We start from the raw sequence: 137130 nt of genomic DNA, 5'->3' as shown, positions 1-137130 counted from the left end.
GAAGATATAAACTGCCCATTTGTTGAATTAAGTCAATTAAATATTTATTGGGAAACTCCATGTTCAGTGTGGTAATGTTGGAGTGGGGGTGTGTATCAAGGCAACAAGACAGGGCTCCAGCCCTCAGGTGCCTATGAGCTTTAGATGGGCTGGGAGCTGAGTGCAGATGCTTTGTGTTTATGAAGTGCCCTTTCAGAGTGCCCCTTCTTACCTCCATGTTTCCTTACCAGGGATGCCCTGCTGGTCATCCAGTGGAACATCCGGGCCTTCATGGGGGTCAAGAACTGGCCCTGGATGAAGCTGTACTTCAAGATCAAGCCACTGCTCAAGAGCGCAGAGACGGAGAAGGAGATGGCCAACATGAAGGAGGAGTTTGGGCGCATCAAAGAGGCACTGGAGAAGTCAGAGGCTCGCCGAAAGGAGCTGGAGGAGAAGATGGTGTCCCTGCTGCAGGAGAAGAATGACCTCCAGCTCCAAGTGCAGGCGGTGAGGCCACATGATGATCTCTTCATTCCTCCCCTTTCCTCCCCTGGATTATAGCCCATCTCATCCCCAGGAACTAAGACGCTGGATCTCTCCTCTCTTTAATCACTAAGTCTCCTCTCTGTCTTCTTCTCCCAGGAACAAGATAACCTCAATGATGCCGAGGAGCGCTGTGACCAGTTGATCAAGAACAAGATCCAGCTGGAGGCCAAGGTGAAGGAGATGACCGAGAGGCTGGAGGATGAGGAGGAGATGAATGCGGAGCTCACTGCCAAGAAGCGCAAGCTGGAAGATGAGTGCTCTGAGCTCAAGAAAGACATTGATGACCTGGAGCTGACGCTGGCCAAGGTGGAGAAGGAGAAGCATGCAACAGAGAACAAGGTGAGGGCAGCTCCTTCTGGCTCTAGCCCAGGTCTTAGGATTCCTAGACCATGGTGTGGTCCTGGTCCTTGGCATTGGACATCCCCATAGATGTCTCCAGGCCGATGACCTCTGACCCTGAAGGGGATGGGGTTCTTGATCCACAGGTGAAGAACCTGACAGAGGAGATGGCTGGGCTAGACGAGATCATCGCCAAGTTGACCAAGGAGAAGAAGGCTCTGCAAGAGGCCCACCAGCAGGCCCTAGATGACCTTCAGGCTGAGGAGGACAAGGTCAACACACTGACTAAGTCTAAGGTCAAGCTGGAGCAGCAGGTGGATGATGTGAGTAGTAAGAACCATGCTTGTCTCTCCCAGGTCAGGATTTTGCTGGCAACATCAATAGCCAAGGGGTTCTGTGATACCTAAACCAACTTCCATGACCCCTGGGGCCTCTTTGTTCTTTTCAGCTCCTCACTAGACTGGGGCCCAGAATTTTTTGTGCTTGCAGGGATTTCTCTGCTGGTTTGCCCTCCAATCTCCTGGACTTTGAGTTTAGAAGTGAACAGAGGGGCATACACTGTGGATCTCAGGTTTTCTAGACCTCATGACCTCATTTATTATCTTCTTCCCACCAGCTGGAGGGATCCCTGGAGCAGGAGAAGAAGGTCCGCATGGACCTGGAGCGAGCAAAGCGAAAACTGGAGGGCGACCTCAAGCTGACCCAGGAGAGCATCATGGACCTGGAGAATGACAAGCTGCAGCTGGAAGAAAAGATCAAGAAGTAGGAGCCTGAGCTGGCCAGGAAGGGCTAGTGGAGATGTCTGGCCTGAGAGAGCACAGGGTGCTGCAGCCCCACTGGCCATGACTCTCCTGGGCACAGTGTGAATGAGGAGGTCGAAAGGCCCTCCTGCATTCACCCCTTGGGCCAGCGGGGAGGGGGCTGGTCCTGGCATGCCCTGGCAAGAGAAGAGAATGAGTATAAAGGAAGGAAGACCACCTGTCACCCACCCCCCACTTCTTCTCCAGGAAAGAATTTGACATTAATCAGCAGAACAGTAAGATTGAGGACGAGCAGGCACTGGCCCTTCAGCTGCAGAAGAAACTGAAGGAGAATCAGGTGAAGTTCTTCCTGGTGCAGCCAATGGCGAGCTCAGTGGTGAGGTAGCTGAAGATATAGGAACTGCTTAGGGTTCTAGACAGTATCTAGAGCTCCAGACAGCCTTGGAGACCCCACCAGCCCTCACCTGGCACTGGGGAACACCGACCTTCCCCCATTAAACCAATGATGTCTTATTTTAGCAGGGCTCTTTGAGGGAGGCAAACAAGCCTACTGAAAAGGATGTCTTGCTGAGCTATGCCCTGCCTCATGGGTTTTAGCTAGATTATGAGGACATTCTCCAGGTTCTTCTTCTGTCTGGGTTGAGGCAAACTCTTTGGCTCCTAGACCCAGAACAACAGTGCTGTTATCCTCACCAGGTCTTGGCAATGGGCTGTGGCTCCTCCTTCTTCCTGCCCAGGCTCTTGCACACAGTCCCACCTCCTTCATCTCGGGAGCAGGGGCTCCCAAGGAGAGGCTCTCTCCTGCTCCAAGGACCCACTCACGAGCACCCTGTTAATACTGTCCACAACCACCAATGCAGGGATCCCACTGATCAATGCTCCCCTTTTGCTCCAGGCTAGTCAGGGAACAGATCAAAATGACAGATGGGACATTCTCCCAGTTGAGTCAAGGCCAAGGCTAAGGCCAAAGAATGAGGTAGGGGCATGATGATAAGGGAAACCCGCTAGCACTCACCTGGCCTGGAAGGGAACAGTCAAGGAGGAACTGAGCCCAGGCATAAATAAGGCAAACCCTGGAGAGTCAAGAATGTGATTGACGGGACTGTGTGGTTAACTTGGACGATTACAAAAATTTTGATTGTCTTAAGGTATATTGTTGCAAATATTTGTAGGATACAAATGTGGGTTTTCCTGCCTTATGTCTAGCAGAGCAGAGCCTAATGAATCTGTGGAATCTTTGAGATTCGGATCTCAAAGGATCTCCGATTCCCCATCCAAACATAGATTCTTAGGATTCAGAGCTGCAGATTCTCAGACTGAGCCTAGATGCCTTGAGGGTTCAGCTTTGACCAAATTGTTACTGATGGTCTATGCGTTACAGAATGTCTAGCAGCACCCCCTGTCTCTACCCACTTGATGGCAAGTCATGGCAAGCAAACGGGTTTACAGACATCGCCAACTACACTCCGCAGCACAAAGCTTTCCCTAGTTAAGAACTATTGCCCTAGAGGGACCTGAATGTTCTAGAGCTGTGGGGTGGGCGCTCCGAGGGAGGGTTCTGGGCAGTGGGTCTGAGCCTTCTGTGTCCCGGGCCAGGCTCGCATCGAGGAGCTGGAGGAGGAGCTGGAGGCCGAGCGCACGGCCAGGGCCAAGGTGGAGAAGCTGCGCTCAGACCTGTCCCGGGAGCTGGAGGAGATCAGCGAGCGGCTGGAGGAGGCCGGCGGGGCCACATCCGTGCAGATCGAGATGAACAAGAAGCGCGAGGCTGAGTTCCAGAAGATGAGGCGGGACCTGGAGGAGGCCACGCTGCAGCACGAGGCCACGGCGGCGGCCCTGCGCAAGAAGCACGCGGACAGCGTGGCCGAGCTGAGTGAGCAGATCGACAACCTGCAGCGCGTGAAGCAGAAGCTGGAGAAGGAGAAGAGCGAGTTCAAGCTGGAGCTGGACGATGTCACCTCCAACATGGAGCAGATTATCAAGGCCAAGGTGGGTGGCCTGCTCACCGTCCTCACCCCCTTCCCCCCACAGCGGCCTTTCTTCCACTCTCTCTGCCCTGTCTTCTCATTGTCACTCCTTCGTCACCCCTTGCTCTCTGACTCACTCTCTCCCTTGCCCTCCTTGCCTCCACCCACAGCTCCTCACCCTCCCTCCTTTAATTCATGCACCCCCTTCAGACTGCGCTCTCCAGCAGCTCTCTGTTTCACGCCTCTGCACCCTGTGCTTCCCTACCTTGGTCCTCCCTTCCTTTCTCTGGTCCACCCAGCTCCTTCTCCATGACAAGTTGTCCCTTAATGCCTGAAGGCAAACCTGGAGAAGATGTCCCGGACCCTGGAGGACCAGGCCAATGAGTGCCGCGCAAAGCTGGAAGAGACCCAACGCTCCCTCAATGACCTCACCACCCAGCGAGCCAAGCTGCAGACAGAGAACGGTGGGTGGCCCCTAACTGGCCCTGCACCTGCTCCAGGATCAGGCACCAGTTGCCCTCTCCACAGCTCACAGACTCTCTCTTGTTCCCATCACCAGGTGAGCTGTCCCGGCAGCTGGATGAGAAGGAGGCACTGATCTCCCAGATGACCCGAGGCAAGCTCTCCTATACCCAGCAACTAGAGGATCTCAAGAGGCAGCTGGAGGAGGAGGGCAAGGTGAGGCCCAGCTATGGGACAGTGGGACAGGCTTGATGGCAGCCCTGGGTAGTTAAATTACATCAACACCATGAATGGAGCTTGGAGGCTGGAGAGAAGCCTCTGTCTGTGGCAGAAAGCCCCCCTACCCCCACCCCACAGGTTAGGTTCCTCTACGCTCCAGCTAAGCCACACCTGAACATCTTTGACTGCCATTTCCTTATTTGCAGGGGGTGGAGTGGGCAAGCTTGAAAGCTGCTCTGAGATGCTGAGATTTCCACACCAGCCTTCACCCTGAACGAGTGAGGCTGGCTTGTTCAAAGTTCTTGGATATGAAAAGGATCTAGAGAATGATTAGGGGTGGGTGGGGCACATTCCCTCTCACCTTCCTGGAGATAAGCCCTCTTCCCGGTGCTGCCCCTCTGCAGGCGAAGAACGCCCTGGCCCACGCGCTCCAGTCTGCCCGGCATGACTGTGACCTGCTACGTGAGCAGTACGAGGAGGAGACGGAGGCCAAGGCCGAGCTTCAGCGTGTCCTGTCCAAGGCCAACTCAGAGGTGGCGCAGTGGAGAACCAAGTACGAGACAGATGCCATCCAGAGGACCGAGGAGCTCGAGGAGGCCAAGTGAGTCCTGGACCTCACCACCGTGATTCTAAAGGAGGAAGGAGCAAGAGGATGGGGCGGGGGTGGGGGCGGGGGCAGACAAGCAGAATGGACACGGGAAGGAGATCTGAGGAGGGTGGGAGAAGTGGTGGGAAGGGGGGGTGGGTAATAGAGGTGCTTGAAGGGGAGCCTGGATACTGGCCTCTGAGTGAACCTGGCTGGCCCGGACTCACTTCCTGTGACGCATGAGCTTTTGGCTCGGGTTATACCTGATGCTCACGTATAAGACGAGCAAAAAGCTTGTTGGTCAGAGGAGCTTCCATCGATCAGCCTGGCGTGGGGAGGGGAGGAGGCTGCCACGCAGACACCGCTATACAGAGGGAGGACACTCTGCTCCTCTGACCTGCAGGCTGGGGTCCCTCAAGGCTGGGGACCCTGGGGTCTGAAGGGCTGCTCAGGGTCCCAAGGAGCTGTGGTGAAGGGAGGATGGGGTCACCCTGGTCCGGGGAGGAGGGGGTTCCCGGGGCCCGCTGTTCCCAGGTAGAGTCACAAATACATGCTCACTGCCCGGGGCAGGAAGAAGCTGGCCCAGAGGCTGCAGGACGCCGAGGAGGCCGTGGAGGCCGTCAACGCCAAGTGCTCTTCGCTGGAGAAGACCAAGCACCGGCTGCAGAATGAGATCGAGGACCTGATGGTTGACGTGGAGCGCTCCAACGCAGCCGCCGCGGCCCTGGACAAGAAGCAGAGGAACTTCGACAAGGTGGGCCAGAGCTGGGGGGCTCGACCAGGGGCAGAGCAGGGAGGCCAGCATCACCAGGAAGCCAGGGACCTCCTCCTGGGGGGCTGGGAGGGGCTGGGGAGGAGGCTGATTCCCACGGAGGGGCCCGGGCAGGCCTTGGAGGACTGAGGGCGGGGGCTGGGTCTGGGGGCTGTGCAGTGAGCCGGGTCCCCACAGATCCTGGCCGAGTGGAAGCAGAAGTATGAGGAGTCCCAGTCCGAGCTGGAGTCCTCGCAGAAGGAGGCGCGCTCCCTCAGCACAGAGCTCTTCAAGCTCAAGAACGCCTACGAGGAGTCCCTGGAGCATCTGGAGACCTTCAAGCGGGAGAACAAGAACCTCCAGGGTGCGCTGGGGCCGGAGAGGCCGGGGAGGGGCTGGGGAGGGCTCCTTGTGAGGCGCCACCCAGGGGCTCCAAGAGGGGCGCCCCCCATCGGGGACCATGACAGCCCCCAACTGAGTGGCCCGGCCCCTCCCTCAGAGGAGATCTCTGACCTGACGGAGCAGCTGGGAGAAGGAGGGAAGAATGCTCACGAGCTGGAGAAGGTCCGAAAGCAGCTGGAGGCTGAGAAGATGGAGCTGCAGTCGGCCCTAGAGGAGGCTGAGGTGAGCCTGACCCTGCCTCACCCCTACTTCCTACCCACTCCTACCCACCCCTTCTTGTCTCTGACTCCCCATTCTTCTTCACCAGTGGGTGATACTCACCCTCAGACAAAATTTATTAGCTCCTTTCTCTCAGTCTGCGCACTAGCCCAATACCATGACTGCCTCCAAAGCCAAGGTCTCCACCAAGGAAAACATCACCGTCTGATCATGGGCCAAAAGGCTATAAACCTACCCTGTTTATAAAGTTGAAATAGTGTCATCATCATAACCCCTCAGACAGTAGGTGGGAGTGTGGGCTTCAGAATCAGGCAGATCTGAGTTTGGAACTTGGCTTCAGGACCTCTGCTGTGTTACTGGGCAAGTTTCTTAACCCCTCTGTACCTTAGTTTTCTTCTTATTGATGGAACTAATGGTGCATACCCAATAAGATTTTATGTGTAATTGTTATGAAGATTAAATGAGGTCACAAACTTAAAAACTTAATACATGTCTCCAACATGCGTCCCCCCAACTCCTGCCCAATTTGCTATTGCTACTGTTCGTTTTTAGAGAACCTAGGAAGGGCCCTGAGTTTGGGGGCATCTAGCTTTTTTTCACTGAAAGGTAAGTGACCCAGGAAACAAAAATGAAGTTTGGAGTGTGTGATTATGAAAACCTCCCCGTTTCCTATGAGACTTAGAAGGTCAGGATGGTGTGGTGTTAGTCCTAGAGGGTCTTGGCACTGGTGACGTCCAAGGCCTTTCCTTGACCAAGGACATCCTGGGATGCAGGTCCCACCTCCTGTGTCGTTCCCCAGGCTTTCCTCTCCAAGCCACAGTCCTGGCTGATACCCAGCACCTTCTTGACCTCCGCTTCCAACCATCTCACCCCACCCCCTGCCAGGCCTCCCTGGAGCACGAAGAGGGCAAGATCCTGCGGGCGCAGCTGGAGTTCAACCAGATCAAGGCAGAGATCGAGCGGAAGCTGGCAGAGAAGGACGAGGAGATGGAACAGGCCAAGCGCAACCACCTGCGCGTCGTGGACTCGCTGCAGACGTCCCTGGACGCCGAGACGCGCAGCCGCAATGAGGCCCTGCGGGTCAAGAAGAAGATGGAGGGCGACCTCAACGAGATGGAGATCCAGCTCAGTCAGGCCAACAGGACAGCCTCCGAGGCCCAGAAGCACCTGAAGATTGCCCAAGCCCATCTGAAGGTAACAGAGTGGGGAACTCCCTGAAGGGAGCTGCCTGCGGGTCTGGTGAGGGCCCTGGGCTAACACACATGAGAAAGGGGGAGCTACCTACCTCCTGGGCTTGGAGGCTTGACGAAAGAGAACCAGTCAGACCCTAAGCATGTCCTGGACCAGCCCAGCCTCCCCACCTAGACAACAGAGGAGGAGCCGTGGTCCTGGCCCTACACGTGACAGAGAAGGTTTGTGAACCTGGCATAGGGTGTGTCAGACCCTGACTAGGAAGCCCTGATGGGATGGGGGCAGGTCTCCAACATGAATCCCCCCACCCCACACCAGGACACCCAGATCCAGCTGGACGACGCGCTCCACGCCAACGACGACCTGAAGGAGAACATCGCCATTGTGGAGAGGCGTAACAACCTGCTGCAGGCCGAGCTGGAGGAGCTGCGGGCCGTGGTGGAGCAGACTGAGCGCTCTCGGAAGCTGGCAGAGCAGGAGCTCATTGAGACCAGCGAGCGGGTGCAGCTGCTGCACTCCCAGGTGAGGCGGTCGGGACCCCACGGAGATGCCCCCCCAAAGGGCAGAGCCCAGTCCGTTTACAGAAGTTCTGAACCAGATGCCCTGAGTGAGCGTGTCCAACTGGGACGGCAAATCACTTGGTCTCCTGGGCCATCTCTCCTCTGCTGGTGGGGGCTGTTGGAAATACTACCTTGAGAAGGGGGCATACACTTCAAAGCTAATGATGTCATGATTGGTAGGTGATGTCCACCTGAGTCACAAGTCTGGGAATCACAGCAAGCCATGCTTGCTGTAATCTGGCATCCCTGATCTAGAGGACAGCCTCCAGCTTGCTTTGTAAAGATGAGATCTGGGGAGTTTAAAGAAGCATGGATGCATCCATACCAAACAAATTCTCAAGGGAGCATCATCATTCCGCGATCCCACACACACTGTCTCCCACTGTGCTCTGCCATGAACTTTTGTGTCCATCTTCTGGCAGGGTCCTGTGGGACTTTTCTCTGTAATCTAGTATCTGTGGGAATGATGTAATGCACTGACCACCTCCCCTCTTCCTTACTCCACTATATTCTTTCTGTACCTACAATCATTTCTAGGATATTGTCCTGGTAAAAAAAGTTTTCCCACTTTCCTTGGAATGTTTTCATGCTCCTGAAGAGACACATCACTAAAGATGTCAGAAGTAGAACCGCAGGCCCTTTCTGGCTTGAAGTCTTTCTTCAGAGCTGAGTAATTTTAGATATAACATCTAGAACATATCTGCTTTCATAGGAAAAGGAAAAACAGATACAAAACCTGGGATATACAATAACAAAGATACAACAAATAAACAAGGAATAAATAAAAGTAAGACTTTTTTGAAAAAAGTAACTAGTTTTTTGGGGGCGCCTAGGTGGCACAGTCCATTAAGCCTCCAACTCTTGGTTTTGGCTCAGGTCGTGATCTTGGGGTCCTGGGATCGAGCCTCATGTCAGGCTCCGTGTTCAGCATAGAGTCTGCTTGGGATTCTCTCTTTTTCCCTCTTCCCCTCCCACTCATGCCCATAGTCTCTCTCTCAAATAAACAAATAAATATTTAAAAGTAAATAATTAAAAAATTAAAAATGACTAGTTTTAATTTTCTGCAGCTAAAGGTGTAGAATCTAGTAACAAAGTATATATTGATCATTTCCTCTACCTATATCTAGAACACCAGTCTCATCAACCAAAAGAAAAAGATGGACTCAGACCTGACCCAGCTCCAATCAGAAGTAGAAGAGGCGGTACAGGAGTGCAGGAACGCTGAGGAGAAGGCCAAGAAGGCCATCACCGATGTGAGTGACTGCTCCCCTCCTGCCCCCCACTAAAGACAGGAACCAGGAACGAGGGCCCTGGGTCCCCGCCAGGCCACTGTGCCATGACAAGCCAACTCCTACAGATGCACGGGTGGGCGGGCCTCGGGAAACAAACGCCAGGCTGGGCAGACGGAGCGATCCTGGAGGGACCAGGGGCCCTGGGCCCTGTTCTTCTAGCCCTCCCTCCTGCCCCCAGGCTGCCATGATGGCAGAGGAGCTGAAGAAGGAGCAGGACACCAGCGCCCACCTGGAGCGCATGAAGAAGAACATGGAGCAGACCATCAAGGACCTGCAGCACCGGCTGGATGAGGCTGAGCAGATCGCCCTCAAGGGCGGGAAGAAGCAGCTGCAGAAGCTGGAGGCCCGGGTGCGGGAGCTGGAGAATGAGCTGGAGGCCGAGCAGAAGCGCAACACGGAGTCGATCAAGGGCATGAGGAAGAGTGAGCGTCGCATCAAGGAGCTCACCTACCAGGTGCCGGCATGGGGGCTGCTCTGGGGGGCAGGAAAGAGTGGATGTGAAAGCGCTTCCCCTGCTCACTTCCCAACCCACATGGGCCCCAGGCACAGCCGCTGTCCAGGTGCGCCACTCAACCCCCTGGCACCTACTTCTTGAGACGCCGTCTTTAGATTAATTTTCTTGCATATTCCCTGGAGTCTGTTTGGCTTGAGTCCATGATTTTTTCTGGTGAGTGGAGAACCTACCTCTACTTCCTGAAAGCTCTTTTAACCAGCATTTCCTTGGGGTTTTTTGTTTTGTTTTGTTTTGTTTTGTTTTAAGAACCCAAAGTGCTGTCATGAAGCCTTTAGCACCGTCCATGGAATCTTTCTGCCAGCCCAAGAGGGAAGGACATAGTATGGCACTTTCCGAATAAGAGACTCAGATATTCCATGGAACTTGTGGGACCTTAGATAAAGATGATCCCAAAATGTTCTAAGACCTGCACCTTTGTAACTCAGAGCTTTTGCCCTTGACCTGTTATTTTCCCAGTGCACCCGGGAAGAAAGGGCAGGGAAAGGAGGTACTGGTCCATTTGACGGCAGAATATGAGAGGCCTGAGAAAGAGATGCAGCTGGGGAGAACAGCAGGTGTATTGTGTACATAAGTGGGAATGGCACCCTAGTCCATGCAATGATGAGGAGCTAGACATGGTCAGGTGACATTAGAGCCAGTGATCCTGGTGCCCAAATCTGCCCAGAACAGTATATATGTGATAGGTGAGAATGATCTGACTATGAGAGTACCCCTTCATCCTGTGCTCCTCATTTGTCCTCTCGGCTCGCTCTCAGACCACTGGCCGAGAGCATCTACGGGGCTCCAGGCTGGGACAGGAGGAGCCCCGATGCCCCCATATTATCGGATGAAGGAATTCCATTAGGCTAGGAGCCCCTTGCCCCACTTCCAGCTTTAGGGCCACAGCCCGCTTTGCTTTCTCAATCCAGACTGAGGGCCTTGCCTTGGCCCTTTGACCTACAAGTCAAGGCAGAGATGGAATCCCCCATGTCCTCTCTTTGACCTGGCCCATCAGAGGGATGGAGGAGCAGCTAAGGCCTGGGGAGAACAATGATGTACTGAGGGAGGGAACAATGATCGCCCTTGCTCCTCCCCCAAATTGGCTTCTCCCATCCATCCACCCCCAGACGGAGGAGGACAAGAAGAACCTGCTGCGGCTGCAGGACCTGGTGGACAAGCTGCAGCTGAAGGTCAAGGCCTATAAGCGCCAGGCCGAGGAGGCGGTGAGTTTTCTCCACTCTCCCTCAACACAGCTCCCTGTGTGAGAATTGACAGGCCTCAGCCCCAGCATGGGGACTGGACGTTTCTCGCGTCCCTTGTGCTCAGAGCTGGAGCAGGCACTCTGAGCAAGCAAAGGCAATGCCTACAGCCTGCTTATAATCCATACTCCCGTAGACCCGACAGAAGGCAGTATAGCTACTAAGCAGGCCACGGGGCCACATGGTGCTGGAGGCTGGAAGGTGGCCGTGGAATTGGGCCCAGGAGAGGACCTGGCCATAGGGCAGTGGGGAAGACTCTGGGTGGGCCGTAAAGTCTGAAAGTGAGGTGTTGATGAACACACGTGTGCAGGAAACCCCGGAACTGGGAGCAGCAGAGTCAGAGCTGGGCAGGTGCAGTGAAGCTGGGTTCAGAATGGGACTGACCAGGCAGCATGTCATTCATCTCGGGCAGTGGGTGACCATGTAGGATTCTGAATGCTGCGCAAGTTGAGGAAGGTGCCAAGCCAGGAACAGGAGACCCTTGGCAAGGCTGTTGCATGGACATAGTTGAGGGGTGAGAGTGCTGAGCTCCTGGCTCAGGGACAGGGAATCCCTCAGACTGGAAGACTGGGGGTTTCCAGCTCCCCCAACCTCTCCCGCTGCATCTCACCTCCTCCTCCCCATCCCCGGACCCCCGCAGGAGGAGCAGGCCAACACCAACCTGTCCAAGTTCCGCAAGGTGCAGCACGAGCTGGATGAGGCCGAGGAGCGGGCGGACATCGCCGAGTCCCAGGTCAACAAGCTGCGGGCCAAGAGCCGCGACATCGGCGCCAAGGTGGGTCCCTCGCCTGGGCCTCACTAGTCACTGTGTCAGCACACCTGCCACCATCAGTGCCCCTCGGGATGGACACTCCTTAGCCTATATTATGGCGGACCTGGGGGGTCCCACAACATCCATACCTGAGAAACCCTTTCCTGGTCAGAGCAGCCCATATAGACTGAAACCTTGGAAGAAAGCCCGGCCCCTCCCACCAAAGTACAAAGATCCCTAAGTGAGACCCAAGGTCCCTGAGGCCAGACCGTTGTCGCCCTCTCAAGGCAGCCCCCTGAGGCCCCAGAAAGCCCTAGAGATTCCTCCCCGCAACTGTCCTTCCCACTTGCCACCTGCCTCCTCACACTTCTTATTCCTTTCTCAGCAAAAACTGCTCGAAGAGGAGTGACACTGCCTCAGGAACCTCCCTCTTGACAGCCTGGAATAAACATGAATGCCAGACTCTGCCTGCGCCCCTTCCTTCCCGCCACCACCGCTGCCAAGAGCTCTTAAGGCTCCCAAGCGGAGGGAGGCCCTGCCCCTGTGCCAGAGCTGTGGGAGCCGAGGCTTTCCACATCTTTCCACATCTACAGAGGAGGCAGCCAAGGCCCAGAGAAGTGAGGTCAGAAGGAGAGGAAACAAAGGTCCCGGCAGGGTGAACCAATTCTGTGTGCCGAGAGATAGGATTTTTGTGTGGAAGCCAAAGCTCCCCTCCACCTACCCCAGCTGTGGGCTGCAGGGGTTAAAGGTGTCCTGGGACACCCGTTCCCTCTTAGGTGAACTTCCCACTGATACCAGGAGAGGCTCCAGGCTCCCTGGGGGTGGAGGTTCATAAAGGGGTTGGCACAGGTCCCATTCTGGCCAACCAACAGGGAGCCCCAGGCCCCGTTGGCTGGGGCCCACGTGTGAGCTTGGCCTCTGTGGTCAACGCCTCACCGCGAGGGGAATCCTGGGACTCTGGGGCCAGCTGACACTGAGCCTGAGCCAACAGGCACTGTGTACCAGAGTTGAGCGTTGCTTCATTTTGGCCCCTCACACAGGCACAGGTGGGCACGAGTGTATGAGCAGGTACACGCTATAGATCACACCCCCGCTCTCCCTGCGTACCCACCAGGGACAGTCTCATCCAGGTCATACTCCTGCCCAGGGGACAGGGCTTGTCCCAGCCCCATTCTGCTCCAGACAAATCCCTGCCGCCTGCTGGGCTTTACAGCCCCGTTCTCCTAACCGCTTTCTCATCCCTGCATCTGGTACCCCCGTCTCGTAAAGGGTGCTCGGTAAGCCCCTGCTATGCCTCCCCAAAAGGCTTAGGGTGGCCAATCAGTGCCTAGAGCCCTGAGAATGTGAGCAGAAACCCAGAAAAACACAAAATCCCATTGGTTCTAGCCCCGGGAAGGCTGCCAGTGCTGGTGAGGAGCCCGGACACGAGGGCAGGAAAGTTGGAGAAGTCAGACTGAGGCAGGCCCATGACTACCACCTAGGGAAGCAGAGCAGCTCTACTGAAGTTCCAGGGTTCAGGCAGGGCTTGGGGGCTGGGACCTGCCTCTGGAAGGAGCACTCCAGAAAAAAGGAAGATATTTCAGAGCAGGAGCAAACCAGCATTAGAGGGATAGTAAGCCAGCTTTTATGAGCTTCTGATTTAGGCCATGTGGATGGGACATCCCTAGTACCCTGGCTGTCATGGGCCAGGCAGGGCTGATTCCTGGGCTGTAGCAGTGTCTGTTCTCCAAAAGGCCCCCAGCCCAACCCTCCCCTAGCATTCGCTGTGGGCAGTCATGACCATCCTTCACCAGCTTGTCTCCTTCCCTGGCTGTGAGTGCCCAAGGACAGGCCCTCCTGTTACCTGTGAATCCCCCGGGGCCCAGCACAGGGTCTACAGGCAGGACATGCTCAGGAAATGTTTGCTTGCTGGCAAGCTGAGAGAGCGGACCTGCTGGTGGAGGGAGCTGGAGATGAGGCTGGGCCATTTATTTTCTAGCTACCAGGAGCTCAGTACCATATCCTGATCACCTGTATAGGTGTTAGGCAAGCTAGATTCTTGTCCCAGCTCCGTCACAAGTGAAGAAGTCATTTCCTGTAACTGGGCTTGTTTCCTCTTATGTGAAATGAGGGCATTGGACCTGCTGATATCTAAGAGCTCTTCCAGAGCCAGCATCTAGAGGGGTTTTGCCCTCATCTGGTGCCACAGACTGACCTCTCTCCTGTGGCGGGCGGGCCAAGTCCTCCCCCACACCACAAGGGGGAGCTCTAAACACGCCCCAGACAAGCACCTGGTTCCAAACCCCTAAGAAGCCTGTGTGCACAGGTGCGGCTGGTGGGCACTCACGTGGAGAAGGCTTGAGCCTTCTCAGACACAGGACTCTGGGAGTCCAGCCTGCAGGCCCACCACAAAGCAGCCTGGCACACAGAGATCGTGGAGAGGAAGTGTGGTGTGGAAGGACGTCTTCAGCACCTTCAGTGCAGTCCTACTTCCTCATGGCTCAGACCTGGTTGCAGAGAAGGGACCATGACCTGCTCCAGGCACCTTTGTTTGTGACTACTCCCTGGCTTTCCTGATCTGCCTAATTCCTGGGGAAGAAAAAGACACCAGTGGGATTCGAATCTTTTAATTTGGGAATGATCAGCTTCTTCCTGCTCTCCCTCTCCAAAACACCCCCTTCCGGGTAGAGCTTCATCGGGAGCCAGATCTCAGAGCACTGAGCCCCACAGACAAGTCCCTGGTGACTTCTCAGGCCAGAGTCCATTCCTGAAGGCCTGGCTGGGGGACATTAGACTGCAGGCTAGGGAATCCAAAGGAAATGTGTCTGGGCTGCTCTGTTCCTTTTGTCTGGCTGGGCCCAGGAGCCAGTTAGCTCAGGGTCACTGCTGGTCCTCTGTGAATATGGAGCCGGGAAGGGAAGCCATGTCAGGATGGGGTAGCTGGGGCACGGGGTGGAGGGGGCACGTCCTTTCCCCATGGCACAAACTCTCACCCTGGGTGGTCCTGGGAGCCATCTCGGTCCGGTAGATCTTGAAAGCATCATAGGCAAAAACGGAAACCAGAATGATGCCAAACACCTGTGGGAGTAGGTGTGTAGGAGCTGGGATGACACAAAGAAAGCCGCCGGCCATCACGTACAAGGGAGAGGGAGGTGGGCAGGATGGGACACTGTGAACCAGAGCCCAGGGCCCCAGCTTGGGCTTGTGGGGAGGCACCAAGGGTGTGCAAACACCAGCCAGGGGCCCCAAGGGCCTGGGGAGCTCTGTAGGGCTGAACTCACAAAAGCAGCAATAGCGGCTCCATCCCGGGAGGTCACTGCTGCAAAGGAGACCACCAGGAAGATGATGATGGCACTGACACAGCGGAGGAAGTCCTGGGGGATGGGGTGGGGGGAGCAGGGTCAAAGGGAAGTCAGAGGGCAAGAGAACATCATCCTGAGGTTTTCCAGGCCAGTCAGTGACTTCACCCTCAGGTTCTGTGAATCCCTACATGGAGAGACCCCTGGGCACGATATGAAGCACTTGCAAGAGAGACAGAGAGCACGAGTGAGCCAGGGAAGGGATGCAGGTGAATGCAGAGCGGCCAGGACTAGGAGCCAGGACCCTGGGCTGGGGGGGAGGTGGGCAGAGCTGGGACAGGCCGACCAGGAGGCCAGGGCAGGGCCGGGGCTGGGGTGGGAGCTTCGGTGAGCGGGAGAGCAGCTCTAAGTGATTGTGTAGGAGTTGGGCCCCGTACTGACCCAGGGAAAGGAGAGAGGCTGGGAGGGAAAAGGGAAATTTCACCTTCAAGAAGTAAGGGACCAGAATGTGGTGGGGCAGAGTCCCTCACCAGACAGGGCCAGTTCAGCCGATCGAAGCGCAGGTAGTACTGGGTGGCGTAGAGGAAGAGGAAGGCGAGCGTGATGAAGAACTCCAGCAGCGCTGCGGCCATGTAGGCGGAGATGGAGGCCGTGAAGCAGATGAAGATGACGAAAGTCAGGGCCTGCAGGACCCAGGGTGTGAAGCTTGCCAGGAAGTGGACACAGACCTAGCTAGATTTTTTTGCCTTCCCCTCCTCGGAAACTCCCTCAGGCCACCCCCAACACCCATCCTTGCCGGTGTCCCCACCCCTGGTAGCAGGAGCCACACTCCAGGGCGCTGGCCCCTTGAGGGCAGTCTCCAGCTTCCCAGCTCCCCCTGCCCAGGACCCCAGCAATTCGAACAAGCTGCACCCCTCTGGGGGGCAGCATTCTATGGAACCCACAGAAGAGGTGTCCTGCTGAAAGCCCAGGGTACAGGGTGCACACCAGCCCATCCAGTTCCACACCAAGAGACAAGATTTAGAAGACAGTAGTTCCGCAGTGGACTCTAAGGGTCCCTTCAGCTCTGACGATGTTGCTGACACATACACACGGACTTAGGTTGACACTCGGGTCTTGCTAAGTGACAGGGGCAGATCCTGTCCCGAGAACAGGTGTTCCCGGGGAGCAGACACAGACAAAGTCGTCTTGTTCTAACTTCAGTTCTTGCAGCTGCTGAAGCTGCTGTAAGGGCCTTCAGAGGGAGAGGCAGCCAGAGGGCGGTGGAGAAGGAGGGCAGGGTAGCTGGGGCAGGAGCGGTGTCCAGAGAGCCCCGGAAAGGAGACCGCCCAAGGGGTGAGCCCAGTGGGGGCACTGAGCAGGGAGAGGGGGCAGTGAGATCATACTGGGAGAGATGGAGGCGCCAAGTTGGGGAGGTGGCTGTTACCAGCTCGGTTTCCAGCAGGATGCCTTTGAGGGAGGTGAGGAAAGTCTTGTCCACAGCGAAGCCTTGGAGCGCCGCAGCTGCCCCCTCCGCGGGGAGCCCATCCCGGCGATCCCGAGCACTGAACATCTCCGTGGGGCCCACCAGGCACAGCCCCCACTGCCACCGGCCTGAGAAGGGAACTGGGAAAACAGAAACCTGGAGAGATGGGGAAGCAAACAGGAGCAGGGAGGCACTTGGAGAAACCTGCAAGAGAAGCGGGGAGGTCGGCTGAGGGGCCGCCGAGGAGGCTCGCCCAGCCAGATGGGCCTCCTCCCAGCTGCCCAGAGTGCCCCTGCTGGTGCCTGCACCGCACCCCCCCCCCCAGGAAGCACATGGGGAGGGCAGAGGAGGGACGGGGAGCGGGGAGGAGTGGTCAGCCCTCCGGTTGCTAGAGCCCAACCCGGCCTGGAGAAGGAGAGCAGGGAGGAGGGGGGAAAGGAGGAGATCCACACAGAAACTGGGAGGAGCTGGGAGGTAAGCTGAGAATCTGAGCTAGACCAGGAGCCCCCCAAGGACCCAAACCTGAAGAAGTTTACATCCCCCTCCCCTAAATCCCCTCTTCCTGGCTGTCCTTTCCACTTTTCCTTTTAGGGAGGGTGGGAGCTGGAGCCCAGCCCAGGCAGCACCCCCCTGGCCTAGGCTGTAGCAGCCAAGAGTGAGGACAAAGGCAGATTGTTGGGGGGACAAGGGGGCGCTGTGTGCCTGCCGTAGTGCCTCAATGGGCTTCTGTCTCTCCAGCATGCCAGGAGGGCAGCCTGACCCCCACCCCAGTGCTCAGGGGTAGGCTAGGGAGCCAGAGAAGGGGAGGGACGGGAGGCCACAGCGGAAACTCTGGAAGGCAGAAGGACAGGGTAGTAGGTAAGATCTGACCACGGGGGGAAAAGAAAGGGCCAGGCTGTGGAGCCTGGTGTTCAGGCACCGGGGACGCCAAGACAAATTAGACCATTTTGAATACAGATTATTTATTTGGGTAAGTCTCTCCATGCTCAATAACAGCCTCTTCCTCAGAGCCTAGTAACTGCACCAAGGTATGTGCAAAGTAGATGTCACTGAGTGACGGACGGGTGGATGGATGGACAGACAGATGGACAGACTGACGAACACATGAAACGACGGGCTCTCCATTGGCAAAGGGGAAAAGAGCGAGAAAGTGCTTGTGCCGTGCCAGGGCAGCTGGGGATGGGAGAAAAGGAAGAGACGGGTGGTCTCTGGAGCCTTAAAGACCTTTCCCAAGAGGAGATGCCAGGAGGTCCTCTTCCAGCGGCCGTGAGCTTCTCTGCTGCTTCGCCCCACCTTTCCCATCCACTCTAAAAAGTGAAACGTGCGGTTCCCCCAAAAGTCCCCGATCCTGTCCCACAGTCTTGCTGCTCCAGGTAGTTCTTTGGAGGGGCCGAGCACTCGGGCATCCTGGCTCACCGTGGCAGGTGGTCCGACCGGGAACCCGGCACGAGCAGCACGACTAGGCCTTCACTCGTGGCCGCACACACACACAAGCCAAGGAGACCTGATAGAGCCGCTGCTCCAGGCAGTAGCCATCCTGGGCGCCTTGCTCACCGGGGCACGGCCTCCGGTAGAAGACGGTCTGGTTGTGGTAGAGCAACTCCGAGTTGCCCAGGGGGTCCATGTGGGAGCCCGTCTGGAGGCTGACGCAGTGTTGACACAGGCAGCGGGCGTGGTACAGGTCCTGGGGGAGCCGGTTCAAGTCCCGGTCCAACCTGTGGAGGAGGCATTGGTCAGACTCTGGAGGGAGGCTGGAGGGGCAGGCAGGCAGGGGATGGGGCCGGAGAGGGGCTGGGGTGGGACCCCCCTGACTCAGCTTTTACCCTGCCCCCCACTCAGCTCTTATACCCACTTGCTGAGTGACTTTAAACAAGTCACCCCCTCCTCTCTGGGATTTATTTTTCCCCACCGGTAGCAAGGGGCAGGGAAGGAGGGGTGGTTTTCTGGTCCAGAGCCTTGCGGAGGTCCCCCAGACAAGCTCTGTTTCCATCTCATGTACATCCGGCATGAGGTTACCTTTTGTAATTGTTACTACATTTTTAGGACTTCCAAAATTATAAAGTAAAAACCTCTCTTATATCCAAGTATGAAACACTGTAAAGTGAAGACAGTCAGTCTCCCTACCAGTCCCTCTCCCCAGAGGGAGCCGCTGTCGACCAGTGCCTGCATATCCTTCCAGACACTTTTCATGCATCTACTATAAGCACATGTAAGTGTGCATGGTAAGATTTACTTATTCATTCTGAAAGGGTTTTGTGGCCAAAACAAGACTCGAAATGTAGACGCTCCAAAGGTCTGGACCTCCCAAAGGCTAGCAGAAAACAGCCTCTGGGTTACAAGACCGTTCTCCATGCAGACAAGCCCTCACAAGCTGGGGCTCGGCTAGAGCTGCCTTTCCCAGGGTGGGTTCCCTAATAAGTACTCTACAAGAAAAGGGGCCTGGGGCCAAATGAGTTTGGGAAACACTGAATTTACAGTTTCTCTTCTGCGGACTTCTTGCAACTTTGAGCATGCTGAGCACATTATGAATTTCTGAGGTGTGAGGCTGGATCAGGTGTCCCACACTTAATTGTCATCACTTTTTTCTGAGGAGCAGCCTGTAGGACGAGTATGGCAAAGAATACTTTGCGGGAAGATCAGCCAAGTAGTCATCAGGGGTTCATGGCCTCCAAATGAGGGGTCTGGACCCCAGCCAGGTGAGCCCTCTGGCACCCAGCCTCCCCAGAGGGGCTCCCGGCCTCGTTGGATTTAGCCGCAACCCAGCCAGACTTCTGAGACCACTTCAAAGCATGATGACCTGGAGTCTCTACCAGGGATCTGGTCTCACCTAAAGTTGACCTTCTCCCTACCCACCGAACTTGTCCACCATCCCCAAAGCCAAGGCCAAGCCAGAATTAGACTTACGGAGAATGGGAACACAGGCACCCCAAGAAGACACAAGACAAGGATCCCTAAGGCCCTAATTTTTAATATTTTGTGTCATTGTCCCAATTTCACTGCTTCCTAATACATGTTACATCATGGCACCAAGAGAGAATTTTAGGATTTGTGTGGCACACTGAATGGAAGAGTAAGACTGCCCATAACCAAAGAAAACTAGCCCAGGGCTCTGGCTACCCCCAGAGCGGAAGGTTTCACTAACTTGGTACACTTACAGCCCCCCAGGGACCGGGTCACTTGTAGTGGATATTGGGATGTTTCATTCCTGTTTCATACTCTCATTCCCTGATTATTTCAGTTAGAAAAACATGTTCCATTGTAGGGACAGAAGAGGAAGGAGGAGGAGATGGGGGAGGAGGAGGGGGAAGAAGAAGAGAAGAAAAGGAGAGAACCAACCTTTCCTGTACTAAGTACAGATTTTACACACATTATTTCATCTGATCTGCACGTTGGCCTGGGGGGGTCTTACATCATTTTACAGACATTGGCCTGGGGTGGGGGGTGGTGTCTTACATCATTTTACAGATGAAAAAAAAAAAAAAAAACAGCTTTGAAACCTTGAGGAAGTAGCTCCAAGTCACTAAGTGTGGGAGCTAGCACCCAGACTAGGCCTTGCCTGAGGCATCTACCTTTATGGCCTCTCTGAGATAAAAGGGGGTGTGGGCCGGCTGGACTGGGATGGAACCCCTCCCCCAAGCCCCTCCCATACACCCTGATGGCCCACATGCTGGCATTCGCAAGGGGGCAGCAGACTCACTCATATCTCCAGGGGGAGATAGACCTGCTGTTGAGGGGTCCATCTTCACTGGCCCTGCAGGATTCTGGGTGGTGGGTGAGGCCCGTGGCCTCTCTGGGGAACTTGAGCACAGTGTTCCCCTTCAGCCACTCGAGAGCGGCGTCCTGCCTTTTGCCGGGGCAGCAGCTGGGCCAGTGGGCGCAGTCCTTCCGGATGCGAAAATTGAGGCTGTGGGTTCCCATGGCCATGACCAAGAACACGATCACCTACAGGAAAAGCCCAGTGAGAGAACCGCTCTCAAACAATCAGGGTGCTCCCTCCCCAGCTGTTCCCTAAGAGCTCCACCTGGCCCCCAGCCCCAGCCCTGGAGCCTGGCCTCTCTCCACCCTCAGCGACGTCTCAGCACCTGTGCGGCCCTTTCACACTCACCTGGTTCATGTCTGATGCTGCTCGCCCAGCCACAGTGCCACGCTGGCTGACAGGTGGGGCCTTGTGGAAGCAGGCTGACTGGAGCGGCTGCGGCGTCCTGGTTTTATTTTCAGCAAACCTGTTTTGTTTATTCAAATTTATTTCCACTACCTTTTGGAGGGAGTGACCTGACATTAAAAAAAACAAAAAAAAAAAAAAAAAACCCTGAAAGTGTTTCCAAAAGCTGCTCAAATGTTATATTCATGGAAGTTGTAATTCACATCACACCTTGGGAGCCTATTGGGGAAAATCTGTTCTTTCCACCTTTCTGGGTGTGGGGTCAAAGTAATAGTACTCTGCCATTCTGGGCACTGGAGAACTGGTGTTATGGGAATTCCCCTGGTTGGCTTGGTACCCCAAATTAGGGAACATCATCTGGTCTGTCTTCAAGAGATCTCATTCCCATGCCCTCATCCAGGGCCTTGTCTCTGCCATTCCCTTTCTTCTCAGACAGCCACCTGGTCACCCACCTTAGTGAACATTTCCCTCTATCTCCTTTGACCCTCAATCCTTCTGCTCTCTGACCCCTTTCTCGCTTTCAATGACCCCAACATCTAGGATCCCCATAGGCTAAGACTTCTTTCTCATTGTCCATTACCCACTTCCCCTCACCCTCTCCAGTGGCTGCTCCATGCCCCATCCCACCCTGTCCTGATCTCCTCTGGGCCAGGGATGCAGGCCTAACCCCACAGGACTGCCTGGAATGCCTTGACCCCATCAGTTTGTGAGTTGGACGTGCAGGGTCTGATGGAAGAAGATGTGGGTGGTTGCTTCCATTGCATAAATGATGTGGAGCCAGGAAGGGAACAGCCTCACCTATGACCCAGCAGGAGATCCCAGGTCCAGAACGGGCCTGCCCCTACCCCCACTCCCAAGGCACTGGGGACAAGGGCCATAGCAGGTAGCTGCCCATCTGGGGTCATGGGGCAAATCCACCCAAGCTCAGCCCTGCCCCCAGCTCCATGGGCCACTGTCAGCCAGGAGGGGGCATACATGCTCAGAAGTGCTTTAACTAGGCCTGACCCTGAAGACATGAGTCAGCCTGGGGTCACCCCTCCCGGGAGACACAGTGCTGAGAGCAGGCCACCTACTTCCCTCCAAGCCTTTCCTCTCCATCCTTGCCCATCCACTCCCCTCATCCCCCACACCCACGACCTACCCCCCCCAACACACTCATACACAGACATGGTCTCTAGAATGATGTTTTCTGATTTGCATGTGCTTTCCCTTAGAAAATACTCCTCTAGTAACCAAGGACTCAGAAAATAAACAAAGGGACCCAGGAATAAGTTAAACTGCAGAATGAGGAGGAATCCTTCAAATGCTGTAGGGCAAAGCAGCCCCAGAGCGGAGGAGTGATGAGATCAGGTTCGGGGGGCGGTCTGGAGAATTGGAGAAGCTGTTCTGGTGGGTTTGAGGAAAGCTGGAACCGGGGGGTGAGGCAGGGGTTTAGGGGAAACAGGTGGTGGCGGGGGGAGCAGGAGCTCTTAGGAAAAGCACTGAGGTGAGGAACACATCACCCACTCCCATCGCCCTGCTGTCTGCCCTATGCTCCCCCACACCCTCTAGCTTCTGTGTGCCACGGGACCTCAGCTCCTGTGTGTCACGTGCCAGGATAGGGCCAGGCCCTGTACCTGCAGCAGCTCATTTATCCTTACAACGAAATGATGAGATGGAAGCTAGTATCCCCATATTACAGATGACACAACTAAGACCCAAAGAAATTTAGTAACCTACCCAAGGTTGTACAGTTAGGGACAGAGCTGGCTTTTTACCCCAGCCCTGACCAGTTCCAAATCTAACCTCCTGGCACGCAGGAGCCACACTGGGCGGACCCCCAGTCAGCAGCAAATGGAAGAGAAGCCCTCCCCCTCCTCACTCTCCATCTGTGCTTTCCTGCTTACCCAGGCTTGGGCCAGGACAGGTCTCACCTGAACCTGCCAGAGGCCCGGGACACTCCTGTCCACTTGGGCACTCATCCCTGCTGGATGGGACCCACCCCTCTAGCTCCATATTCCCCATGCCTGGCACATGGTTATCATGATGGCTTTGGGGGGTTCTAGAGAAACCCTTAACCCCAGAAAAGGCTGTGAGGGGCCACTGCTCTTCCACAAGAGCTGGATCCCTGTGGGAGCCCCCAAACCAATGAGAGCCTCAGAGATTCTCATTGACCCAGATCTTCCCATCTTGGCCCTGTCCAGGAGGGGGTGCTCAAAAGAGCTGGCAGTGATCCCAGCTGCTTGTTGATGCTTCCAGAGACCCACACTGCCCTTCAGGAGAGGACTTTGGGGTGTCCTCCTGCCTCTGTACAAGGCCATCCTGAGAAAAGCCCTTTGAGGCAGAGGGAAGGCCGCCACGAGCACACAGTTGCCCCCAAGGCTGGCCTTCCCCCCACTGTGGTGATCGGCTCTGACCTGAGAACCTGGGCTCTGAGTCACATGCACCCCACCCCTCCGGTTTGCTCAGCCTCTGTTCTTATCTCCTCACCGCTCTCTGTGGATTCCTTTGGGTGATTCCCTGCCATGAGAAACATTTTCCAGAGCGTTTTCCTCCTGGGGGAACTAGTTTTGGAATCCCTGAGTCATTTCAGCTTCCAGGGAATCCTTGGGGGTGTGGGGAGATGGGGTGACAATGGGAAGAACGCAGAAGGTGGAAGCAAAGGAAAGTTCACCTCACACCTGTCCTCACTTGCCTGGGCATGGCCCCACAGCCAGAGGGGCCTGACAGAGCCCCTGGGAGGAGGGATCAGCACCCAGCAGGGCAGGGCAGGGGAGATGGGATGGAAAGTATCCCCACCATAAGGCTCTGGGGGCTTTCAAGAAGCTAGAATGTGGCTGTCCTGCCCTTCCACAGAAAGACAGCCCAGTCCTCCCCTGCTGCCTTGAAGTCCTACCCCTGCCTCTGGTCATTCCTTGACCTTGGGCCCTCTCTGGACCTTTCTCCTCATTTGTAGACATGCTTGTGGTTATTTTGGTTTGGTTTTGTTTTTCGGTTTTGAGAGGGTAACCTGGTTGACCACAAAAGTGCCAACAAGCTCAGCCGCTCTGGACCTCAGCTACCACTGAAACCACAGGACTCAGCAGGGTCTTACAGCTTGCTGGCACATGCTTGATGGGAAGGCCCTGCACCAGTGGTTAAAATGCTGAAACACTTCTCCCCCCACCGGTAAATCCATATATACTGTTCTCGGCCCTGGGGGCCACCTCCTGGATCACAAGCTGCCTGTGAGCCAGCAACGGGGCCCTCTAGAGTACTGCTCCAGCACCCTGATTAGTTAGCAATAATGGTACTAGTGGTTTGTTATTTGTAGTATTACCTGTAGTTACAAAGATGCTTAGGCTTGGGAGCCTGCCTTCAAAGAGGACCTTGTGTGGGGTGCCTGGGTGGCTCAGTCAGTTAAGTGTCCGACTCTTGGTTTCAGCTCAGGTCATGAGCTCCCTGGGGGTCTTGAGATCAAGCCCCATGTCGGGTTCCATGCTCAGCAGAGAGTCTGCTTGAGATTCTTTTCCTCTCCCTGCCCCCCCAACTCTCTCTCTCTCTCTCAAATAAATAAGCGAGTCTTTAAGAAATAAAGGGAATTTAAAAAAGAAAGGGTGGGGGGGAATAAGGAGAACCTTGTCTGGCCTGGGAGACGTGTGGAAAATCTGGGTGCACTGGGCAAATAGCCCCACAACTCTCTCCCCTCAGCCCAGTGCTGGTGGCACCCATGGAAGCCCTGGGCTTACTCAGATTTGTCCTAGGGTCACGGCTGCTCTGTTCCTTCATCCACTCAGCTGGTAGTTACTGAGTGCCAGTAGAGGCCAGGCACTATTCTGAATGCTACGAGGACAGAGGAAGACAAGCCAGATAAGGTTTCTGCCTCGTGATGCTTACGTTTTAGGAGACAGATGATAAAAGAGGAAACCAGATCACGTCTGATAATCGTTAGTGCTATGAAGAAAACGCAACAGTGTTCTGAGATAGGAGTGGAAGGAGGGTGCTGCTGGGACTTGGAAGGCCAGGGAAGGCCTTACTGAGGGTGAGGAATTTGACATGACAATGGAAAGCAGGTGGGGGAAGAGTGGTCTAGACAGAGGTAGCAGGACAGACAGAGTCCTAGAGGTGGGAAAGAGCTGGAAGTATCTGAGAGCCAGAAAGGACAATGTGGGTGGAAAACAAAGGATAGGGTAGAGCGGGATGAGATAAAGTAACAAGGTGGGCAGTGGCCAGATCGCAGAGGGTCTTACTGGTTGTGACAGAGCGTTTGGATTTTATTTCAAGGTCCTGACTGGATTCAAGCATGGTCTATGTAATGAGTTTCTCAAACACACACTGTGTCTTTGACCTGCTGCTGCCTCCATGGGGCTGGCCTCAAATAGCAATAATAATAGTTGCTTTTATCCAACATTTAACAGCAGGGCAAGGCACTGTTCTCAGGAATCTCTTAATCTTCACAAAAAGGCTGATGCTATTGATTTCATTATTATCCCACTTTACAGACACGGAACCAGAGGCTCTAAGAGGTCATGCCAAGTTCACTAAAAGTGTTGAAACAGGATTAGAACTCAGGCAATCTGGTTGCTGTGGGGATCCAAGAGAGGAGAACTGGAAGAAGCCCTGAGTACCTGCGTTTTGAGCAGCACGAGGAGCAAGAATAGTCATGATAAGGGATGGGAGAAACCAGCAGTTGACCCTGCTGGGAAGCGAGGAGAAGCTGGGGCCCAGAAAGCCAGATGGAAGGGTTCCTTCCCTGTTGCCCTTGGGATATGACCCAGGCAAGCCCTGAAGTGGAGCGCCCAGCTACATGAGGCAGCCGCCCACCACCCGCCCGGGGTCTAACTGCCCAGCCTGGGTTCCACCCAACCTCACCTGGAGCCCAGAGCTCTCCCTGAACAAGGTAGAATCGCCTTAGACCCCTGCAAAGGAGAAGGCAGAGATGAGATAAGGACGGGAAAAGGCTCCTTCTGGCCTCAACAAAGAAGCACTTTCAGTTTTCATGAAAGGACAAGTGGGGAGGCGGGGGCAGGGCCAGGGAGTCAAGGTGAGGAAAAGCCACGTAGGGAGATCTCTGTGCTATAGGCATTTTACATATTTTTGCTCTTCACCAAAGACACTGCTGCAGATCAGGACCTGAGACTCAGAGACTTTACATAACTGGACCAAGGTCACACAGCTAATAAACCGGGGATTCATTCCTGAGTGTGACTGGCTCCCTTCCATGTCTGGGCCTCCCAGAGGCACAGTGTTGTCTTCCCGCAGGTTTGTACTCAGCTCCCCCTCACCTACATTTATTTCCCTGGGTACTGAGCTCAGGCAGTGAGCCCCAAAGCCCACCTCCCAGACCACCATTCTGCCTGCCCCTCTTTCCTGCCTAGTCCTGCCTCTTCGGCCACTGTCTCTTTTCTCCTTGCGCCTCTCTGAACATTCATCTTTGGAAATTGGATTTTCTGCCCGCCTCCATCTTGGCCCCAGTTTACTCTTGGCAGTCCCCGGGCGGAGCAAAGCAAGTCACTCCCCAGCATCTGAGTGTCTGTGTTCCAGGCAGCCAGGCGCCCCTAGGACTGGGGTCTGGGGGAGACTGGACTGGGCTAGAGCTGGGATGTGGAGCTTTCCTCCCTACAGATCCATCTGGAAATTTATAAGTTTCTCTACCATCCTAAGGAATCTAAGTCTATTCAGAATTCCCAGGCCCATTCTCAGGTCTGTGAGCTAAGCCCAGCACCAATACTATACTGTCCATCCCCACGCTCACCCCAGAATCTTCTCCTAACCCACCCTACTTCTCCCCTCTGCATAGGATTCTTCACAGGTCCTGAGTGACAGGGAGAGGGAGACAGGGCTGGTGTCCCCCTCCCCTGATAGGAAATGTCTGGATGTGTGAGCCTGTGGAAGGTGAGGGGAGAAGGAGGAGAGCACCTGTTCAAGGCCTCAGGTTCACAAAGGGCATTAAATTAGACTTCTGATGTTATCTCCAAATTAGGTTATACATAGTCATTGTCTGTTTTATGTGTTTGAAGTGTTAATTTGTTAAAAGTAAACACTGAAAATCTAACACAGTATTTCAATCCTGTGGGGCAGCTCACTTTTTCAACACCAGGAACCTCAAAAATGGAAGAAGGCAGGCTCCATTCCAGCCTAAGAGGCCTTGAGGTGTGCCCCAAAAAGGGAGATGCAAGAGATGGGGGTAGCTGGAGGGAAACAGCACACCAAGGAGAGGTGTGGGAACCCAAGTACCCTGTCCTTTCAGCTGATCCTAGCTCCTCTGAAAGAGGTCTGCCCTGTTGTTCCCGCAGTCCCCACTCCTGCTCCCGGAGCTGCAGAGTGAAGGGGGGTGGAGGCAGGCCCAGACTGGCAGGGAGTGTAAGAGGCGGCACCACCCGCCCGCCTGCAGCTCTGGGACCAGGCTCCTGTTCTCTGCCAGGGCCAGAATCCATGTCCAGCTGCAGACCCCCACCCGTCCTCCCGCCCAATCCCCTCCAGGAACGGCCGGCCAACCCTGTCACCGCTGCTGAGGCAACGCCAAGGAAGAAGAGACGCTCGGCTGAGGACCCTAGAAAGGAGGAAGGAGCGCGCTCCCTCCCACGGGACAGACAGATGTGGGGCTCATGAAAGGGACGCAGAGGAGAGGCGCGGGGCTGGCGGAGCAGAGCGGGGGCGCGGCTGGGTGAGGGAGGCTCCCAGGAGGGAGCTCACCAGACCACGGGAGGTCGGCCGCGACGTCGGGAGCCGGAGGCGCCGGAGAGCGGGCCCGGGAGGGGGCGCGCAGTTTGGCCCGAGGGTCCCGAGCTGAAACTCAACACCCGCCTTGGGAGGGATAGTCCTCCTTTCTCCTCCGCCCCTTCCCTTCCCCTCCCTTTTCCCCTCCCTCCTTTCTTTTAATCCCCAGGACTGAGCCCCGCGCCGCGGCGAAGAGGGCCCGAGGGGTGGAGGAAGGAGCTACCCTGAGAGAGAGCCAGGAGCCCGGGAAGGGGAGGGAAAGGGAGCCGCGCGCGGGGGGACTGAACCCGAGGGCCACGCGCGAATCCCGGAGCCTTCGCAGCCCCCTTAGTGTCCCCCCTCCGGGCCCCCCTCCAGGCGAGTCTGGCCCCTGGCCCCTGCTCCTCCTTCGCCTTCTCTTTGCTGCTTCCTTTGCTTTGTGGCCTTCCTCTCTGTCCCCAGAGCCACCTGGGAGCTGCCCCGAGCTCCAGAGCGCGCCGAGGGGCCCAGCGGAGGGTGCGCGTGAGCGGGCCGAGGGGTGGAGGCGCGCGGGTGGGCCCCGCGGCGGCGTGGGGAAGGCAGTCCCCCACCTTCCGGCCGAGCCCGCGTGCGGGGAGCGAGGTTCCGTCGCGGCGCCCCCTGAGCCCCGGGCGTGCAGACGGCGAGTGTGCGTGAGTGTGAACCCGCCTCGCCGCCGGGCGTGCGAGTGTCTGGGCCGACCGCAGCTCCACGGGCGAGGCAGCCCCACAGCCACGCTCTCAGGCCTCCCGCACCAATCTGGCCTCCCTCCGCCAACTTGGGCGAGTCTGAAAAGGAGCGAACGTCTCCGTGCTCGCTCGTCCCAACCCCTCGCAGCTGGGCCGCCGCAGGGCCGCCCCGACCACAGCCCTGGGAGCACCGCTCTCCGCCGCCGCCCCCAGCTGGGGACGGTTGGCCCCTGAACTCGCCCGTCCAGCCCAACCGCCCCGGCGGCTTCTCCCAGCCCTCGGGGCCGTCCCGAGCGGCCCGGCGAGGCGTCGAGCGCTGCCCCAGCTCCCGCCTCTTCGCCTGCCCCGGCCCTGGGAGGGAGCTTTCGGCCCATGCGAACCCCGGGTCCCTCAGCGCCCTAGGGCGGGCGGCTCCGGCGGCCTGGCCAACCCCGTGGCCCCCGGGACGGCACGGAGCGCGCGCCCTTGGATGAGGTCCCGCAGCGACGCCCCGGCCCGCCCCGCTCCTCCTCCTGCCCGGCCAAGCTGCCTCCCATTTGGGGAGTTTTGTGGGTTTTCTTTCTCCTCCTCCAACCTCCGCGGAGGCCACGACTCAGGCGCCGCAGCCGGGGGCCGCCTCCATGGTGCGGGGCGGCCGCTGGTGAAATCAGAGAAACCGAGCTTGGCCTGGAGCAGGCCGCGCGGGAGGCCAAGGCCATGGCCATAGCCACGTCGGTGAGTCCACCAGGGAGAGGAGGCTGCGGGCCATTAGCCTCCACGGCCTGCCCTGCACTCCTGTCACTTTTATTTCTGCCTTCTCTTTGTCTTTCTCCCTGGGCCCTTTCTCCTCGGAGAGGCTGTGTCCTCACCCCCCGCCCCTGCTTTTGTTTCCTTCTCTCCCTCTCACTCCCCTTCCCTAGCTCCTTCTGGGTCTAGGTTCCCCCTTCTCCCCTCCCCCTCCCCATTCTCCTCTTTTTCTTTCTAGAGGCTGCCCCTGGATGGAGGGGAGGGGGCAAGCCTAGCCCGAGTCCTATCTGCTGTTTTAGGGGCGGGAACAGATGGCCACCGGTGGTTGGCAGGGGCTTGTGATTGGGAGGCAAGTAAAAAGGTTGGGAGGGGGTGAAGAAATGGAGGTGGCTGCAGGAAAATAGGAGAGGCCAAAGAGGCCCTTCTGTAGAGGAAGAATGGAGGAAAGGGGGGAAATAAAGCAAAAGAGGGAGATCAGGCACGGAGAGAGAGAAAATAGAGGGAGGAGGAGAGGTGATGTCAGCCAGCCTCTGGCCACTTTCCGGGGACTGGGGACAAAGGGAGGAGACAGCTGGCATGATGGGAGGGTGGGAGGAAGCCTCCCAGAAAGCATGTGGCCCACTGCCACCCCCCAGTTAAGGCAGCCACTCCCTCACAAGTCAGCTGGGCCCCTGAGGAGAGGGTAGAGCAGGGTGGCCACACCCATCATCAATCAGTCTGTCAACAACTCTGGCCCAAGTTCCTGAAATCCTGAGTTCCTGAAATCCTGAGGCCCAGAGGTTTGGCCCCTTTGGACAGAATTCAAACCTTAACACTAGGAGGAGCTCTCCACAGCCCACCTGTGCTTTCTGCCCTGCACACCTTAGGGTTTGAGTCCAAGCAACTCTGTCCCCTTTCCACCCTTCCCTAGACGCTGTGATTTCCGGGGAAAGCGAGGCTGCCTCTTGCTTTCTGGTGCCTTCCGAATGGGTATTCTGGGCAGGAGGACTATGAGGCTGGAAAGACGAGAAGCATGGCTCCTGACGTCCTCCCATACCCCTCAAGGACGAGTTCAGTTTTCACTCCTTCTCAGACCAAACTCATTTTAGCTCCTCGGTCTGTATGATGGTGAGAAGACCTGAACTCAGAGCCTGGAGAGGGGGAGATCCTGAAAACAGGGAGGGGTACTCTAACATAAAGATGCTGGCTCAAGGCCAGCTTTGTAGTCAGCTTTGTAGTAGTAGTTTGTAGTAGGCTAACTTTTTGGTCAGCTTTGTAGTCCCAGGAGGCAGAATTTTCTTTTTACCTAGAGGTGTGAGGTGGCATTCATGTTCATCAAACTCATAGGATCCTAATAGCAGCTAATATTTGTTGAGCATATACAGGCCCTGTGTGGGTCCTAAGCTTTGTCCTGGTTGTTTGATGCATTATCTCCTCCAGTCCTCACCATAACCCTGTGAAGATAGTGCTGTTATTATCCAGAAATGGATATTTGGATATGGCCATGGAATTCTACAAAGGAGGAAACCGAAGGCTTGGGAAGGTCAAACAACCTGCCCAAAGTCATGCAGTTAAAAAAGGACAGAGCCAGGACTCAAGCCCCAGTCTGTCTGCCTCAGAACTGGGCTCTTCACCCCCCGCCTAACCCAAAACACTAATTTCTAATTAACAATTAGAAAGAAAAGTGCTGAGGTAACCAGGAATTTGTGCCATCTGGTTAGCATGTTTTCTTTCTGTGGGAGAATATCCTTTAGAAGCCAAAATATAGTCAGAAAATGGCTTGGATGAGTGTGGAACCAGGCAAGAGGAAAAGTCCTTTTATTGTTAAAATCACCCAGCCATGAGGGCTGGACCCCCTCTCCACGCAAGGGAAATGCCCATGAAAGGAACTTGCATTCTTGCTACCTGAGCTGGGCCTCCTTCTCTCCAGAGTCTGGGACCAAATGCACCCCTGCCAGAGACCTTTAGCTTGAGATGTTCTACTGAATTAGCGCACATGGATTACCTGCTCGGTGATGCCTAACTCCTGCTGTCCACCACCATCGCCTGGGAGCCCGCCAGCAGGCGCGGTCACCTGGCAAGCACAACCCAACCAGAACATGTTCCAGTATAGTGAGTGGTGGAAGCCTGATTCTACCAAAGGCAACATGGGACCGGAGCCCCATGAGAGCTGAATAGCAAAGGGAGATCGGGTATAATGAAGACTTCATATGTTCTTGAGTCATGTTGGCGTCATGGATTCTACCTAACCAAGAGGTTAAGTCACTCATAGAAAAAGAAGAAAGTAGAACCTCATGTTTGTGATTGTGGAGAAGCAGTAGCAGGTGACTGAGAGCACTGGCTCTGGAGTCAAACAACCTGGGGTTCAAGTCACTTCTGCCAGCGGCACCAGCTCTCTGTTGGGGGCAGAGTCCCACCCTCTATGTCCCAGCCACCTTTCCCAATGGGCATAATGATGGCTCCATCCTCATAAGGGTGTTTTAGGATTAAATGAGATAAGATGATTAGTGTAAAGACTTGTATAGTATCTGGATACATAATTTGCACTTGATTATCTGTGACTTTCCACCTGAGCAGGTGGCTCTCAAAGCAACAAAGCTTAGCTGTCCCTACCAGACCGTACTGGAAACAGGCTGACAAATGTTTGCTCTTGGTTGATCTGCCAGCCCCGCCCCCCGCCCTGCCATCCCAAACACACACACAGTAGAGTGTATATTCTTTTCTCCTCTCCATGGTAACCTCAGCTTCCTCTGATAGAACCTTCTTTGCAGAGACTGAGAACAAAACAGTTGCTTCAGTTTCTGTTTTCTTCCTTTTTATGCCTAGGCACTGTCTGGGCTGGGTTTTTCCCAGTCTCTCGTGGATTGCTGGGTCTCTGCTGCCATTCAGTCTAACCTGCTTATGGGGGATGCTGACTGGGAAACAGGGAAGGTGAAGGAGAGTCTCGGGCAAACCTTAGTGATGCTTTCTCATGTACACGAAGCTTTGGAGGGAATTCATGCAATACATGTTCCTTGAGACCTGATTCCAGGTGAAGCCCTTTGGCAGGGGGCAGGAATAGAGCAGTCCCTGTTCTCCCAGAGCTTACAGGGTAAGGGAAGAGATAGACAATAAGAAATGAAGTGGGCAAATAATGTAATGGTGGAGACCGACACAGAGTTGGGTGGGGAGAAGAGTGAAGGAAAGACCTCTTTGAGAAGGAGACACTTAAGCAGAACTGAAGGATGAAAAAGGGCCAGTCAGGTGATGAGTCAGGGCAAGAGTAAAGGAAACCACTAGTGCAAAGGCCCTGAAGTGGGAAAGAGTCTCTCGAGTTCAGGGAATAGAGACAGGAAGAGGAAGAGAACAGGGGATGAAGCTGGAGACAAGGCAGTCAAGAAGGGCTGAGTCAGTTAGAGCTGTAGCTTGAGGGATGTGGGGAGCTCTGTGATATTTCTGAGCAAGGGACCTGCTGACCTGCTATGTGTGTGAGACCCCTCTCCACCACTCCCGCCTCTCCCACCAGGCCCAGCTGGCCCGGGCACTGTACGACAACACCGCTGAGTCCCCCCAGGAGCTGTCCTTCCGCCGAGGGGATGTCCTCCGGGTCCTGCAGAGGGAGGGCACTGGTGGCCTGGATGGCTGGTGCCTCTGCTCGCTGCATGGCCAGCAGGGCATTGTGCCCGCCAACAGAGTGAAGCTCCTTCCTGCCGGCCCAGCACCCCAGCCCAGCCTCACCCAGGAGCTCCCCGCCCAGCCTGGCTCACCATCTCCAGCCCCAGAGCACAGCAATGAGGACCAGGAGGTGAGAGCTGGAGCCCTCCCCACCCCAAGCCATACCCCTCTGCTGGTGCCTGCAGCAAGAGTGGGCAAGGCGAGCCCTGAGACTGCAGCTCTTCACAGACCCAGAGCTGGGTGAAACCTGTCTGCCAACCCTTCCTGGGCTCTGTCTCCCCATGGGTACAGGATGGGGGCTAGAAGGGGTGTAAGTTCCTCTATGGCATACATTCTCTGCTTCTCTGGTCCCCACTCCTGACCCTTCCATCTGTCTTGATCCCCCAGGTATATGTGGTACCACCCCCAGCTCGGCCCTGTCCTACTGTAGGACCTCAGGCCAGACCCTGCCTGCCCTCCCCTGATCCCATCTACAAGGTCCCCAGAGGGAGTGGGACCCAGACAGCCACCCCTGGAGACGCCCTGGAGGTGAGAGCTAGACACCCATGTATATCCTGGGCAGGGAGCAGAGGTCGCTGGGAGGGCGTCCCCTGCCGAATCTGATGATAACTGGTAGCTCGGCTCCCTCTCCAGGTCTATGACGTGCCCCCCACGGCCCTCCAAGTTCCCTCCAATGGTCCCTACGACTCCCCTGCCTCCTTCAGTCGCCCTCTGGCCCAGGGTGCCCTGCAGCCCCATGGAGAGGATGAAGCTCCCTACGATGTGCCTTTGGCCCCAAAGCTGCCGTCAGAGCTGGAAGCAGATCTGGAGTGGGAAGGGGGCCGGGAATCCGAGCCCCCCCTCTACGCTGCCCCCTCCAACCTGAAACGGGCCTCAGCACTGCTCAACCTGTATGAAGCGCCGGAGGAACTGCTAGCAGATGGGGAAGGTGGAGGCACTGATGAGGGCATCTATGATGTGCCTCTGCTGGGACCAGAGGCGCCCCCTTCTCCAGAGCCCCCAGGAGCCTCGGCCTCCAATGACCTGGACACCTTGGCCCTGCTTCTGGCCAGAAGCCCCCCACTCCCACACAGGCCCCGCTTGCCCTCAGCTGAGAGCCTGTCCCGCCGCCCTTTGCCTGCCCTGCCTGTCCCTGAGGCCCCCAGCCCTTCCCCTGCTCCCTCTCCGGCTCCAGGCCGTAAAGGCAGCATCCAGGACCGACCTCTACCCCCACCCCCACCCCGCCTGCCAGGCTATGGGGGCCCGAAGGTTGAGGAGGATCCAGAGGGAGGGGAGGTAGAGGACGATCCAGCAGGACCCCACAATGAGTATGAGGGCATCCCGATGGCTGAAGAGTACGACTATGTCCACCTGAAGGTAAGCTCCCCTCCCATCAGCTCCACCAGAAATGCCCCCAAGGTAACCAGAGGGACCCTCCCTTTCTTCCCCTCTCCCTTCCTCCACTGGCCCTGCACCCTATGGCCTGGGACCCCAGTACTTGGCCCCACCACTTGTACTGGTGCTACACTCCATCTAAACCCAGCCTGGGGTCCCCGAGCTATCTGACCTGCCACCAGAACCCTCCCAGACCTGGAGTCAAGAACCTGCAACCTCTGATGGCAGGAGAGACCTAGGGAAGAAAGAGGGACGGGGAAGGGGCAGGAACACGGGGAAGGGGGCACCTGCCCTGCTCCCCCACCCCTGCACTGAGACCCTGGTCCCTCCCACAGGGCTTGGATAAAGCTCAGGGATGTAGGCCCCTGGATAAAGCCTGCCCAGGGGATCCTGAACTGCTGGAGAGGGGGCAGCCGGAGCAGCAGGTAATCCTGTGGGGACAGGAAGGAGGAACAGGAACTTGGGGGAAGCAGCAAGGGAGGGAGGTTAGGATGGGGGTAAGAATTCGGGGAGCCAGAGCTGGGATAGAGAGGAGCAAGAATTCAGCAGGAAGGAGCTGGAACCCGGAAAAGGATATCAGGAATTCAGAAAGAGGGGAAAGAATGTGTTGGAGAAGAATCAGAAAACCAAACAGCCAGGGAGGCAGAGAGAATTTGGGGCTGAGCCGGGTGACTTCTGAGGCTCCTTCCAACTGTGAATTCCTGGGTTCCTAAGAGACCTGGCTTCTAATCCAAGCTTCACCAGTAAGAAGCCAGGGGCCCTGAAGTCACCAGTTAATCTCTCTGGGCCTCAGGAAAGTGAGGTGGTCTCCTTGACTGTCTAGAATGGTCCTAAGCATTGTAGCTACCATTTCTCAGGTAGAGCCCAAGTGTGGGCCCCCTGCTAACAAGCACATTGCACAGGTCAGCAGTAATCACAGCCCCAGTTAGTACTCGAGTGGTGCTCACCGTGTGCAACGTTCTAAGTTCTCTATGTGCTGCAGCAGTAACTGCTGCAGCCTTGGGAAGCAGACACTGGACTGGCACCATCCAGTATGGTGGCCCCTGACCACGTGCAGCTACCGCGCCCTTGAAATGTGGCTAGGCTGAATTGAAAGGCACTGTACATATAAAAAAAAAGCACACCAGATTTTGCAGGCTTAGAGTGAAAAGAAACGTCAGTCATTTTTACATTGATTACATGTTGAGATTACAACAATTTTTATATCTAGAGTTAGGGGGAAAATCTGATTTCTTTTTACTTTTCTTAACATGGCTACTAGAAATATCTTTATTACACATGTGGTTCGCATTATGTTGATGCTGGACAACGTGGTCCCAGAGGCCCTGTTTTAGAACGAAGGAAACAAGTTCAGAGACTCGTTTGAATCCAGACTGATCTGTCATCAGCTCCGAGCACTTTCCTAGCCCTGGCTATGAGAATTTAAATGTTGCGGTGGGCAGAGGGAAGAGCTCGGGCAGAAAGGAAGGAATGAGGAGCTGAGCAAGGGAAAGAGGGAGGAAGGGGTTGCAGAAGGAGCACTGCAGCGAGCATGCCCGTCAACCACTGCTCTTGCCATCAGGAGGCCCCATGCCCGGAGGAGCCACTGGATCTGCCCACTGGAGACCTGCAGCTCCTGCACTTCTATGCAGGCCAGTGCCAGAGCCACTACTCAGCCCTGCAGGCTGCCGTGGCAGCCCTCACATCCAGCACCCAGGCCAACCAGCCCCCACGCCTCTTCGTGCCCCACGGCAAACGGGTGGTAGTGGCTGCTCACCGCCTGGTGTTTGTTGGGGACACTCTGGGCCGGCTGGCAGCCTCCGCTTCTCTGCGAGCCCAGGTCGGGGCTGCAGGGACAGCACTGGGCCAGGCACTGCGGGCCACCGTCCTGGCTGTCAAGGGGGCCGCCCTGGGCTACCCATCCCACCCTGCGACCCGAGAGATGGCACAGCGTGTGGCGGAGCTGGCAGGGCAGGCCTTGCAGTTCACCACTCTGCTCTCCAGCCTGGCCCCCTGAGCCCCGCTAGGCCCTGTTCTGCCTCTCTTCTGCCTGCCAGAGCCCCCTGCTGGGACTTGGGCCGCCTTGTCTCTGGAGGGCTCTGTTTTAAGGACCAGGAGAGGTGGGGGCATCTTTCCCTTTCTGGTCATCTCAGTCTCTCACAGAGATGTCCCTCCCCCCTCCCACAGCTTTTTGTACGAGCCATTTTGTATAAATTATTTATATTTAATAGTATTCCCTGTTTTGTCAGGGGCAGGGAGGAACTGGACTCTTCTGTCTCAGCCTGGGGTGGGGAGGTTCTTGGTCACTGCACCTCTAGAAACACAGCCCTGCAGAGAATCAGGTGGCTGAAACCTGGGGCCGCCCAGAGCCCCTTTCTTGTCGTGGTTCTTGACTCTAGAACATCAGTACCTCACTGCTGGCCGAGAGTGAGGGCAGGACATTGATCACCCAGAATGTGGAGGTCTGGGAGAGGCCCGAGGGCTCCTCCCCACGGGAAGCTGGAAAGAGCTGGGCCTGAGTGAGCCCTGCTATCTGGTTCTCTGACTCTGCTTCTTGGGTGCTTGGGGGAGGGGCCAGGCCTGGTGCCCCTTGCCTAAACCGATGGGACACACACTGTGGGCAGGATGTTCTTAGGTTTGGGGGGAGATTTTGCTGTTAATTTCAATAACTATTCATTCAGTGGGTTTCAGCTCCCATGATGTGCCAAGCACAGTTCTGATGGTACATTGTGGAATGGGATGAATAAAACTGAGTCAGTTAAAATTAAAAAAAAAAAAAAAAACCTGCCACAGATTTGACAGTTGCTGGTAATGGAAATAAACAGGGTGATGTGAGGGACTAACTGGATGAGGGAGAGACCATTGAAGGAGACTTTGGACAGGCTATTAAGCAGATCTGCATTTTAAAATCACTCCACCTGCACTAGAAATAAGGTTAGGGGAAAGGGGGCAGAAACAATGTGGATGCAGAACACGTTAGGAGGCCAAGCAAAAGTCTGGGCAAAAGGTAGCTTGACTAACAGCGGTAGAAATGTAGAGAAGCAGAGTGAAAACTACATAGGGAGTAAAAGGACAGCATTTTGTAAAGGATTTGGCACGGGCTTAAGGAGGAGGCATTGTGAGGGCTGTTGCCTGAGCACCTGGCCATGATTGAGTGACGAGGGTACCATTCACTGGGGGAAAGAAGCAATAGAGGACAACCACATTACAGGGGGAAGAGCATGGATTTAGTCTTGGCTGTATTGAGTTTGAGGTCCCTGTGAGTCACCCAAGGTTAAGAGGATGAATAAGAGGTGGCTTCATAGGTCTGGGGATCAGAAGAGAGATGGGAGCTGGAGATGTAGATCTGGAGATCAGGTTTGTGTTGTTCATATCAGGGATGAATGAGGCCATGGACATGGGTGAGATTTCAAGGTGGGAATGGTGAAATGAGAGGAGGACCCAGGACCAAGCTTCAGGCTCACAGACACAATGATGGTGAAGAGGAGGAATCTGCCATGGGGAAGAGGAGCAAGAGAAAGAAAACGAGAAATGTGTGAGACTTAGCCACTAAAAAATAAAGTGTTCAGAGGAGGGGGTGGTTAACAGTGCCAAATGATGTTAAGAAATGACAAGAGAGGGTGGTCTTGTGGACCACTGCAGCTGGGGCTCCTTACAGGGTCCAACCCAGTCCTCCATGTGTGTCCCCTGAACTGTAGTTGCCAGTAAACACGCTGTCTCCCAAGCAAGCTACTCCAAGGTGGTCTTGTCCATTCTATCATCCCCCAAAGCCTAGCACAAGGCCAGGTACATAATAGACGCTCAATAAATTTTACGAATGAGTGGATGGATGGAAAGATGGCTGGATGAATGGATGATGAGGAAGAACTGGAAGCGAAGAAGGACTCTGGCAACTGCCTGGGTAGCGACTATCCTTCAGCTTTCTCCCCTTTCTACTGCAATGGCCTGCAGACCCAGGGAACAGAGACAGAGCCCCTGGGCCCTGGCCCCCCTTCTTCCCTCTGACGAAGAGTCTGGACCGAAGGTTCTGCTGACGTGGGAAGGGGAGGAGAGTCTGGAGGAAGGGGAGGGGAAAGCAGCGCAGAGATCGCAGAGACGAAGGAGGCGCCCGCGGCTGCAGAGCTGCAGAGCGGGGTCTCTCTGGCCACTGTGTCCAGGCATCGGGCTCCCCACTGGGCCAAAGGACAGCGCATCCTTTTGGTGCGGGCCGGCAGGGCCCCTGCAGTCGGCAAGCTGGCTCCCCGGGTGGCCACCGGGACCCCCGAGCCCAATGGCGGGGGCGGCAGCAAAATCGACAGCACAGTAGAGATCACCCCCAGCCCCAACGGAGTAAGTGCCCGTGCCCTGGGGGTTACGCCATCATCCCCCTCCCCCCAGCGCCTGGCATCTTTCTCCTCTTCCTCCCGCGCACCGCCCCCCCCCCCCCCAACCGCCTTCCTCGCACCCGCCCTCTTCCCTTGCTCTGCGGCTTTCTCTGCTTCTCCACTTCACCCTTCTCCCCCCACACCCCAGCAGGTCGGGACCCTCGGAGATGCGGTGCCCACGGAGCAGCTGCAGGGTGAGCGGGAGCGCGAGCGCGAGCGGGAGGGGGAGGGCGACGCCGGCGGCGACGGAATGGGCAGCAGCCTGTCGCTGGCAGTGCCCCCCGGCCCCCTCAGCTTTGAAGCGCTGCTCGCCCAGGTGGGGGCGCTGGGCGGCGGCCAGCAGCTGCAGCTTGGCCTCTGCTGCCTGCCCGTGCTCTTCGTGGCGCTGGGCATGGCCTCGGACCCCATCTTCACCCTCGCACCCCCACTGCATTGCCACTACGGGGGCTTTGCCCCCAACGCGTCTGGCTTGGAACAGCCCCCTAACGCTAGCGGCGTCAGCGTCGCCAGCGCAGCCCTAGCAGCCAGCGCCGCTAGCCGCGTCGCCACCAGTACAGACCCCTCGTGCAGCGGCTTTGCCCCGCCGGACTTCAACCATTGTCTCAAGGACTGGGACTATAATGGGTTGCCGGTGCTCACCACCAACGCCATCGGCCAGGTGAGGTGACCTCCTGGGCCGTGGGTCTGGGGGCGGGCCCAGAGCGAGGAGCACGGGTCCTCACGCCAGGCTATATCCCTCTCACATTCCCAGTGGGATCTAGTGTGTGACCTGGGCTGGCAGGTGATCCTGGAGCAGATCCTCTTCATCTTGGGCTTTGCCTCTGGCTACCTGTTCCTGGGCTACCCGGCGGACAGGTGAGGGCTGCAGTGGGGACAGGGCAAGTACAGAGGAAGGGATGCTAGGGTGGCTAGCCCAGACAGGTGGCTTTTGCGCGAGGCGGAAGAAGATTCACTGAACTCTGCAGTCTTCTGGACTTCTTTTGTTCAATGATATGCAGCCCCAGCTGTATCTCAACTTCACTCCCCATCAAGAAATACTCCTGCCATACCTCTTCTGCACAAGGGAATAATATACCACCCATTCCCCATCCCCATATCATTGGATCAATGGCTCATCTCCAAAGAAAATAGCCCCATCACCACTGACTAAAAACCCTGCCTCCACAGATCAAAGAGTCCTTGCTCTTCCTCTATTGTCCCTGTCACCACTAACCACCTCCCTATCTTCTTAGATTAATAGACTCATCTCCAGTAATAGCCCAATCTACATGGTGAGCTTCATCTCAATGGCCTTATTCCTACAGATCATTATATTAATTCCTATATATCAACAGCCACATTCCCACTGACCTGGATTGCTTCAACTCTACAAATGACTCCACACTTATGGGTCAGTAGTCCAACCCCCAAAGATCAATAACCACAGTAGCAGCCCCCCCCGCCCCGTCCCGAGATTAACAGTCCCATTCTCATGGGTCTTCAGTGCTCTTAGATCCTCTCAGATCAAAAGCCCAGTTCACATCAATCAATGGCCTCATCTCAAAGATCCACAGCTTATCCCCACCAACCAATAGCTCTTCCCAGAAATCAAAACTCCTAATTCTTCTGATTCTTGATGCTATCCTCTGACCAGGTGTTCCATCTCCACTGACCATCCTCATAGACTGTTAGACTCATCTCCACCCATCTACAGTCCTATCCAAATGGATTCATAGCTCAACTCCAATGGATCAAAGGCAACCCAACATTCAATAATCCCTAAATTCAATACCTATCTTTACTGCCAAATAGCCACACACCTGTTGGGCAAATGTTCCTAAACCCACAGGTCAACAACCCATTCTCACGCATTAGTGGTCTCATTCCCACAGACCAGTAGCATCATTCCTATGGAATAATACCTTCATCCCCCTCCAAAGACCAATAATTCAGTCACCTAAATTCAGTAGTCTTAACCTCATTAAATAATAAGTTCATCTCCATGGGAAAATGGTCCCACTGTACTGGGTCAGTAGCTTCACTCTCAGGGATCAGTCACCCTTCCCCATGATCAGTGACCCCTATCTTCATCCCCACAGATCAGTGGTCTTATCCCCAAAGATCAATATCCCAGCCTCCAAGGATCAGTAGCCTTGTCCTCACTGACTCATAGTCAGTGACCATCGTTACTAACCAATAGCCTCAGCTTCCCTAGTCTGTGACCCCCCGATTACTGATTATCCCCATGAATCATACCCCCATAGATTCATTCCCCACTGACAACAGCACCATCAACCCAAGGACTAATGTCCCCATCTCATGAATCAATGGCATCATCCCCAAAGTCCATTTGCCAATCTTCAAAGATAAATGATCATCCCCATTGATCAATAGTTTTACCCCACGGGTTAATAAATACTTATATTCCCATATAACTAGCTATTAGTTGGATCAGTGGATCTTCTGGCAAGTGACCCCCCTCAATGACCATCTTTATGGATTAATTGACCCATGAACCAACCCATGACGGAACCCCAAAAATCAATTATTCAGTTCCCTAAGATTAATAGCTACGTCTTCACTAATACTATCCCCATGCATAAGTTGCCAATGACCTCACCTTGACAGATCTATAGTTCCAAACCCACATATCCTTGCCCAGTCTGAGCAAGACAAGCTCTGTCCCCATTGGCAGATAGCTCTATCCCCAAGGATCAATTGTTCCATGTCCCCTAAGCAATATCTAATCTCCTTTGATGGTCGGTCTCAATTCCATTCTCTCATCTCTGACCAACAGCCCCATCCACAAGCATTAGTCGCCTGCAAATCCATAGCTACACCCCAGTGCCTAGTAGCTAGACATCACTTACACATGGTCCCCATTCCTTCCCAAGTTCTCTAGCTACAGTCCAACTTTTTACCCTGGGCCTCATCCTCGTATCTCCAGGCTTTGAAGTGGCAGCTGGGCCCCACCTGGCATCTCCTCTTCCAGGGAGTCTGGGTGACCAGAAGTCCTCCCCACTTTCCAGGTTCGGTCGTCGAGGGATTGTGCTGCTGACCTTGGGGCTGGTGGGCCCCTGTGGAGTGGGAGGGGCTGCTGCAGGCTCCTCCACAGGTGTCATGGCCCTCCGATTCCTCCTGGGCTTTCTGCTTGCCGGAGTTGACCTTGGTGTCTACCTGATGCGTGAGTGGCAGCTTCCCAGATGTCCTTCCCTTGAGGCTCATGCCTGACTGTCTGCATCCCCAGGCTGTTTCCACTGCCCCCTAGGGTCCCCTCAGTCCCTTCTCAGCCCCAAACCTCAGCTGTCCAGGATCTCAGCTGTCTTTCTGCCCTAGCCTTTGAAGGAGCCAGGGACTTTGCTTCTCTCCATACCCCTCTCCCTTAGCCATCCCCCAATCTTTAAGGCTTACCTTGCCCTTGACTTACTGCTGTCAGAGAATGGTGCCTTATTTAAAGATGAAATCCTGACTAGCTGCATGCCTTTGAACAAGGGTTGATATGAAGGTCAAATAAGAGGTCTGATGTGAAAGGGCCTGTAGACTAGGAATGCTGAACACTCACCAGGGACTCTGACCCTTGAGCCCTCCCAGGTTTGAGCAGGAGAAGAGAGAGGACTAAACAGTCTCTCCACTCTTTGCCACTCAGAGGTTAGTCTGTGGGAGGTGATGGCTGCAGCCTCAACTTGGGGTCTGACCTCGCTCTCTGTCCTCCCTCCCTCTCTCCTCCTCTTCCCATTCCTCCTTCCTCCCTGGCATCTCCTCCCTCCCTGCTGTATCTCTAGGCCTGGAGCTGTGCGACCCAACCCAGAGGCTTCGGGTGGCCCTGGCAGGGGAGTTGGTGGGGGTGGGGGGGCACTTCCTGTTCCTGGGCCTGGCCCTTGTCTCTAAGGACTGGCGATTTCTGCAACGAATGATCACCGCTCCTTGCATCCTCTTCCTGTTTTATGGGTTAGTATCATCCTCCACCTGTTGTCTGGCCATTCCCACCTCTACCTCCAGCCTGGCTCTAGCCCAGAAACCCTTCCCTTTCTCCACTACCCCTTGTCCAGACATGCCCCAGCCCCGGCCCCTCAAAGGTGGGAGTTTCCCACCCCTGGATCAGGAGATGGGAGACCTCAGAGTGCACCCCCACCCCATCCCTAGCTGGCCTGGTCTGTTTCTGGAGTCTGCAAGGTGGCTAATAGTGAAGCGACAGATTGAGGAGGCCCAATCCGTGCTGAGGATCCTGGCTGAGCGGAACCGGCCCCATGGGCAGATGCTAGGAGAAGAGGCCCAGGAGGCCCTGCAGGGTAAGAAATGGGTCCCTACAGGTGACACCTGGTCCTGCACACATGATAGTGCCCTCTCCATGGTTATAGCTGTGCCACCTCCCAGGGTACCCACCACCCTTGTGGGAGGACCCTGGATTCTCAGCTGTTCCTTCTAACAGACAGCTCCTCTCTCTTTCCCAAAGACCTGGAGAACACCTGCCCTCTCCCTGCAACATCCTCCTTTTCCTTCGCTTCCCTCCTCAACTACCGCAACATCTGGAAAAATCTGCTTATCCTGGGCTTCACCAAGTGAGCCTGGGTGTCTGAGCCAAGGGCCAGGCCAGTAGCTGGAATGGGGGCTGGCTGGGTGGGGAAGGCCTGCAGAGGGCAGCAGGGGCAGTGGAGGACTGTGGATGGGGATTCAGACACTGCTCTTTGCTTTACCCCCTTCTCACAGCTTTATTGCCCACGCCATTCGCCACTGCTACCAGCCTGTGGGAGGAGGAGGGAGCCCATCTGACTTCTACCTGTGCTCCCTGCTAGCCAGTGGCACAGCAGCCCTGGCCTGCGTCTTCCTGGGAGTCACCGTGGACCGATTCGGCCGCCGGGGCATCCTGCTACTCTCCATGACCCTCACTGGCATTGCGTCCCTGGTCCTGCTGGGCCTGTGGGATTGTGAGCATCCTCCCTTCCGCACAGTGTGGGCTGAGCAAAGGAACCCCAGGAGAGGTGGCTCAGACAGGCTCAGCCACTGCTTCTGGCACATGCCCCCCAAGAACCTTCCATAGTCCTCCCCGTGGCCACACAACCCTGTCTATCCTCCCAATACCCAGAGCCCACCCGGCTAGAGCCACGGGATCAGAGAGCCAAGGGGACGATGTCAGGGCCTAGGCCGAGCATGATCTCCTCACCTCCATTCACAGCCTCCCTCTTGGTCCTCTAGATCTAAACGAGGCTGCCATCACCACCTTCTCTGTCCTTGGCCTCTTCTCCTCTCAAGCTGCTGCCATCCTCAGCACTCTCCTCGCTGCCGAAGTCATCCCTACCACTGTCCGGTGAGAGCCATGCTACTTTGGTGGAGGAAGGGCCCAGGGGAGGGAGGGAAGACTTCTGAAGGAGGGTTGGGGTGAGGCCCACAGCTAGAGGCTGAGTACCTCCTCTGTCTCTCCCAGGGGCCGAGGCCTGGGCCTGATCATGGCACTGGGGGCTCTGGGAGGGCTGAGTGGCCCAGCTCAGCGCCTCCACATGGGCCATGGAGCCTTCCTGCAGCACGTGGTGCTGGCAGCCTGTGCCCTCCTCTGCATCCTCAGCATCATGCTTCTGCCGGAGACCAAGCGCAAGCTCCTGCCCGAGGTGCTCCGGGATGGGGAGCTGTGTCGCCGGCCTTCCCTGCTGCGGCAGCCACCCCCTAATCGCTGTGACCATGTCCCACTGCTTGCCACCCCCAACCCTGCCCTCTGAGTGGCCTCTGAGCACCCTGGCAGGAGGCTGGCTCATACCGAAAGGTGGCATAAAGCCCTGGCAAGCAGATTGGGAGGACCGGATGAGGAAGGCAGGGCTGCCCAGAAGGCTCAGAGGCACCTCACGCCAGTCATCAAGGAGGGCTCAGAGGGCTGTCCCCACCCCCAGCTCCTCCCTGCTGCTTTGTGTTCATTTCCTTGGCAAGAGTCAGGGGACAGGGAGCGAGCTCCACAGTGTAACCGCTAGGTCTGGACTCCATCCTGTGCCCAAAGACATCCTCCCAGACCTCATTCTTTCTTGCTCTATCATTCTGTTTCAATAAAGACATTTTGAATAAATGAGCATACCATAGCCTGGACTTCCCTCCCTTCTGTTGTCCTGTCTCTTGGGGGAGGGTTTCTTTGAATGGAACCAAAATCAGTAACAATCTCCCTCCCCACCTCCCGGTGCCTTGCCCCTCTGTTAACTTATATACAGCTAGAACCCTTTATGGATGGCTTGCTAAGCTGCTAAGACTGGGCTAGGCACTTTACGAATTTCACTTAACCATTTAGTCCTTCCAACACCACAAAGTAGGTGTTTGGATCAACTAAAAGTTTTTTTTGTTGTTGCAAGCAATAAATACTGACCATACTGAACTTAAACAAAGAGGGGAATTTATTAGAGGGTTGTGGGGCACCTGGTTGGTTCAGTGGGTTAGGCCTCTGCCTTCAGCTCAGGTCATGATCTCAGGGTCCTGAGATCGAGCCCCAAGTCGGGCTCTCTGCTCAGTGGGGAACCTGCTTCCCACCCCTCCCCTGCTGCCTCTCTGCCTACTTCTGATCTCTCTGTCAAATAAGTAAATAAAATCTTTATTAAAAAAAAAAAAAAGAGGGTTGTGGTGGGGAGCTCACAGGAGAAGCAGAACTACTCATGAAAGGTCAGGAACCATGCTCACTTCGGCAGCACATATACTAAAATTGGAACAATACCAAAAAGATTAGCATGGCCCCTGTACAAGGATGACATGCAAATTCATGAAGAATTCCATATTTTAGAAAAAAAGGAAAGTTCAGGAACAGGAGAGGGCCCCTGGTCCAGGCAGTAGGAACGAGAGCCTCACCTTGATGAATGACCTCAGTAGGATTCCATCTTTGGTTCATCCCACTGAAGTTTCATTTCTAGATAGCAAATGACTGGCTAGCTTGAGTAACTTGCCTGCATCCCCACCCATATTACAGACAACTGGGAAGATGGAAAGCCACAACTGGGTGCTGTTAGCAGAAGTAGGACTGGATGTTGCACAGGTAAAAACAATGGATGCCCACTACAGTATTCTTCTTCTACAGATAAGAAAACTGATGCTCAGAGAGACTCGGTAACTTGGTCAAGTTTACAAAGCTATTGAGTTACAGAGCTGGGACATAATTAGATCATGGAGCTGTTGCTCTTCATTGATACACTGTGGCCACATTCCCAACTCCTTGTAATCTTTAGGCACTGCCCTTGGAAATGAGGAGTGAGTCTTCAGGGCACCCTAGGAGTTGACCATAGGAAATTAATTCTATCTCAGAGCCAAGGCCTGCCTTTCAGACTAGCCCTGGCCTGGTTTTGCCACTTTGGGTGAATCTTTTTTTTTTTTTTTTTTTTTTTAAGATTTTTTTATTTGACAGACAGAGATCACAAGCAGGCAGAGAGGCAGGCGGGGTGGGGGGGAAGCAGGCTCCCCGCTGAGCAGAGAGTCCGATGTGGGGCTCGATCCTAGGACCCTGATATCATGACCTGAGCCAAAGGCAGAGGCTTTAACTCACTGAGCCACTCAGGTGCCCCTCTTTGGGCAAATCTCTTAACCTCCAGCTTCCTTCAAGGGCTGCTATGAGATTAAACAAGATCATGTATTACAAATGCCTCTTAAATTATCCCCCTAAGTGGTAAGATCCTCAGGAGGCAGGAAGTCTTCAGACAAGGGCTTGGGAGAAAAGTACTGTACTTTCAACTCAAAGGCTATGAGGGAGAGCCAAGGCCTGAAGCTAGGAAAGGTTGAGGTGGTCCTGGAGAGGAGTCTTAGGGAAACTAGAGTCTTGTGGCCAGCCTCTTCCAAAGAAGAGAGGTCCATTCTCCACAGGTTCCTGTAGCATCAGTATCCTCGCTCCTTCCCCTCTGCTGATCCAAGTCTGAGGCCCAAAGCTCTCTGTACTAAGCCACTGCTGGACTCTTGATACTAACCATGGTACTGGAGAACTCATAAGAACCTTTCTCATTTAATCTTCACAGCCCCCTGAAGTGGATATTGTTAATTTTATCCTATTTAAGAGGACATGGAAATGAGAAGGGTCTGCCATTAAATGGCCAAGCCAGGACTCAAACTCAGGCCTTTGGCTGCGCTTTCAACTCTACCAATTTCATCAGTTATGTACTCTATATCACACATTCTGTACAACACTGTCTGTGAACAGTGTAACTGAGTCCAATGTTCACTGTTTAGCTTGGGATAAACAATGATAAAATGAGAGATCATACTCACTACTGTCTCGAGAGATTTGGTGAAAACCAACATGATGGTAGATAAGAAAGCTCTTGTACTTTTTGGAGGAGCCCCTGTAAAGCCAAGGAATCATTTACATGCTAATGACATCATCCAATACATACTGTGAGGAATGGTATCAAAGGGGCACTCCAGTAAACCCATTCTTTGCACCCCCCTGGAAGATTTAGGGAAAAAAAGTAAAAACTCTCAGAAAGTCGGAGCAGCTCCTGTAGGAGGGTAGGTGAAACAGAACAAGATTCTCTGATTTCAACAAAGAGATGAAGGCAAAGAAAATGAAAGCATTCAAGAAGCATCAGTGAAGTACAGGGCAAGATACAGTCCCTTATCCCTAAGCAATTCATAGTCTAGGTCAAAAGGGTCAGTGTGTATAGCTAAAACAACTGGCATCTTGTTCTAAAATTCACCAACCACATAATCTCACTGGACCCTCATCAATAACCTCGTGAGAAACAGTACTCATATTTTAGGTTTTTACAAATGAGGCGACTGAGGTTTGGAAAGGTAATTTATTCAAGGTTATGTGACTGTTAAGTAGTTAGAGTAGCCAGATCCAGAGAAGTGAGAGCCTGACATCTTCTTATTGCATACCAGATAGAAAATAGTTCTAAACACCACGAAAGTATTACTTATCCTGTAATCTGTTTAGAAGATACCCCAGGAACTGGAGATAGCTTTTCAGTCACATAAGGAAATGACTGCTTTCTTGAACATGAAACAGATTTTAGAAAGGTTTAGTTGGATTCCATTATGAGCCATAATGGATTATTGAGGGGGAAACTAAAAGAATGTGCAGGGCACATTACTAACCTTAAGTTACATGAAAATTACACGAAGGCCACTCTGATTCCTCTCAATCGGTCAACCTTGCCTGGCCACCATGGAAGTACTTTCTGCTGACGATCCACTACTGTCTCCCGCTGCCTCAGCTCTGGGGGAAGGGGTATGGTGTCTTGCCTGTAAGTTCCAAACACTGTTGAGACTAATACTTACAATCCTGTGTGGAAAATGCAGAAAAATGTAAAAAGTGGTATAGCAGCTCTGCAGAAGGAAGGATCTACTCTTCTGGAGACAGTCAAGGAAAGCTTCTCAGATATTTGGACTGGAACAGTGCAAAGCCCAGAGGTATGACAGAACATGACTGTTGTGCACAGAGAACCAGTGTTTAAACATCCATGGAGGGCACCTGGGTGACTCAGTGGGTTAAAGCCTCTGCCTTCAGCTCAGGTCATGATCCCAGGGTCCTGGGATCGAGCCACGCATCAGACTCTCTGCTCCACAGGGAGTCTGCTTCCTCTCTCTCTGCCTGCCTCTCTGCCTACTTGTGATTTCTCTGTCAAATAAATACATAAAAGCTTTATAAAAATAAATAAAATAAACATCCATGGAATAAAGGGAGACGGAAAAACCCACAGCTAATCCTATTTATCATGACCAACCGCGAGCTTTCCCCCAAAGATTAGAAATAAGACAAAATGCTCTCACCATTTCTGTTCAACACTGTACTGGAGATTCTAGTCAGGAAAATGAGGCAAGAAAATGGGGGAAAAAATATGGGGAGCCTGGGTGGCTCAGTTGGCTAAGTGTTTGCCTTCGGCTAAGGTCATGATCTCAGGGTCCTGAGATCGAGCCATATATCAGGTTACCTGCTCAGCGGTGAGACTGCTTCTCCCTCTCCTTCTGTTGCTCCCCCTTCTTGTGCTCTCTCACTCATACTCTCTCTCAAATAAATAAATAAAATATTAAAAACAAAACAAAAAAACCTTTTAGGAAAAAACATAGGCATAAATCTTCACGACTTTCATGCTTCAAAGGATACTATCAAGTGAAAAATCAACCTACAAAATATTTACAAATTCATATATAGAAGGGTCTAGTATTCAGCATAAAAAACTCTTACAATTCATCAATAAAAAGACAAATAAGCCAATTAAACAGTAGGTAAAGAATCCACACAGACATTTCTTCAAAGAAGATATACAAATGGCTAGTAAGCATGTGAAAAGATGCTCAACATCATTAGTCATTAGGGAAATGCAAATAAAAAACTAAGATACCATATCCACTAGGATAGCTGTAATCAAAAAGATGGACAGTAATGAGTTTGATAAGGATGTGGAGAAACTGGAACCCTCATACACTGCTGGTAGAAACGCCAAATGCAGCTGCTTTTGAAAATAGTCCAGCAGTTCCTCAAAAGGTTAAATGTGCCTTATTACCTGATAACCTAGCAATTCCACTTCTAGGTATATACCTAAGAAAAATGAAAAGGTATGTTCACATACCTTTGTATGTGAATTGTAGCAGCACTATCCCTAACAGTAAAAAAAAGGAAAAATACAAATGTCCATCAACTCATGGAGAACAAAAAGCGGTCAATCGAAACAAGGAGCGATTACCCAGCTATGAAAAGGAATGAAGTACTGATACATGCTACAACATGGAATCTTGAAAACATGATGCTAAGGAAACCAGGCACAAAAGGACACATATCGTATGATCCTATTTATATGAAATATCCAGAACAGGCAAAGTCAGAGAAACAGAAATTAAGAGTTGCTAGGGGGAGAAAAAATTAGGAGTGCTTGCTAATGGGTATAGGGTTCTTTTGGGGGTTCTGAAAATGCTCTAAAATTAGGTAATGGTGATATATGTATATATATATATGGATATATATATCGTATGTTAATCATTACCATATAAGTATATATGTTACGCTGAATACTACTGAATTGTACACTTACAAGGTAAATTTTTATGGTATGTGAATTATATCTAACAACGAAATCCATACAGATTTCAGTGGAGGGCAAGTCAGAGTTATGGTATACTAACACTTTCCTTCAGCAAATAAAATTAAAGTTCTTACTAAATGATTCTTCTTTAACAAATGTTAGCACCCAAAACAGTGCCTAGCACTTGGTAAATAGTAAATATCTGTTGAATCAATGATTACAAGCACAAATAAAGGGAAAGAAGCCTAAGAAATTAGCATTAGCAAAGTTGAAAGATGTTTTAAAATTAGATTACGATTGAAGAAAGGTTATTCATTTCAACCATATAGAAGAGCAAGCATTTTTTGGGGAAAAAATGATTTTAAAAAAACAGCAAACATTTTTCTGTATTGCTGATGTCCAGCTGGACAAATCCTATCTGAGAAAGTTCTGGGTTGTCTTCGTTCATTTTTTACTCACTCACAGTCCCTCTAAAGATCTTCAACTTACTCCAGAAATCACGTAGACAGGCTCCCCCGTCTCTTAAACACTTCCCTCCCCAATAATCCCAGTGAGACTAAGTTCATTCCAATCCCTTGGTTAAGAGGTGGCTCATCAGAGTGACCAGAGAATAAACAATCCTTCCCAAGGAAAGCAACTTCCCTTCCATGCCACTTCCTCTAAAATCACTAAGATAGAGGGAAAATCAGACCTGGTAAGGAAGGAAATCTGATTATTGAGGATAGGAACCAGCAGGTCCAGGATACAGGGAACTCCCAAGGGGAATTAACACCAGAGCACCTATTAAGTTATACAAAGCACAATCCACTAAGTTATACAAAGGCACAATCCATGCCCTCAAGGAGCCTGCAATCTAGTGGTGAAACAGAAATGTAGTTGTTTTAATTATAAAGCCATGAAGTGCTAACAGAGATAGGAACAATTTGCCCTGAGAGAAGTAATTCATTCATGACTAGGGAATGAAGGTTTCTGGCTTTGGGGCTTGGCTTTACACCTTATGATTCTAACAGGGTAAATGGAATCCGCACAGCATGATCAATACATGAAGTAAAATTCAACTGGAACGCACAGGGCATCAGATATAGAGCAAGATGTGGCAGGGAATCGATCAGGATCAAATTGGGAAAGGGCTTAGTTCCGCACCTAAGTACATTTGTAATTGCTGGTGGCAGAACAGGGCTTTTCTGGCAAAGCCAGAACCTGCAACCCACTTAAAGATATGGAGGTGCTGAAGCAGTTAAAACAAGAATGGAAAGAATGGGGAGGATGCTGAGGAATGACTAGACATACAAAATGAAAAAGAATGGTCAAAAAAATGATATTCACTCTGTCCAAGATTCAACAATTTATAGGACTTTTTTTTTTCCAAAGATAGCCATGTAGTGCCCCCTGGTGGACAAAAGAGACCTTCCCACCTGTAAGGCACTAAGCTTCCACGCACTAATATGCACTAATATGCTCCCTGTTGTTCTAGCCAACTTGATACTGAAACTATCCAGACTCCTACTTATCAGCCTCTGCAGAAATCTCCACATCCAGATTACAAGGCACTATTCTAGCTGAATCTAGTTTGAGAAAAGACAGACCCTTGAATGCTCAACAAATGACACCACAGGAGGTAGTGTAACACACGAGCATATGCTGAAGTAGTCAACATTGAGAATTCAGACTTGAGAATTCAGAATACAAAGAACTGAGACTTGAGAATTCAGAATACAAAGCCATTTGAGAAATGGGGTAAGTCTTCATGGATACACAGAACACTCATTTCTTTAACCCAGAATTACTGAAGGGAGCACCTGGATCAGAGGCAATCGCAAAATATCCTGTGAACAGAAGTGAGTGGTGTAGCAGAATATATAAAGGTTTCGGTATTTAGAAACCTTGTCTGCAATGAAGACTCGAGCAGGGCCTGGAGGGCTAAGTAGCACCCAAGAATTTTAAGACCAATCTTACATAAGAATATAAACTGGAAAAATTTGGTTATTAATGTGACCAAGTACTAAACTTAAGGATACTAAATCAGTGAAAACCTGTTAAGTCCTGATTAACAGTATAATTCAAAATGTTAGCTGAGCAGATTAAGTGGTCACCACGTGGCTACACAAGTTAGCTTAAGCCCTGCTATTGTCAGTTAGCACACTGCTGCCTTTTCCCCTCATTTTTTGAGCTTACCTTGACGTAAAGACAAGCTACCCAGACCCCAAGCTAAGACTCCAGTGCTGTTGTGTGGGTAATTCATTTGCACGTAAGTTTAATCAGGAGTGCACACTGATACGCTACTAGATCACTCTCATCTGGCCATTCTTTCGCATCCCAGACTCATTCAGTGCACCTCTCAAACGCCAATCAGTCTCAACTAAACACACAATGTTCCTCTTGTAATTGTAACTCCTACTCCTTAACTGGTAAGTGAGAACTTCCCCTCCACAACACCAGCACTTCCACAAAGGAGAATTAACAGCCATCTGGGATCTAAGAGAAAATAGGAAAACAGATAAATAATCCTTACACCCAAAAGGCCAAACAAATTTTTATTTTCAAAAACAACTTTATTCATGACACATATTAAAAAAAAACCTCCCACCCCCTGGAAATGAGCTAAAAAAATAAACAAAATCCACCTCCCACCTCCCTGTTCCCACTTCCTCCCATTCCCTCCAAATAAAAGGGAAAAAAAGGCAAAGGAAAACAAAACAAAACAAAACAAAAAACTGAAAAACAAAAAAACGCCCCAAAACCCCCCAAAACAAGGTAGTGCATTTCCCCAAGGGGTAGGGGAATTTACACTGGAGCCGCTGGGAGCGGAACGGAGATCTTCCGGCTACAGAAACCTGCAAAGAAAGACACTCAAAACAGAAAAAGAAACACAAAAGGAAACAAAAGAGATCACCAGGCAATCTGGAGGGGCAGGGAGCCGGAAAAGAGGGGTGGGATGGGTGGCAGACCTGGCAGGACAAGAGCAGGTGGAGGGGACTGTGAAAGTTAGGGAGAAGATGGAGGGAAGGTAACAAGCAGAACAGTTTGGTGTCCTTCCAGAGCCCTGGGTAAAAAAACCCCTCCTACCACCCATGCCCACCTACCCTTGAGCAGCCCCCAAGGGGGTGAAGTGGGACAGGGAAACAAGGGGAGCAGCTTGCGCAGTTGAGACGTGTCCATGGCGAATCCCCAGAGTGAATGAGCAGCCCCCTGCCCCACTCCCTGGGCCTTCCCCTACTCCCCAAAGCAGGTCCCTCCTCAGCAGTTAGTTATGGGATTCTCCCCCCTTCCACAGTATATCTTTTTTTTTAAAAATATTTTTTTTTTCCATCAAGGTCATCTTCTGTTTTTCTTTTTTTTTTTTTAATTCTTTTTTTTTTTTCCTTCTTTCCTCTTTTTTTCCTCTCTCTCCTCCTAATACACACTTTTTTTAGTAAGGGGAATACCATGATGTCGCTCTAGCCCGGCCCCTGGAAGAAAGAAGGAGAGTTAGGTGTTAACATGATCATTTAGGAGTTCAGCACAAGCCCCTCCCCGTGGGCCCTTGCCCCAGTTACAATGCAGGGAATGGGGGCCAAGATATTTCCAAGTATCCTAAAACTGACCCCACAATCCCAGAAATTGTGACACACCTGGCAAATGGGAAGGGGCAATTTAATAGAATACCTTGCCAGAGGCAAAAAAAAAAAAAAAAAAAAAAAAAATGTGTATCTGAGATATAGGGGCAAGAAAATGGACTCATTATTTTTCCAGTTTCAATTCTTCACAGCTCTTAAACTCCAGGCCTTCACCATCAGATCCTCCCTAATTCCTGGGAGCAGATAAGTGAATCTTATGAAAAGCCAAGGTCTATTCTGTCTATTTAAAGGCAGAGAGATGACAGTAAAGCAACATAGGCACCACTAGGCCCAGAGAGAAAAGTTAACCTTGCAAAACACTGGCTCAGTTAAAGAGTAAGTATCTCAGTATCCTCCCACATGGCTGTTGAGGATCAACTAGCCTCTGGCATTCTTCCAAGGGAGGTTCAATCTTCAACCCCTCCTTAACTCTGAGAAAAGTAGCAAATGTCCAAGCAGTGCCTTCACTACTCTGAGGCTGTTGTTCCTGGCCTGCTGTGTAAACAACTTCACTGCCACCAAGTCTCAAGGGGAAAAAAAAAAAAAAAAAAAAAAGGCTCGGGGAAGAAGCATCTCTCAGAATAGAGTGGAGAGATCCAGCCCTTATCACCAATTCCTGCTCCAGAAAACGATGATGAGACTGGCCTCCTGGCCTGGCCTGCAACTACCTTCCTCACCCTGCACAGGCAGGAGACCAAGTCCCTGGAGACCAAGGGGAGGGTAAGTGAGGGAGGTTCCTCAGATCAGGAAAGAAGGAAACATACAGGGCTCATGGGAGGCGGGGGAGAGGAGCAGCCCATCTATCCTGACCTGTAGACGCGACCCCGGGGCCTGCTGTTAAAACCACTGTAGAATCGAGAGCGGGAACTGTTGTAGTTCGTGGTCCGGGCACGGTATCGGGCTCGTGGGAAACCCCGGTCTGTTGTGCTGATGCCTGGTCTGTTGGTTCGTTTTGGGATCACCTGAGAGTGAGGGATGTACAGCAGAAAGCCTAAGAATAGGCCTGGAGAGTTTACACAGAACCAGAACAGCAATGGGCAATGGGGCTTACCTTGATCTGTCTTCCTCTGAATAGGGACTCATCTAAGGCCAAAGAAGTCCTCACTGACTCTTTGTCTGAGAACTCTATATATGCAAACCTGAAAAAAATAATTTGTCATTTCATCTATCTGAAGTCACAAATAGCAGCTTACATGTCAAATCCAACTGGCAGGTATGCTCTGCTTGAGTAACAGCGTAGCCACATTTTTAATTATGTCAAAATATTTTTACACGGAAAACTTCAATCTAAATTTTCAGCTACTCTTGGAAAATTTAAGAGTTTACACAGGGCTGGATTTCCATATAGCAGAACCAGCTGGGGCTAAGCAAAAGCTGCCCCTCCCTCTTCTAGTTCATGATCCCACCCACGTTAACCTTTATCTTTATTTGTCTGGTCTCTGAAGGCATTTATGTGTAACCCGCTATATACATTAAAGCCCCAACTTGTAAGACGAACACCGCATATTTTAACTTACTGCTCAATATAAAACATAATTTATCTATTTCTAAAATGTGATTAAAATGACCTCAATCTACTTCCCTACTTACCCTTTAGGATGGCCACTAAATTTGTCACAGAGTATGGTAACACGGTTAACTGAACCACAGCCATGAAAGTGTGCTTCCAGCTCTTCTGCTGTTGCACCATAGTCCACCTGTTGGGCAGTAGAGGTGGTCATGTTTCACAGGTACCCTGCCTAGCCTCTAGGCTGGGCCACCCATCTACCCCAAGGCACATCAAATCTGGTTCTCTAAGGAACTAATCTTTAATCTTTCCAACCCCAGAGTCTCTGCTGATCACCATTACCTTTTACCTCCTCCAAATCCTCCCAATACTCCCCAAATTCATCACCTATCCTTGAGATGTTCCTTTCGAGCCTCCTATTAAGCAACTCCCAAAACAAGAGCTTCCCCAACCCCAATGAGGACCCTAGTACATACATTGCCAACATAGATGGAACGGGCATCGGCCTCCATCTTCTCTTCAATGGACATGATCACTGGGCCAGCTTTGAGGAAAAAAAAAGAATGGGGGGGGGGGGAGATGGTTTTCTATTTGACCAATTTTTGCACCACTACCACCACCAACACTTGAGTAAAGAAAAGATTTTAGTCTGTTCTGTTCCCTGCTGTACCCCTTAGCAAGAATACTGTTTAGCACACAATAGCTACTCGCTGAACATTTGACAAATCAAGCAACAGATTAACACACTCTTAAAAATCAGAGAAAATGGTACAGGAATTCCCTCCTGCCCCCAAATCAAGTCCCGACTGAAAAGCTTTGACTGAAATCATGTGAAAAGTGAACAAAATCAAGGGAACCCAAACTCAACATTTCTAGATTTATTAAAGGGAAAGCCCCCCCCAACCCCCCTGCAGTCGAGCAGTTTTTCTTAGAACTCCTAACTAAAAGGTCTCCAACTAAAGGAAGAACTATGAGACTTGAAGGTCAAATACCAGTTGGCAACCTCCACAAAGAGTAGAGGTAGACTAAAGAACAAAGAAGAACACATTTGTTAAAAGGACAAAGAAAGGCACAAGATCACCATCATTAAAACGTAGGTTTTTGCCTCGCTAAGGTCAGAGAAACACACAATGGACTATGACCGCACCACATGCCCAGTAATTGCTCAGACAAGCAGCTCCAAGGTCCCGAGCATCCAATTCCACACAATCCGTGTTCGCACAACCCTTCCGAGGACCCGGGCTCCGCGTGCAATCGCCAGTTACTCACCATTGCCTGGAGGTGGACTCATATTCATCTGTTTCTCTACCTCGTTCTGTAGCTCCTTTAGCTTCTCAGCTTCTTCCTCCATCTCCCTGACTCGAGCTTTGATCGCTTCCAGCTCCTACAATGAGTGGAGAGGGTATGGAGAAGAGCTTAAGAGGAACCAACGCAGGGGCTCTGCCCTGCTCTCCGTCCGAGCGCGGCCCTAACCATGCTCGGCCATTTCCCTCACCCCACATGCGGGTCACGATGGGAAAAAAAAAAAAAAAAAGCAAGCTACCTTCTCTAGAACAACACTAGGCACCCATAACGCCCGAATCAACCCGGCTGGGCCCCTTCTGGCGATCGAGGATCCGTTCCCGGCCCTGCCCCAGCCACGTTATTCCCCGCCCACCCCCACCCCCCGGCCTGCCTCCCGCTCGCCCGAGCTCTGGGCCTTCCGTGACACGGCCGGGCCTGCTCGCTCGCCCTTCTTCCCTCACCGGGTCCTCAATGGCGCCGTCCCCCGGGTCACCCTCGACCAGTCCCGGCTCCTCCTCCTCCTCCTGGCTGCCGGGGGCTCCCGAGCCAGGCCCAGGGCCCGGAGCTCCCGGGGGGGCGCGGGGCCGGGGCGGCTCCTCTTCGGGCTCGGGCTCCGGCTCGGGCTCCAGCAGCAGCTCCTCAGGCTCCAGTTCCTCAGACTCCAGGCCGTTCCCGTAGTCCCCTGCGCCCCCCGGGGCCCCCTCCCCGGCCTCCCCACCGGCCCCGGGCACAAGATGGCGCCGCCGCCCCGGCCCGGAGCCCCGACCGCCCGCAGCCCCCGCTGCTGCTGCCGCCGCCGCCGCCGCCGCCATCGCCGCTCAGACTGGGGCCCGCCGCCCGGCGATTGGAGAACTGCGCCGGGCACGCCGAGGATTCATTAGTCTAACAGCCTGCCCGTCACCACGAGCTAGGACTCCATTGGGGAATATTACTTGGCAGTCAAACAAGACCCCACCCCCGAGGCGGGATATTGCGGCAAATTCTCAAATCCCGGTAGGGGAACTGGCCTGTCAATCAACATACGTCCCTCCTCCTCTCAAGTTCTTAAGTAACAATACCGCCACGCTGTGACGACATTCTTCCTTCCGCCACCGCCTTAAGGCGGGTCTGCGAAGTATGTGACGCTTGGTGATTGGCCGCTGGCTGGGCGAGGGGAGAGGGCCAATCTTCCGATCGCCTCGCCTCAGTGGCCGTCTCAGATGCCCATTGGCTCGTGAGATTCGAAGGGCTAACACCCGTTTCATGACAGGTGAACCTTGCCCCGCAACGGACCGCCAGGCTTTCAGCAATGGAAACCCGAGGTCACATGACTAGGCCTCAGGGGCGCCGCCATCTTGACACGACTGGTTGCCAACTAGAGAGCTGTTGGAAAGCGGAGGCCAGAAACATTGAGGCGGTTTCTGGAAACTGGTTTGCTGACCAGGAGAAGGACCAGTAGATGGAATGTTGCTGGAAATGGAGGTTCTGAATGGAGCTCTCCAGTAAGGCCCTTACTTTTCCCATCAAGATTATTGGTACCAACATCCATCGGGTCTCCCAAACCGGAAAGCGGGGAGAAATCCTTACTACAAAGCTACCAGTCCTGTCTGATCTGTCTTCCTTTCACAGGCATACTTTCCAAGCCCTCTGCTTATGCCGTTGTTTCAGCTTGTTTGTTGGACTGTTTGCTACAGCTCCCTAACAGGTGTCTCAGATTACCGTGCCACTCTTCCACCGCTACCGGGCTGAGCTGACTCCCCTTTGCTGGCCAGGTAAAAGTAAAACTCTACCGTGGCCTTAGAGACCTCAGGACCAGGTTACTTAACAAATGTAATTTCTACAGTCCTCATCCCAGGGGGTTTACCTGCACCCGGCTCTGTGCCTCTGTACGCGCAGTCCCTTTTCAACCAGACCACTGCAAACCTCAGCATCACCTTTGGTGCAAAACCTTCCGCGAGCCTCTTATCCCTTCCATGACAAGCAGGCCTACCTCCACTGTGCGCTTAATCATTTTGTCCTGCATTGTGAGTTTGGAGATGAGAGGCTGGATCCTATTTACATTTGCAGCTCCACTGTGGGACAATATGCTTTGCACATAGTAGGTGTCAATAATGTTTGCATTGATTGTAGATTTGGGTGCCACCCTCATTCTTCAACACTTTCCCAGCCCCCAAACCCTCCTTCAGACCGCAGAGGAATTTCCCCTCTGAGATTACCTGTGGGACCTAGTCCTGGAAAGCAGGATTGCCATATTATAGTAGTGATATTACACATTTTTTAAAAAGGAAGGAACGACGGTGCTAAGTTTGCAAGAGGGTTATTTGTAGCCAGACCAAACTAGGGCTTTACAGCCTGATTCAAATGAGCCCAACCAAATTAGTTAGACAACCCCAACAGGATGTGTATGGCTGGGGTAGGGAGATTGACAAGAGGAGATCCTTGTCAGCCAACCAGAAAGTCATAAGCTTCTCAGTATACCAGACTCTTTCCCTCACTGTCACGTTTTCTCACAAATCCTTACCTCAGAAACAGGGGTATTCAAAGCAGAGTCATAGTCGCTTAAAATTTCACTGAAAATTAATTCAGCAGCCATCTCAGCTCTGGTGGTCTGGGAGAACTAACTTGAGCATGGAAGACAAGCTCTGAAAGACTGTGGGGGAAATGGGGAAAAAAGATTTTCTACTAATCCTAATCTAATCAAGATTTTTTGTTTTATTGGCACCTGGTTTAAACTAATCATGCCAATCAAGGGAAATGGGATTTTTTTATAATGCCTCCAGTTCCTATTTTTGTTGAGTACTTGATTTTGTAACATGCACAATCCTAGACTCATTATCTCATTGAATTCTCACAACTGTATGAAGCAAATATTTCCAAAACTATAACCTTTTTAGGGATGAAGAAAGAGTGAAGTAACCTGCACAAGTCATGGAACTAATTAAAGGTGAGCAGAGGAGAAAAAAAAAAGTTAGCCAGGAACTCAGAGCTCTCAAAGCTTGGATCAAAATTACAAAAGGTCTGCTTTTATACATGATGCTGAAATTGGAAAAAAGATTAAATTCCAATAACAAATGTTAGGCAGACTCTAATTATATCTAAAGATTATTATGCACCTATTAAGAGGGATACACATAGCATGTAATAACATGCAAAAATAATTTGTTAGGCCAAAGAAGTAGAATGTAAGATTGTATATGAAATATGATATAAGTGATATCTTATTTTTTAAAAAGATAACTTGGACATGGGGAGAAAAGGGAGCAAGAACCAGTTAGATCCTTTCTTTGGTAATATTTACTAAAAGGTTCCAAAACTGTTGAGATTCTTAACCCAGTGATTGTATTTCTTACACTCTAAAGAAATAATCTAAAAACTGGATAAACATTTGAGAATAAAGATATTCATCAAAGTGAAAAGATGTAAGCAATTTGAATGTCCAAGTGGACACATTCAGGAAAATTATTATATACACGTAGGTATAAGTTTATACAGTCGTTTTGCCTTCAAAACATTTTTAATGACAAGGAAAAACTGTGCAATAGAACTATAAGCAGAATTGTAGTATAGAAAATTGTATATACAGGAGCGCCTGGGTGGCTCAGTGAGTTAAGCCTCTGCCTTCGGCTCACGTCATGATCCCAGGGTCCTGGGATTGAGCCCCGGATTGGGCTCTATGCTCAGCAGGGAGCCTGTTTCCCCCTCTCTCTTTGCCTGCCCTCTGCCTACTTATGATCTCTCTCTCTGTCAAGTGAATAAATAAAATCTTTAAAGAAAAATCAAAACTGTATATACAGTATGATTCTAAAATAGAAGCACAGACAGAAGGTGGGAAAGAAATATGCCAAAATGTTAACAGTGGTACTTTCTGAGTAGGATTATACTTAATTTATACTTTTCCATGTTCTATGATTTTTCCACAATATATCATTTTTATTTAAAATTAACCTTCCAACTTCCAAACTTACTCTCATAAGCATGATTACTTTTAAAGACACATTTAAAAAGATATTTGGAGACTTGTAAAGTAAGATACTTCCCTATTAGACTGTAAACTGCAAAAGGCAAGGATATCATCTTAACGATATTTGTATTCCCATTGCCCATCACCATGTGCCCAATAAATACTAACTGAATGATCTTCCATAATAATTTTAATACCTTGCCCATTGTTGATTAATAGAAAACATCAAAGAAGTTTCTAAGAATGAATTTGTAAGAAATTAGTATGTAATGATATGAAATTTACCCATCATGAGTATAATTTTCCTTCAGTAATAACCTCTCAATGGAGACCATGGAGTTTCAGGAAAACTAAAACTCGGTGATGTTGTGCCTGAGGAGGAAAAATGTGTTAATGGAAGTGAATGGTTAATGGACTTAAGAAGAGGAGAATTAAATCAGTAAAAAATGGATGAGGGCACCTCCAATTCTGTCCAAAAGGAAAAGCTGTCTCACTAAACTACATAAATACTTGGTTCCTTGGTAGTTTCATCCCTGTTTTTAACTCTTGCTCTTTTGCCTGCTATTATAATTCTCTATAATCTATAACTACATTGTTTAATATGGTACCCACTCACCGCACATGGTTTGAGCACTTGGAACATGAGTATTCTGACTTGAGATGCACTGGAAGTGTCAAATATACACTAAATTTCAAAGACTTAGTATGAAAAAGCAACTGTAAAATAAATTAATAGCTGTAATATTAATTATAGACAGAAATTATAGTAATTTTTATATACTGGCCTAAGTAAAATATTATTAAAATTAGTTATACCTATTTCTCTTGCTTTTCTAAAGAGGCTACTAGAAAATATAAAACTACATATATGGCTTACATTATATTTCTGTTGGACATTACTGATATGGAAGCTTAAAGCCTTGATCGTTTACTCACCTCTCCTGTGGAGTAGATTCCAGTAATTTTCTTTGTTGTTTTTTTGGGGGGCTGAGCCCAACACGGGGCTCACAACCCTAGATGGAGACCTGAGCTGAGATCAACAGGTGGATGCCCAACTGACTGAGCCACTCAGGTGCCCCAACTCCAATTATTTTCTAATGCAAAGTCTAGCCTTGCCTACCTTAACTCCCTAGGTCTGTCCTTGCAGGGAAGTGAGGTGTCCATTTAAATGAGAAAGAATCTCCATTGGGCTGCTTATTTTCCATTCTGCTTGGTTAACTTCTTAACAACTTTGTATCTGGAAAACTTGTTTTAACATTCTGTACCAGAAATATGTGTTCTTTATGAAAAGATCAGAAAATACTGACAGTAAAAACAAAATAGGTGGCTCAGTGGGTTGAGCCTCTGCCTTCAGCTCAGGTCATGATCTCAGGGTCCTAGGATCCAGCTCTGCATTGGGCTCTCCGCTTGGTGGGAGCCTGCTTCCCTCTCTTTCTCTGCCTGCCTCTCTGCCTACTTGTGATCTGTCAAATAAATAAATAAAAGCTTTAAAAAAAAATAAAATAAAATCACCAGTAAAATCCAACACTCAGAGATAATCACTAGTGATATTTTGGCATATACCCTCCCTGAGATTTTCAATACATAAATACATATATAGTTCCACGTGTGCGCGTGCATGTGCACACACACACACATTTATATACTTATTTTAGCAAACTTGGATCATACTGTATATATTTTCTTTTTTTTGACAAGTGAGAAACATCTTTCTGTATCGATAAAAATATTTTTCCAATTTCATTTTCCGTGACTTTACTCAAAAAAGTCACCTTAGAAATGAAGGCTTCCCTGACTATTCTGTTTAACAATGAAATCTGTACTTAAAACTTCCCAATTCCATGCTAATGAATTTTTTCTTCATAGCATTTACCACCTCCTAACATGAAATGTCATGTTAATATTGTGAGATGAGTTTATTTATTTAATTTTTGTTTGCTTCCCTTATTAGAATGTAAGGAACATGAGGGCAAAACTTTGTGTCTGTGCCCTTCTCTGTCTCAGTGCCTAGGACTGTGCTTAGCATACAGAAGAGGCTTGAATATTTGCTGCATGAATGAATGATTCAGTCAGTGAAGAACTACAGAGATTTCCATTACATTGCGTTTTCTCATTAATTTTTAAAATAGTCTTTATTTATGTCACACCTATATCCACTTAAGGCAGCTTTTAAAGTTTTCAAAGGATCCACTCTTAAGAAGAAACACAAAATGTCTATAATTCACCTAGTTGCTAGAAACTAACTAAATGTTGCCCCACTTTTATCAAAAGTACCATCTGGAGGAATGACACTCATGAAGAAATGTCTGAAGGGTAAACAATCCATCTATCCATTTAGATAGTATGAAATTTAGCCCTATACTGAAGCATCATAGGATATCTTTGGGCTAAATTGTGATAACCCTGATTAAACAAGCTTAGGACTTACTGAATCCACATTTGATGTTTCTATGAGAAATATTGGTGCAAAACTCAACATCATATTTACTGTCAGGTGTTATGGAGGGTGATATCCTCTATTTCATCTCAGAAGAGCCACAGAAGTTTTTGCCCATCTTAAGGAACTGATAGGCTTTTCTAAATCCTAACAGGAATGTGAATCTTGTTGTGTTTTCCAATTTGTTGCAGCTGCCAAGAAAGCTCAAGGCCGAATTCATAGCTTAGCTTTAGTATTCCAAGATATTACTTATAGAATGCTTTTCTGTACATTAATTTTCCCTTTGCTGCCATCTTATTGTAATATTTCAATTTACCCTTTACATCTACTTTAAAAACCCATATTTGCCTTTTGTTTTGTCTTTTGTGTATTATAGTAAGGTGTTGCAAATGCTTTTTGGAAGGAACTAGTCAAATACAAATCAATCATTAATTCAGTCACACTACAGTGGAGATAAATGCTCTCATCGCCTGATAATATTAACTACTAAGAGCATCTAATTCTCTTTCCCCTAATGCCATGCTCACCAAGCCACTCTCATATTTTAATATGGCTTTCCCTGTTGATTTTCTATAGAGGATGGAAACTCTCCTCTGAGCAGTATACTTCTAACTACAATTTAACACATAAATCCAAATGCAATTTAATTGCACTGGATTATATAACGACAAGAAATTCCTGTTTATAATTCGAAATTAGGATCATTATTCCTGTCAGATATGATTTTGATGTGGTCCTAGACTAAAAGTACAGAGGTATGGGCTGAATAATTTCTGTAGATTCCAACCACTTTAGCTGTTTGCATTAAAATGGCTGAAACCAAGTATCTCAGGGGGCCAGGAAAGGAAGCAGGGGCTCCATTTTTGCCAGAAGTAGGCAGCAAGGAACTGGGGAGAAATGCTCATTATCATCAGAGGCTGAACCACAACTGGGATGTGATTACCATCACACAAAGCTTTGGGGTAACTTTTCTTTGTTTTGGTTTGTTTTCTTTGTAGCCATCCCAAAGTATAGACACACACCCTCTTAAGATTTGGGTTGGCACAGACGGAGTTCTTGGCTTTGGGCATTTGGAAAGGGTTGGGAGACGGGGGAGGGGGAACAACTCTGATTTTCTTTCCTTTCCGAAATACCTGTTACCCTAGTTCTTGCCCTTAACAAGGTCATGAAGAGATGATTAGATCAAGAAATGTCCTGGCACCAGGCTACAGAGTGTAGAAGTCACAAACCCTGCTCAGTCCTTCTCATTAAACTTCTGGGCTTTATTTATTTATTTTTTTAATACGACCATTACATATTACACAAAAATAAAAGTCAAATGAACTTGGTATTTATAAATTATTAAATAAAAATACAGGAATATATATTTATATTTATAGAGCTTTTTCTTTTCTTCTAAACTAACCAAATCTGTTCTCCCGCCATTTTATGATTTAAAAAAGTAAAATAGTATATACCCTAGAATAAGTGGGGAGTGGGATTAATAATTGCAGGACCTAGTTGCCCTACTTCTGCTCCTTCCTTGGCCTAAGCAAAGTTCCTATTTGTCCCTTTGGGCTCCAGAAAGCAAGAAACGCCCTCTCCACCTATTTAATCTCTGAAAAATGGCAGTTAGATTTATTTCCCTTATTTTTAAAAAAATGAAATAGATTTAAAAATTGGGAGCCATACTCAGCCTTCCTGGCCAAGAGCTAATCCCAAGGAACTATATGGCTCTAGAAGAGAGTCTCTAGTTTTCCCTGACAGAAGAGTCTCTGGGGTTTCCATTGCCCCTCAAGCTAAAAAGGACAGGACAGATCAAAACTGCCCACTCTGGTCCCAGGCAAGCTATGCTTCCGGGAATCCAAGCCCTTTCCCCTTTCAGAAAACAACCTCTCCTTCCACCCAGGTGTGAAGGCCTCAGAGCAGGGCATTGTGGTTATCTGACCATGGTCCCTGCTGCTCAGGTTTGCTAACGCCCCCAGGAGAGCTAACAAGGATAGGCGTCCTGTGGTAGAGGGGAGGGTGAAGAGTCTGCCCCAAAACCTGGGGGAGCGCGGACTCCAGTTTGGAGCTGATGGTCTAGTCAGTGGTTTTCCAACTTTTTTTTCAGCAGCAAAACCCTTAATGCAAATAAAATCTTACCCTGAACCCCGATATGTAAGACAGCTACAAGGGGAGCTATTCTGTTTGAGGACATGTAGCCCAGCCTGCTTAGCACCCCCCTCTTCACCTCCCCAAGGACTCCTGAGGCAACCCCTAGGAAACTTCAGGGCTCTGCCAAGCAGTCTGAAAACCACTGGTCTAGTTTGTCCTGAGCAAGCCAGAGACCCCACCCCCACCCCAACTGCCTGCCACAGACCAGCTCTGAGTTTCTGGTGTCAGCATACTCACCACAGACCAAGTGGCGCATGCAGTCTACCACGTCCCCTATAAATACCATTAAAAAGTGCAGCCCTCTCTCAAAAGCAAAAGTCTGGGCTAAACACCTGAGGCCGATTTTGGTCCCACATTCTTGTGAGTACAACTATGTTGCCACATTCCGGGACCAAGCGAAAATCTCCAAGAAGAGTCAACCACGGTCTAGCTAAGCTGATCAGTGCTCGGGATCAAGGGCAGGCTTCTAGAGCACTGTGTCTGCAGTCAGCATTGGAGAGCAGCAATTCTAGCACCTTGGGAAGTGCAGCAGTGAGGTCTGGCTCAGGACATGCATCTGGAGTGAAATCATTTCTCTCTCAAAGGAAAAAGCTATCATCTGAATCTGTTCTAGAGGACCGTGAGCTCTAAAGTTAATGTCCTCAGACTCTGAGGTACAGACAAGTAATACCCATGCAAACAGCGTGGCTTCAAAGAAAACAGAAATGCTTCTAGGTCATAGTAGGTACTCTAGAACCCGTACACCTGGCCCTGGATAAAGCAGCACCAAAGCCCACTACATGGCATAGGCCCATCACGGAGTACAGGTCACCCTCACACCCATGGGGTTCAGAGCTGGAATGTTCCTCTCAAGGCATCAGCAGTCTCACTGAGACACAGTGCAGGATGCAGACTGCACTCTAGATCAACATTTACCTCCACACACTCCAAAGGAAAATCAGAGTCCCAATTTAGAGTCGATAAGTTTGGGTACAGAAGGTCCCGAGACACAGAACACTTTGGGCACCAGTGCGCCCTGGTGGCAGCAGAAGGTGGCAGGTAGGTCCAGGCCTCCTCCCCCATTGCTGCCCCCACCCCCAACCCCCAGGCCACTACAGGCTCTGCAGCCCTGTTTTCTGTTCAGAGCCCAGAAAGCAGCAGCAAGTACGTGATGCACAAGGAATGGGGATGGTGAAGCAACAGGCCAGCTACAGAACTTCTCTCCAGAGGCCTGCTAATGACTTTCTGCCGGAAAGTGCCCAAAGCCCTCTTCTGGATACAGTGTTTGTTCCACAGCCTTGAGGCCTCAGGACAAGGAGAGGCAGGGAGGAGAGGGTTGGAGGAGGGGCAGAGAACGGCCTCTTGTTCTTGCCACTCCAACAGAGAAGTTTTCTCCTTGAATGTGGCCGCCAACAGGTTAGACAAGCAGCCCAGCATGCACACGAGCATGCGTGCACATGCACAAGCGTGTCCAAGCAGCCCGCCATCACAGCACCTCTCCCTATCACCTGACAACCTCAAGCTTCCATTTCAAAGGGATGTGCCTTCTGTGTTTTCCCCAAATCCCATTCAACCAAAGGAGAAACAACCCCTTGTGCAAGTTGACCTTCCTCAGGGCTACATATGAAGCGCTAGGTGTAGCTTTGTGTGCCCATACCCCAGACATGATCCCTCCCACCTTTGCCAACCCTGGAATGACTTCATCTCCTGGCCCCCAAATACTTCCCCAATACATTCCCTAATGTCGCCAGCTCCTACTTCCAACTGCCTGCCTGGCACACACAGCTCCTTCACACAGTACCCTGCCCCCTCCCCTCCCCATTCCATTCCAGTCCATTCATCCCACTTCCTCCAAGGGCATTTCTCTTGTCCTGTTCCTGCTCTCGTGTCCCCCCAGCCACACCTAGCCCCACCTGGCCCTAGACTTTCTCACTTGCTAGCAAAAAAGGCCCCTACAGTTACCAGGGCCCCCAGTGCCACGGCCCCTGTCAGCACTGTCCTCACTGAGGCCCAGTTCCCCTCCCGCAGACGCCGCGCCTCCTCCAGGGCCCCGTCCCCGTATAGAGCTGTGAACTCCGCCTGTGGGAGAGAAGGGAAGTAGGAGAGAAAGGAGAAAGGGATATCAGGAGAGGAAAGAGTGGAGGAAAGAGGAGAGGAAGAGTTCCAGTTCCATCCACTGCAAACACTACCCCCATACCCAGCTCCTCTCCAGCCAAAGTTCTACTGGCTGCAATCCCCCATCATCCCCCATGAGCACCTGGCTCATTGGCCCTCTCTGCCTCAAGTGAATGCCAGCCTCTCCTGGGCCAAAATTTTTGCTTCGAACTGGCATCCTTTGCCAAGGCCTTCCTGACCACCGCCCATGCCTGACAACCCCCTGCCCCCCACCCATGTCACATACTCTGGTGTAAAAATTCCCCAACAGCTGGATGCCATTTCCCTGCAGGCACTGTAAACTCCGTCCTCTGCTATGGACCATGAGCCCATCCAGTGATGACTGCCTGGCAGCCCTGGAGTGCAGAGTCCAGCATGACACCCATGGTGAGGGCATCTGGTGCCACCCAAATAGGGAGACTCAGCCCCCAGCCTCCAGCCAGAGCCCCCATCTTCCCTCTGGAGACCAGCTTTGCAGAGGAGTGTGCAGGGCAGCAACTGAGAAGCTTCTTACCCAGCCCCCACTGCTGTGGATCCAGTCGGCCAGCCGCGTCTCCAGGTAGGCCACCATCCACTCTTGCACTTGGCCCACAAGTGGCTCCATCTCTTTGTTGACACTCTCAGCACACAGTGCGGCTCCAAAGACAAAGAAGGCCACAAGGCGGCCCCAGTTGGGGCCCCCTTGGAAGAGTTCGTCAGAGACCTGGGTGAAGCGCTGCTGGGCCGAGCCTGGGGTCACATGCAGCTGGGCTGCCAAATCAGAGAAGGTACGCCGGAAGCGGGTCTCAAACTCATCTCCAGCTGCCCGCATGGCTTGGTGCAGTGGGTCAGCTGCTGGGCCCTCCCCAGGGCCAGCTCCACAAACATAACCCTTCTGCCTCAGCTTATAGCCTACAAAGTCTGCCACTAGAGCCCGTGTGTCTGGGGCTGAGGCCGGGGTCGCCATCCGGGCGGCTGTAAGAGTCAAGGATGAAAGACTGGCGTGAATATATGGTTGGAGAGCCAGAAGGGGTGCTTCAGGCTTGGTCAACCCAGTGAGCCGGGGAGAGAGGTGGGAGGAAACGCTCAGAGACCACTGGGCAGGGAGGGGCAAGAACACGGGAACTAAGTCAAGGTGAGAGGCCAGGGCATGAGGGGGCTGGCCATTAAATTCATAATATGCCACATTAAATGCATAACAAGTAAAAAATTTTATTTTTAAAATACTTTAGATTCTTTCCATAATAGGAGAATGCTAGTTCTGTAACACCCCCTAAAACCCCCTTTCCACAGTACACACCTTTTTGGCTTAAGGAAGGGGCTCAGTACCTCCCCAGAGGGAAGATGTGAAGATGCTGGCCAAGGCACAAAATAGGGGAGGAGACGGGGCTGAAGGGAAAGGTGGGAGAAGCAAAGGGCTGCCCGGGACAGAGAAGGAAGGGGACACTCACCCAGCCTGGATGGCAGCTCTTAGGACCCAGCGCTGGTGGCAAGGAGCCCCCAGCTGGGGCCTTTCATCCTCCTGGCCAGCGTGGAGCCCTGGGAAGGGGAGGGGGAGAGCAGAGCTAGGCGAGGAAGGCCAGGGATCTGGGTCTGGACTGAGAAGGCTGGGGTTGCAGCTCCCCGGACCGGCCCCTGCCCCCAGCATTCTACCAGCTGTACGGCCGAATCCATGTTTAATGACTGTCCTCCCGGGAAACCCAGGGCCAAGGGCTTCCTGCCGACACCATCTCTACTCCCGGCTCCCCCCAGTGCAGTCCAACAGCCCAGCTCCTCCTTCACCCCCACCCTCTCCAACCCCGCCTGCCTGCCAGGTTAGGGATCTCACGGGTCAGGCCGCTGCCAGGATCCAGGCCGTTTCCTGGTGCAGGAGCTGGGAGGGAGGGAGAGAGGGAGGAAGGGAGGGAAGGAAGGAGGGAGGAGAAAGGGGGGGGCGGGAGGGAGGGCCCGGCGCCGGGTGATGATGGGGCCCAGAGATGCGTCCAGAGAGAGGGGCGGGGCTGGGAAGCAAGCTTGGGAAGGGCCACAACTCCGGAAGAGAGAGGGCCGCTGTAGGCCATGAAGAAAGAGCAGGGCAGAGAGGACACAGAAGGCCAGGCTGGGCTCCTGTGACTGAAGGCTGCCCAGAGAAGCCGGCTAGACCTCAGGACACCTCAGAGCAAATTCACCATTTCCAGAAGGTCTCTGATGTTCCATGCACTTGTTGAATTTTTTCCAGCCCTGGAGTGGATGCCCGGATTAGAAGAGCAGTTCCCATTCCAGTGGGAACTGCCTGCTAGGTGTCTCGCCCTGTGGGACTGGCAGACACGACACGGACACTGAACAGTTCACTCCCTCTTTTCTCCAGGACCTTTAACCCAGTAGTCTCTTTGTGGGCTGGGGCTTTAGCCAGGCATCAAGACTTGGACCGCAAGTAGTTTCTGCAGGTAACTTTTCTTTATCTTCTTTCATTTTTTTGTAATCAGATTGGTTTTCTTTTTCATTCTTTTTACTCAACACATGAACTTATTCTCATTATGGCAAGTTCAAACAATATAGAGGTGTAAGGGAAACAAATACAAGTCCTCAATCTCCTGCCTTCCACCCACTGCCCAATTCTGCCTCCCTTTCTGGAGGATGCCAATCAAGGTCAAGGTTGATGTTCACCCTTTCAGATTTTATATGTATGTGCACACATACATACAGGTATTCCTATTATTTATACAGGGCAGTTCACAGAATGTGAAGCAGTGTGACCACAGGTGATCCTCAGGAGGGCTCTCTCAGGCATTCTGACTGGGCCCCCCTGGTTCTTGCACTGGCACTTCCTTCCACTCCATTCGGAGGGATCTTCAACCAAAGGCTAGAAAGAGGCAACCCTGCTGGTTCCCTTTGCTTCTACTTGGGGTCCAAGCCTTGATATGCCTACCTGCCCTTACTGTCTCTGGAGAAGAAAGTTCGTTTCTGTAACAATAATAGTAACAACTGGGGCGCCTGGATGGCTCAGTGAGTTAAAGCCTCTGCCTTCGGCTCAGGTCATGATCCCGGGGTCCTGGGATGGAGCCCACCGGGCTCTCTGCTCAGCAGAGAGCCTGCTTCCCTCTCTCTCTCTCTGCCTGCCTCTCTGCCTACTTGTGATCTCTGTCTGTCAAATAAATAAATAAAATCTTAAAAAAAATAGTAACAACTAATACATTTTGAGGACTTATTAGGTGCTAGGTGCTTTCTTTACATGCATATTTATCCTCACTCCAATCCCTAAGCTGTTTTATTCTCATTCGATAGGTGAAAAGGGTGAGGCTTAAAGAGGTTATTTACCCAAAGCCATATACTTAGAAACTGGTACTCAACTTTGTCTGACTGTAAAGTTTGTCTTAACTTTAAGTGCATTGCTAGAAGGTCATCTCTCTGCTTCAGGTAATCTATGTTGTTAAGACATTTACAAGTCCAAATTCAGTCATCCCCTCCATTCTGAAGGCACAGCAGACTGCACACCTTTATGACTGTATCCTTCAACCATCCTCCTTATTTCTTTGCTCTTGGGCTGATCATTCTAGCTGCCACCAGCAAGTCTGCCTTGCTGCATTATTCAGAGAATAACCTAGTCCATTCCTTCTTTTGCAATACTGATTTCTTCTAAGACACTTAACTGAAATAACATTTTTAGGTCTAAAGATCCAAATATATTTCTGTCTGCCCTTCCACTTATTTATAAACCCTGTGAGAGCAGGAATGGAATTTTATTCACTGTTATGCCCTTCAGGCCTAATAGACCCTCAGTAAATGTTGATTGAACAAATAATTCAGTAGCTACTATAAGCCTACTCCGATGTTTGAAGATAACTGTATTGGCTATCTAAGAACAAAGACTGAACTGTGAAGAGGGAAGAAAGAAAAAAGAAAGAAAGAAAAGAAACATTGATTTGGAAGAAAGGCTCAATGTCAGCCTGAGCAGCCAGAACAGAACTGCTAGGCCAACACAAATTATACCTGGTCCAAAGCTGTGTACCTCAAGGATCTTCTCAGACCAACACCATGGAGCCAAGGAATGGCAGCTCAAACTATAGACAAAACACAAGTGTTTTTATCAGAAAACCTCAGGCCATACAGGCCACTTTGAACCTTATCTATTCCTTTAATTATATATAATTATATATATTTAAATATATATTTTATTTAATTTTTAATTATTTATATATTATAATTAAATATGCATATTTTAATTATATATAATTAGATATATTTTAATTAATATATATATTAAAGATTTTATTTATTTGAAAGAGAGATATATAAGGAGCACGAGCAGGGGAGGGACAGAGGGAGAAGCAGACTCCTTGCTGAACGGGGAGTCCAATGTGGGACTGGATCCCAGGCCCTGGGATCATGACCTGAGCCAAAAGCAGATGCTTCACCGACTCAGACACCCAGGCGCCCCTCAACGATATATTTTACAAGAGCAAGGAAGACAGGTTTGCTTTTTTTTTTTTTTTAAGATTTTTATTTATTTATTTGACAGACAGAGATCACAAGTAGGCAGAGAGGCAGGCAGAGAGAGAGGAGGAAGCAGGCTCCCTCCGGAGCAGAGAGCTTTCGAGGCTCAATCCCAGGGTCCTGGGATGGAGCCCCACATCAGGCTCTCTGCTCCGCAGGGAGCCTGCTTCCTCCTCTCTCTCTCTGCCTGCCCCTCTGCCTACTTGTGATCTCTGTCAAATAAATAAGTAAAATCTTTTAAAAAATAAAAATAAAAATGATTCCTGGCTAACTAGCATTGCTAAGGTTAATATGGAGTTAAAATGCAAATAAGAGGTGTGCCTGGGTGGCTCAATGGGTTGAGCCTCTGATAGTATGTGTTTCATGGTTTATTTCCAGCTTAGTCACTTGTGATTTTACAGTTAAACGATTCTGCTGTTTTAAATTTAGTGATTCCATTTCTACTCTAAGATTCCGCATTACAATACTCTGAAGATGTTAACTATTACTACTAAATGTTTTAATCTTATATAACCAAGTGGGTAAGAGTGGGCTCTAGCACTGGGCTGCTGGTGTTCTAATCCCAGGTCCTCAATCATTGCCTGTGTGACTCTGGGCAAGAGTCCCAGCCCCTCTCTTCTTCAAATCTCTCACCTGTAAAATAGGCATACTAGTACCCCCTACTCTTTTGATGGGGATTTACAGGAATTAAAATTTGCAAAACTCTTACAGGCGTACCTAGTACGTACATTGTGTTATACAAAATCAGTAGGAGATTTAGAGGGAAAAAAGAACTACACAAAATACTTCACTTTTTTTTTTTCACTAATGTAGAACAAAATGAAGGAGGAAAAAAAAAGCCAGCTCTGTGCCCCTGTTGAAAGCTCCCAGTGGAACTAGAACTCCACAGTCCCAACTTCAAGAGAGTTGTGTGTTCATTCATTCATTCAATAATTTGAGAGCCTACTATGTGCTGAAACTATGTGTTGAAACTGTGACTGGGACACAGCCTCTGTCCTCAAAGGACTTGCAGTGGGATTACAGATAAGAACTCTACTTTTTCACAAATGAGAAAACTGAGGTCCAGAGAAGTTATGCCATGCTCAAGATCACACAGCAAAATACTGCCAGAGGTGAGACCAGAGCTGTCTTCCGACAACTCAGTTCAGAACTCTTTTCTAATGGACCACCCATCCTTTTGAGGGCCACACCTTAGTTTGTATTTGAGACACTACCTAGTTTTTATGACCTTTCCTTCTGTGCACTCCCTGTAACCCCCCTCCAAAACCTAGAGCCTAGGGTTTGAAAAAGAAAATGGTGAGTCCTGAAGAGAAAGTCACAAGCTGAGCATATTTAACCATCCTTAGCAAGAAAAGGAAAGGTTACTCTGTCCTCCCTTAAGCATTAACTCTTCCCATGCCAGAGAGGTTGAAGCCGCTTATTAAAAAAAAAAAGCCTGAATGGTCTCAGGACCGGAAGGTGGATCCCCGCCCCCTGGTACGCTGCAAAGACAGATGGGGAGCCACCTGTCAGAGGACTGTGGGCGGGGGCCTGGCCGAGAGGGCCGCGGGACTGGAGGGTGAGCGCCGCTGAGCGCACGCTCAGAGCAGACAGCTTGCAGGAGGCTGGAGGTGATGGTCTAAAATCCTGAGAGCTGACGGTCAGAGCGGGGGGGGGGGGGGGGGGGTTTGAAGGAGAAGGCAGTCACGGAGGGGTGACAGCTACAGGAGGTGGAGGATCCTGGAGGTAACAGCAAGGAGAGTACGCAACGGCGAGGGGCGGCTTCTGCGCCGACGCCGGGCGGTCGTGCTGGAGGAAAGCAGGGCAACGCGGCGGCCTTGCGGGCTTGCCCCGCCGGGGCGGGGGGTGCCATGTCTCGAGAGCGGCCCCCCCGCACCGACATCCCCCGCAACCTGAGCTTCATAGCTGCATTAACAGAGCGTGCCTACTACCGCAGCCAGCGGCCCAGCCTCGAGGAGGAGCCGGAGGTGGAGCCAGGCGAGGGCGGGACGCGCCTTGGGGCCCGATCCCGCGCTCACGCTCCGAGTCGGGGTCGCCGGGCCCTTTCTGCACCTGCCGGAGGCGGCGGGCTCCGGGCGCCCCGCAGCCGCAGCCCGGACACCCGTAAGAGAGTGCGTTTCGCCGACGCGCTTGGGTTGGAGCTGGCCGCGGTGCGCCGCTTCCGCCCCGGAGAGCTGCCCCGGGTGCCCCGCCACGTGCAAATCCAGCTGCAGAGGGACGCCCTCCGCCACTTCGGGCCGTGCCAGCCTCGCGCCCGCGGCCTCCAGGTAGGCGGGCGGCAGCAGCACGCCCCTTTCCCGGGACCTCCCCGAGCGGGCCGCTGTGGGCGTGTGGGAGAGGATTTATCAAGCAACACCCACGTCCCTCCCCAACCCTAGACTTAGTCTTGCTCATTCATTTTGGGGCCACTCTCTCAGCTGGGCTCCACTCCAACTGCCCCATGCCGGGATCGGCCTCGGACTGGCCCCGATCCTCGTCCTGACCCCGTCCCCCGTTTCTCCTCTCCCCTCCACTCCCCTTTCCCTCAGGAGGCGCGCGCCGCCCTGGAGCCGGCCAGCGAGCCCGGCTTTGCCGCCCGCTTGCAGGCGCAGCGCATCTGCCTGGAACGCGCAGAGGCGGGCCCGCTGGGCGTGGCCGGGAGCGCGCGCGTGCTGGACCTGGCGTACGAGAAGCGCGTGAGCGTGCGCTGGAGCGCGGACGGCTGGCGGAGCCAACGCGAGGCACCCGCCTCCTACGCCGGCCCGGCACCGCCCCCGCCGCGTGCAGACCGCTTCGCATTCCGCCTTCCCGCGCCACCCATTGGGGGCGCCCTGCTTTTCGCCTTGCGCTACTGCGTGACCGGCCACGAGTTCTGGGACAACAACGGCGGCCGTGACTATGCTCTACGAGGGCCCGAGCACCCCGGGAGTGGCGGAAACCCGGAGCCCCAGGGATGGATCCACTTTATCTGAGACGCCTGGGCCGACGGCGGGAAAACCAAAGGCACCCAGGGGCTGGGGGAGCCCGAAGATTTGGCGGGGAGGAATGAAAGAAACGGAGATTGGCTGGGAGCTGTCCAAGAGAGTCAAGTGGGGGAGGGCGAGGAGGATGGGAAAAATCAAAAGGGTGCGGGGAGTGGGCGGAATCAACGAAAGTCGGGGAGGTCGGGGTGGAAAAACAGAGTTGGATGTGACTGATAGGAACCCAAGGCATAGAAGAAAGGAAACCAGAAAGGGCGCTGGAAGGATTAGGAAAAAAGCAAAAGACTGGGGCTTGATGGTGATACCGTGAACTAGTCCTGGGAGAAAGTAAGTGGGTTCGTCAGACTTAAGCAGATGGTTAGGGTACCTCTTTGAGACTGAGGAGGTACTTTGAAGTAGGAGTCCACCCTGCTTAAGTCACTTGGATTGCGAGCTCATTCCCTCTTCTTACCCGCCGTTGCCACCTCAGGTCCCTCAGTCCAGCCCATCTTAGTTTTATACTCAGCCATAATTGCCTTGCTTAAGTCCCAGGAACTTGGCCATTGCTTCCCAGCCCCTGGCATTATGACAGGATTCCCTTGTCATTCCCGACGATCCCAGGCTTCATTTCCCCCTGACTGGCTGGGGAGTAATGGCAGGCTGCAATCAGAGCTCCTACCTCCTCCTCCAGGCAGCCCTGGGGATTAAAATGAAGGCTAAACCAACTCCAGGCCTGTCCTTGTAGCCAAATAATGTCATGCCTGAGGAGTTGGTACACTCAGGGCCTTCCAGAAAAATGACAGCCTTACCTTTCTGGAGTGCCTTTTAATGACCTTTAAGCACTTTATGCACTGTATTTGTCAAGAAACAGTGAATCATAAGAATCACTATCATTCTGCTTTGGGAGGAAAGAGTCACTGACTAGCTGTATTACTTTGGGCAAAGTTATTTCATGTCTCTGGGCCCCAGTCTCCTCCTTGGTAAATTAGATTTTTAACTAGGTGATCTCTCACAGTCTCTTCTTGCTTTGACATATTATGATCCATGAGTGGCAGAGTGTAGATAAGAAGCCACATTCTTCAACCTACATTTGGAGTGCTGCAGTTCAGAACACACAGCACTCCCAGCATTTGGTTGGGGCTGAGGATGGGTCTTCCAGTTTTTGACACAGATGTCCCAGAGCCCAGGAAGCATCCCATAAGCAGCTGCAGTCTGATGGTATTCCAGACCCTTTTTCAAAACTGCAGCTCATCCTCTGCCCCATACTTTTTGCTCTTGCTCCCACAGACTTCCAGTCTAGGTACTTTGAGACAGTTCTGGGCAGGTGCATCTCTGTTGGGGAAAATGATTTTGGGAGCCCCAGAGATGAAACAATGCTGAGGATCTCTTGAGGATAAAGGTTTTATGAATATAAGAAATAGAAAACATTTCAAATCAAGAAACAAAGCCACTTAGTAATTAAATGGCACCAGAAGATGGCAGTCTGTTCATACCCTGAGCAAGTGAAATGGGAAAGCTGGACTCTTCTATCCATTCACCATCATGCCTTAGGTCTCCCTTCCTGGTTAACCTCTGTTGATAGTTTTTCCTTTCTCTTACCCTATTCCTCAGCTCTTTGCTTTTTTCTTTCCTTGTCCCTCTCTCATCACTTTAATTTTTCTTTTAATATATAGGTATTTACCTTCGTTTTCTCTTTTCCATTTGCCTCCATCTTCATCCTTGTTGATCTCTGCTATTCCTTCTCCCTCCAGAAGGGGTGGAGAACCTACTTCCTTTTCTCCAAGACCATGGTTGATCCACCTTCCTCCCTCAGGCTCCTTCTTGACAGTCTTCTAGGAGGGAGAAGAGGGAAAAGAAGCAGTTCCTGATGCAGATGAACAGCTGCTCCCAGGTAAACCAGCTCCCCACACCCTTTTCTGTCTATTACTAGTTTCTCAAAAATGTCTGAATTCCCCTCTTATTACTGAGTCAGAGGGTGCATGCATACATGCCCATACATGCATTCAGAACAGAGTATGGGGCATGTTACCAGGCCCCTCCTTTCCAAAGCCTTAGTCCTTTGAAGGAAGATGGCCATAAGAGAGGAACCCCGAGTCACTCCGCAAAGAAGTGCCGGTTTAAACAGCATCCTTACGTGAAGAAGAAAAGAATTTCATGCATCTTGTGGATCACCTTCAGGTCAAAGTTCCAGCAAAGTGAAGAAAGAACCTCCTGGAAGCCACCAAGCAAAGCACTTTTTAGTCATCAATGAAGGGCCCAAGGAAGGATGATGGAGAGGGAGCCTAGGTCGGGGCTCAGTGTATACTAATCTCTTGCCTAATGTGTATGCACTATTGTCATGTTGTATTAACAATCGTAATAGCTCACATGTACTTATCCACTCAAATCTGGTGTCTTGCATGCATTACAATCTTCAGAACAACCCTATCAGTTGAGAAATATTATCCCTGTTTTAGAGATGAGGAAACCGCTCAGAAAATCTCAGTAATTTGTTCAAGATCACATCGCTGGTGAATGGCACAGCTAGAGTTGTGAACTCAGGATCTCCAGAACTTCTGTGTATAACCATGTTATCACACTTTTTCCTTCAAAAACAAAACTGAAAACTTTGCCATATGTAATCTCTTATTAGGAAAAGACCACAGTTTCTAATTCCTCTGCCTTCCCATCCTCCCAGTTTACTGAAGTGGCTTAGAGAAGGCAAAGTGGAGGATCCCAAGCTCCCATGCAGGAGCTTGCTGCTCTCTCCTGTACCAGTGTCCCAGCTCTTACAGAATCAGCAAGAGGACCACACCGCCTGCCTGCTAGAGAACTTGGGAACCCATGTGAACTTCAGCTTTCCTTACATTGGGATTCTCTCCTGCCCCTAACCAACATTCTGCACCTGTTGGTGTGACACACTTTCCATTCCCCTGACTGGTCTTGAAATGACCAATCCCTAAAGTTTCCATTAAAGAGTATCCCTGAGTAGGACAACTGCTGAATGGTCTGTGCTTGGGCTCTCTCTGCGAGCCCGGGTATTACTGAGTGGATAAATGTAAACTGGTTGGAGACAGGGAACCCCGAGTTTTTTCTGTTTAAGAAGAGCTATGATTTCCGCCCCCCTACCTGCCCCGTCATTTTCAGCTTTATAGAACCAACACCTGAATCTTCTAGTTCTTTCCACATAGAGCTGCCCCAGGGCTTGGGGTAAGCCGATAGTCTAATCTGATAGGGGAAGCACTAGGAGTTTGGTGGAATCTTTAGAGATGTATTAGATATTACGGGGATGGGTCCTTTCCCCTGAAGGCTGACTATATGAGCAGGAGCAATTTGGTGTATACAGGTCAGCTGTGGACCAGGCAGTGCTAGAAGAGAAAACATTATCCTGGTCAGGGGCTTGGGTCCTTGAAGCCACACAGCTGAAACACTTTTGCCCATTTCTCTCATCTAGACCTCAGATGTCTCCCTATACTTGCTTGTCTGACAGACTTCCTCTCGTACCTTTGTTTCTCTTTATGACTGTAGCTCATTTCTCTTCACAATAAGCCCTGGCTCCTGAACTTTCCAATCGAACTCCCACATTCCCTTGCTTCTAACACCTGCGTTTCTCTGGAGCTCCTCCAGATCTCTGGGTCCTTGCATTCTGCAAGGTCATACAATCAGAGACCTGGAAAAGCTTGTCTTTAGAGATCACTGGGTCCATGCTCCAGTACAAATGAGGACACAGGTCCAAAGATGAGATTTCAGCAGGGTGAGAGAATTTGTTAGTGCAGCTCAAGATAGGGCTTAACCCCAACCCCTCCTGACCATATCCCACTCCCAGGCTACAAAGCGGCCTCTATAGTCAGACCCATAATTTTTCATGGCAAGGGATAATATTATAAATGTTTCATTTTCTGCTGCTAGTTTCCATTCCCTTCCCTATTCAGGCATAAAAAGAAACAAAAGGCACTTGTAGTTTTCTCTGTTTTCCCAGCTTGGGCACTTCTGGTGATATTGCTAAGGAACAGTGAAGTTGCTAAAAAGACTGAATAATCCACCCATTGACTAGCTAACTTGGAGAGGAATTGAAAGTTTGCTATGTGGATCTCCCCAAACCACTGTTCTCATCAGGCCCTCCCAGAGCGTCCTCACCCTCTTCACAGTGCAGCCCTGTTCACTGGGCCCCAAACCCACTACTATTGTGCCTCACTTCAGCTTCCTCATGCAACTACCTTCCCTTCTGGATAAAAGACCTCATACTTGAAATAAAGTCAAAACATGAAAGTTTATCATAAAATACTGAGAAGTATCGTTTGTTTGGGGTAGAGGGTGGCAAGAGACCCAGAAATGAGATTCCTCTCTCCCACCCCCTGGTATCTTGGTCATCTCATTTCTTAAAAATCTGTCTGCTGGTATCCTATTGCTCTGTAAAAGTTGGGTCGGCAAAAGATATGGAGGATTGGGCAGCCCTGGTATAAGACACCCCAACAGAATCCCATCACCATATTGGGTAGTGGTAGGAAAGTTATCAGGACCCAGCTTTAGTCCCCTGGCACCCAGTACCAGTTCCTGGTGCAGTTAAAGGGTACAGCTTGGGTAAAAGTGCCAAATTTCCCTTCAGGTTGGGGGCGGGGGCTCTTCTTCCTTAAGGGGGCCATCTAAGTTATATTCTGCTCCGTAAGCACTGAAGGAAAGAGCAAAGACCTCTGTTTAGGGGCGCCTAGGTGGCTCGGTGGGTTAAAGCCTCTGCCTTCAGCTCAGGTCATGGTCTCAGGGTCCTGGGATCGAGCCCCACATAGGGCTCTCTGCTCAGTGGGGAATCCTGTTTCCTCCTCTCTCTCTCTGCCTGCCTCTCTGCCTACTTGTGATCTCTGTCAAATAAATAAATACAATCTTAAAAAAAAAAAAGACCTCTGTTTAATCCAGAATGGAGCAACAGGTATTCAAGTGAGCCATCCTCGAAAAAGATCAAGTTCTAACATAATATTGACTCCCACATCACCTGAACAATGAGAGAATCCAGTTACCCACAAAATAATCAGACGTTCCTAGTAGGGAAGCCTAGCCTGAGAATAATCAGATGCCTCCTCATTACATCATAATGGCCAAGTTGTGATGTCACAGCAGAGCACCCACACTTACGTTGTGAAACTAGATATGCTGAAGAGTAGAGTCAGCATGAGGAGCAGACACCCAAAGAGAGGTAAGCCGGGCTTCCCAGGGTTCTTCTCCATGGCTTACTGCCTAAGGTCCCTCTGTGGCCGAAATGCCTTTCCAGGCCTCTCGTACCTTAGTTTAGTGCTAGGTCTGTCTGAAATCCTTCTTCCACAAACTCCACTGCAGCTTTTGCTCTCCCAAATCTTCAATAGTTGCAGTTCTGATTGGTCAGCCCTCAGCTTTTGTATTTCTTAGGAGACAGGGCACAGAATGGTGAAGCATGGTTCTCCTAAGTGAGGCAGAAACTCACCATATCCACTTGGCTTGTTCCAGGTAGATCCAAGTTTTGGAGTGCCTGAAATACAACTTTTGGAGCCTTTTAAAAGAAAAATAGATACACTAAAGTGAAAACTTTAGAATGAAAAAGATAAATTAAAAATTTTAAGGAGCTGACACCAAAATATAAAAAAAAAATCAAGGGGCCCCTGGGCGGCTCAGTGGGTTAAAGCTTCTGCCTTTGGCTCAGGTCATGATCCCAGACTCCTGGGGTCGAGCCCCGCATCGGGCTTTCTGCTTAACAGGGAGTCTGCTCCCTGCTCCCTCTCTCTCTGCCTGCCTCTCTGCCTACTTGTGACTATGCCTGTCAAAAAAAAAATAAATAAATAAAATAAAAATCAAGAAAAATACCAAATTTTAGAAATTGCCTATTTGACTAGCATTTTTTTTTTTTTTACAATTTTGTTTTTGGGTGCATGCTCCTTGATAGATTTTTCATATTGATGATTATAATGTTTTCTATAAGGAGTACAGAAAAGTAATTGTTTTCTACATGATTGCTTTTTAAAAGACTTCTTAGTGATTTAGAAAATTTTCACCTTAAAAAAAAAAAGAAAATTTTCACCTTCACACTTTATAAGTGATACTGTTACATGATTTTTTAGATCTTTGCCAAACTTGAAAAAAACTATCAAATTTCTTTGATACATGTGTAAAATTTCAGAGCATTACAAATTTGGAATGACTAATATACTCTGGATTGTTGACATTAGGATTAATGTATCTGTATTAGTCTGCTAGAACTGCCATACAAAATACAACCCACTGGGTGGCTTAAACTGAAATTCTCTCTCAGTTGTGGAGGGTAGAAGTCTGAGATCAACATAGCCACAGAATTAAGGGTTTACTTAATTCTGAGGTTCCTTTCCTTAGAGCCATCTTCTCCCTATGTCTTCCCATGGTCTTTTCTATGTTCATGTCTGTGTCCAAATTTCCTACTATAAAGATACCAGTCATATTGGATTAGGACTCACCCTGAAGACCTCATTTTTTTTAAAAGATTTAATTTATTTACTTGTCAGAGAAAGAGAGAGCAAAGGCAGGCAGAGTGGCAAGCAGAGGCAGAGGGAGAAGCAGGCTCCCTGCCGAGCAAGAAGCCTGATGTGGGACTCCATCCCAGGACCCTGGGATCATGACCTGAGCTGAAGGCAGCCACTTAACTGACTGAGCCACCCAGGCATCCCTGAAGACCTCATTTTAACATCATCACTTCTTTATAGAACTTATTTCCAAATACAGTTATATTCTAAGGTATCCGGAGTTAGGACTTTATCATATGAATGTGGGGTGGGGGGAATGGATGACACGTTCAGCCCCTAACGTATTACTGGCTATTAAAGTATTTACAGAAATTACAGCAAACCACGGTCGTATACCTACTCAACCGAAACTAAATGTATCCCCAACTCCATTTCTCTAGCCAATCTCAAAATACCCATGGCCTTTCCACTGCCGCCTGACAGAAGGAGAAATATAATGGAGGGGAAATCAGAAAGGAAAGAGACATCAATCTTAGCCAATTGCAGTTTAAATATTTTTTTTTTCAAATTTTACAAAAAACCACGACCATGTTAACACACCCTGGAGCTTCTCCAGTGCTTTGGAAGAGTTCTGTGCAAGTGGTGACCTTGAAACTTAAGTTTCCTTAGGTATATGGTAAATGTGCCTCTGGTTAATCCTACTTATATCTAAGCCATGCAAAGGAAGAGAGAATTTTCACCAAAGATGGGGAATTAACATCTCTACATTGAGGATGACAAGTCCCCATTCTTTCAGCACCAGTCCCTGAAAGAGCTGAGAAGTTTTGTTGTCTTGCTAGAGGTGGGGGCCCTCCCTTCTCTGATATTGTCAGCCTGCATCTATTCCTCTCTTCCAATCCCCATCCTAGTCCACTCCATCTTCTAAAGCTTTAGGGTGAAATCCACATAAGAGGGAGGCTTCACGGGGCACCTGGGTGGCTCAGTCAGTTAAGGGTCTGCCTTGGGCTCAGGTTCGCTGCTGAATAGGGAGCCGGTTTCTCCCTCTCCCTCTGTCCCGCCCCCTGCTTGCGCATGCGCTCTCTCTCAAATAAATAAAATCTTAAAAAAAAAAGAGGGAAGCTTAGCACGCACTCTATAAAAGGGGCAGATGAGTTTCTTCTTTCCTTTAATTTCCCCTCTCCTAAACCTGTCTTTAATTCTGCTCCCTACTCCTGAGTCTCAGGAGTGAGTGTCTTAATGAGACAAGAAAGGTGGCAGAAAAGGTCCACATTTCTTATTTCCAAAAGCCAGTGATCAGTGTTGCCCAGGGTGCCTAACTGATCCCTCTATAGAGGGGCAGGCACTAGGTTCCCGCAGACATTGACTGGCTTTCCAGCCAGATAATCATGAGTTCTTCCCAATCAACCCAGTCTTGGTATTTGTTTGGATTATGGGAGAACAACTTCACTGAAAACTGAGGGCTGCTGCTGCCTAAAATATTTCACTTTTTCTTTTATCGTATACAAACTATTGGGGCATGGTAATAGTCATGATTTAAGACAAAATCTGTTATGTACTATGAGCCCTAGCTTAAACCCTGAGGATTCAGAAGTTTCCAACTCTAAAGCTGAGTATATATATCTTTCCTTTGTTTACATCTAGGTTTTGCTGATGTTTTTGCTGGATACTAGTTTGAAGATTGTAGGGCTGGCTCTTAGGAGGTTGAAATTTATACTGAATGTAATGGGGCTGGGAGGTGGGCAGGTACAAATTAACATGAGGCTCAATGCTGAAGTTGAAAACCATTTCTGATGTCTGACGACCATGAAAGTGCTCTAGACCTTAAATTGGAGCAATAAAGAATCCATAGTGGGCACTGGTTTGGGGGGAAGTATATGGGAGGGGTGATATCTGTGGGATACAGAGCAAAGTCTGAAATTGTTTCATAAATTATTGTAGTTGTGTAAACTATTAAGTGACCTAAAGGCAAAAAGAGACTTTTTCAAAGATCAGCATATGAGAACAAAAGAATCACTTCAGAAAGTACTGTTTCCGAGTTTTTGTCTAAAGACCGAGAATCTTAAGTATACAAGCTTTGGCACAAATTCCAAATATATTAACTTTTGTCCCACAACTTATGTGACTACTCTGGTGAAAAGTCCCATTTTGTTGCCATCTTTTTCTTGACAGCGAAAGTCAAGGTCCTCAAATATATGAGGAAGGTCCTCCTCACTGGGACAGAGAGTGGGGCCTAGGGGTCGGATTGTCTGGGGGGTCGCAAACAGGTGCCCCCTTCCGGCACTTAGTCCGTGGGAACACCTGTGCAGTGTTCTGAAGGCGCCGGGCTGCTGCGATCCTCATCTTTCAGGCTGCAAGACATTTGATCCATCTGGAGAACAAGTTCCCGGTTGCTCTGGGCGCTTCGTTCACAGTGACGCTGCTGACTGCCCTCGGCTGGGCAGGCGCGGCTCCGCTCTGGTTCTACTCGCATATAAGGCTGACAAGGGGATGCTGAAAAAAGTCTTCCTTCAGGAGGAACAAATGGGGAGTAGTTGCAAGTTGGTCTTGGACAACTGAACAAACTCCTGTGAATTCCTTCGGGCAATTCCGGGAGGACCAGGGCTCAGCGTACTCCCAAGGTCCGGCGCGGAAAGGTTGAAAGCGGGGGGTGGGGGGCGGTGGGGTGGGAGGAGGTACCATTCACAGCACCGTGGCCCTGGGGGACATCTTCCCTGCCCCAAGCAGCCAATAGCCAACCCGGCTGAGGCCCACCCAGCCAATAACCGACTTCAGCCGAGACTCACGCAGCCAATGGCCGGCCCAGTGCGTTCCGCCCGTGCCCGCCTGCCTACTTCCACCAATCGGGCCACGGGCCACCTTGGCACCGCCCCTGGAGCCCGCCCCACCCACCCGCCCCGCCTCCAACTCGTTCGAGCAGGGTTGGGCTAAACGGGCGCGCTCTCGGGGACAGGGGGGGCAGTCCCGGTCCCGGCCCTCCGCGCGGGTGGGCTTGGAGCAGGCCGCACCGGGCGGGAACCCCACTCCCACCCCGGAGGCCCCCTGCCCTTTCTCCCCCTTTCCCCCCGGCCCATGGTGCGAGGCTGGGAGCCGCCGCCCGGGCCGGACCGCGGTGAGTGATCCCCAGCCCCTTCGACTTACCTTCCCAGCCCCTGTACGATCTCCGACCTCCGGAGCCCCATCCCCGCGCTGGGGGGGGGGGGTTGGAGAATTCTAGGCTCGAAGTCGCCCGGTTCTCTCTCCTTTCTCTGGACTTTTCGGTTCCCTGTTGTAACTGGGGGAGGGTGAGTGGGTGTGTAGGGAGGAGGGGAAGGCTGGGTTGGGACGCCCCCCGCGAGGGGAGGATTGAGATTTGAATGCTTCCTGGGGCTCATCGCCCCAAGTGCAGCAACTTTTTGTTCTCTGACCCAGTTTGGAGCCTTATAGACTGCCTGCGAAATGGAGGATAGGAGAAACGTTTCCTTCCCAGGCCTCTCCTCCTCCCCCCACGACTACCTCCTGGCGACCTCAACACACGTACAGAAACCTGGTCTTACTTCTGGGAAGCGGTGGTATTTGGGAATGAAAGGTTTGGGAGAAACTGTGCCTTCTGACCCCCTACCCAACCATACTCAGAAAACAAACCAAAAAAGTGAGAACCCGAGTTCTCAGAGGTTCCTGGTTTTGTGTCCTAATCTGAGACTTCTAAACTGAAAGACTCAAGCTGAGACCTGTTTGGTAATGTGGGCCCAGATCAGGAGATCTTTTATCATATGAACCTCCTTCTCACCATACATTTGAAGCCCTTTAATATGAGTAGGACAGGTAAATGGCAATGATTGAAAAAAACAAGCCAGTTAAACTTGGGAATTTTTTAAATGATGCATACATCTCTTAAGCATTGTCATTAAAAGTATGTTCATTGCACCAATCTTTTGGGGTAGTGTCCAGGCGTTTTCTTTGTGTAAGTCTGCTGATTGGAGATCCCAGTTGTCTTTCCATATAAACTACACAAGCGAATTTCAAATCTGGCTGCACCCTGAGAACTTTTAAAAGTACTGATGCCTGGGCCCCAGTCCAGACTAATTAAGTCAAAATACGAAGGAGGGTTCCCTGGTTTAAATTTCCCAGGTAATTCTAATGTGCCACTGCCTCTAATGTATGATTTCAAGGGTTTTTTTGTTTTGTTTTATTTATTTTTTTAAAGATTTTATTTATTTATTTGACAGAGATCACAAGTAGGCAGAGAGGCAGGCAGAGAGAGAGGGGGAAGCAGGCTCCCTGCCCAGCACAGAGCCCCATGCGGGGCTGGATCCCAGGACTCTGGGACCATGACCCGAGCTGAAGGCAGAAGCTTTAACACACTGAGCCACCCAGGCGCCGCTGTTTTGTTTTGTTTTAATGCAGTGAGAATTTAAACACTTTTGGAGCAATCTGAATGCAGAATACGTTTGAGATTTTTAAGTCCCCTGCCCCTCTAGTTTTTTATAGTTCCCTGCTACTCCCAATTCAACAATTGTACAACGCCTTAACAATTGACTTTGTTTTCATAGAAACAATTTTTAGCGCACTAATTTTTCATAGGCTTATGTGATATTTAATTACATTATTACATAAATAAATAAGGAAAAAACAGGCATAAACAGGTTGGGAATCACCCACAACTGGTCCAGGCTCATAGGGCAGCTGAAGGAAGCAGATGATTTTGGCACACTAGAGAGTAGCCTACCATCCTCTAGTACATGGCACACTGTGGGTGTTGGTCATATACCCCAGTGGATCAGTTAAGTCACACTCCTGGCCCAGTTGAACACCTCTCCCTCCCACTCTCTCCAATTAATATCACCAATATCCAGTCCCTTCTAGACTTAAATTCTCTTGAGTATTCCATCCACTCTTTCCATTCATTCATATCAAGCAGTATGTTCCTCTTTAAGCAATTACCATCACTCTTTTTTTTTTTTTTTTTTTAAGTTGGAAGGACATAAGGCAGAGGTTCTTAAATTGGGCTTCTGGGCAGCCAGTGAATCCTTTGAGTTTATATATATAATGTGTAAGTTTGGATGTTTATGGTGGGGGTAGTCATACCTTTCTGAGTGGTCCATACCTTTATCTGATTCTCAGAGAAGTTCATGACCCAAAAAGTTGAGAAGCACGTAAGTTGAATACCACTGAAAATTCTTTTAAGGCCCTTAAAACTGTATCACCAAAACACATTTCAGGCAGTACTCCAATTCTTCTCTGAATAAAGATATAGGGTAATTTTGCAGGATCGTTAGTTTCTCATTTGAACTGTCTCCTGCTTTATCCATAAGTCTAGAATCAGCCCTAAAGTTGTGAACATCTCTTTTTCCTAGGAATGTATGTATACCTAACCTGGAAGTTTAAGTTAGTCCATTCTTTTTTGCCATCAGTCCACAGGTATGGAAAGCACAAAGGGAACGAAGGGTGTTATCCTCTATATATGTTTTTCTCATATTTTTTACTAGCTACTTGAAGGAGCGGTAGGGCATATATATTTAATAAGGATACAAACTTAGTAATTATTCAGAATTGGTAATCCCATCATCACTACCATCTCTGCCCATAGGAGTCTTTATCTCTCCAGTTTTGATTCCCTTCTTTTTCTACTCTTTCCAAATGGAGGTATAAGAACACAAGACACTGTAGTGTCTTCACTGTGGTTTTGATTAATGTGGGGTCTGTTCTCCTTGTTATAGTTCTCATGAGCCACACTCCGGTTGTAGTTTCTTCCTGCGTCAAAACCAGATTCTTCCAGGGAGATACCAGGTAGCTAGCTGTACAGCTAGCTGTGCCTTGATTTAAGCCACCACTCTACATCAGGAAATCTTCCACAGTTTATTTTGTGTAATTGGAAAACTGGATGTATGCAGTACCCCAAATACGGTATTTGCATTACTGTATATTATACTGAAACATCAAACTGATACCATGAGAATCTGGAGGATAGCAAACCACATGAATGAAAACAAAATGCTTCCTTGTAAGGCTTATAGTTGTGCCTGCCTTATTTCCTGTCTGGCAGTCTTCATTCCTTACGCTGGACTGCTTTATTCCTTAGACCACAGTTTTCTCTTATCTAAAGTATAATTGTGTCCTTAAAAAACAGACACAAATAAGGTTAAGTAAATGTCAAGTGCTGCAATCATAAAGTATTCTCCAGCTTAGGTTTGGCGGTATTCCTGGTGGGCCACAATGTCTCAATGGTGGTTTAGCACCCATCTGTGCAAGCAGTTGCTCACAGGCCATTCAACTGTGTCTGGGATGAACCTGGAGGGTAAAGGTAGAGCTAGTACTGCATTGGCAATTCATCTGGCAATCAAAAAGGATTTATACCCAAGATACAGATTCAATTCTCCTAAAGCTGTGGTTTTCATACTTTTTTTTTTAAAGCAGCAAAATCCATTCTGGAATGATATCCAACTCCCAAAATGTAAAGAGCATAAAATCATAGATATCCTGGTTTTCTCCACTGCTCATTAGAATTAGGACCCTGAAAAGAGAGATGAAAAACAATGATTTTAAAGAATGCAGTCTTTGCTTCACTTCCCTCCGTGTCTAGGAGGAGAATGGCATTCTGTTATATCAAGATCACCTGTGAGGCTGAAGTAATGAGAAAAGCTGCCATTTATTGAGCCTTTACTTTGTTCTAGGCATCACATCAACTGCATTTTTTTGATTTAGCCATAAACTTGGAGGAAGGTGCTGTTTCCACCGCCTTTCTTTCTGAGGGGAAACTAAGGCTTTGTGAGATTAAATAATTTGCCCAAGGACAGAAAACACTCTAGGAAGGAGTGGAGCTGCAGTTAACCTCAAATCTGCCTCACCCCAGACCCCCACCCCAACAGCTGTGTTAGGTCTTGCCTAGCACATAGTAGGTGCCTGGTGAAAATATATAGCTTTATAGACATGGAACACTGTGCATTTTTTACACATGAAGAAACTAAAGCTCCTTTAAGTTCAGTAACTTGCCCAAGATCATATAGCTGGTAAGTGGCAGAACTGGGATTCAGACTGCAGGTTGGCCTTAGTCGGGGATCACATTTCTACCCACTGTGCCATGCCGCCTCCATTTACCCTCTTCAGGTTCTCTCCAAGCTGTACAGCCTTTAGGATCTGCATGGCCTTCAGTTCATTAGATCAGATTGTTAAAAGGTAATGGAGACTCATTAAAATGCTTCCAAATTTTTCTAATTGTCATATAAAATCCCTTGATACCACTATATACTGTAACGTCCTGGACTTGAGATTCTTCTCGGTTCATCATGTAGCTTTTACCTAGGAATCCTGTCCCATCCTTAACATATCAGAAGTAAATATAAACTCAGATGGGATTCCTCTAACAGTAAAGGGTGACAGATGTGTTAAAGAGTTTCTAATGCCCAGCCAGGGAGCTGAGTTAAAACCTGGTCAACAGAATTTTCTGGGAAATAACCTGAGCAGGTATTTCAGGCATGATGCAGGATCAGGGGCTCTCCCTGCAGCCCCCACAACCCACAGCCCGGGAGCAGTGGTGCTGCTAGGGAGCTTGCAGGACCTGGCTGTGATACATAGTGCATCTGCCCACCTGGCCCTGAGAAGAAAGCTGGGCTGCAGAGATAAGACTGGCAGGCCTTCCGCCCTGTGTGAAGGGGCTGTTACAGTCTGAGGGAGCTCTGCAGGCTCCCCAGAGAGAGACTGAGCTGTAGGAAGAGACAAAGGCTGGGGGGAGGGGCTAACCTTTGTTCTGAGGATGACTTGGTGGAAACAGTTCCCTCTCTCTACCCCCATAGGACCCCAAAACCCAGGAGGAGTAAGCCCCATTTATCCCAGATATCTGACCTGTGTCTTATCCTACAGAGAGAAAATAAAGCAGGTTTGGTTTTAGGGCTTAAAGGCACTATCATTCCCCTCCCTGAAGGACTCCACCATCAAGAAGGGAAGAGGAAAGGGGGCTGGGGGCTGGGCAGTGGAACAGTGCTGTCCTGCCTTCTAGATACTCCTCTCTTGTATTTCCCACCTGTCTTGACATTCTAGAGATAATCGTAAATTGCCAGGAGTTAAAGCAATTTGCATCAGTTCTGAGATTACTCCACTTCATGTTTTTATGGTTGAGAATCGTAAATTGCCAGGAGTTAAAGCAATTTGCATCAGTTCTGAGATTACTCCACTTCATGTTTTTATGGTTGAGATTTCATTTTGTGACTCCTGTTCCATGGACTTAGAGGATGAAGTGAGTTTGAATGAGAAAAATTAAGGCTACATAAGGATGAGTTTTCCTCCTTAATCTCTAAAGACAGATTTTTGTCCTGGTGATAGTATTTACTAGTCATGTGACTTCTATAGACTTTGGTTTTTCCATATGTACAACAGGAATTTTAACAGGCTCATAAAGTTAGGAAAATTAAATGAGAAATTATTAAAGCACTTTAAAAGCAATCCAACATGGTACACATAGATAGTTGATTGTATTGGAGTCCAGCATTTTGTTTGGCAGAAATTGAGCAATAAGCTGAAAGAGGAGCCCCAGTGATTGAGCTGTTTCTCTTCTTATTACAGCTATCTCTGAAGGGCACAAATCAGAAAGCACCATGCCTCCTAATAAAGAGGCCAGCAGTCTTAATAGCTCCCCAGCGGGGCTCATCTGCCTGCCTCCAATCTCCGAGGAGCTACAGCTTGTGTGGACCCAAGCAGCCCAGACCAGTGAGCTGGATGGCAATGAACACTTGCTACAAACCTTCAGCTACTTTCCCTATCCCAGTCTAGCAGACATTGCCCTTCTCTGCTTACGCTATGGGCTGCAGATGGAGAAAGTAAAGACTTGGTTCATGGCCCAGCGCCTCCGCTGTGGCATTAGCTGGTCATCTGAAGAAATAGAAGAGACTCGAGCCCGAGTGGTCTACCATCGGGACCAGCTCCATTTCAAATCCCTTCTCTCTTTTACTCATCATGCGGGGCGGCCCCCAGAGGAGGTGCCTCCTTCTCCATTGCCACCTCCAGAACAAGTGGGTCTTGGAATAGTACCCCTGACTCTTAGTGAGCCCACCCAAATGAAAGGATTGAAGGTAGAACCTGAGGAGTCCTCAGAGCTGCTGAGTCACCAGAAAGCAAAGGAACCCCTGATGGTACCTGGCAGTAGGGCATTCCCGCACCAATCAGATTTTTGGCAGGATCTTCAAAGCGGTGGCTTCTCTAAGGAGCAGGCAGGCAGGGGTCCCCACCAGTCACATGGCCTAGGTTCTGCTTCCTGGAACCACTCCACAGCTGTCCACCAGCCACATGCTCGGGATAAGCCCCCACCAATCTCACTACTTGCTAGTAGTTGTAAGCAGGAGTCAACATCTAATATGACTTCTTCTTCTCCCTCTACCTCTTCTTCCACTTTCCCGGTACTGGCTAATGGAGCTACTGCCACCTCTAAACCCCTCCAGTCACGAGGCTGTATATCTCAGCCACTGTCACCCAGTGAACAGGCACTGCCCCCACATCTGGAGCCAGCCTGGCCCCAGGGGCTAAGACATAACTCAGTACCAGGTAGGGTTGGCCCTGCAGATTACCTTTCCCCAGATATGCAACGCCAGCGAAAGACCAAGCGCAAAACCAAAGAGCAGCTGGCTATCCTCAAATCTTTTTTTTTACAGTGCCAATGGGCACGGCGTGAGGATTACCATAAATTAGAACAGATCACTGGTTTACCTCGGCCTGAGATCATTCAGTGGTTTGGTGACACACGCTATGCCTTGAAGCATGGGCAACTAAAATGGTTTCGGGACAACGCAGTACCTGGTGCCTCTAGTTTCCAGGACCCAGCAATTCCCACACCCCCACCTTCAACCCGCTCCTTGAATGAATGGGCTGAGACACCACCTCTGCCGAACCCCCCACCCCCACCGGATATACGACCCTTGGAGAGGTACTGGGCAGCCCATCAACAGCTACGGGAAAGTGATATCCCTCAACTGAGTCAGGCATCAAGGCTTAGCACCCAGCAGGTATTGGATTGGTTTGACTCTCGATTACCTGAGCCAGCTGAGGTGGTGGTTTGTCTAGATGAAGAGGACGAAGAGGAGGAGGAAGAACTGCCAGAAGATGACGAGGATGAAGAGGAGGAGGAGGAGGAGGAAGAAGAGGATGATGATGATGACGATGTGATCATACAGGACTGAGTCGGGGGCACTAGGGGAGGGAAGGTCTGTTACTAAAAGATGAACCAACTTAGTAACTGTTTAAACAAAGAAACCACATTTTAAAAATTACTTTGTGGCAACTGAAAAGCTTTGTGTTCTTGAGGTTGGGGGATTGGGGATGTAGTGAAGGTTGACCAGGGAGGATGACCATAGGATCTAAAGAGAGGTGGGGATTGGATGAGCAGAAATCAGTCCTTTCGTCTCAGTGAAGAGAGTGCTAAGGATCTGGTCCAAACCATGGGCTGGGAAAAGGCTTTTGCTCTCTTCATGTCTGCTGTTCTTTTCCCTTAGTGTGCTATGGAAAGCCCAGACCTTGGCCATACATCTATAGGAGGACTGGAAAAGAAGAGTAAAGAATTTTGATTCAATTGATGATTCCAGTGCAGACCCCAGTCCCACCATTTTCCCTGGAATGTAAGGCTGCCTCACACGCCTTTTCTTTCTGAGCACAAGTCTATGTATAATACAGCGAAGAGTCTTAGTATGTCCCAGTCTCATCACAAGTCTTTCCTTAATGCACACCAACGTGACTGTATGGTTTACCTTCCTCGTTACTGAGTTGCACAGGTAGCAGAATGTTTTCATTTCTGATACTGGGACCACTTTTGCCTTGTACTTTTTTTTTTTAATCTTTTTCCAAAGTCCCCATTCTGTTCACTATTTGTCTCAGGGTAAATCTTCCCCATGGAGCTTGTGAAAAGTTTAATAATTGGGTGGAGAATAATTTAGACTGGATATTTATTGGATGTGGGAATTAGGGGAAATGTCCTTTTAAAAAGTAGAATTAGGTTACAGAGGAATAAAGGAGAGGGATGGTTTCTACTGTTCAGAAGGTGGGTGCAGGTAGGTTCCAGGTTTGGTTTTACAAACCTGAAACTCCCTCCTGCCTAACTTGACAGAGACTAATATTTCATCTTTTCTGGTGTTGGTTCAATTTATGTGTAATTGAGACTTTTTCCTCTCTTTTTATAGGATCTGTCTTGGGGACAGAGGGACCCAGCTCTTTAACTGGATTGATTATTGATGTTTTAGAATGGTTTCCATCAGATGGAGTCAGATATAAAGATTTCAATGAGTTAACCATCTAGAAATAAGAGTGGAAGTCACAAATAAAATTGTTTCTCTCTCCTCCACTTTGCCACTTCTATGGTTTAGAGATTAATGGAGCCAAATTCATTAACATTCTGATTTAGTATACTTTTTTTTTTTTCCACAGCAGGATATATTGAGGTAGATTAAGAAAACAAAACTTGGGGCACCTGGGTGGCTCAGTCAGTTAAGCACCCTACTCATGGTTTTGGCTTAAGTTATCATCTCATGGGGCATGAGATCAGGCTCCGTGCTCAGTGGGTCCTCTGTGTGAGGATTCTCTCCCTCTGTCTCTTCTCCCATTTGCATGCGCACATACGCTCTCTAAAATAAATAAATACATCTTTAAAAAAAATTAAAGGAACAAAAACTTTGAAAGGCAGTGTATTAGTATCTATCACTGGGCAGATTTGTTTCCTGCACCTGCTACAGCACAGGCTCTTGCCCAGGTGTCTAGAAATGCCTTTAAAAATAAATTCAGAGTTCCAGAAAGAGTAGGGAATCCTAGTTCAGCTTCAGGGTCATTTCCAGGACCTAATTTATTTCTGGCAGATGTCTGCTATCTTTACACTTTTTCAGTATTTTTGCTTTTGGTCTCCCTGCCAGTGGCTGACTCATTTAATTCCTCATTTCTGTTTAGTACCCAAAGAAGAATACAGGTTTCATCTAAGTTGTGGTAGTCTCTGCCTATTCCACCATTCAGAGCTTGTAATATAAAACCAATAGAGTTGCAATAACAATAAAAGGACACCTTTATTTTATCTATATACTTTAGTCAGCTGAAAGTCTAGGTCTCAAAGGAAAACCAACATAATTAACTAGGCATAGAGGAAACAATAGGCAACAGAAGTATAATAAATTAGGACAAGGAACAGCGTTGTTGCTTATTAACATTGGCAATGGAAGAATATATCCAAAGCTGAAAGAATGAAATAAAGAAATAAACCATACTTAATGAGTATATTACCTCTCACCCCCAATGATGCCAAGAATTGTTTTTACAACCTTTAAGTTGCAGGAAATGAGAGCTACTTGAGTGTGGGAGAGAGCTAAACATCTTCCTGTAGTACTATCCTTATATAATGCCTGACCATTTTCCTAGGAGATAATAGAGGATGTATATCATAAAAGTCAAGAGAGTGAAACCAGGAAACAAGGCAGGGAAACATTTTCCAAGGCACTTAATGGGTATTGGATGCTATAGGCCTTCTTTAAGCAACATATTTAGATCAGACCTTGAAGATGATCTATCTGGAAGTAGTCCATGCTTCTCTTGACCTGGCTAATCCCATCTGTCTCTGTTCATAGAGAGTCTGCAGCAGAGGGAAGGAAGGCAGATAGGGCATTTATAACAAAAAGGGTAATTAAGGCCCTCTCAAACCATTACATGAAGTTTATCAAGACAGCAGGTCACCACTGCTACTGCCCCATAGTTTTCTCCATTGTGTGATGAACTAACTTTTCCAAACTAAGATTTGATACACCTAGTGTGACAAAGGATTTGTTGCTAATTATGAAAATCTTAGAACATTTATTGTCTTATGGTAATAAGGCAGAATATTAAAAAAAAAAACTATCTTGGAAGACATGGAGAGGAAACTGGAGACTATGCCAAGAGGATTAGCAGTGAGGCAGGATTCTTATGCCTCTGGGGAGGTGACACTTCCTTTAATAACTTTTTTTAAAAAACTTTATTATTGAAGTTTTCAAAAAATACAAAAGTAAAGTAGTATAATGAGTTGACACCCAACTTCAACAAATAACTCATAGCCAGTTTTTCTTTCATTTCTCCTCTCTCTATGCCCTATGTCCACTAGATTATACTAAAGCAAACCCCAGAGAATCATTTAACTTCCTATCCTTAAATATTTTACTATGTTATCTCTAAAAGGTAGACTATTTTAAAAAATATAACTATAATAGCCATTATGCCTACAAAAGAAAACTATTAACAATTTCTTAATATCAAATATCCAAGAGGTGTTCAGTTTTCAACTTTCTCATAAGTGTTTTTGTTTTTTTACAGTTTGTTTCAATCAGGATCCAATTAGGGGCCAGATATTTGTAGATTCTTTTTTCATCTGTAGGTTAACCTCTCCATTTGTGAAGATCTCAGGGATGTTATTTCCCCAGTGTTGCCTCTTAGGGCTTAGATCCTAATTTTTTGCCAATGTGAAAATAAAGGGCATTTGGAATACGAGAGCAAAATATTTACCTATCTTGGGATGTTCTTGGGGTCACCAGGAGCTTGGCATTGAAAAAGGGCCTAAATATCGTCAAAACCTGGGCCGTAAAAGTTAACTTAAAAGACAAGACTAGACTTTTCATGTAGAGCTCCTTACAAACCTCTCTACTCATTCCCATACCCTTTTTCTTTTATTACCTATATCGTATCAGAGTCCCGTAAATTTATAAAGCGTTACTCTAACCATGTCTAGAGAAGTGCACATAGCTTTTCCTTGTTCAAGCAGTACCTCTACCCAAAAGATCTATTCCACTGAAATATTTTTTTGTGGAACTTTTGGGAATGTTAGTTGTGTCTACACACTTAGTTCACATTGGCCAAGACCTCTCAGTTTAAACCCCAAACTAGGAAGCTAATCTGGTAGTCTAGAATTTTTGAAATTGAGACCATCCTGATAGATTGCGAACATATGATTACCACATTTGAAACTCTTGTCATTCTCCACTGGTTATAGTCTACCACCTTAACAGGAGACCAAAAAGGCATTTCATGTGTAGGCCTAACCATGTGAGTTTTTCATATGCGGGCAAGTTAGATTAGCCTGGGCTCACCTGCTGAACTGGTAGCTGGAAACCAGGAAGACTCTCTAGTGGGGTTCTGCTTTCCCTCTGATCTGAAGGATAGAATTGGAATGGTGAAAGAAAACTCCCTTGGGCAGTTCTTTGGCAGTTTTACTTATGGGTCAGGGTAAATAGGTAGGTCTTACTCTGTAGAACACTAGTCAGAAAAACACTTAGCTAAGCAATTTAAGGTAGGTTATTAAGTCCATTCTCTTCTTAACTTCCTTTCACCTTGAAAATCTTTATTTAGTATATATGCCAATGTTTAGCTCCATTCCTTTGGGAATGTTATTTAACATACCTGAATTGTTGGGGGTGAGAACTCTTGTGTGGCCTGAATTTCCACTATTTAGTGATGGTCTGAAAGAAAAAGTCCCCTGTCCCGAAGAAGCAGGTGAAGGCCTAAGGAGGGGAAAAAGAAGCATCAGCAGAGAAAAGGAAGGTAAAGGTAAAAAGTACATGTAAAGGAAGAGCCTATATATTTAGACAAGACAGGAAATAAATACCCTGCTTGTGACTGAAAGTAATTTGGACATATATAAGACACAGTACTATTAAATGCTCTCTCGTTTACAAGGTAGATTTTTAAACTTCAGTGGTATAAGCCAGTAGAAAAGTAACCCCAAGACTGCTGGCGGAATGTCAGTGTGAAGAGATTCCCAGTGAAAGGAAGCATAATCTCTTACCTATAAGAAAAGCTGTGATTAGAAGCTGGTGAAGGGGTTTCTGGAAAACATAAAAGTGAAGCTATGAGATAACCCATGAACTAGAGAAGAGATTCATTCAGGTATGCTTGGGACCAGGGCAAGAAACTGGACACCAAAGATTTTCAGTATATATGTTAGGCTTAGGGACTAATATTAAGTGAAAAAGCTCACAAATCACCTAGCAGCGTCTCCTAAAGGTGCTTTCCTCTCTCTTTAAAAAAAAAAAAAAAAAAAAGATTTATATATGTATTATTATTTTCTTTTTTAGAGAGCACAAATGGGGAGGAGCAGACCCAGAGGGCCTGCTGAGCAGGGAGCTCCATGTGGGCCCAATGCCAGGATCCCATGATCATGATCTGAGCTGAAGGCAGACGCTTAGCCGACTGAGCCACCCAGCCCCCCCATCTCTTTCATTAATCTGTGGACCAGGATTCATTACTGCCTTGATGTGCTCTAATAGATCTGTGCTTGGTTTCCCCTCTAAGATGGTAATTACCAGAAAGAATGGCTAAAGACAAGGGGTCATTAAACTGGTTAGGAGTGATGGCAAAAATGCATAAAGACCTCCAAAGTTCTCTCCATAAAAGGAATAAGAAAACTGGCAAAAATTGTCAGAATCAACTTTCTCAGAACTCTGTAAATTAACAAAGTGCTTGCAGCAGTCTGGGGAATGTTTATTCCAGAATAATAGCCAAATGAGTTTAAGAACAATGAACTTTGTGGCATTTTAACTTCCCCTATTCCCATTTCTCCTCCAGCTCCGTGGTAGCCTTGAAAACCAACATTCTGGCATCATCGTGGGGATGGAATGGGGTTGGAACTCTTTCAAAGCCTCATTCCCAGAAAATAATCATTTGACCTGTCCAGTGGCAACTGGAAGACTCCACTTGCAAGGCTGACTTTATTTGATCCAACCTGGAACGCAAACTCATCAGGACTTGGAGCTTAGAGTTCATCACCTGTGAAAAGCCTTTTCCCCAGGAGTGTTTGTTGTAAACAATTAGAAGCATTTGTTTGGGCTGCTTGAGAATATGAATATCAATTGGGGCAAATAATAGGCTAACCTGAAAGCATAGCTGGAAGAGATGGGGAATGAATTGTTGGTGGGGACTCTGAAAACAATACATTCTTGGAGCCTAGAACATATGCATATGCAGGACTGTATGCATGCTCAGAAAATACCTGAAAAGGCCCCAGTCTCTTACCTTGAGGTCACACAAGCAGGTCAGTTGCTAAGGTCAGTTGCCTGGCTAAGTGCTGAAAGAGAACCCCAACACATACACAGAATCCCTCAGCAAAGACTGAGAGACTTACTGGTTCCAAGTGTTTAAGGGAATCTCTGTCCAGTCAGTAGCTGGCCACTAAACTAACTGAATAGAGACTTTGGTGGCTCCACATGACAATACAGATTTTATAGAATTATTTTTAAAAAGTCACTAAACAATAAACAGTAAGAACAACAACAACAAAAAACCATGGGGAGGGGGAAGAATCTGAGTCTAAGAATTGCCATGTTATATTATTTTAATGTCCAATTTCCAACAAAAAATGAGGTATATTGGGGCGCCTGGGTGGCTCAGTGGGTTAAAGCCTCTGCCTTCGGCCCAGGTCATGATCCCAGCATCCTGGGATCGAGCCCCACGTTGGGCTCTCTCTGCTCAGCAGGGAGCCTGCTTCCTCCTGTCTCTCTATCTGCCTCTCTGCCTACTTGTGATCTCTGTCTGTCAAATAAATAAATACAATCTTTAAAAAAAAAAAAAAAAAAATGAGGTATATAAAGAAACAAGTATGACCCATATAAAGAAATAAAGCAATCAATGGAAACTGTCCTTGAGGAAGCCCAGACATTGGACTAAGCCCAGCCTAGACTTTGTCTAGACAAAGACTTTAAGTCAGGTATGTTATTTAAAAGATTTTATTTATTTGAGAGAGAGAGAGAGAGAGCAAGAGAGGACATCAGTAGGGAAGAGAGGGAGAAGCAGGCTCCCTCACAGGGAGTCCCACATGATGCTCAATCCCAGGACTCTGAGATCATGACCTGAGCTTAAGGATGACACTTAACCAACTGAGCCCTAAATTAGATATTTCTTTTCTTTAAAGATTTTTTATTTTCAAGTAATCTTATACCCAGGGTAGGGCTTGAACTCACAACCCCAAGATTAAGAGTTGCATGCTTTCCCAACTGAGCCAGCCAGGTACCCTTAAATCAGGTATTTTAGATATGCTCAAATATCTTTGGAAACCATGTCTAAAGCACTAAAGTATGAGTATGGTATCTCAGCAAATGGAGAATATTAATAAAAAATATATTTAAAAGAACCAAATATAAATTTTGGAATTGAAAAGTGTAATAAAAATGAGAACTTCACTAGAGCAGCTCATCAGCACAAACAGAAGAAAAAAAAAATCAGCATTTTGAAGTCCACTGAGATTATCCGATGTGAGGAAGAGAAAGAAAAAATACTGAAGGAAAATGAAAAGAGTTTCAGAGACGTTGGTGGAACACCATCAAGTTTATCAACACATGCATTATGGGATTTGTAGAAAAAGAGAGGAACAAGAGCAGAAGGAATATTTCAAGAAATAATGGCTGACAACTTCCCAAATTAGGTAGAAAAAAAAAATCTACACTTCAAGAAGCTCAACTGCTAAAGAAGTCTGTTAGATTTAGTTGGTATATAATGTTCAAATCTTCTATTCCATTGCTTATCTTCTGTCTAGTTGCTCTATTTGTTACTGAAAGTGGGGTACTAAAGTCTAGTAGTTTTCCTCTAGTTCTCTTCAATTCTGTTAGTTTTGCTCCTTGGCTTCCTAAGACTTTGTTTTATAGACAAACACACTTTATTATTTTTTTTAAATTTTTATGTTTTAAAGATTTTATTTATTTGACAGGCAGAGATTACAAGTAGGCAGAGAGGCAGACAGAGAGGAGGGGGTAGCAGGCTCCCCGATGAGCAGAGAGCCTGATGCGGGGCTCGATCCCAGGACCCTGGGATCATGACCTGAGCCAAAGGCAGAGGCTTTAACCCACTGAGCCACCCAGGCGCCCCATACACACACACATTTTAAAGTATTTTATTTATTTTAGAGAGAGAAAGAGAACAAATTGGAGAAGGGGCAGAGGGAGAAGCAGACTCCCTACTGAGCAGGGAGCCCAACATGGGACTCCATCCCAGGACCCTGGGATCATGACCTGAGCCAAGGGCAGATGCTTAACCAACTGAGCCATCCAGGAGCCCGAGGCCATGCATTTTAAAGTATCTAAATTATACAAAGTATTTTGTCCTACCACAATGGAATGAAATTAAAAATCAGTAACAGGAGGAAATCTGTGAAAATTAAATATATGTTGATATTAAACAACACAGTGCCAAATAACCAATGGTCCAAAGGAGGAGGAAAAAAAAAAGAAATTAGAAAAGATTTTGAGATGAATGAAAACAAAGAAAAAAACTATTTGGTGTTTTTCAAAAATGGTTATCCAGAAAGAAATGGGCAAATTTCACAATTGCCTCTTGTGAAAGGAAGGGAAATCCTCTCTGATTAAATATTCTCTATGGACTGGCTAATACCCTTGAAAATAGTAATAATAAAAGTAGTTCTAAGAGGAAAGAGACAAGAAATTAAGTGGGTATTCTTCACTGGAATATTTTTAAGTTTATTTCACAGTAAAGAATCCTGACACCCTTCAAGTTAACATAATCCCTGGCTAGTTAACTTTCCTTTTGGACCTAACTTCTACTGCCATCTTGTGGCAATTTAAAAAAAAAAATCCAAATCTATTTACTTAACCCTCTGTCTTTGACCAGAGGTTCGTTCGTTCTTTCTTCCTTTCTTTTTTTTTTTTTTTTTAAAGATTTTATTTATTTATTTGACAGAGAGGGAAAGAGAGATCACAAGTAGGCAGAGAGCCAGGCAGGGGGAAGGGGAAGCAGGCTCCCTGCCGAGCAGAGAGCTGGATGCGGGGCTCCATCCCAGGACCCTGAGATCACAACCCGAGCTGAAGGCAGAGGCTTAACCCATGAGCCACCCAGGTGCCCCGACCAGAGGTTTTCAATGACTTTCTATTGCTCAAAAGTTTCTCCTTATTAGTTTGAGAACAGGAATATCATTATTTGAAAAGGAGTAATATATCTCTAGATACCTGGAATCAGTGTCTGGAAATAAACAAATGGCATTATCTTATGCACGGAAAATGCATAATGGCATAATTGTAGAGAAGACCAGAAATCTGCTGGTATCTGCACAAAATATGTTGGTTTCTGACCCTTTTTTCCCCTTCTCACCGGTATGAGAGTCCCTGGGAGTGCTTCTTCCCTGCAGGCCTCTGGCTCCCTGATGGACAAAAATTAAACATCAATTAATAAATATATCATAATTCTCTGGCTTCTGTATTCTTTGCTATTTCTCTGTATCTACACATTGAAGCATATGTTGTTCTGCCAGAATAGGTATGCTAGCCCAAGAAGGATACACACTTTATTACTTTCAAAATGAATTATTACTGTTAATTCAGCCATTGAACATTTACACTACTTTCACCCCATGCATTCTCTGTGTTAGCTTCCTTTTTTTTTTTTTAAAGATTTTGTTTTTTATTTGATAGACAGAGATCACAAGTAGGCAGAGTCAGGCACAGAGAGAGGAAGGGAAGCAGGCTCCCTGCTGAGCAGAGAGCCCAATGCAGGGCTCGATCCCAGGACCCTGGGATCAAGACCCAAGCCAAAGGCAGAGGCTTTAAACCACGAGCCACCCAGGTGCCCCAGCTTCATTTTTTAAAAAGACATTTATTTTAGAAAGAGAAAGTTGGGGGAGGGGCAGAGGGAAGGAATCTTTTAAGCAGACTCCCTACTGAGTGTGGAGTCCCACATGGGGCCCCATCCCAGGACCCATGAGATCATGAGCTCAAGATTTCATGACCTGAGCCAAAACCAGCCCCAACCAACTGAGCCACTCTGGCACCCTTCCCTGTGTTAGCTTCTAACATTTTTTCTTTTTAGCACTGCCAAACAAAAACAGAGCCCAGGCATGGCATTGGATAATTTATACCAAAACCAATATAAGCTTAATACTCTTGCCTGACATCTTTGCTTTCATTTAGCACTGGAAATCTCAATCTGGGAAGAGAAGGTAAATATTACTTACTTGTCCCAAGCTACTAAAGCCAGACATTCTGTAAGGGATAGATTCCACAGAGGGGGACCGACTGTATAAGGTGAGACAAAAAGAAAACAAACTGGGTTGAAACTTGACATAGACCTAAAGTCTCCTCAGTCCCTACCTCTGCTGTATCTAGGTATTTCTTTTATCTTCCAACTGTTGCCAGCAGTTTTCATGTGGCTGGGTAGGCTTCCTACTCACCTGACTACCTGGCTGCTCTGCTGAGAAATGGGTCGTGGAGTGACTGGAAGAAAATCAAGTGAGGAATGAAGAGCTGCCATCCAAGTCATGCCCTTCCTTGCCTAACCAACCCAGCACAAATGGGTATCTGGTTGAATGTTCTTCTCATATTATACACAAGATTAGGAAAATTGCATTATAGTCTCTGAGAGGAAACTATCTTCTATATGGGAAAAGGAGATTTATTCATCTCACACAGATATTTGGGCAAATAAATGTTCTCTACCTGACTGTGATGGAGAAGTAATGCCCACTGGTCGAGCTGTGGCCAACCTGCAAAAGAAAAAAAGAGGAAGCTCTAAGCAGAAGTTAAGTACCCCGAGAGGATCAATCAGATCATTGTTTTAAACAACAGCTTACTCTCTGAGTGAGTGTGAATTGCTTACTATCATGTATTACAGGTATCACCCCAAAATATGGAGGCAAAGTTTTCATATGAGATTCCTTGGCTCTCTAACTCCCTAAGTGAATCCTCCTCTGCTGCCCACGATAGGAGAAATTTTGAAGTCTTCCTTTCTTCCTTCCCTTGGTGTCTTACCAAGTACTCTCAGTTTTATATGTCTCTATCCGTCTGTTTATCCACTCATAAATCCATCATTCCCTCACTCCCATCCTCTCATCCATCTCTCCAACAAGCATTTACTTAGTGTTTATACATCCTAGATCCTGAGATTACAAAGATAACTAGAATACAGTCCCTATATTTGAAAGGTTCACAGACTAGTGGGAGAGACAAAAACAAATAAAAGCAATGCTAAGTGTTATGGTAGGCATATCAGAAGTACAGAAGCATGAAAGAACACTGGACTGTAACTTCTGTGAGTGCAGGAGCCATGTCACTCAACCCATCAATACAGGGCTGAGGTAAAAAAACGCTTAATAGTTGGTAGGGTACAGATTAACTGGTGATGTACACCCAGCACCTGGCATGGTACCTGATAAACAATAGGGACTTAATATCTGTCGAATTAATGAATAACAGAATATCAAACCCCTCCTAATGAAGTCTTGACAGAGGAAATGACATGTGAGTTGAATTTTGAAGGATGAGTAGGATTTCATGAGGGAGCATTACATTCAAGATTTCACTTCAGCACTTCTCAGTGAGTAACTGGGGAAGTGAAAGATAAATTTACCAACCATCTCCTCCACCTTAGAGCCCACACAGGTGTTACAGCCAAGAGTCAAGAAAGAACAGCAATTTTCAATCAGGGCTAGTATGGGGCCTGATAAAACTGACCTGCTTCCTTGGTACCAATTTGGAGATTCCTGTAGGTGAAAAAAATGGGAGTGAAGGAAGCTGCAGCTAGGATTAGGGTTCTAATCAATGAATGTTACTTGCTAGATAACTAAGCTGCAACGTCCTCTAGTTGTGGTTACTAAGACTTACAGTAGGAGAAAAAAAATAGCAGCCATGTTTCCCTAGGAAATTACTAGCTTTGACAGAATAAAATTTTAGTTCCTTTTCATAAAAACACATTGGGAATCCCGAAGACTGATTTATGTGGGAAAAGATGGAGAGTCTATGGGGGAGAGAAAGGAAAATGACAGGATAAAATATGCTAGAATAGTTACAGCAGTAAGATCAAGAGGAAAATCATACAAATACAAAGAACATTCTGAGGAAGAAAGAAACGTCTGGGAAATAGAGTTGGACTGGAGGAAGAGGAAGAGTCCTTAGGTGCCTTGGGTTTCTTGAAGAGAAACTTTTAAGTTACAACAGATGTCTCTTCAGTAAGAGAAGTTTCCCAAATGGTATGTCATGATTTAATGATGTTTGAGAATGGGTTACCAGTGTGCTACATATTGATCCTTCCAGTCCTCCTAGGTCTTCTGTGGCCTCGACCATTTACTACCGTGCACTTGTTGTATAAATATGATCAGTTATTTATGCCATGATGTGGAAAAGGTTAGGCAACACTGTTCTATACAGCATCTAGTCGGTTAGATGGGAAAAGTAGGAGAGAAAATAATAGTAAGGAGTTCATTAGTAAGGAAATAATAGTAAGGAATTAAGGAATTCATTCACCTTTAGAATGGCAAGACATTTCTTCAGCTCTCCATTTTCCTTCTTTAAGACTGACAGCTCTCTGGGCAAAAGACAGAAATAATCATCTCCAGTAGGTCAGTGGGATACAAATCCTGATGTTTATTATTACTGACATCTAGTTAATGCTTACAGAGAGATGCTTGCCACTATACAAGGTATTTCTGTCAGAGATCTAGGGATTCAGGAGACAGAGGCAGAAGCAGAGTCTGAGAGCTGGGAGAATCAGGAGGACAAAATCAGCAGTCACTGAGTATGATTTCAGAGGAGTTTCCATATAGTTCCACACATACCCATGGCCTCCTGCTGTCTGAAAATGTCCTTCAAGGATTCCATCTTTTGGCTTAAAGGTTTCCAAAATATGCCTTCCTTGAGGCAACATTTTAAATGCTATCTCTCATCTGTGTCACTGAAAAGCTTTGCTTTATTTCTCCAAAGAAAAAGTTTTTGTCAGGGAAGTACAAGAGGAAAGCTATAAAGTGAGGAGGGCCCCTACAGGGAAGAAAGGGAAAAACAAAATGGGGATTGAGGGGATCAAAAATTCTGTACCTGATTTGCCCAAGACAAACATAAACACATGTGGCAATGTTCAGGCTTTGCAACCATAAGGAAATAAGCACTACAGCTCCTCTGAAAGAAAAAAAGCTCTCTGGTGATTTAATTTGTCACTTACTTTTCCTGCCTGGTCACCATCTGCTGTGCCTCCTGCATGGCTGCTTCTAACTTTGTAATTCTATGCTTATAGAAGGCAATGAGGAGATCCGTTTGTTTCTTCTGGAAACTCCACACCTAACAGGGAAAAACAGATCTTTCTTTTTTTTTTTTTTTTTTTAAGATTTTATTTATTTATTTGACAGAGAGAGAGAGATCACAAGCAGGCAGAGAGGCAGGCAGAGAAAGAGGGGGAAGCACACTCCCTGCCGGGTAGAGAGCCTGATGGAGGACCCTGAGACCATGACCTGAGCCGAAGGCGGAGGCTTTAACCCGCTGAGGCACCCAGGTACCCCCCAAAATAGATCTTTGACATACACTTCCATAATTCCTTTCCTCTTGCTTCTGGTAACAAAAGGAAATCTATCAATCAATTCATCCTTTAATACTGATCACTTTTTTCTGGAGGATCTGGCCTAATTCATGACTCCCCAAAACTGAGGATTTGGCATTAGGGAAAGCCAAAGTTTCTCATTTCCAGGACAATGACTTTTTAATATCTTTTTTAAAAAGGATTTTATTTATTTATTTGACAAAGAGAGGGACAGTGAGAGAGGGAACACAAGTAGGGGAGTGGGAGAGGGGAGAAGCAGGCTTCTGGCTGAGCAGGAAGCCAGATTCGGGGCTCAGTCCCAGGACCCTGGGATGATGACCTTAGCTGAAGGCAGACACTTAACAACTGAGCCCCCTGGGAGCCCCAACTTCTTAATATCTTATTGAGAATATTCTGGCATGGTAGAATGGCCCTTTAAAAACATAATCTTTCATCTTGAGCAAGAAGAGTGATATCAAAAAACTTTTTCAAGCTTAGAACTTGTTCTAACCTGTCTACTGTCCGTCTGGACTCAACCTGCACATTCCTAGCTATTACAGAGCACTGGTAACCAATATACTTTCCCTGAGATACTCCTACAGGGGCACTTGCAGGCTGTTTATGCTGCTACAGTAAAGGGCAAAAAAGCACAGAAGGAGATTACCTATTCCTGAATTTTATTTCTGGGCATGGGCAAATAATTTTATCCTTTGCTTTGTTTTACCATTTGATATACTGATGTGCCTTTCAGGGGATTACTGAATCAGAGCAAAAGTTAATATTTAGAAAGTGTTTTAGCTTTGTCAGGCTCTACTTTTGAATACACAGCAGTATTTATGTCTCATCTGCTTCCTCCCTACTCAGACTATAAACCTTTTGTCTAAGGTCCTTCCTTATATCTTGGTACCTTTGTCAAAAACTTTCTGTTCGCACCTAATTTGCAAGTTGCTTTTGCCACCTTACTACAGAATTGTTCTTAAAAGTTTATACAGCCTCAGGGCGCCTGGGTGGCTAAGTCATTAAACCTCTGCCTTCAACTCAGGTCATGATCCCTGGGTCTGGAATTGAGCCCTGCAAGAGGCTCCCTGCTCAGCAGGGAGTCTGCTTCTCCCCCCCCCCCCCCTTGCTTGTGTTCCCCCTCCATTGTGTCTCTGTCAAATAAATAAATAAAATCTTAAAAAAAAAAAAAAGACCTTGCTTAAAAAAAAAAAGTTTACATAGCCTCTAGCCTTTTGTCTTTCCAATCAAAAGCAAACTCAACTAATTCTGTTTACATAAGATTTCATTATAGTCTTCTTTAGTATTTTAAAAAAGTGGTTGTTTTCATAAAAATAAAACATGATCATTAAAAAAAAAGTCTGAACAGTGCAGCTGCAGAAAACCCCACTCAGAATCCTAGGAGTTACTTAAAGTGGCAAGGGGTTGGGGAGCAGTACATGTTACAGATAGATGTAATGTTTAGCCAAGGGACAGCATCCCAAACATCAGTGAAATACGCCTGACCTAACTTAATTTACTTCAAAGGTATTGGTAAACTCATTATCTACTTTGACTCTCAAAACTTACTGGTTTGTCTTTTTTTTGCCTTATCTATCTTTTATGAAACTGACTCCTTCATTTCACAGTATCTAAAGGTTTTAGTATTTCAAATTATATCTCAAGGTAATCATATAGTTGAGAAAAGGAAGTCTCTCTTTATAGAAGTATTCCACCTAAAAAAATGAGATAGGTGCCGCCTGGGTGGATCAGTCATTAAGCATGTGCCTTTGGCTCAGGTCATGGTCCCAGGGTCATGGGATCAAGCCCCACATCGGGCTCTCTGCTTGGTGGGCTCTCTGCTTCTCCCTCTCCCACTCCCCTTGCTTGTGTTCCTTCTCTTGCTGTCTCTGTCAAATTAATAAAATCTTTTTTTAAAATGAGATGGGAATGATAGATTAAATATGAGCATTTTGCAGCTCCTAATGAATCAATGGATCTATGCAAAGTTCATCATTTGCTACCCTCACACAAAATAAGAGATGGAAGACTATTCTATACCTCTTGGCGGAGCACAACACTGCTATAAAGTAGGCTTGCCTCCCACCAACCCCAACCAAATAATCTGATTAAGGAAATACAGAGCACAGACAAGCACTATTAAATGACTTCACAAGGGTACAATGAACAAAACCCACTCAGGGAACAACTCTATAGGACAAAAGACCATTTTCTTCCATAACAATAAAAAAAGAGGGACACCTTGGTGGCTTAGTGGGTTAAGCATCTGACTCCTGATTTCAACTCAGGTCATGATCTCAAGGTCCTCAGATGGAGCCCTAAGTCTGGCTCCATGCTCAGCGGGGAGTCTGCTGTCTGCTTGAGATTCTCCCTCTCCCTCTGCCCCTCCCTCAGTGCACATACACTTTTTCTCTCTATAAAATACAAAAATAAATATTTTTTTAAATAATAAAAAAAGAAATGAGTGGAAACTTTAAGTTCAATAGAAACTAAAGAGACATGAACAACCAACTGAACTATACAGACTTTACAAAACCCAATTCAAACACAATTTTAAAATAATTATGAAACAGCTACAGAATTGTGAATACTGACTGATTACTGGATAAGATTAGGGGATTGTTATTTTAGTACAACATGGTTATATTTAAGAAAAGAGTCCCCATCTTTTAGAGACACGTTCTGAAATATTACCAGATTAAGATCATAACATAGTGGTGCCTGGGTGGCTCAGTGGGTTAAAGCCTCTGCCTTCAGCTCAGGTCAGGATCCCAGAGTTCTGGGATCTAGCCCCACATCTGGTTCTCTGCTGAGCAAGGAGCCTGCTTTCTGCGCCCCCCGGCCTCTGCCTCCCTCTCTGCCTACTTGTGATCTCTGTCAAATAAATACATAAAATCTGAAAAAAAAGTAAAATCATAACGTATCTGTTATGCCTTCAAAATGGTTTGGATGGGGTATGTGGAAGTACAGATAAAGGACGATTGGCCATGAGCTGATAATTGGTGAAGTGGGATGGCAGATACATTTAACTGGAAATACTAAGATGGATAGAATGGGTTCTTGTCCCTTGGTAGTTCGTCACCATAGTACAAGGCATTCAGACATGTGAACCAATAAATAAAACACAAAGTGATATGCAGAACAGAAGAAATATGTGTAAAGTATAGAATGAATAAGAGTTAACTATTTGGGGGTTGCCTGGGTGGCAAAGTTGGTTAAGCATCCAGCCCTTGATTTCAGCTCAGGTCATGATATCAGGGTGCTGGGATTTTCTGCATCAGGCTCCACACTCAGCAGGGTGTCTCCTTGAGAATTCTCTCCCTCTGTCCCTCACCCACTCACCACCCCCAAATAAATAAATAAATAAATCTTTAAATTAAAATAAGAAGGGTTAACTATTTGGTCTTCAGAGTGTGGAAATCAGGCATTCCAGGCACACATAAAAGAACTGCAAAGAACTAAATCTACCTTAGAGATTGGGTAATAAATAGCCTACATAAAAAATTACGTTGGTATAAAAGATGTGAGGTGGTCACTGTGGATGTGACTGGAGAGGTTAGGAGAAACCAGACCATTAAGAGAACTAGGTGTCACTCTGAAAAATCTGAAACACAGTGATGAAAGCACTGTCTTGAAAAGGCAGTTTCATGTTCAGACTTGTAATTGAAATAGATTATTGTGGGACTCAGAGAGAACAGATTTGAGCAAAAAAGATCCCTAAAAATGCTTCCTTATCGAAAACAATTAAAGGACTGTTATAAGATATCAGAGGTATCCACTCTGAATAGGAAATCCATAGCAGCCCACCAAGTGGGAAGTGCAGTTTTGAGTTGCATAATTTGTGATCAAAGCAATACTACCTCTCACACTGCAACCTCCTGCTCAGTAAAGCGATTAAAAAAAACTAAAGTAGGGTGCCTGGGTGGCTCCGTGGGTTAAGCCTCTGCCTTAGACTCAGGTCATGATCTCAGGGTCCTGGGATCAAACCCTGCATTGGGCTCTCTGCTCAGCAGGGAGCCTGCTTCCCCCTCTCTCTCTGCCTGCCTCTCTGCCTACTCGTGATCTCTCTCTCTGCCAACTAGATAAACAAAATCTTAAAAAAAAAAAAAAAAGAAAAAAACTCAAGTGTACTGATTCAGAAGTCCTAAATATTGCCAAATTACCTTCTACTTTTCAGTAGGCAGTAGTACTTTTCAAAGGCATCATTGATTACCTCAGTTCAATTTTTTAAAATTTAAGTAAGGGATGAATAATGGTCTGGCCTACTGATGAGATCAGGCCTTGACCTGATTTTACTCAACTGGCATATGTGGTAGTTACTTATGTATATGTTAGGAGAACATATGACCTCAAAGTCAGCAAACTACTGACCGGGCCAGCTGCCTGTTTTTGTAAATCAAGTTTACTGGAACACCATGCCCATTTGTTTACATACTATCTATTGCTGCTCTGTACTACAACAGAGTTGAGTAGTTGCAATGATTGTATGGCCTTCAAAGTCTGAAATATTTACTGGTCTTTTAAAAAAAGTTTATTGGGGTGTCAGTTGGTTGAGCGTTGGACTCTTGGTTTTGGTTCAGGTCAAGACCTCATGGGTTGTGAGATTAAGGCCCAGGGGCTCCGTACTCAGTGGGGAGTCTGAGGATTCTCTCCCTCTGCCCCTCCCCCAACTAGTGCAGGCACGCACGCTCTCTCTCTATAAAAAATAAATTAATCTTTTTTAAAAAGGAGAAAGGGCGCCTGGGTGGCTCAGTTGGTTGAGCAACTGCCTTCGGCTCAGGTCATGATCCCGGACTTCCAGGATCGAGTCCTGCATCCAGCTCCCAGCTCCTTGGGGAGTCTGCTTCTCCCTCTGACCTTCTCCTCTCTCATGCTCTCTCTGACTCATTCTCCCTCAAATAAATAAATAAAATCTTAAATAAATAAATAAATAAAAATAAAAAAGGAGAAAGTTTATCAATCCCAACACTAAATTTATGAAAGTCATTATATATCCATTTCTGTCTTTTTCTCTGAATTTTTCTTTTTTTGTGAATTTATATCTTTCCTTCTTTTTCTATCAATCTCTCCTATTTCCTACACTACTAGATGTCCTACTTTGTCTATTCTTCCTATTTATATTTATTTAATGGACACTTGGGTTACTTGCTTTTAATTTTAAAACAGATGGGCCCAAAGAATGGGACAAAATGCGGGCAAATCAGGGTGCCTGGGTGACTCAGTTGGTTAAGTGGTTATGTTTGGCTCAGGGTCATGATCTCAGGGTCCTGGGATGGAGATCTTTATTGGGGGAATCTGCTTCTCTCCTGCCCCTCCCCCAACTCATACACATGCTTTCTCTCTCAAATAAACAAATAAAATCTTAAGAATATGTATGCAAATCATATATCTGGCAAGAGACTTGTACCTAGAATACATAAAGAACTCTTATAACTAATAACATAAAGATAATCCAATTTAAAAATGGGCAAAGGATCTGGATAGACATAACTTTGAAGAAGATATATAAATGGCCGGTAAGAATATGAAAAGATGCTCAACATCATTTGTCATCAGAGAAATTCAAATCAAAACCACAATGAGATACTACTTTGCACCATTAAGATGGTTACAACAAAAAAGATAAAAACAAGAGTTGGTGAGGAAATGGAGAAATCAAAACCCTCATACACTGCAGGTAAAAATGTAAAATATTGCAGGCATTTGAGAAAACAGTCTGGCATTTTCTCAAAAATTTAAAAATAGAGATACCACTTAACCCAGTAGTTCAATTCCTACATATGTATCCAAAAGAAATGAAAATATATGCCCACACAAAAACATGTACACAAATGTTAACAGCAGAACTGTTCAGAATAGCCAAAAAGCAGAAATAAACCAACTATCTCTCAACTGGTAAATGAATATGTGAAAAGTATACCCACCTATACAAGGCAATATTATTTGGTCATAAAAAGGAGTGAAGTACTAATGAGATCTTAATACATGCTACAACATGGATGAACCTTAGAAATATTATGCTTGTGGGGCGCCTGGGTGGCTCAGTGGGTTAAAGCCTCCGCATTTGGCTCAGGTCATGATCCCAGGGTCCTGGGATTGAGCCCCATATCGGGCTCTCCACTCAGCAGGGAGCCTGCTTCCCCCCCCCCTCTGCCTGCTTCTCTGCCTACTTGTGATCTCTGTCAAATAAATAAATAAAATCTTTAAAAAAATACTATGCTTGTGAAGGCAGTCACAACAGATCACACATTGTAAAATTCCATATTCATGAAATGTCCAGAATGGGCAAACCTATAGCGATAGAAAGAAAATTAGTGATTGCCTAGGGCTGGGGAGGCTAAAGAGGATTTGGAAAGTGTTTGCTAATGCATATAGGGAGGGTAATAAAAATGTTCTACAATTAGGTAGTAGTGATTGCATAATTATGTGAAATACTAAAAACACTGAAATACATACTTCAAGGGGGTGAATTTGGTATGTAAAGTATATGTCTATAAAGCTATTATTTAAAAGCTAGACAGGGGGGTGCCTGGGTGGTTCAGTTGGTTGGGTGTCTGCCTTTGGATCAGGTAATGATCCTGGGGTCCTGGGATAGAGGCCAACATTGGGCTCTATGCTCAGCAGGGAGTCTGCGGCTCCCTCTCACTCGCTCTCTGGGTTCTTCCCCTCTCTCTCTATTAAATAAATAAAATCTTAGAAAAGAAAGCTAGGAAGGTATTTTATACTTCCCTTTGAAAACAACTTAAAAATGTAAACTTTGTGGGGCACCTGGGTGGCTCAGTTGGTTAAGCATCTGCCTGCAGCTCAGGTCCTGATCCCAGGGTCTTGGGATGGAACCCAGTGTCGGGCTCGCCGCTCAGTGGGGAACCTGCTTCTCCCTCTCCCTCTGCCTGCCACTCCCCGTTTGTGCTTTCTCTCTCTTTGTCAAATAAATAAATAAAATCTTTAAAAAAAATATATATATATAAACTTTTTACTTATATGATCTTTAATTATTTTCCTATAGGTTTGTTACCTTCCATAAATCTATTATTAGTTTTCCACATTATTCTTTAAACTAATATAGTATTTTACAGCTTTCAGAATGCTTTCATAGCATTATTTCATTGGATCTTTACAAGAAACTAGATGAGTATTATTATTTCAAATTACATGTGAGGGAGTATGAATGATTCAAAGAAAGTTACAGCTAACAGGCAGATTTAGTTTCAATATTTCTACTTCAATAATTTTCTTAGTATTATCACTTCACCATATTTCATATATGACATTAAAGGAAAACTTCAGTAGGAAAGATTATTCTATTCATTCTTTCAAAAAGTATTTACTGAATCCTACTAGTTCCTGGTACTATGTCAGGAACTTGCAGAAAAGATGAATAAGATTAGTTAATAACTGCTGCATTCTCATGGGATGACTCAGATGAGCAAACAGAAAATTATAATATAATATGGCAATATGGTATTGTATCGTTAGTACTGTGTGTACTTATCCCCGTATATGGTTGGGGACAAGAATGTTCTAGACAGATGGAACAGCATGTACAAAGGCCTGGAAGCGACAGAGAAAATAATTTATATAAACAAAATAAATTCAGTGTGTCTTATTAATTATAGTTGGGGGTTGGGGGAGAGGATAAGATATGAGACTAAAAGGATAAACAGGCACCAAAGACGATTTGGCCGTCTGGGACATGCTAAAGGTTGGACTTTATTCTCAGAGAAACAGTAGTATTCAATGGTTTTAAGTAGGGAAATGAACTGATCATACCTATATATTTTTTAGAGATTTCATTTATTTGAGAGAGAGAGGGAGTGAGCATGAGGGGAAAAAGGAAAGGGAGAGTCCAAGCAGACTCCCTGCTGAGCAGGGAGCCCCACACAGGCTCCATCTCACCACCCACACAGAAACCAAGAGTCAGTCAATTAGCTGTGCCACCCAGGCAACCCCCTGATTGTACCTCTATTTAGAATGATTTCCAGGGTGCCTGGGTGGCTCAGTCACGCATCTGCCTTTGGCTCAGGTCATGATCCCAGGGTCCTGGGATCAAGCCCCAAATTGGGCTCTCTGCTTGGCAGGGAGCCTGCTTCTCCCTCTCCCACTTCTCCTGCTTATATTCCCTCTCTCGCTGTGTGTCTCTCTCTCAAGTAAATAAAAATCTTTAAAAAAAATAGAATGATTTCCTGGCTTGGGCACCTGGGTGGCTCAGTCGGTTAAGCAACTGCCTTTGGCTCAGGTCATGATCCCAGAGTCCCAGGATGGAGAAGTGCATCAGGCTCCCCGCTCAGTGGGGAGTTTGCTTCTCCCTGTGACCTTCCCCATTCTCATACTCTCTCTCTCTCTCAAATAAATAAATAAAATCTTTTTTTTCAATATTCTATTCACTTGACAGAGAGAAATCACAACTAGGCAGAGAGGCAGGCAGAGAGAGAGGAGGAAGCAGGCTCTCGGCAGAGCAGAGAGCCCGATGTGGGGCTCGATCCCAGGACCCTGGGATCATGACCTGAGCCGAAGGCAGAGGCTTTAACCCACTGAGCCACCCAGGCGCCCCTAAATAAAATCTTAAAAATAAAAAAAAAAAGAACGGTTTCCTAGCTTCAATATGGAGAATTGATAGGAAAAGAAAAGACTGGAGATCAAAAGAGCTGTTAGGAAGCCACTACAATAATCCAGGAGAGAAACAGTGATGAATTGAACTAGAAGCTGGAGATAAAGTAGAAAGATTCAAGGTTTTGTTTTTTTTTTAAAGATTTTATTTATTTATTTTAGAGAGAGAGAGAGCACACACAAGTGCATGCATGCATGCACAAGTCAGGGGGAAGTACAGAGAGAGGGAGAGAGAGAATGCCAAGCAGACTCTGCTGAGTGTGGAGCTCAACATGGAGCTAGATCTCAGGACCCTGAGATCATGACCTGAGCTGAAATCAAGAGTTGGATGCCCAACCAACTGAGCTACCCAGACACCCTGGAAGATTCAAGTATTTTAGAGAGACAGAAATAATATGATTTAATAGTGGATTGGAAATGCAAAGAGAAGAATGAATCAAGGATGACTCAAGGATTTGTAGTTTGGTCATAATGTGGATGGTAGTTATTTACCATGACAGAAATAGGAAGAGTAGACTGTTCTATGTGTACATGAAGGGTGGGCTGGGTGGAGGGGTGTTAAGAATACTGAGTTCAGTTTGGGACATATGGAATTAGTGAAGATATCAAGTCAACAAATGGATATAGGCCCAAAGTTGGGGCGGGCAGGGAGCACTCATTCATTCAGCAAAGATTTACTGAGTGCTTCCTAGGTAGCAAAACTCTGATCTTTGCATGGGATACAATGATGAACAAAACAAAGCTAGTCTCTACCTCTTTGGAGCTTACAGTTTATGGAGCATACAATAAACGCCTCAAAAATTGCAAATTATCCAAGTGTTATTAAGGAAACAAAAAGGTTTCTAGGAGAGGGGCACCTGGGTGGCTCTTGATTTCGGCTCAGGTCATGATCTCAGCTCCTGGGATCAAGCCCTGCATCAGGCTCACTGCTCATCAGGGAGTCTGCTTTTCTCCCTCTCCCTCTTCCTCTGCCCATCCCTCTGCTCTCACATTTTCTCTCCCTCTCTCCCTCAAATAAATAAATCTCTTTTTTTAAAGGTTTCTAGGACAGAGAATAAAGGGTGATACAGCAGTCAGAGAACTCTCTTCTGAGGTGACATTTAAGCTGAGATCTTTACTGGACTTCATAGAATTAGAAATGATCCCTATGTCATGATAACTGAAGCAAGGAAGTAGATAAGATTATCCATGGAGAGTATAGAACCTCAGAAATATAACTATTCAAGAGATGGACAGGATGCCTGGGTGGCTCAGTGGGTTAAAGCCTCTGCCTTCAGCTCAGGTCATGGTCTCAGGGTCCTGGGATAGAGCCCTGAATCAGGCTCTCTGCTCAGCGGGGAGCCTGCTTCCTCCTCTCCCTCTGCCTGCCTCTCTGCCTACTTGTAATCTGTCTGTCAAATAAATAAATAAATCTTTAAAAAAGAGAGAGAGATGGACAAAGGAAGATAAATACAAAAGGGAGAAAGAAGTTGGTTACAATAGCCAAAGAAAGAATATTTTAAGGGGGAGAGAGTACGCCTAGATTGCTGCTGAGAAATCAAGTACAATAATGACAACAAAAAAGTATCCACTGGATTTGACAACAAGGAAGCTGCTAATATCTTTAGCAGCAGCAATTTCCATGAGATAGTCTAAACAAAACCACACTACAGAGGGCTGAGAAGAGGTCTGGGAGGTGAAGAAGTGATCAGAATGTAGATACATACCCATCAATGCACTCCAATGTATTTCTCTTTCTCCAAGACTCTACACAACATGCTTTTGTGAGTGTCACCAATAATCCTCATGCTGTCAAATCCAGTCTTCCCTCCTCTGCCCTCATTTTCACGTCTCAGCAGCATTTGGCCCACCTGGCTATTTCTTCCTTCTTGAACGCTTTCCCTTTCTTAGTTTCTGGGATACTACACTCTCCTTGCTTCCACTCACCCACTGCTACTCTTTGCTAACTTCTCTTTCTCCTCGACCTAATCACTAAATGTTGTAGGGGCTCCTTCTCTGGGTCATCTTATCCAGTCCCAAGGTTTTAAAAACTATCTATATTGGAGCACCTGGGTGGCTCAGTGGGTTAAAGAAAGCCTCTGCCTTCAGCTCAGGTCATGATCCCAGGATCCTGGGATCGAGCCCGACATCAGGAAGCCTGCTTCCCTTTCCTCACTCTGCCTGCCTCTCTGCCTACTTGTGATCTCTGTCTGTCAAATAAATAAATAAAGTCTTTTAAAAAAACTATCTATATCATAATGAGTTCCATATTTATATCTTATCCTTAACCTATGTCCTGAGCTTCAGAATAGTAAATCTATCTGCCTTCGTGATTTCTCCTCCTGGAGTTCTAACATTCATCTATGCCCTAATATCTCCAAAATGGTATTTTTCTTCAAATGGTCTTCTCAGCCTTGGTGAAGAGTATAATCATCCCATATATTTGTCTTGTTTTGCTCAAGACAAAAACCCAGATGTCTTCTTTGATTCCTCCCTTTTTCTCATTTCCCACATCCAAATCAACAATGGTCCTATCAGTTCTTCCTAGAAAACATCTAAGATTTGATTACCCCTCCCCATTTCTATTGCTACCATTTTAGCTCAAGAAGTCTTACTTAGACCTCTCCCAAAGCCTCTTATGTGGTCTCCCTGCTTCTCTATGGTCTAGTCTCCACTCAGCAGCCAGATTCTCTTTTACAAGTATATATCAGATGGGCACCTGGGTGGCTCAGTGGGTTGGGCCTCTGCCTTCGGCTCAGGTCGTGATCCCAGAGTCCTGGGATCGAGCCCCATATCGGGCTCCCTGCTCGCCAGGAGGCCTGCTTCTCCCTCTCCCACTCCTCCTGCTTGTATTCCCTCTCTCGTTGTGTCTCAGCTCTGTCAAATAAATAAATAAAATCTTTTTTAAAAAAGTATATACCAGATAATGCCATTTCTGTGCTTAAAACCCTTCAATGGTGTCCACTGCCACTTAGAAGAAAATCTAAATTCCTCACCATGGCCTACAAGTCCCTATATATTGGCTCAAGCCTCTCTGACCTTACTTTGAATCATTTCCACCTCCCTCCCAGGCTTAATGTGCACTCATTCATTTAACAAACATTTTTTCTTATTCACTTAATTTGTGTTAGGTATCTCATTTGCCATTGGGCAATATAAAGTTTTTATCTGTCTTTAAAAACTTTTGGTTAAGTGAGAGAGACAGAAGAACAAATAAATTAAAACACCTTTGCAGAGGTAAGAGTAAGGTGTTATAGGATTACAAAGGACAGTGCAAAAATCTGCCTATAGGAATCAGGGAAAGCTTTACCAAAGAAGGAACAATTACTGGCATGCACTTGAAGGATGGCTAGTAATGGATAATGGATAATGGCTAGTAATGGATAATCTATGACCTAGAATTAGAAGAAAGCTCACAGGTTTATAAGAGGCTCTCCAATCCCCAAAGATATTTAGTTTTATCTAGAGATGAGTAAAGATTTCAAAACAGGAAGTTTTAACTATTGGCCATAGAGTAGTACAGCAGAAAAATACACTTGGCAGGTTGTTTCAAGAGTTGTGGGATGATTAAAACACAAGTGGATATATAGATCAATATACTATTCATTCATTTAACAATTTTTTAGTGTCTACTACATATTAAGAGCTATCCAAAGGGCTGGGTATACAACAACAACAAAAACCTACCAAATCTCTGAATTTATGAAGCCTACATTCCAGTGTTGGATTCAGACAATAAATAAGTATGCAACATTAGAGATAAGAGCTATGATGAAAAATAAAGCATGGTAAGCAGCAGACAGTGCTGGGGCTACCATTTGATATATGAGAGTCAGTAAAGGTCTGACTGAGAAAGAAAAATTTGAGCCGAGGCCTGAATGAGGCAATCTAGATATTATTTGGATCAGTTTTTCAACTTCACAGACTAGGAAAACACATTTTCAGACATTGCTGACTTCACCAAACTGGTCCTTGACTAAAGTGATGATTAACTGACCCTTTCCATTTATTTTATCTTGATTACTTGACCATGTGTAATTGGTCCCTTGATTAGGTAAGTTAGAATTCAGACTACATATAATTTCTCTACTGATCATTAGCTAGTCCTGAGTTTAGTTATTAACCAAAAGTCTGCTCTTTCTCTTGCTCATGTGACCTTGTTTACATTTCTCCTTGAGTCTCAGCTAGATTTTATCTCCCCGTAATGTTAAATAGTATCTCAAATATGATGACTCACCCAAGCAACTAAAAGCTGAACGCAGTGAAAGCTTTAATTACTCTTCTTCTATTTCCAGAGTTAGGATTGAGGGGTGAGACACCAACGAAAATTAAATCTACTATCTGCAGCCAGAGCATGACAAAGGATCATCTTCATGTTAAGGAAAGGATTACTCTCATATGAATGAGAAGTAAGAGTACAAAAGAAAAAAACAGTGATTAAATCACTCAAGAAATACACCAAGATAGAAATCCCATTAGGCTATAAAATAATCTCAGTAGAGAACTGGAGAGTGGAAGGGGAAAACCAAAGTTTTTACAATTTGGGAACTCTCAAATGGTTATTCTGTCTTCTCTCCACTTCCTACCACATTTCTATTGCTCTTGACCAAGTCAATGGTATACGAATATAATGATGTATTAGGAAAGAAAAATATTTTCTGAAATTCAAGCAACCAATTATAAACATGAAAAAAATTAAATATATATCTATTACTAAAAAAGATCACTAAAAATGAGAATAGGAATTAAGAAATCTCATCTGAACATAGGTCTTTAAGCAAAAATTTGAGAGCTAGCCCATTAAATCCACTGACTACAGGGTCAGGCTTGTATATCCAAAGCAATTTTTAGAGGATTCATTAGTCTGCACGGAAAGATGATAAAGCTCCTAGAACCTTTTTTATTCTTTTTCAAGGGGGGAAGGGGAGGGGGTAAGGGAGAGGGAGAGAGCATCTTAAACAGGCTCCATGTCCACTGTGGAACCGGATGTGAAGCTTGATCTTACAATCCTGAGATCATGACCTGAGCCATTCATTATCAAGAAAAGGTCAGACACTTAATCGACTGAGCCACCCAGGTATCCTGAAAGCCTTCTTTATTCTTAGAAATTACTTAATAGAATGAGGATGTATAAGGCAAGATATCAGCTACATAGTGGTTTTTACAGTCTATCACAGGTTTGGGGTCAGTAAAAAAGTTAACTGTTGAGATTTGTATCCTTAGGGAAGAAAGCAAATGAACAGTCAATCCTCTCCATTGTGTACAAATACAAAAATATTGTGTACAAATAAATCAAAGAGACTCTGATTTAAAAAAAATAAGATGCAATTAGAATTTTCCTAGCGAATTTGATTTTCTTCACTTTTGTTTCTCATACCTGAGAGATGTGACTAAAATACTGCAAAGCTGTCTCCACAGGGCTTTTGAAATATATTTTCTCCTGAGGTTTCAGCTATGAAGAGAGAGAAAGACAAACATTGAGCATATCCACAATGGAATGAAAAAAGATACTGACAAATATGGCAAAGGATGTACCACCCTTTCTAAAGCATCATATTATTTCACTATGCTAAGTAGGAAAAAGCTTACCACTGTCCTCAGAGATGTCGATTTTATGTTCTAATCCTCCTTAACTCATACTTCTGTATTAGCAGCCACAGATAATTCTTCTATCTGTTGTTTACCCCCCCTTTTGTTCACAATTGCTATCTGTGAGTTTTGTTCCTTTTCTTTTTTTAAAATTTCAGTGCTTCGTCACTCATTTACTGTACTTCTTGTATACGTCCTACAGACCAGGAATGGGATAATGGTTTGTGGCAGGGGGAGAAAAACTTACATTATCAGAAAGAGCCAGATGCTTGCAAGCACTTCCACAAACAGCACATTTTTCTAGAAGGAAAGGGAAAAAAATGTTTGGTTCTTATGGGCAAGAGGTAGGATCTTCCTAAAGTACATGGTTAACAGTCAAGCAGGCTAGCAAGAAACAGTTTCTTACTGAATTTAGAATATTTTTGTGCTATAAAAGGACATCATCTTGAGCTCTCTGTTCTCAACCTCAGTATTTCCAAACTTGTATGTTGATGACAAGTATGGCTTTCACACTGTAGCTCTACCCATCTCCTCTTTTTTAAAAAAAGGTTTATTATCTATTTTTGAGAGAGAGAAGTGTAGGGGGAGGGGCAGAGGAAGAGAGAGAGAGGGAGACAGAATTTCCAGCAGACTTCCCACTCACCTTGGAGCCCAACACAGGGCTTGATCCCAAGACCCTGAGATTATAACCTTAGCCAAAGTCAGACACTTAACTGAACCACTCAGGCGTCCCTACCCATCTCCTCTTTAAGAATTTCCAGTTTTCTCCTGCAGATGAGGGGGCAGTTCTAACCACCCAGCAAGAGTACTAGAGTATACTTAAGAGAGTACTAGGAAGAACACAAGAGTACCAATGGTTTCAACTGTATGTTGCTCTTTTTTTTCCCCATCTACCCGACAGCAGGCAAACTGTAAACACTACAAGAAACTTCCCAATTATTCCTGCTTTATTCTCACTTTGCTAATATTCCTAGAACTTGCTTTGGAGCTCTCCTGCTCTCATTCTCTAATTAACCCAAACTGAAACATGTAAAAATTAAAATTCCTAATCTTTCTCTTAAGTTAAAATTCTAGTAGTGGTATTGGTTATTGATTAAGACAAATGCCACATCAAGAGAAAACATCACATGACATATGCTTCACCAAGACAAACCTCTCCAAGTGAGCTGCTGTTACCATGATAAACAGTTTTGTTACTTTAGCAGATAAGTTAAAAGGGTCATGAGATTCATATAAAGAAAAAAACCTTCTCCAGAGGCTAGTAACCTCATTCTTCTTTCCTTGAGGACTAAAGGTTTTTCCCAGTCTTCCCTTCATATCATTGCCAGAGTGAGCTAGCAAATACAAAACACAAAACAAAGAAACTTCCCCAGCTTTCTATCACCTGCAGGATAAAGTTCAGGTTCTTCAATTTTGTACATAGAACTTTCCAACATCTGGCCATTGCCCACCTCTCTAGCCTCATCTCTTAACCATTTCTTACTTTAGTCTCTATGCTCTACCAATCCCAATGATGCGTAGCCCCCTGCACTATAGGTTTAATGTGGTATGCCTTTATACATATTGTTCTCTTAAACTAGAATGATCTTCCCTGCCTTATCCACTTGGCAACTCCAGTTTATTATTCAAAACTGAAGCAACAGCTCTTCTACGAAATCTTTCCCTGATCAAAGCACCCTAACCTAAGTCCCTCTTCTGAGCTATTTCTTGTATATACCTTGTGGCTTTCCCTGTCACAGGCCTCAAAACACTGACAAGTACCTTCTGGTGTTCAGTTATTAGATATTCCATTTGCTAAATCATTCTTTATTAATGGGTGCCTCAAATTTCCATAATCAACATTTTCCTACTGTATCCACACTAACTTTGGCCCAATATGTGATTTTTATCCCCAGTCACATAGAGAAATGGCTAATCATTATTTTTAGGTTAAAAACATTTTTGCCTGACTCTGAAAATAGTTAAGGCACTCACCCAGGGTCACACACTTTTTACAGAAAATATGGCCACAGCTGGTGACAAAGAAATGGTCCCCATCTTTTCGGAAACATTGGTTGCAGTGAAACCAATCCATTCTGGAACAGACAAAGAGAAAGAGGAAAAATAACCGGGAGCATAATATAATTACAGATGTTCCAAAATCTATGTAACAATGTTTACTTAGCTTCTGTTATCTTTTGGGGATGTAGGCACTATTATTGTGGGGATTCCAGTTGGTCGTAAGGAAGTACATATACCTTCGAAGTGGAAAAAATCAGAACGCAAACCATGTTAAACCATTTCTAAAAAAGGAAAAATACGTATATATTTAGAAAAGTAATGGAACACTGAGTTTTTTTGTTTTTTTGGAATGGTGAGATGAGTATTTGTGTTTGTGTGTGTGTGTGTGTGTGTGTGTGTGTGTGTATGACCTTTACATTTTTGTTTTGCTTTGTTTTCCAAGTTTTCTGGATTAATTCATGTACTAATTTGTAATCAGAAAAAAGCAATCTTAACAAAAAAAGAACCATTCATTTCTTTCCTAATAGTTCCCTGTGATAGTGAGATGAAGCAATGAGGAAATAGTGGACCAAATAATGGATCTCATATTAGCCACTTGGTACATATTTTATCTAAGGGAAAGATGGCTTGTGAATGATAATGTTGCCTCAGCTTGTATACTTTCCCTTCTACTCTCAGAATCATAGATCTGGAAGGGCTTCAAAAATCATTTAACATCTTGGGGACACCTGGGTGGCTCAGTGGGTTAAGTGTCTGCCACACCTGGGTGGTTCAGTGGGTCAAGTGTCTGCCTTCGGCTCGGGTCATGATCTCGGGGTCCTGAGATGGAGCCCCTCATCGGGCTCTCTGCTTGGTGGGACACCTGCTTCCCCCTCTCTCTTCCTGCCTCTCTGCCTACTTGTGATCTCTGTCAAATAAATAAAATTTTAAAATCTTTAAAAAAATGTTTAAAAAAGAAAAATCATTTAACATCTTATCCAATCCCATCACTTTTCAAAGATACACCTCACCTTCACTGAAATTCAATGACTTGTCCAAAGTTCCATCTTTAGTTAATGTCAGCTCTAGGATTAGAACTGGAGTCTTCTTACTTCCTGTGTCAAGCTCTGGCTACCATATCAAATAAACCTTTGTGTTAGATATGGCAACCATACATCCTGTATTTTCTGCCAATATTAATTCCATCCATATACTTGGTGAAATATATAATTATGTAAATGTGACTTTGTAAGATTTTTAAAGGAAGAAATTGACAAATCAAAAAGCATTTAAAAACATAAAAAAGATTTTTAAATGAAAAAATTGACATATTAAAAATTTGGCATATTAAAAAAATTGACATATTAAAAAAACACGTTTTAACATATTTAAATAAATAAGCTGAAACATATTAAGCTGTAATTAGTTCATACCTACAATGAATTCACATGTTTCATTCCATGACTATGTTATTTAAGAATATAATATCTACTGGGGCACCTTGGGTGGCTCAGTGGGTTAAAGCCTCTGCCTTTGGCTCAGGTCATGATCTCAGGGTCCTGGGATCGAGCCCCGCATCGGGCTCTCTGCTCAGCAGGGAGCCTGCTTCTCTTTCTCTCTCTCTGCCTGACTCTCTGCCTACTTGTGTTCTCTGTCAAATAAATAAAATCTTAAAAAAAAAGATTAAAAAAAAGAATATAATATCTGTTAGTTTGATTTCCTTTAAAATTACATTAGGAAAATAACCTAAACAGAAGGTAACATTTTTTTTCTCCACCTGAGTGTTTTCTTTAAAAAGAGTCTTTAAGTAGCTTATGGAGAGGTTTGCTAAAAGAATGATGGCTAGTTTGCACCACACCTTAACATTTTTGTCACAAAAGAAAAGATTCACGATCACGACTTTCTGAATAATCAGTGCAAAGGCATTACACACAGTCATGAGTTTTAGCTTTCGATTTATTGCTCACAATACACTAACTTCTACAGCAGGTGAGTCTGAAAAACTACTGAAAAAGTCCCATTATAATATATATACACCCTGCTTTGACTAAGGGGAGCAACAACAGTGTTACTCAAATGAGTTGTCCACAGGAACCCCTTATAAGAAGGGCAGTTAAGGGCTTTCGAGGGCAAGACTTGCCGGACTTCTGGAGGTAATGGCGATGTAGCAGTCTCACCACCAGTAGTTCTTTTCTAGCTACATTCCCGGCCCGCTTGGCCGCCATGATCTCAGAAGCCCTGGGATCTCACCGAAATCATCCAGTTCTCCTCACGAACAGCTGGAAATGGCGGGAAAATATACACCAAGTTTGGCACCAAGCGGAGGCATGGAGCTGGCGACTTGTCTCGTGAGAGGCGTGGGCGGGGCGGGGGGGGGCTGAGGGGGCGGGGCATGGGGGCGTGCGCGAGGCGTGGGCGGAGCCCCCGGGCACGTACTGGGCGGGAAAGTTGGACTCGCCAGACCTAGCAAGAGGCAAGGGTTCCTCTTCTTGGTAGTTGAGGAAATTTTCCTTCTTTTAAGGATGGGTACAAGTGACGACTATGACCTAACCCCATACAAGTTACTGTGGGAACAAGGTAAGAGTAAAGCGAGTAACATTCCTATAGATAGTAACACCCTAGAAAAATGTAGTCACAGAACAGATGAAAATTTCAACCAAATATTTTTTTAAGATTTTATTTATTTGAGAGAGAGAGAGAATGAGCAGTGGGGAGGAGCTGAAGGGGAGAGAGAGAGAGAGAGAAGCAGACTTCCGGCTGAGCAGGAAGCCCCATGTGAGGCCTGATCCTAGGACCCTGGGATCCTGACCTGAGCTGAAGGCAGATGCCTAACTGAGCCACCCAGGTGCCCTTCAAACATTTTTTAATGAAGTAAATAATGGATGTTTTGAAAGAAGAGCATAAATCAGAAATAGAAAAACTGAAAAGTGACATGGATAGAGAACGTATTAAATAAGAACTAACAAATCTCAATAAAAAAACATAACTTTTTTCAGAAATAAAAGAATGAGGGGAAAAAAGCACAATTAATGGCTGAAAGAATAGTTTTATTTTGTTTTTTAAGATTTTATGTACTTATTTGACAGAGATATAGAGAGAGAGCACAAGTAGGCAGAGCAGGAGGAAGAGGGAGAAGCAGTCTCTCCAAGGAATGAGGAGCCCAGTGCCAGGCTCAATACCAGGACCTTGGGATCATGACCTGAGTGGAAGGCAGGTGCTTAAATGACTGAGCCACCAAAGTGTCCTTCAATAGTTCTTTCATTTTTGTTGCTGACTAATATTTCACTTTACTTCATTCACATTACACTTTATACTGAGTAGTATATATATCCTACAATTTGTCCATTTATCTGTTGATGGATATTTGAGTTGTTTCCAGTTAGGAGCTATTATAAATAAAGCTGCTATAAATGTTCATGCACAAATCTTTGCACCTATGCTGTCTTTTCTCTTAGGTAATTTCCTAGAAGCTGAATGGCTAGATCATATAGTAGGTGTGGTAAGTATATATTTAACTTTTTAAAGATTTTATTTATTTATTTATTTACAGACAGAGATCACAAGTAGGCAGAGAGGCAGGCAGAGAGAGGGGGTAGGGAAGCAGGCTCCCCGCTGAGCAGAGAGCGCGGTATGGGGCTCGATCCCAGGACCCTGGGATCATGACCTGAGCTGAAGGCAGAGGCTTTAACCCCCTGAGCCACCCAGGTGCCCCTATATATTTAACTTTTTTTTTTTTAAAGATTTTATTTATTTATTTGACAGGCAGAGATCACAAGTAGGCAGAGAGAGAGAAGGGAAGCAGACTCCCTGCTGAGCAGAGAGCCCGATGCGGGGGCTCAATCCCAGGACCCTGGGATCATGATCTGAGCCGAAGGCAGAGGCTTTAACCCACTGAGCCACCCAGGCGCCCTATATATTTAACTTTTAAAGAAACTGCCAAACTTCTCCAAAGAGGTTGTACCATTTTACATTCCCACCAACAATGTATGAGAATTTCCGGTTCTGTATGTTATTGCTAGTCCTTAGTATGTTCAGTCTTTTTAAATTTTAATGATTCTAGTAAGTATGTTGTAGTACCTTATTGTGGTTTTATTTGTGTTTTCTTCATGACTAATGATGGGGAACGTCTTTTCATGTGCTTATTTGCCATCTGTATACATATTTTTGTTGAAGTGTCCAAATCTTTTGCTAGTTTTTGATTGGGTTATTTATTCTCTACTTTTTGATTTTGAGACTGCTTCATATATTCTGAAGAAACTCCTTCATCAAATATATGCCCAGTTTGTGGCTTGTATTTTCAGCCTCTCTTAATAATGGTTTTTGGAAAGTAGAAGGTTTTATTTTTGATAAAGTCCAGTTTATCAGTTTGTTCTTTTATGGAGTACTTTTTGGTGTCATATCTAAGATATCTTTGCCTAACCCAAGGTCACAAAGAGTTTCCCATGTTTTCTTCTAGAAATTCTAGAAATCTAAACTATATAGTTTCGAATTTATACTTAGGAATATGATTCATTTTGCGTTAATTTTTCTATATGGTATGAGGTATGGATTAAAGTTATTTCATGTTTATGTGTGTGCTGTTTTGTTTTTGTTTTCTGCATGTGGACGTCCAGTTGTTCCAGCACCATCCATTGAAAAGATTATCTTTCCTCAACTAGATTGTCTTTGTCAAAAAATTAGTTGTCCATAAGAAAATAACTCCATTTACAATAAGATAAAAAATAATATAATATTTGGGAATAAATTTAACCAAGGAAGTACAAGACTTGTACAGGGAAAACTACTTAACACTGTTGATAATTCTACCCAAAGCAATTCACAGGTTCAATACAATCGCTATCAAAATGTCAATGGTATTTTTTGCAGAAATTGAAAAGCCCATCCTAAAATTCATATGGAATTTCAAAGGATCTAGAATAACCAAAACAATCTTGAAAAAGAAGAAAGTGGGGCGCCTGGGTGGCTCAGTGGGTTTTAAAGCCTCTGCCTTCAGCTCAGGTCATGATGATCCCAGGGTTCTGGGTTCGAGCCCTGCATCGGGTTCTCTGCTCAGCGGGGAGCCTGCTTCCTCCTCTCTCTGTCTGCCTCTCTGCCTACTTGTGATCTCTGTCTGCCAAATAAATAAATAAAATCTTTAAAAAAAAAAAAGAAAAAGAAGAAAGTTGGAGAACTCACATTTCCCATTTCCCAATTTCAAAACTTATTACAAAAGTAAGTAGCGCTGGCCTAAGAGTAAACATACGGACCATGGAATAGAATTCAGAATCCAGAAATAAACCCTCACATCAATGGTCAATTGACTTTCAGCAAGGATGCTAAGATCATTCAATGGGGGAAAGAATTTTCAGTAAACAATTTTCAGTAAATTATTTTCAGTAAATAGTGCTGGGAAAACTGGATATCCATATGAAAAAGAATAAAGTTGGACCCTTACCTTATGTTATATACAAAAATTAACTAAAAATGAATCAAAGATCTAAATGTTATAGCAAAAACTATGAAATTCTTAGAAAATATGAGGGCAAATCTTTGTAGCCTTGGATTTGGTGATGCTTTCTAAATATGACAAAAACACAAGCAACAAAGGAAAAAAAATGGATAAATAGTACTTTATTAAAATTAAAACTTCTGTGTATCAAAGAACACTATCAAAGGAACAAAAAGGCAATCCACAGAATGGGAGAAAATATTTGCAAATGATATGTTTGATAAAAGTTTAATATCTAGAATATATAAAGAACTTGTACATATCAACAACGAAAGACAAACAACTCCGTTAAAAACAGAGCAGGGACCCTGGGTGGCTCAACTGGTTAAGCATCCAACTCTTTTTTTTTTTTTTTTAAGATTTTATTTATTTATTTGACAGACAGAGATCACAAGTAGGCAGAGAGGCTGGCAGAGGGAGAGGGGGAAACAGGCTCCCCGCTGAGCACAGAGCCCAATGCGGGGCTCGATCCCAGGACCCCAGGATCATGACCTGAGCTGAAGGCAAAGGCTTTAACCCGGTGAGCCACCCAGGCACCCCTCTTTTTTTTTTAAGCTTTTATTTATTTACTTATTTGACAGAGAAGAAGAGATCGCAAGCAGGCAGAGAGGCAGGCAGAGAGAAAGAGGGAAGCAGGCTCCCCACTGAGCAGAGGGCCCAACATGGGGCTCGATCCCAGGACCCGAGATCACGACCTGAGCTAAAGGCAGAGGCTTAACCCACTGAGCAACCCAGGCACCCCAAGCATCCAACTCTTGATTTCAGCTCAGGTCATGACCTCAGGGTTGTGAGATCAAGCCCCACATAGGGCTCTATGCTCAGCGTGGAATCTGCCTAGGATTCTCTCTCCCTCTCCCTCTGCACCACCTCATGACCCCTCCCCATCTCGCTCACTCTCTAAATAAATAAAGTCTTTTAAAAAACCAGAACAAATTATTTAAATAGATGCTTCTACAAAGAAAAGATACAGATGGCCAAAAGACACATGAAAAAAATGCTCTCTATCATTACTGTCATTACTCATCGAGGAAATGAAAACCAAAACCATAATGAGCTATCATTTCACTTCTATTAGTATAACTATAATTTTTTTAAAAGGAAAACAAGAGTTGGGAGGATGTGGAGAGATTGAAACTCAGGTGTGTTCCTGGTGAGAATATACAGGGATGCCTTTGCTAGAAAATAGTCTGGTGATTCCTCAAAAAGTTAAACATAGAACTGCCTTACCATATAACCCAGAAATTTCACTGTAGCTTTATGTCACTGAGTATCAAAAACAGACTCAGGGGCACCTGCGTGGCTCAGTGGGTTAAAGCCTCAGCCTTCGGCTCAGGTCATGATCTCAGGGTCCTTGGCTCGAGCCCCGCATCAAGCTCTCTGCTCGGCCGTGAGTCGTCTCCGCCCTCCCCCCCACAACCGCCTGCCTCTCTCCTTACCTGTGATCTCTTTCAAATAAATAAATAAAATCTTTAAAAAAACAACAACAACAAAAACAGGGACTCAAACAGACACTTATATATCAGTGTTCACAATATTAATGCAGCATTATTCACAACAGTCAAAAGGTGGAAACAACACAAGAGTCCATTAACAGATGAAAGGATAAGCAATGTGCTATACCCATACAGTGGGCTACTGTTCTGCCACAAAAAGGAATGAGGTTCTGATATATGCTGCAACATGAAGAAAACTTGGAAACATGCTAAGTGAAATGAACCAGACATAAAAGGACAAATATTGGGGCACCTGGGTGACCCAGTCAGTTAGGCATCTGCCTTCAGCTCGGGTCATGATCCCAGGGTCCTAAGATTGAGCCCCAGGTTGGGCTCCCTGCTCAGCATGGAGTCTGCTTTTCTCTCTGCCCTTCCCCCTGCTCCTTCTCTCTCTGTTGCACTCTCCACTCTCTCTCGCTCTCTCAAGTAAATTTATTTGGGAGAGAGAGTGAGTGCTGAGTGGGGTGAGGGGCAGGGGGAGAGGGAGAAGCAGACTCCATGCTGAGCAAGGAGACAGACGCTTAACAAACTGTGTCACTCAGGCACCCCAAAGTAAAATCTTTTTTTAAAAAGGGGCAAATATATTGTATGATCTACTTACATGAAATATCTAGAATAGTCAAATTCATAGAGAAAGTAAATTAGAAGTTAGCATGGACTGGGAGGAGAGAATTGGGGAGTTACTGTTTAATAAGTACAGAATTTGTTTGAGGTGGTGAATAATTCTGGAACTAGAGGTGATGGTTGCACAACATTGTGGATGACAGTTTTTAAACAACAATACACATAGGGGCTCCTGTGTGACTCAGTCGGTTAAGCATCCAACTTTTGATTTCGGGCCAGGTCATGATCTCAGAGCCGTGAGATCTAGGCCTTTGTCAGGCTCTGTGCTCAGTCCAGAGTCTGCTTGTCCGTCTCCCTCTGCTCCTACACCCCCTCCATTCGCGTACTCTCTCTCTATAAAATAAATAAAATCTTAAAAAAAGAAAAAAAAGAATACCACACAGATGCAAGTGCCCTTTTCATCACATCACATCAGGGTGTTCATGATATCAACATGACAAAATGGTGATGTTAATCTGATGACTTGGTTAAGGTAATGTTTGCGAGATTCTGCCTTTAAAGTTCAAATATTATTCCCTTTCTACATTCCTTGGAAGCAAGACTACAAGTCTAGCACACCATCAAAGTGGGGAAACAGTGTTTAAGCACCACCTCCTATAAGGGAGAATATCTACATACATTATTTGGAATTCTTCTGTAAAGAAGATTTGTTTCTACTCCACCATTCAGTTATGTTTTCAGTCATTTAACTATATCAATATACACACATCTATATTTATTTTACACTGTGGATTTTAACCTAATACTGCACGATTTTATTGCTCAAATTATTCCATTTGGCTATTAGGGAACTCCTCAGGTTGACTCCTCTAACCTTTTGAAACTTCTTTCCTTTCTGGTATCACAAGATGCTCCAGACTTATTTTATATTTTCCTTGTCCTAGTTCTAAAAATCAGACATTTCTCCAGGAATCCCTGGTTGCTTTTATTGGAGAACAGTATTTTGAACCCAAAATCCGAGCACAGGTGTGACCATTCCTATAGGGATGTCATTGCTTCTAGGCCCTCAGTGGACAGCCCTAGGTAATATATGTGTGTATACTAATTTGTGTATACACGTATTTCTGTCATTGTTTCTTTTTATCTGCATATGTACTAAGTTAAACATGAGTTCATACTGATGTCTCCAGTTCTAACCATTACCACAGGGTTCATTCTAGGCCTTCCTTCTTGTTTTCTTCCTGTCTTCTTTCTGACAGTGAGAACCCTAGCTCCCAACATCCATTGTACATTTATTTATTAAATGAACCCCAGTATACATGTAAAACAGTTTCAGAATTGTTAACCCATATATACCCAATGGAAAGTAAATTTACCAGCTAGAATGCAGTGTTTATATACAGTATGTGGACCTTTTTCAACACTTGAAATTTTATTATGGACTGGATATTAGCTGATACTAAGGGATTATTAATTTTTTAGATATGATAATGGCTTTGTGATTTTGTAGCAAAATATCTCTTTGTTTTAAGAGGTACTTCCTGGGGCGCCTGGGTGGCTCAGTGGGTTGGGCTGCTGCCTTTGGCTCAGGTCATGATCTCAGGGTCCTGGGATCGAGCCCTGCATCGGGCTCTCTGCTCGGCAGGAAGCCTGCTTCCTCCTCTCTCTCTGCCTGCCTCTCTGCCTGCTTCTCTGCCTGCTTGTGATCTCTGTCTGTCAAATAAATAAATAAAATCTTAAAAAAAAAAAAGAGGTACTTCCTGAGATATGTAGCAGTAGAATGATGTCTGAAATTTTCTTTAAAATATTTCAGCAAAGGGGTACCTGGGTGGCTCATGTGGGTAAGCATCTGACTCCATCTTGGCTCAGGTCTTGATCTTAGGTATGTGAGTTCAAGCCCCACATTGGGCTCCGCAGTAGGAATGGAGCCAAATAAATAAACAAATAAAATGTCAGCAAAGAAGACAAAAGAAATAGAGGGGGAAAGAATAAATAAAGCAATATGACAAAATCTTGATAAGGGTGGAATTGGGGTAATGATTCTGGCATGTGGGAGTCATTGTATTCCTCTCTACTTTTGAGTATGTTTGAAATACTTCATTTTACAAAATGTTTTATTATTGTAAATTATATTTATTTTTGATAGGCAAATTATTTAGTGAAAATTCATAAGTTATCAAAGAATATACAGTGAAAAACTAGACTTTTACCCCCTGTTCCTAGCCACTAAATCCTCATTTCCAAAGGCATTAATAGTGTTGCTTCTTGCATATCTTCTGTAGATCATTTATATATTTACAAATGTATATATATATATTCCATTTTCACACACACACACAAATAGTAACATACTTTATATTCTGTTCTATACCTTTTTTTTAGGATTTTATTTATTTATTTGACAGACAGAGATCACAAGTAGGCAGAGAGGCAGGCAGAGAGAGAGGAGGAAGCAGGCTCCCTGCTGAGCAGAGAGCCTGATGCGGGTCCATCCCAGGACCCTGGGATCATGACCTGAGCCGAAGGCAGAGGCTTTAACCCACTGAGCCACCCAGGCACCCCTGTTCTATACCTTTTTTAAAGCATTTTTGTAATTTCAGACTTAGAGAAAATTACATAGAATTTCTGTTTACTTTAGTCCAGATTCTCCAAATGTTGGCATTGACCACATTTGCTTTGTTATTCTCTCTCTATTATTTTTTTTTCTGTTCCATTTGAGGGTAATTTGCAAGCATGCCTCATTACTTCTAAATATTTCAGTGTATATTTCTCATAAACAAGGACATTTTCTCCCATAAATACAGTACCATTAACAAAATCAAGAAACTAACATTTATATGGTACTATTATCTAATCTAGAAAACTTATTCAAATTTCATCAATTGTCTCACAATTGTCCTTTATAGAAAGAGAAAAATATTGTTTTTTTCTGTCCAGAATAACATGTTGCTTTAAAAAAATTAGTTGTCTGGGGCACCTGGGTGGCTCATTTGGTTAAATGACTGCCTTCTGCTCAGGTCATGATCTCAGGGTCCTGGGATTGAGTCCAGCATCTGGCTCCCTGCTCAGCAGGGGTCCTGCTTCTCCCTCTCCCTCTGCTATTCCCCTGCCTGTGCTCTCCTGCTTTCTCTCTATCAAATAAATAAAATCTTTAAAAAAAATTAGTTGTCCATTAAAAAAAATTAAAACAGAAGTTTATAAATTGGGAAGTGAGAGCCTATTGCTCTTATCCTATTCCCTGAAGACAAACATGGTTGATAGCCTTTATATAAATCCTTCTATAATTTCTTTCAATGCATATACCAACATACATGTATATTATACACCTTTAAACAAAAATATGATATACACATCTACAATTTGTTTCTAGTTAAAATTTCATTTTTATACATCATTCTTTTTCAAATTTGCATGTTTTGGTTCATTGTACCTTATTTAATTAATAAATCCCATATTGATGGACACAGTATCCATCAAATTTTAATTATTGTAAAAACAAGCTGTAATAAATGTCTTCGTGTTATTTATCTTTGAGCATCCATGCAATTATTTCTAAAAGTAGTTTTCTAGACACGCAATTGTTCATTAATTTTATATATTTTATAAACATATCTTGAATCCACTGTCTTTCCATTTTACCACTCTTGCAGTTTTTTAGAGAGGGAGGAGGGGAGAGAGAATCTTTTTTTTTTTTAAGATTTTGTTATTTATTTATTAGAGAGAGAGCATGAATAAGCAGGCGAGGGGGTGGAGGAACAAGTAGACTCCGTACTCAGCACAGAGCCTGACATGGAGCTTGATCTCATGACCCTGAGATCATGATTTGAGCTGAAATCAAGTGTGTTAATCACTTAACAACTGAGCCACCCAGGCACCCCTAACCACTATTGCTTTCTTTTAATCCCTCTTTATTCCCTGCTTTGATTAATAGCCTCCAAACTGCTCCCTGCCTCTAGATCTGCCCAAGTCTATTCCATCCTACCATTGTTGCCAGATCCAATCACTCTTCTGCTTAAAACTTCCCAGTACTTTCAAGACAATTTATTGAGCATGGCACTCAAGCTCTTCATGATCTACATTTCTCTTTGTATCTCTCAATGTTTGGTCACCATGCACTTCAGTCTCATTGAATTTAAGTCATACTCTCTCACTTGTGTGCCTTTGTGCAAACTGTTTCCTTTGCTTGACATATCATCCTCATTAACTTTTATTCATCCTTCCAGGCTTAATTCAGAAATCACTTTTTCCAGGGGCATCCAGGTGGCTCAGTCGGTTGGATATCTGCCTTTGGCTCAGGTCATGGTTCCAGAGTCCCGGAATCGAGTCCTGTGTTGGGCTCTCTGCTCAGGGGGGAGCCTGCTTCTCCTTCTCCCTCTGCCTGCAACTCCCTCTGCTTGTGTTCTCTCTGTCAAATAAATAAGTAAAATCAAGAAAGAAAGAAATCACTTTCTTCAGGTGCCTACTCTGGCCTGTCCACAGAGTGGAGCTCCCAGAGCATCCTTTGCATATCTCTATCATGACCCTGTCTCACTTTTATTATTGTTCAGTTCATTCTCTCTCCAACCAGACTGGGAAATAAATAAATAAATAAATATATCACTTTGGGATCAGTAATCCTAATTCTAGCCACTGGAGATATAACAAAGAAAAAAGATAAAGTCCTGGCTCTCATGGAGTTAGTGTTCCCTGGGGTTCTATTAGGGCAGTTGTGTCTAAGCTCCTACTGTATCCCAGGTGCAGAGCTACATGGAAATGGGGGGAGGTACAAAGACATAAGAGATATTATCTATCCCCTTAAAGAGCCTGTGACCTAACAAGGGAATCTTTATGTATTTACAACTCTACACACTACAAAGCAGAATATGTGATCATTTCAGAAACATTAATTCACCCAGTCAACAAACAATTGAGTACCAACTGTATATGGCAACAGATATGGCTCTTGCCCAAGGTACTTACAGTATAGTAGGAGAAAAAGACACTTAAAAAAATCTCACAGATAAATATATATCCATTAAGTACGTTACTGTCATAAAAGACAAAACACCTAGAACAATGAAAGCATGTGATTTGGGAAGGCTTCCTTGAAGACATACGGAGTGGGAACAGAGTAAAGAGAGGTCAGGTTAATTCGGACAGATTTCCAAATGAACAGATATTTGAATGAACCTAGTGTAAGTTTCATCCTGCAGAGGTGGAGGGGAGGGGAATTCTAGGTGGAGGGAAAGCATCGGTAAGGACATCAATGTGGGAAAATACAGGGTTGTCCAGTGTGATTGAAGGGGAAGAGTGAGTGGAACATAAAAAGGGAAGGTGAGGAAAAGAGGTTATGAGAAAAAGCTGGAAAGATGGATTGAAGCTTCTATACAAGAGTTCAGAATTTTATTTTATAAGTTAGTGGTTTCCTCAAGCAACAAGCAGAGCCACTGAATTAGAATCTCAGAATTTTGTGGGTGATATGAAGATAGGCCATTGCATGAAGTTGCCACCAGAGGGTACCATAGGAGAAGGTCTACCTGAGAAATTAAGCACTTCCCCTGTACCAAATATTTATTTCCTGGGGTAATTGTGGTGCTCCGTCAGCCAGCTATAGGGACCCCTGCTTTATATAATGGAGAGCCATCAGAGGCTTTTGGGCGGGAGAGAAACGTGATCAACCCCATATTTTATAATTGTAGGGACAGAATGAAGGGATGGAAAGTCACAGGCAGGGAGATTAGTTGGTAGCCTATTGCAGTGGGGACAGAAAAGAGAGAAGGATTTCTGGAATAGGGCAACAGCTATGGGATAAGAAGACAGTTGTGAGACAAATTTTCAGAGATTGAACCAACAGAACTTCATGACCAGTTGGATATGGGGCTAAGGGAAAGGGAGGGAAAAAAAGATGAAGGTCTCAGGCCTGGTTGATTAAGACCATGATACTATGATAGCAAGATGCTATGGGCTAGCAAATGGGAACACAGGAGAGAAGAACAGTTTTGTCTGAGTAGCTGAGAGGAGTTTGGTTTTGAAACCAATGACTGGTATGACCTGATGGAGCTAAAAACAGGGCTCAGAGCTGGGTCCTCTATTCTCACTCTAAACACCCTTTTGAATATATGAATTGTAATTTTGGGGAAGTTTTTTTCTGCTCCTTGCCTCATCCATGTTTTTTATTGTCTATGGATTTCATGCTAGAGCTTTCCTCAATGTCCAGTGATTCTTTGTTGGGGAATCCAAGTAACTAAGCTGAGGACTTCAGGAGGAAAGAGAAATACCTAAAGTGTCTGTTTCTAAGGTCCTTGTATTATGCAGAGTTCTGCGGGGAAACAGAACCAATAGGGTACTATGGACGGATGGATGGTTGGGTAGAGATAGAGGTTAGATAGAGGAGATAGAGTTTTACTGCACTTCACAGATACTGCATTTTTTACAAATTGAAGATTTGTGGGAACCCTAATGCCATTTTTCTCCAACAACATTTGCTCACTTGGTGTCTTCATGTCACATTTTGGTAATTCTCTTAATGCTCTAATTTTTTCATTATTATTATTATGGTGAGCTGTGATCATTGTTCTTTAATATTACCATTGTAATTGTGGACATTACGAACAGCTCTCATATAAAATGGCAAACTTAAATGTTGTGTGTGTTCTGGCTACTCTACTGACCACTCATCCCCTCTTCTCTCTACCTCTCCTTGGGCCTCCCTATTCCTTGAGACACAATAGTATTGAAATAAAGCCCGCTAGTAACCTTAAATGGTGTCTAAGTGTTCAAGGGAAAGCTAGAGTTGCACATCTCTTGCTTTATTTTATTTTATCTTATTTTATTTTATTTTGAGAGAGAGAGGGAGAGAGAGAGCAAACTGGAGGCACGGGCAGAGGGAGAGGGAGAATCTTGAGCAGGCTCCATGCCCAGTGTGGAGCCTGACACAAGGCTTGATCTCATGACACTGAAATCGTGACCTGAGCTGAAATTAAGTCAGATGCTTATCTGACTGAGCCACCCAGGTGCCCCAAATGTATCTCTTACTTTAAATCAAAAGCTAGAAATTATTAAACTTAAGTTAGGAACACATGTCAAAAGCCAAGATAGGCTGAAAGGTAGGCCTCTATACCAAACATTAAGCCAAGTTGTGAATTCAAAGAAAAGTTGGGGTTTTTTTAAATTCTTTTTTTTTTTTTTTTAAGATCTCATATATTTATTTGACAGAAAGCACAAGCAGAGGGAGCGGCAGGTAGAGGGAGAGGGAGCAGCCAGCAGAGGGAGAGGGAGAAGCAGACTCCCCACAGAGCAGGGAGCCTGATGTGGGGCTCGATCCCAGGACTCTGGGATCATGACCTGAGGCGAAGGCAGATGCCCAGCTGACTGAACCACCCAGGTGCTCCCAAAGAAGAGTTCTTGAAATTAAAAGTGCTACTCCAGTGAACATAGAAATGATAAGAAATCAAAATAGCCTTATTGCTGTTAGTGTTAGTGGTCTGAATAGTCACAACATTCCCATAAACCAAAGCCTAAGGCCATAACTCTCCTCAATTCTTTGAAGGCTGAGAGGTGAGGCTACAGAAGAAAAGTTTATAGCTACAAGTTGGTTAGTGAGGTTTAAAGAAAAAAAACCATCTCGATAATATAAAATTGCAAGGTGAGGCAGCAAGTGTTGATGTAGAAGCCACAGCAAGTTACCAGGACGATCCAGCTAAGGTAATTAAAGGTAGCTACACTAAAGAACAGATTTTCCACATGAAAAAGTGCTCCACATCACTCGGCATCAGGGAAATACAAATCAAAACCACAATGAGATATCACCTCACACCAGTCAGAATGGCTAAAATTAACAAGTCAGGAAATGACAGATGCTGGCGAGGATGCGGAGAAAGGGGAACCCTCCTACACCGTTGGTGGGAATGCAAGCTGGTGCAACCACTCTGGAAAACAGCATGGAGGTTCCTCAAAATGTTGAAAATAGAACTACCCTATGACCCAGCAATTGCACTACTGGGTATTTACCCTAAAGATACAAACGTAGTGATCCGAAGGGGTACGTGTACCCGAATGTTTATAGAAGCCTTGTCTACAATAGCCAAACTATGGAAAGAACCTAGATGTCCCTCAACAGATGAATGGATAAAGAAGATGTGGTATATATACACAATGGAATACTATGCAGCCATCAAAAGAAATGAAATCTTGCCATTTGCGACGACGTGGATGGAACTAGAGGGTATCATGCTTAGTGAAATAAGTCAATCAGAGAAAGACAACTATCATATGATCTCCCGGATATGAGGACGTGGAGACGCAACATGGGGGGTTAGGGGGATAGGAGAAGAATAAATGAAACAAGATGGGATTGGGAGGGAGACAAACCATAAGTGACTCTTAATCTCACAAAACAAACTGAGGGTTCCTGGGGGGAGAGGGGGTTGGGAGAGGGGGAGGGGGGTTATGGACATTGGGGAGGGTATATGCTATGGAGAGTGCTGTGAAGTGTGTAAACCTGGCGATTCACAGACCTGTACCCCTGGGGATAAAAATACATTATATGTTTATTAAAAAATAAGAAATAAATAAATACATTTAAAAAAAAGAACACATTTTCCATGTAGGTGAAATGGCCTTATATTGGAAGAAGATGCCATCTAGGACTTTCATGTGCTGGGAAATTCTTTGTGAGAAGATGAGTCAATCAATGTGGTGAACTTCACTGTTGCCTTATTTTAAGAAATGGCCACAGCCACCCCAGCCTTCAGCAACCACGACCCTGATTAGTCAACAACCATCAACATCAAGTCAAGACCCTCGACCAACAAAAAAGATTACGACTTGCTGAAAGCTCAGATGACGGTTAGCATTTTTTTAACAATAAAGCATTTTACAACTAAGGTTATGTACATTGTTTTTTTTAGACATTATGCTATTACACATAATGGACTGCAATACAGTGTAAATGTAATTTTTAAAAATTAATTCTGTGTTAGTCTTTTTTTTTTTTAAGATTTTATTTGTTTGACAGAGAGAGAGAGTACAAGCAGGGGAGAGGTGGGAATAGGGAGAAGCAGGCTCCCCGTCAAGCAAGGAGCCCAGTGAGAAACTCAATCCCAGGAACCCTGGATCTTGACCTGAGCTAAAGGAAGGCAGACATCCAACAGACTGAGCCACCCAGGCACCCCCAAATGTAAATTTTATATACACTGAGAAACAAAAAAATTCATTTGACTTGCTTTATTTCAATACTTGCTTTACTGGAACTGAATGTGCGATATCTCTGAGCTTTGCCTGTGGAGGTCAAAATAGATACAGAGACAGAAATGGAGTTAGAGGTATTATGATAAATTGGCTCATGCAATTATTGAGGCTGAGAAATCCCACAATCTGCTATCTGCAAACTGGAGACTCAGGCAAGCTGGTAGTGTAATTCATTGAGTCCAAAGGCCTGAGAATCACGGGAGGCAACGGTTAAAATCCAATCCAAAGGCTGGAGAAGATGAGAAGATGAGATGCCCCTACTCTAGCAGGCAGATTTAAAAATAGGAAAACAAGGACAAATTCCTCCATTTGCTGTCTTTTGTCCTATTCAGGCCCCCAACAGATTGGATAATGCTCACTCAGATTGGGGAGAGCAACTTACTTTACTGAGTTTATTGATTCGAATGCTAATCTCACCCAGAAACACCCTCATGAACACACCCAGAAATAATATTTAATCTGGACACCCTGTGGCCAGTCAAGTTGACATACAAAATTAATCATCACATGCCTGAGGTCCTTGGAGCAGGTCTTTGCTCATCATTATATTCTTAGCACAGTAAATAGTTGATTAGATTGGCTGAGTAGTTTAATGAAATTAATTACACCCAGTTACATACAATCAATTTCTACTAGAATTGCTTTCGCTTTTAGTCTAATAAATTGTGTAGTATTGGAAATTTCTTAAAAGACACATTTTCTTTTAGGGATTTTTATATTGAATATCAGTGATCTCCACACTGTAGCCTGGCAAAAGTTGTAAGTGATTGGATCCATAAATTTTCACCTACCTAGGCTTTTGTATTTCCTTCCCAACTTTGCTATGCCATTCTAGTATGGGAGATCACAGTTAATTACCATGGTTTGGTGAAAAAAAGGAAAAAACAAAGCTATGTTTTTAAAAATTAGTCTTAAGGAAAATAATTAAAGGTATAGCTATCATCAAATTAGCCACATACCATAGCTTTTGGCATCCTCACAATTAGGACATTCTTGGACTGGGGGCCCAGAAGGGGGTACTCTTTATAAAATCTTCGTTTG

The 137130-nt window shown here is 46.9% G+C and overlaps 9 protein-coding genes, 1 long non-coding RNA gene and 1 other non-coding gene across 27 annotated transcripts in view; 7 read left to right on the top strand and 4 right to left on the bottom strand.

The window, feature by feature from the left end:
* MYH6 (myosin heavy chain 6) overlaps positions 1-12235 on the top strand; it is a 23872-nt gene extending 11637 nt beyond the window's left edge. The window contains exons 19-37 of the mRNA XM_046008446.1: positions 231-486; positions 622-864; positions 1011-1187; positions 1481-1626; positions 1872-1962; positions 3222-3611; positions 3927-4053; positions 4149-4267; positions 4675-4871; positions 5427-5610; positions 5806-5971; positions 6107-6231; positions 7114-7422; positions 7738-7941; positions 9107-9232; positions 9450-9725; positions 10892-10987; positions 11664-11798; positions 12160-12235. Of these exons, the coding sequence (XP_045864402.1) occupies positions 231-486; positions 622-864; positions 1011-1187; positions 1481-1626; positions 1872-1962; positions 3222-3611; positions 3927-4053; positions 4149-4267; positions 4675-4871; positions 5427-5610; positions 5806-5971; positions 6107-6231; positions 7114-7422; positions 7738-7941; positions 9107-9232; positions 9450-9725; positions 10892-10987; positions 11664-11798; positions 12160-12183 (3391 nt within the window). The 3' untranslated portion in view covers positions 12184-12235. The remainder of the gene's footprint in view (positions 1-230; positions 487-621; positions 865-1010; positions 1188-1480; positions 1627-1871; positions 1963-3221; positions 3612-3926; positions 4054-4148; positions 4268-4674; positions 4872-5426; positions 5611-5805; positions 5972-6106; positions 6232-7113; positions 7423-7737; positions 7942-9106; positions 9233-9449; positions 9726-10891; positions 10988-11663; positions 11799-12159) is intronic.
* A 2129-nt stretch (positions 12236-14364) lies between these two features.
* On the bottom strand, positions 14365-17024 carry CMTM5 (CKLF like MARVEL transmembrane domain containing 5). Of its 2 annotated transcripts, none has more exons than XM_046009204.1 (5): positions 16479-17024; positions 15537-15735; positions 15035-15127; positions 14747-14831; positions 14365-14647 (listed from the first exon to the last, which is right to left on the bottom strand). In XM_046009204.1, exons 1-4 carry the CDS (start codon positions 16602-16604, stop codon positions 14794-14796), a joined length of 456 nt encoding a protein of 151 aa, XP_045865160.1. In that variant the 5' UTR covers positions 16605-17024; the 3' UTR covers positions 14365-14647; positions 14747-14793. The 2 variants fall into 2 exon arrangements, with proteins under 2 accessions (XP_045865160.1, XP_045865159.1); XM_046009203.1 differs by having other exon boundaries at positions 15583-15735; positions 16479-17019.
* A 477-nt stretch (positions 17025-17501) lies between these two features.
* On the bottom strand, positions 17502-20680 carry IL25 (interleukin 25). The gene is made up of 3 exons (XM_046009943.1): positions 20623-20680; positions 20215-20459; positions 17502-18232 (listed from the first exon to the last, which is right to left on the bottom strand). Exons 1-3 carry the CDS (start codon positions 20629-20631, stop codon positions 17977-17979), a joined length of 510 nt encoding a protein of 169 aa, XP_045865899.1. The 5' UTR covers positions 20632-20680; the 3' UTR covers positions 17502-17976.
* Positions 20681-28627: 7947 nt separating this feature from the next.
* Positions 28628-37880, top strand: EFS (embryonal Fyn-associated substrate). The gene is made up of 6 exons (XM_046009255.1): positions 28628-28757; positions 32254-32532; positions 32790-32930; positions 33036-33758; positions 34112-34201; positions 35338-37880. Exons 1-6 carry the CDS (start codon positions 28740-28742, stop codon positions 35770-35772), a joined length of 1686 nt encoding a protein of 561 aa, XP_045865211.1. The 5' UTR covers positions 28628-28739; the 3' UTR covers positions 35773-37880.
* Positions 37881-37951: 71 nt separating this feature from the next.
* Positions 37952-44160, top strand: SLC22A17 (solute carrier family 22 member 17). The gene is made up of 10 exons (XM_046009254.1): positions 37952-38084; positions 38271-38777; positions 38871-38974; positions 41128-41282; positions 41881-42046; positions 42242-42387; positions 42552-42657; positions 42806-43023; positions 43292-43403; positions 43521-44160. Exons 2-10 carry the CDS (start codon positions 38370-38372, stop codon positions 43807-43809), a joined length of 1704 nt encoding a protein of 567 aa, XP_045865210.1. The 5' UTR covers positions 37952-38084; positions 38271-38369; the 3' UTR covers positions 43810-44160.
* Positions 44161-44738: 578 nt separating this feature from the next.
* Positions 44739-44845, top strand: LOC123945322. Its single transcript, XR_006819166.1, has one exon. It is a non-coding gene; the product is annotated as a U6 spliceosomal RNA (small nuclear RNA).
* A 6773-nt stretch (positions 44846-51618) lies between these two features.
* On the bottom strand, positions 51619-68000 carry LOC123943142 (bcl-2-like protein 2). Of its 4 annotated transcripts, none has more exons than XM_046007050.1 (7): positions 55917-56700; positions 55441-55555; positions 54648-54715; positions 54255-54361; positions 53716-53803; positions 53475-53626; positions 51619-52517 (listed from the first exon to the last, which is right to left on the bottom strand). In XM_046007050.1, exons 1-7 carry the CDS (start codon positions 56265-56267, stop codon positions 52478-52480), a joined length of 921 nt encoding a protein of 306 aa, XP_045863006.1. In that variant the 5' UTR covers positions 56268-56700; the 3' UTR covers positions 51619-52477. The 4 variants fall into 4 exon arrangements, with proteins under 4 accessions (XP_045863006.1, XP_045863009.1, XP_045863007.1 ...); XM_046007053.1 differs by lacking the exon at positions 55917-56700 and adding an exon at positions 55715-55807; XM_046007051.1 differs by lacking the exons at positions 51619-52517; positions 53475-53626; positions 53716-53803; ... (1 more) ...; positions 54648-54715; positions 55441-55555 and adding exons at positions 66616-67055; positions 67532-67619; positions 67909-68000 and having other exon boundaries at positions 56286-66026.
* Positions 68001-72170: 4170 nt separating this feature from the next.
* On the top strand, positions 72171-77748 carry PPP1R3E (protein phosphatase 1 regulatory subunit 3E). 6 transcript variants are annotated; one of them, XM_046007059.1, is made up of 4 exons: positions 72171-72820; positions 73082-73621; positions 75244-75383; positions 76170-77748. In XM_046007059.1, the coding sequence occupies exons 1-2, from the start codon at positions 72404-72406 to the stop codon at positions 73502-73504; spliced, it is 840 nt and encodes a 279-aa protein (XP_045863015.1). In that variant the 5' UTR covers positions 72171-72403; the 3' UTR covers positions 73505-73621; positions 75244-75383; positions 76170-77748. The 6 variants fall into 6 exon arrangements, with proteins under 6 accessions (XP_045863015.1, XP_045863013.1, XP_045863014.1 ...); XM_046007057.1 differs by having other exon boundaries at positions 75542-77748; XM_046007058.1 differs by having other exon boundaries at positions 75525-77748.
* Positions 77749-82810: 5062 nt separating this feature from the next.
* HOMEZ (homeobox and leucine zipper encoding) lies at positions 82811-96644 on the top strand. Of its 4 annotated transcripts, none has more exons than XR_006818830.1 (4): positions 82811-83038; positions 88465-90095; positions 95452-96246; positions 96464-96644. XR_006818830.1 is itself a non-coding variant. In XM_046009946.1 (2 exons), the coding sequence occupies exons 1-2, from the start codon at positions 82999-83001 to the stop codon at positions 90069-90071; spliced, it is 1647 nt and encodes a 548-aa protein (XP_045865902.1). In that variant the 5' UTR covers positions 82811-82998; the 3' UTR covers positions 90072-91395. The 4 variants fall into 4 exon arrangements, 1 of the variants encoding a protein (XP_045865902.1); XR_006818828.1 differs by having other exon boundaries at positions 88465-90506; XR_006818829.1 differs by lacking the exons at positions 95452-96246; positions 96464-96644 and adding an exon at positions 91065-91395 and having other exon boundaries at positions 88465-90506.
* RNF212B (ring finger protein 212B) lies at positions 85561-121652 on the bottom strand. Of its 5 annotated transcripts, XM_046009951.1 has the most exons (15): positions 121567-121652; positions 119311-119411; positions 117584-117636; positions 117125-117199; positions 102814-102929; positions 102123-102183; positions 101334-101362; positions 100320-100366; positions 100055-100097; positions 99839-99899; positions 98980-99028; positions 94673-94712; positions 94288-94388; positions 93978-94039; positions 91604-92494 (listed from the first exon to the last, which is right to left on the bottom strand). In XM_046009951.1, the coding sequence occupies exons 2-15, from the start codon at positions 119408-119410 to the stop codon at positions 92429-92431; spliced, it is 903 nt and encodes a 300-aa protein (XP_045865907.1). In that variant the 5' UTR covers position 119411; positions 121567-121652; the 3' UTR covers positions 91604-92428. The 5 variants fall into 5 exon arrangements, with proteins under 5 accessions (XP_045865904.1, XP_045865907.1, XP_045865903.1 ...); XM_046009948.1 differs by lacking the exons at positions 91604-92494; positions 100055-100097; positions 101334-101362 and adding an exon at positions 85561-86196; XM_046009947.1 differs by lacking the exons at positions 100055-100097; positions 101334-101362.
* Positions 121653-121772: 120 nt separating this feature from the next.
* LOC123943400 lies at positions 121773-135641 on the top strand. The gene is made up of 3 exons (XR_006818630.1): positions 121773-121893; positions 122772-122815; positions 135450-135641. It is a non-coding gene; the product is annotated as an uncharacterized LOC123943400 (long non-coding RNA).
* The last annotated feature ends 1489 nt before the right edge of the window (positions 135642-137130 follow it).

The sequence above is a fragment of the Meles meles genome, chromosome 6, assembly GCF_922984935.1.
Source record: "Meles meles chromosome 6, mMelMel3.1 paternal haplotype, whole genome shotgun sequence".
NCBI lineage: Eukaryota > Metazoa > Chordata > Mammalia > Carnivora > Mustelidae > Meles > Meles meles.
The sequence above is the reverse complement of the archived record's forward strand: the minus strand, read 5'-3'. Positions and strand labels throughout refer to the sequence as shown.

Coding starts and splice junctions, on each gene's coding strand:
- IL25 (XM_046009943.1), bottom strand. Junction 18,233..20,214: donor ATCTCCCCCTGGAGATATGA/GTGAGTCTGCTG, acceptor CCTCCTCCACAG/GTTGGACCGGGACTTGAACC.
- EFS (XM_046009255.1), top strand. Junction 32,533..32,789: donor ACAGCAATGAGGACCAGGAG/GTGAGAGCTGGA, acceptor TTGATCCCCCAG/GTATATGTGGTACCACCCCC. Junction 33,759..34,111: donor ACGACTATGTCCACCTGAAG/GTAAGCTCCCCT, acceptor TCCCTCCCACAG/GGCTTGGATAAAGCTCAGGG.
- PPP1R3E (XM_046007056.1), top strand. CDS start 72,404: ATGTCTCGAGAGCGGCCCCCCCGCACCGACATCCCCCGCAACCTGAGC. Junction 72,821..73,081: donor CTCGCGCCCGCGGCCTCCAG/GTAGGCGGGCGG, acceptor CCTTTCCCTCAG/GAGGCGCGCGCCGCCCTGGA.
- HOMEZ (XM_046009946.1), top strand. CDS start 82,999: ATGGTGCGAGGCTGGGAGCCGCCGCCCGGGCCGGACCGCG. Junction 83,039..88,464: donor GCCGCCCGGGCCGGACCGCG/GTGAGTGATCCC, acceptor TTCTTATTACAG/CTATCTCTGAAGGGCACAAA.
- LOC123943142 (XM_046007050.1), bottom strand. CDS start 56,267: ATGGCGGCGGCGGCGGCGGCGGCAGCAGCAGCGGGGGCTGCGGGCGGT. Junction 53,804..54,254: donor TTTAGTGGCCATCCTAAAGG/GTAAGTAGGGAA, acceptor TATTTTTTTCAG/GTTTGCATATATAGAGTTCT. Junction 53,627..53,715: donor TCAGAGGAAGACAGATCAAG/GTAAGCCCCATT, acceptor CCTCACTCTCAG/GTGATCCCAAAACGAACCAA.
- SLC22A17 (XM_046009254.1), top strand. CDS start 38,370: ATGGGCAGCAGCCTGTCGCTGGCAGTGCCCCCCGGCCCCCTCAGCTTT. Junction 41,283..41,880: donor CCTTGGTGTCTACCTGATGC/GTGAGTGGCAGC, acceptor CTGTATCTCTAG/GCCTGGAGCTGTGCGACCCA. Junction 42,658..42,805: donor CTTATCCTGGGCTTCACCAA/GTGAGCCTGGGT, acceptor CCCTTCTCACAG/CTTTATTGCCCACGCCATTC.
- RNF212B (XM_046009951.1), bottom strand. CDS start 119,410: ATGGATTGGTTTCACTGCAACCAATGTTTCCGAAAAGATGGGGACCAT. Junction 102,184..102,813: donor ATGGTGACCAGGCAGGAAAA/GTAAGTGACAAA, acceptor TCTTTTGCCCAG/AGAGCTGTCAGTCTTAAAGA. Junction 100,367..101,333: donor AATTGGTACCAAGGAAGCAG/GTCAGTTTTATC, acceptor TTTCTTTTGCAG/GTTGGCCACAGCTCGACCAG.
- CMTM5 (XM_046009203.1), bottom strand. CDS start 16,604: ATGTTCAGTGCTCGGGATCGCCGGGATGGGCTCCCCGCGGAGGGGGCA. Junction 15,736..16,478: donor TCCTGCTGGAAACCGAGCTG/GTAACAGCCACC, acceptor TGGGTCCTGCAG/GCCCTGACTTTCGTCATCTT. Junction 15,128..15,582: donor GGCTGAACTGGCCCTGTCTG/GTGAGGGACTCT, acceptor CCCATCCCCCAG/GACTTCCTCCGCTGTGTCAG.